Genomic DNA, 140,666 nt, shown 5'->3' on the forward strand with positions numbered 1-140,666 from the left:
TGGAGATCAGTTGTAATTCCGGGAGATCTCCAGCTACCACCCGGAGGCTGGCAACCCTAGGATGAAGTAGCCGGAGGTGCTATTAGATGTCTTTAAAAGAAGACTAGGCAAAGTCCTTCAAAGCAGGCTTATAACTGGCTTTGAGCTATGATAGCCAAATACAGCCTCCAGGTTCAGAAACAATCTACCTTTGAATGCAAGCTGCTTTGGCTAGACAGCAATGTGGAAGACAGGTACTTATCCTAGGTGCTTCCCAGGTGCATCTGTTTGGCTACTGCTGGAAACAGGCCTTTAGGTTGATTTTGCCTCTTCTGCAACCCTGGGGGGGGGGCGGGAATCTGCACCAGCCTTCAAAGCCCCCTCCCACCTAACTAATCTTTGGTACTTCTCCCTTCTGGGCCCCTTTCCCTTCTCGAAGGAACTAGGTTTATTTCACCCCTGCACCATCCCTGTGGAGGACATGGCGCAGTGCACAGTAAGCCCATTGACAAGGTTATCCTTAGAGCAAACTGTCAGAAAGGAGAAGGGTTGCCAACTTCCAAGTGAGGCCTGGTGATTTTCTGGAATTACAACTGATGTCCAGCCAATAGAGATCAGTTTCCCTGGACAGCATGGCTCTATGGAGGGGTAGACTTTATGGCATTATACCTGGATGAGGTCCCTGCCCTCCCCAGGATCCACCCCCTAAATCTCCAGGAATTTCACTGTCCAGAGTTGGCAACCCTATGACCAAGTTTTCTGCAACGGTAGATTTATTGGCTTCATTATTTAATACTAAAAAGTCAGTAGCACCTTTAAGACTAACCAACTTGATAGAGGCCAACTTTCGAGAACCATAGCTCTCTTTATCATCTGAGACGAAGAGAGCCGTGGTTCTCGAAAGTTTATGCCTCTATCAAGTTGGTTAATCTTAACGTTGGTTAGTCTTAAAGGTGCTACTGGACATACTGTTTTGCAACTAACAGGCTAACTCCTCTGGATCTATTGTTTAATACGTGTTTTTTTAAAAGTGGTTATATTTTTGGTTTTACTGAAAGCCGCTTAGTAGCTGACAGCGCGGGCACGCATGAAGAGTCTATATCAACCAGAGCCTTCCCTTCCCTCCCCACTCCCAGCCACCGTAGCCTTGTCCAGAGAACTACATTTCCCAGAAACGTTTGTGTGTGGGGGGGATCGTAGAATGGGCTTTTGGAGAGGGAGAGGAAAAGGTGCATGCGCTCTGTGGAGGCCGGAGGGAGGGCGGCGGTGGGCGGGTTCTGCGTGCCGGATACTGCTCAGCTTGGGCTGGTTGCGGGAGCCGGGAGCGCGCGCGGGGCCGAAGGTAAGTCTGGGTGGGGTAGGTCACAGAGCCCTCCGGTAGTGGCCTCAGAACGGGGGGTGGGGTTGGCGATGGATCAGAGCCTGCCTCGCCTGAAGCTCGCGGGCGGGCAGGCCGGGGGGGGGGAGGGGTTCCTTAATCGCTTTAAAATGTGGCTTCATATAGGCGTGTCCCGAACTACCGACACAAATCCTGGTTCACACGTGCAGGATCTGGGCGTGGAGGGGATGGAATGCCGGTGGGAATAGAACGGACTGCTAGGGCAGGCAGGGTCACCTTTTGGAACAAATTTCTCTGTAGCCAACTGTAGTAGCATAGCGTGCAAAAAAAGGAATAAAGCTTTTCTTTTTGTGGCGCTCGCTTGTTATTTGTATGGAACTTTATGCGGAAAGGAGCGTTCGAAGTGGGAATCCCCCACCTGCTGTCTAAAGTGTTCCGGCTGCCCAACTGACTCAGCGTCCTCACACTTTGTGTTTCGACCTACGTGAACTCCACCTAAGACGCGTTCTGTTTTTTCTTGAGTTCGGGGTGGCGGGTCTCCTGTCTGCTAGATTTGCCAACTGACTAGTAAGATCCGGGTCCAATAGTCCGGTCTTTAAGATGCTATTGGACCCGGATCTTACTATTTGACTGCAGACCACCTGAAACCAATAGACTAGTGCGGCCTGCTCCTGTGCCTTGCAGTGCAGTTGGATGTGCAAAACGATTGGGGCTGGCTGCTTAGCGAGGGCTGCTGTTGCAGTGGCAAGGGCAGGAGGAAAGAGCTACCCCCACCCCCGCTCCACTCTGTGCCTCTGGTGGTGCAGGGCTTGCTTGGCTGTGAGGTCCTCTTTCCATAGTTCTTCCCCCTAAGTAGGGGGAATGAGACCTATAATTTCCTCCTCTTCCTTATGGATTAGTGGATGAATCCAAGGGCATTGTCCCTGGCTTGAGTTGGCTGCATTTGATGCACTGTGATTTGTTCCAGCAAGACGATTTTTGCTTTCTTTAGTTTTGTTACTTAGAGTAGGTCAAACTGCACTGGTGACTGTTTTCAGGCTTCTCTCCAGAGTCTGGGCCTCCTTGTGTCCTCTTATTTATTTACTTACTTACTTCATTTATAGTCTGCCTTTCTCACTGAGACTCAAGCAAATTACGCAATCATTCTTATGTGACTTATTCCCTTCTCTGCTTTCTGGCAGATAAAACTGGCTTGAGGTTTGCGAGAATCCTATACTGGTAACTCTTGCAAAATGCTGATACCATTAAATATTCTTGGAATTTAATTTTGAGTTGACAAAAATGGTAGCCTCGACAGAGTTATTGAGTGTCCTGGAATGGACAGCTCTTCTGCTTTGGCACCTCCGGTAGCATCTGGCAGAGAACTTCTCTGGCCCTGGTGGTTTACATGCGAAGCTTTGGTAGACTGCTCCATGTTCTTCCAAGGCAATATGAAGGCTTGGCTGGTTCCATGGGTGGATTCTTGTAAAACAAGCTGTTTGTCTGCAGGAACCATGGTCAATAAAAGGATGTTGCTGAAGGGTTTCTGTGAATCTGCAAAAGGTTGCAGCTGCCTGTGTGTTCTGGGAAAGACAATGATAATGGTGAAGAGATGATTTTGCATTAAAGCCTGCCTTATAGGGTTTGTCACTCTTTTGCTGTGGGTGTGGCAACATCTGCTACAATAGAATTGCATGCCTGGAGGCCAGGGTGTTTGGGACGCAGGGTTTCCAAGCCTTGTAACTTCAGCTGTTGACTTTAGTGTGCATGCTGACATTAGCCAGGAAGACTTTTGTTTTACTCCAAACCCTGCTTTCTTACCAGAGTTTTGCTCCTGAGTAGAGACTGTGGCACCTTAACCCCTCCCCCCCTTGCTCTCCTTCCTCTGGCAGGAAACAGAAAGCGAAGATCTTGTGATGCTTTTCAAAAATTTACTTTCAAAAGTCATCTTCAAAGTAACTGCTGCTGTACATGCAACCTGGTGTTTTTGAAGGGTTTGCTTTGCATACTGTATGGGGTGGGGGTTATTATATTTGGATGATGGAGGCTACCCCGAGCCTTGTGAGTTGAAAACCACTTGCTGCCCAAAGTAAATAATGGGGTTCAAGCTAAGTAGCAAGCCTGAAATTCCATTTTAAAATGTCTCTGTCTGCCTCCCTGCCTGCCTGCTTTTCATGTTTGTTAACACAAATATATGCTAGTTTAGGAACCAACCCCTGAAGGAAGGGTGGATTTACCAAACTTTCCATATCATGTCTGAAATCCCATCAGCCTCTTTGTGGTGGGCTGGTGCTGTTGCAAAATTCAGCATATATAAAATAAATAAGCAGATAGATCTGAGTGAGACCATTGTTCCACATTGCCCTGTTTATGGCTGGCAGGAGCTTTCCAAGGACTCAGGCAGAGAAAGAGCTTTCCCAGCCCAGCTACCTGAGACCTCTTATCTGTAAATAGATGGGTTTTAACTAGGGATCAGGCACAACTGGACAGTGAAGTATCACCCCCAAATTCTTCTTGTTGCTTGTTGGATCACACTGATAGTCTCTTCTCCTCATTGACAAACACATATCCTATAAGGGTGTAGTGGCATTACTCCATTACTTTTACTGAAATTTAATACACAGGTTAGTCATCTGCAGCTAGTACAAAATGCTCTGGCAAGATCCTGGGGAATTGTAGGACATAGTGGAATTGTAGTGGTGGAAAGGGTCTGCATTAAAACAGCTGCTGCTGTGTGAATAGGAAGCTCAAAGAGCAAGATAATACGGAGTTGTCTAAGAAAATTGTAGATTGAGTTGACAGCAAGAAGTGCTCAGTGAAGGAAAGGATCTTGAAGCAAAAAGCAATTAGTTTGGTAGGTTGCCTTTTGGAGACTTATCCTGCTAATACATGTTTTAGGAGGTGCAGTTGTTAATTTCCTGGAGTGGGAAATGTACTCTTCTTGGCTGCTTTCTTGCTCAGCAAGAAACTGTATCTTGGGAGCAAACCGTCACCTCTCAAGAAAGACGCTGACAAGTTGTTTCTTGTTTGGGCTAGTTTGGAAGTTCCAGTCTGAGAGCGTGTAACACTTGGCTTGGTATCTATGGGTGAAATCCAGGCCTATAAAGTCCATTTTGAAGGTGCTTGGGGATACACGACAGAAGAGTGGAGTAAAGGTGATGCAAGCGAGTCTGGTTATGTTGGTGAATCTGAGGTTCCTCTTTGTGCCAAGAGCCATTCTAAAACTTCTCCTAGTAACTCTTGAGTTTTGCTTCCTTTCTGGACTTTAGGCCTTAAATATTAATATGAACTCTTTCTGTTGCAGCTGGAACCTATTAATTCCTGCCTGTCCCGTTGTTGTTAAGAATAATCTGTTCTTGGCCTCTTTCTAATAGTTCTTTGTATGTATTCACAGAAGGCTGCAATGTCCCTGGTGGTAGCTCTGAGAGAAAGTGTACTGAGTGTTCATTACAGGTGCCACATTTTAAGTTGTTGTTGGTCTTAGAATATTGGAATAGTCCTGAGATGGGAGTTATTAATTGTGGTGGAACTGTAGCCAGTTGAGACCAAAGAGAATAGAAAGTTTCCTCTTGCTTTGAACTTGTAGCATCTCTTCTAGAGACTTGAGATAGGGCTGGCCCAAGAATGCTGCAGAAGCCTTTGTTGTGTAGTGTAAAGGCTGCTTGGTTCAGGAATTTGAATTTAATTTATCAGCAGTATTTTTTCTAGCAGCTAAGTTAAATGCTGAAAGGGAAGTTTTTTAAATGCATTAAACAAACCCAGTTCAGAAACAGGCTAAATATTATGGTAAATTCCAGCCCTACAAATTATTATTTTAAGTATGATTACCAATTAACAGTGTCCCCCCGCCCCACCAAAAAAAAGGTCACAGCTTTGGTTATTAGTCATTCTTGGTTGGCCTTTCAGGCTTCCTTTTATAACTTCTGAAATAGGGGCTTATTTACCTTATGCATGTTTCTGTAAGATCCAGGTAATACTTACAGCAATATTGATAACATTGCTTTTCCTTTTTTATTAGTTGGATTTTTTCTGTTCTCTTCCCTTGTGTAGGACTATTCCTTTCAGTGAAAAAGAATGCAGACAATAAAGTGCGTGGTTGTTGGAGACGGTGCTGTGGGAAAGACCTGCCTGCTTATCAGCTATACCACCAATGCTTTCCCTGAGGAATACATCCCCACGGTGTTTGACAACTACAGTGCTCAGATGACAGTGGACGGCAGGATGGTTAGCCTGAATCTCTGGGACACTGCTGGACAAGAGGAGTATGACCGGCTGCGCACCCTTTCCTACCCTCAGACCAACGTGTTTGTGATCTGCTTTTCCATTGGGAGCCCTTCTTCGTTTGCCAACGTGCGACACAAATGGCACCCTGAAGTCTCTCACCACTGCCCTAATGTACCAATCCTTCTTGTCGGCACCAAGCGGGACTTGAGAAGCAACGTGGAGACAGTGAAAAAGCTGAAGGAGCAGAGCCTGGCTCCCACTACCCCACAGCAGGGGACTTCACTGGCTAAACAGATCGGAGCAGTCAAATACTTGGAGTGCTCTGCACTGAATCAGGAGGGGGTGCGAGAAGTGTTTGCTGAAGCGGTGCGGGCAGTGTTGTATCCTGTGACAAAGAAGAACTCAAAGAAGTGCCTTTTGTTGTAGTCACCAAGGACTGCAGCTCAGAGACTAAGGGCTTGGGATGTTTGCGAGGCTCCCTTATGAATCTAATTGCATCTTGCACTAATGGCTCTAAAGAGAATTTCTCGCAGCAAGTACTCCTGCAGTTCAGGTACCAGGTCCAGCAAACTGAAATGAGCAGTTTGATTCCAAGGTTAAGGATCAGCCTCCCCATCAAATGTCCAGTGCCTCTGCCTATGTAGTTCTCATTTCTACAGCTGGGAAACATCTGCATAGCCAAACAGCTTTTCCACGCCAGAAACTGAAGATGTAGTCCTTCTTGACAGAGACAGTCATCAGTTTTGCTTTTTTGTGTTGCTGCTTTTTCTGGGCTATTAATTGCCAGCCAGCTGTTTTGCGTAGACAGGGCTGTGCCTGAGTTAGTTTTTGTCACACTGTACTCAGAAACAACTTTGGATTTTGAAGTATCTCTGCTGTGGCATATGAGTCCTGGTATGCTGAAGTCTGATGATGATATAGAAAACTTTAATGTTAAAACCTTGTGTGATAACAGCCATCAGACACTGAAGGATGAGCACCTCATAGAGAGGGTTGTTAATGTTGGAGCCAAGCATTGTATCTCTTTGTGGCATTTGTTACATCTTAGTGGGATAGTTCTGAGATCGGGAGTTCTTGTGTGTGAATTTCCTTTTGGAGGCTGTCCCCAAGCCATGTCAATGAGTCAAGGCATTCTGTGAAAAATATTCCTTACAGCCTTTTAGATTAAGGTTTTTGTGGAGCAGAATGACGTCTCCGTTCTTAGTTATTGCAAGATCGTACCTCTGCCCCAATTCCTCTAGGAAGCAGCCCCCATTGCATCCCTGTTTGGTCACGAGTCTTCTCAGTGAAAGAAAAGACCATGCTTGTCCCATTGGAGACCTTGAGTGATCATACATTTAATAGTGCTGGATGTTTACTGTACCCAGCTTCACAACAGGTGCTATTAAAGTTTTATGTCCTTTAGGTATCTGTCTGCATCAGCAGTTCTTGTGTGTGACTTCAGTGGCAGCGACCAGCCTGCTGTGTAGGAGAAAGCAACACACACAAAAAGCAGCCCTGAATTGTTCATTCTCTCTCCCTCCCCTTCACCCGACAACCAGTTCTACAAAAAGTAGAATTCTGTGCCTTCTCATTGATTGCTATTTCTTTCTGCTGGTAGGGGTCCGTAACTTCTAGCCGAATAGGATTTATCTTTTAAACATTCAGGTGTAAATGGTATTAAAATGCTGCACTGGTTTGTTACTACGGTTTTAAATTCCCTTTGGAGTTGGATAACCTATACAGATGCATATATATAAGCAGGGTTTAACGTTGACTGAAATATTAACTTCCCTTCTTGAAAAATAATTATGCGAATGTGTGTTTCATAAATCTCTATTTAGCTTCATTGATGATTTCATGTAGTGGCATTAAGGAACTCGAAGACCAAGATTGAAACCTTCAGTTGAGTTAAAATTATGTTGACAGTCTGATATGTCATGCTTTCCTTTTTTTGTCCAAGGGCAGTTTGCTTAACTGAATAAAACATGTAAAAGGCTGCTCTTGAGGAAGTATTATGAGCATCATTTTTGTGGTGCAACTCATGGAGAAAAAAGTACTGTTAAGAAATAGAGTGCCACTTCTTTGTTAGGAGCAGATTCTGCAGTGAATCACCCTATGAAAAGGTGATTCTGCTACTTTTGAGCTCTTCTTCCTGTGTAGGTGTCAATCAGGTGGGTAATAAAGTGGGACTGAAATTGTGCAAACCCAGCATCCCTCTTACTGTTGGTGAACAAAACAGGCAGTTCTGTGATCGTTGCTAACTCAGCCTGAAATTCTGTAACTGAAATGTTCACTCCCCTCCCTCACTTCTGCTTGGGTTATTTGCCCTTGATCTAACTATTCTCAGGGTAAACAGTGGAGGAAAATAAATACTTTCTTGATGACTAGAGAATGCAGCTACTGACAGTTAGCTTTCACCAGTTTTACTGAATGCCTTTTGAATATTTCTGGTGGTTAAATCACTCCTGTTTTTGTTAGGCTGTGGTGCTCTCAGCCCCAGCAGTGCTGCAGACTAGACTTCGTAGGCCAATATCTGTTGACATTCATCTTAGTGTAGAATTCATGGGCCTTAAAACCTTGTAAAGCCTTGCTTTGCCTTGTTGAAATGAATATTGGTGCTGCAGGGGCTGGTGGGAGGGGGAGGAGATTTCACCTGGCTGAGTTTTTATGTAGGGGATGGGGGGGCCACATGTGCCTTAATGTGTGAAGGGAACCTGAGACTGTGTGGTACAGAAACATACACTGGCAACTGATTTTATAGGTAAAAACAAATTTGTATGGCAACTAACAAAGTTATTTTTAAATTATGCAGAATTAAATTGTAATAAAACAAACCAAGACAATGCTTTAATTTCTTACTCTTTTATATTGTGGTGGCCTTTCAAGAGTGTGCTCTTTTTTGACTAAGATTGGGTTGGGTCTCTTTACAGCATAGCTGTCCATGCAACTTCTTTAAATCCCTCTCCTCATTCTCACAAGCTGGTCTTACAGAGTTAATATACATTTGCATGTAGGGAGGGAATTACCAGTGACACCTGGCATGGGAGAGTAGGTATGTGCGCTGTGTGTTGGGGGGGGTAGGGGTGGCGGCTATTGCAGGCCTCCTCTTCAAACCTGTGCCTGCTCCTAAGGGCACCTTGAGATATACCAAACTGAGTAAGATTTTTTTATTGGACACAAGGGGAACGACTTGAAGGTTCACAATATAATGGCAGATGTGTCAGTACTTGCCTTTCTAGTCTCCGTTACTTCTAGATTTCCAGGGTACGAGCTTTACAGAGTTAAAGAGGTGCTCTTGAAAGCTCATACCCTGAAAATCTACTTGGTCTTTAAAGTGGACCCTCATCTTCCCTTCTACTACAGACCAACAGGGTTACCCAACTCGAACTAGCCACTGTTTCTATTGCTTCATCCTTGCCTCTGTTTGCAACTGGCCTGTATCTAAAGGCGTGTTTCCCCCAAGGAAGTCATATCATGTTACCAAAAGTTGCCTCTGTGGAAAGCCCTCCCAAGGATGGGATGGGCCTGGTGGGGAGGCCTGTATTTTAATGCCCTTTTAACGGTGGCTGAGTGTTCTTTTTGGGCCAACAAAACTGGGTTGGGCTCTCCTTTCCTCTGTGGAAATCCACTTTGGGAGCATGAAAGCGGCGTTACGGTACAAGCCAAGCGAGGCCGCTCCTGGCCCTGCAGAAGAAAGGCAACTCAGTTATCAAACGGGGTAGCTGGGCGGAGGAACGAGACTCCTAAGCCGGCGTTCACCCGCAGACAAGCGGCGCCTGCGACGCTACTTCCGGTCCCCGCTTCGCTCTCCTGACTGCTCTCTCTGGTGGCGGCCAAAGGGCGCTGCTTCCGCTTCCGGTGTAAACACCAGAGCAGGAACAGGCCCGGTCCGGCGCTAGAATGTCTGATTCGGACAGCGAGGAGGAAGCGGGCGATGGCTGCGACGAACGGCGGGCGACGCCGTTCTCCTTGGCTGGCTTCCTCTTTGGCAACATTAACGAGCAGGGGCAGCTGGAAGGCGAGGGCCTGCTCGACCAGGTAGGCGGTGGAAGGCTGAGGCCGGCTGGGGCGTCCTGAGGTCCCGCTGCCGGGGCTTAAAGGGAAAAGAAGAGCGCGACTGAGTACTTCCCCCGATCTGAATAAAGCGACCTGATGCGGTCTCACGTTTCTGGTCCTGCTTCTTTATTATTCCGGTGAGGCCTGGAGTTCTGCAATTACAACTGAGCCTCAGACTGCAGAGATCGCTTCCTCCAGAGGCAGCTTCGGAGGACGATGAGCTTGGATTCTCCCCAAATCCAGCCCCGCATAGGCGCCACCCCCCCAATCCCCAGGAATTTTCCTATCCAGAGGTGACAACCCTAGGGCAGTCTTCCCTAAGCCTTGACATCTCTTGCTTTGAAACTCCCAGAGACTTCATCTACAATTTACTTGCTCCTTAATATTGCCGAATAGCTTAGGCACCAGAGGATTATTCTAGCTCCTTTCCTTTTAACTTAGCTTCAGGTTGGTAGTTGTGCTGGTCTGCAGTAGAACAACAGGATTTGAGACCAGTGGCACCTTAGAGACTAACAAGCTTTTCAGGGTCTAAGCTTTTGAGAGTGAGAGCTCCATTCTTCAGATACAGGGAAGAAATAATATAATAATGCCCTTCTGCCTCCTGCTGCCAGAGCTTTAGCCAAGTCTCAGAAACGGTGGCAGGATTTAGCCTAGATTTGAGCTCAGTGGCACTTTAGAGACCAAGATTTTCAGGGTATGAGCTTCTGAGAGTCAAAGCTTTCTTCTTCAGATTACAGGAAGAGATTTCAGTTTTTGTCCCATCTGGCATAGCGTTCCAGTCGATTTCTGCTGGTAAAACTAGTATATGTCCTCCAGATGTGCCTTCCCAACCACTAACCAAAGTATTGAATAAAGTAAGTCCCAAAACTCCGCTCTCCTTGCTCGAGATATACCAGAACTTGTTCCCCTTTGATTTTCCATAGGAATCGAAAAAGCATTTGGCTGGGCTTGGTGCCCTTGGTCTGGGGAGTCTCATCACTGAGATCACAGCCAGTGAAGATGACTCATCGGAGGCAGATGGAACCCAGCTGGATGAGGAAGGTGAAGAACTCTTGTATATATGCTATTTGTGGGGCCAGCTTGCTCTGCCTTTGGTCTCTGGAGGCAGTGTTCTGGTCACTTGCTGTACCACTTTCAAAACCTGATCTGTAGAAAACTAGGAATTTCAGCTTTTGAAAATGACATGGGGGGAAGGAGGCCTTCAGCCCCACACTGTGGTCCCCAGTGTGATCCCCAGAATGATCAGGCTGCTGTGGTCTTTTAAAAAGTTAAAAACCAAGCTCTAAAATGGCACTGCATCTGTACGTTGGACTCAGGGTTGCAGTACTGTCTAGTTTGTTCCAGGGCAAATATGCGCCATAGAACTGGATTAGGACAGTTCATCCTTTGCTACAAATGTTTACTTTTCAACTTCCTGGACCTAAGTGTTGGCAAACAGAGAGAGAGCCTCAGCACAAATTAACCTCAGCCTAAGCACCTGGGACCCCATATTAGAAGCTATCTCCTTCCTCTTTGGGAAGATACTGGCAGAGCAAAAGACAGAGCCTGATCTTGGTATCTTATACAGAACTGTGCGCCTGTCTCTCTTTGTGTTTGTACCTGACTTTCTCCACTGTCAGTTGTTGGAATGTATAAAGTTGAGATCTTGCTTGTGAAATCTTCACTCTGTGTTTGTCACAAGCAGAGCAGATCAAACATGGGCACAGAGAGAAGGGTGTTCTGTGTTAGGTCTGTACGTGTTTGACTGAGTATTTTCTTTTTCTCAGGCTGGGTTAAGAGCACGGAGGATGCTGTTGATTACTCTGACATTAATGAGGTGGCTGAAGATGAGAGTCGCAGGTACCGACAGGCAATGGGCAGCCTTCAGCCAGTTCAGAGGGCAGGTAATTGGTGGCTGAGGTGGTCTGATCTGTGTCCAGTCCATCTGGTTCTTTTTATTCTGGTCTTCCCTGGGCTGTCTTTGGTCTGTCTCTGTTACTTTTCTTGAATAGTCTTTCCCTTTAACAGTGAGTATCTTGAAACAATTTTTTTCTGAGAAACACTGAATCAAAGATCCTTCTTCCAAGGTTTGTGCAGATTACCAGTGTTTTAGTGTTGTTTGTATTTGTAGCTGCTTGATTCGCCCCAGCCTCTGAATCTAGTTCAAGAACTCCCAGCAGCTGCTGTGTTAATCTGTGGTCTAGGCCCAAACCACTTTCTTCCTTGGGCTGAGTTCTCAGCTCTGTAAACTCAGGATAAGCAGGATAAATTTTTTAAAAGGAAAAATGTCCTTGTTTCCCTGTTGCCTCTTCCTACTTCAAACCTTTATTTTGCTGACAGTTGCATGTAAGGGTTGTGGGTAGAATGGGGACTGTTTTGGATGATTGAAGGTGCATTAGTCTTTTTGAAATATTCATGCTGGCGGATTATGAAAAGGATGATGATCCCAAGTTGAGCTATGAGGTTAAGGCTGCCCAGTGAGTTCCCTCTTGTCTTTTTCAGATGATGATGATGATTATGATGCTGACTCTGAAGACATTGATGCCAAGCTGATGCCTCCCCCACCTCCACCTCCAGTCCCAATGAAAAAAGAAGATGAAAAGGACCCACCTACCCCTGGTATGTCTCTACCCCTGGGAAGGGCCCATGAGCTCCAGAATTAATTGATGATCTTGTAGAGAAGCTGTGTGTGTCAGGGCAGTGGTGGTGGAGCTATTTGGTATTTTGAGCCACACTGCTGAAAGGAAAAAGAAATGCTTATGGGCAGCACTTGAAGTTAGTATCTTAAGCTTGGCTACTAGTTACATCTCTAAGTCACTAGCTGCATTGTTGACAGGGAGAAAGAGTAAAGAGTTGGAAAATTGTGGGGCTGCTGCTATAGAAGTAAGTTTGTGTGTGTGTGTGTGTGTGTGTCTTTATTCATATGTGTATCTGTTTACTTTAAGAATATAAAAAATATCTTGGTGAATCTATCCAAGATTGCTCTCCCCCGGCATTCTGACTGTAGCCTCTGGGATACTCTGTCATGATGGAAATGACTATTCCTTGTTACTTGTCCCCAGAATTTGGTATCCTGGTTATGAAGGTTCTATTTAGTTACTCCCCATTGACAAAACCATTTTCCAGGAATTGGTTTAATCCCTCTTTGTTTACTCCTGAAATTTCTCGCACTCCTCAGTCCAAGGGCTTATGCCTGATAGCAGGCAAAACCCAAATATGTGAGAAATAACCACTAACATTGGTAGAAGGTATAAGTAGTTTTGTGTGTGTTCTATACATCTTTGGGGCAGCTATGAAATCTACCCAGAGTGTAGTTCCTTCAGGACATCAAACTTTTGGAATGCATTTTGCACGCAGTCTTGGATGTTTCTGAGGCTTTTGATTTCTTTTGTAGTTTTTAAGTTACTTGTTGGTCTGTTTTATCTGGTCCTTCCAAGGATCTTGTGGTGCAGCTTTATGAGGTATGTTAGATAGGACTGTAACTCACATTTAATAAAGTAATTGTTCAAACGTTAACAGGCTCATATTATCAAGTCTGCCAAATGATTTTAGTTAAAAGCTAACACGTTAACATGTGCCAAACCAGTGTCAGTTTTGTACGTGTACAATTGCTAGTAAGGCCAGCATTGAAAAACACATTTCTTGAAGCACAAATAACCCTGTAATGAGAGGTAGGCAGAATTGGGGACTTAAAATCTCAGGCTTTCTTTGCTCTAAGCACAGCTGTCATAGTGCAATGGTTAGTGTCAGACTAGGATCTGGGAGAACCAGGTTTGAATCCATGCTGTGCCATGGAAGTTTGCTGGGCAACCTTGTGTCCGTCCGTCTCTCAACGTGCCTCACAATGGGTGGTGGTTCTGAGGATAAAGTGAAAGAGGGCAGAAGTATTTGATAAGTTGCTTTGGGTCCCAGTTAGGAAGAAAAGCAGGATATAAATGGGAAAAAACTAGTTTTCTGATGGAGAGACCAAAATACTGCCATCAGAATAAAGTATATCAAGAACATTAGCATATAGATTACTAGTTTTTCAAAAAAGTGTGCGTTAGAAAAGAAGAGTAGAGAGAGCTTTCCACACTATTCTAAGCACCACAAGGGCTCGAAACCTATTTGCCTTCCTTTTAAAATGTAAGTACTCAAGCTACTGCATGTGCCTCGGACTTTTTGTTGCTTTCCATTTTCACTGCTCTGGCTTTGTCTCAGTGATGTTGAGGCTAAAGTGCGGATATTCTTTCAGTACTGAGACACTTGCTCTCTTCCAGGGTCTGAAGATGGGGATGGGATCATTCTGCCCTCCATCATTGCTCCTTCCTCCACTGCCTCAGAAAAGATGGATTTCAGCAGCTCCTCTGATTCTGAGTCGGAGTCTGGATCCCAGGAAGCTAGACAGGCAGAGTCCAAGGAAGGCAAACTCACCCTGCCGCTTGCGGGAATCATGCAGCGAGATGCCACCAAACAGCTGCCTAGTGTAACTGAGCTGTTCCCCGAGTTCCGGCCTGGCAAGGTAGAGCTTCAGGAGGAAACAGTGTTGGAAGGAGGGGAAGTTGTACATGGTTCCTGCAGATGACTGTAGGGAAGTCTTCTCCTCTCCTCCTTTTGTCTTCATGCCTGGTCATGCTCTTGGGATTTGCTCTAAGCATTTGGCTACACAATCAGTCTCTAGGTGATGGAAGGGAGGGATTTACTTCTGTCTCCCATATTATATAAGCTGGAAGTTTCTAATGAAAGATGAGAAAAGATCCTTAGTTCTACTCACAAACCCAGGTTATGCATAATTACTGGGTGGTGTGGGGCACTCAGCCTGATGGGACTGGTCCCAGTCAGGCCTTAGACTGAAGTCGGGTGCCTTCCCTGCTGGAACTTCTAAAGTCATAAGAGTAAGAGAATAGGTGGTCTCGCTCAAAAGTCTACTCAGCGGAAGGCTTACCTAACCCTTGTTCCCTCCTCTCAGGTGCTGCGCTTTCTGCGTCTTTTTGGCCCTGGGAAGAATGTCCCATCTGTCTGGCGTAGCGCCCGAAGGAAGCGTAAAAAGAAGCATCGGGAGTTAAGTCAAGAAATGCAGATCCAGGAGGGAGAAGTCACAGTGGAGGCAGGCATGGAAGGCAAATCTCCCTGGGAGTATGAGTTTGCTCCTCCTCCACCCCCAGAACAGTGTCTTTCAGATGATGAGGTAGGTCTCTGAAAATGGAGAGGGTTCCCTGTGTGGGAGGGTTCATGCTACGTGACCTCTTGCCATGCCAGGAAATCACTGAAAAGGCTTTATAGATGAAAGAATGACAGAGAACAGGATTTCCTGTCTGCCTTGCAGTAAGATGGTCTCCTCTGTAGGCTCAGGTGGATATCTTCTTACCAGAAGGTCTGATTTGTGGTGATCTTTAAGCCTCCAGTTGCCAGTCAGGCAGATGCTAAATGTGGCTTGGTGTGGTGGTCCTCCAAGAACACTTCCAGCTCCCTTTCCTGAACTGACTGCCTCTTGTCCTCCAGATCACTATGATGGCACCTGTGGAGTCCAAGTTCTCGCAGTCTACTGGAGATGCAGATAAAGTTGCAGATACCAGACCTAAGGTGGCTGAATGGCGCTATGGGCCTGCCCAGCTCTGGTATGACATGTTGGGAATCCCTGAAGATGGCAGTGGCTTTGACTATGGCTTCAAGCTGAAAGAGCACCAAGAGGAAGAGGAGGAGCAGGTGGGGAGTTGGGAAGAAAAACCCAAGGGGGAGCTTTCTCTCTCTCTCTGTAGGTAGGCAGATGAGTTTTTAAAGCCTTCAAGATGGTGGCATTCTGCCTTTTTAGGGCACTGAGGCTGAGAAGGATGAATTGCTGGCAGATGAACACTTCCTCATGGTGACCCAGCTGCAGTGGGAAGATGATGTAATCTGGAACGGAGAAGACATCAAGCACAAGGGGACCAAAACGCAGCGAGCAAGTCTGGCTGGTTGGCTGCCCTCCAGCATGACCAGGAATGCAACTGCTTACAACGCCCAGCAAGGTACCCTACTCATTTTGCCTGGCTGCCTGCTGAGGTGGTTTGGGCAAGGTGCTTCTGACCTGAGCCTTGTCTATGGATGAGTGCGGACCTTAATCTTTATTAAGTGGAGGTGCAATCTGTCTTTGCCTGCAGTCAATTAAGAACCCTTTTGGGAATGGGTTTGGCAATTCCCAAGTCTATTGAAGGCTCTCTTGCTTCCACTGTCAGGGCTGAACCGCAGCGGCTCCCTGCTCAACTTGCCTGTTCCTCTGGTCCAGAAGCCCAGCGTGGCAGCAGTCTTGGGCATTGCTAAAGGCAAAGAGAAGCAGCTCCCTGAACAACAAGGTAGGGAGGAAGAACTTTCCCTATCATCCTTGAGGCAAGAGCTTGGACAGCAAGTTGGCAATGAACTTTTTCCTGTTTCTCATAATGGCACTGTCTTTTGCTAACTGTAGAACTTGCAGATGGCTCCATGGCAGTGTGTCTTTTGGAGAGAGCATCAGGTGTCATCTTGGAGCAGGAATATTGTCAAGATCTCCAGTGTACTGAGATACAGTCAGTGTGCATTTATGTTGTTACAGTGTCACTGGACGAAGATAAGCCATGGTTCTCCATTTTCCCAATTGATAATGAAGAATTGGTTTATGGCCGCTGGGAGGACAACATTATCTGGGATGATGAGGCAATGGAGACTGTCTTGATACCACCAGTTCTGACCCTCGACCCTAATGATGAAAATATTATCCTAGGTATGTCTGCACATAGCACTGGCGTGTTTCTCTTTGGCCTACTTTTACTGATGAGAAGAGAAAGGGGAGGCGTGGAATGTCTGCTGAAGCAGGCAGTATGAGTGAAAGGTATAATCTCCTTAGGAGAAGTTAAGTTCAAAGAACAAGCTAGCTCAGTCTGATAGTATCTGATAGCTGCCTTATATCAGTCTGATAGCTGCCTTATAGTATCATATCCTGAATTTATTTTCAGTAGAGAAGTCATGAAGCCAAAAAAGAGGAAAGCATTTCCAAAGTATCCTCCTGTTGAAGACTTGAATGATGTGCCTGCTTCTTGCCTTCCAGAAAATTACTCATCTTTCAAGGAATTATGCACAGTGTAGTTGTCTGAGGTGGATAAGGATCTCTGTTAGAATTCTCAGCTGTTTCAGAAAACTACAGTTTCCTTTGAAGCAGTCATGACAGTTAAAACTGTTTTTTTAAACCCTGGTTAAGTTTCTGGTGTGGATATTTCCATATACTACCAAGCAGTGAGTGCTGATTCACAAAGGGCAAAGCTCTTGCATGGAATGGACCTTGAACCTCTTACAATTGTCAGTTAAGATGTCAGTTGTATCAATTAGCCCATTTTTGACAGTTTGGGTTGTGGAGTTGGTTTGAAGAGGGAGATATCCAAGGCCTGCATTCAGTGTGCTTGTTGTTTGCCATGTATTCCTTTCTAGAAATTCCTGATGAGAAGGAAGAGATGACCTTGAACTCTCCATCCAAGGAGAATAAGAAAGAATCTTCTCTGAAGAAAAGCCGGATCCTCTTGGGCAAAACAGGAGTAATTAAGGAAGAGCCTCAACAGGTCTGGGGGCGGGTTTCATTTTCTTTTGGTAGGAACAGGTGAAGGGAGAACATGTTCTGACTGCCTCTTCTCTATGTTGTGAATTTAGAATATGTCTCAGCCAGAGGTGAAGGACCCCTGGAATCTTTCCAATGACGAATTTTACTATCCCAAGCAGCAGGGGCTTCGTGGAACGTTTGGAGGCAACATCATCCAGGTTAGGACTAGGACTAGCGTTTAGGAAATGTAGAGCTTGGTGCAGAATTTGAAAATTGTGAGCATGGTGCCCCATGGAAATAGCCTTGAGTGGTGTTACCTGTCCTGTCTCTTCAGAATGGGTTAAGATTCCATGTGCAGATCCTGGTGAATCTCCTTGCCATAGGTTCCTCATAAGTGTTAGAATTTGGCTGTATGTGCTGTGGAATGTGGTAGCCTGGGCAGAGGGTGGGTGCATCTGTCTTGCTTGGGTTAGGTCAGTTCCTTATCAGCCTGCTCATTAGTATGCCACAACACTGTTTCTAGTGGCTGCTTTTAGTGCTGAATGAGCATGTGTTTTTTGCCTTGGTGTAGCACTCCATCCCTGCAGTGGAGCTGCGCCAGCCCTTCTTCCCCACCCACATGGGCCCAATGAAGTTGCGCCAGTTCCATCGTCCTCCCTTAAAGAAATATTCCTTTGGAGCCTTGTCCCAGCCTGGTGCTCACTCGGTACAGCCGCTTCTGAAGCACATCAAGAAGAAAGCCAAGGTAAAGCCTGAGCTGTCTGGTTCTTATGTGGTCCCTCATTCGACTCTTTCTGCCCAGGGAGCTTCTTTCTCTGGGGTTAAGAGAGAGGAATTCCTACTGTTGTGCATGTTCCTGGTCTTATCTCTGGTTCCTTGACACTTTTTTTTTTTGCACTTCGCCCAGATGAGAGAACAGGAGCGGCAGGCCTCTGGAGGTGGGGAGATGTTCTTCATGCGCACCCCACAGGACCTCACTGGTAAGGATGGGGACCTCATCCTGGCAGAGTACAGTGAGGAGAACGCCCCCTTGATGATGCAGGTGGGGATGGCAACCAAGATTAAGAACTACTACAAACGGGTGAGTTGAGAGCTTCACTTTGGCTTCTGGGCTTGTGCTTCTACAGCATGAGGCTGGCTTCTAACCCAAGTTGTCTTGCTCCTGACAGAAGCCAGGCAAGGATCCAGGGGCCCCAGACTGTAAATATGGGGAGACTGTGTACTGCCATACCTCCCCCTTCTTAGGCTCTCTCCACCCAGGCCAGCTGCTTCAGGTGAGATACCTGCTATTTCTTTGAGGACTTGTTGTGTTTGGGTGTGCTTTTGTTCATTGTAATGAGGGCAGGGGGGATTCTGTCTACTTGCAAAGGACAGATAGCATCAGCTCTGTTGATTGCCATCAAGTCTGTGTGATGAGTGGTTCTCCATGATGAGCTGTGCTTGTTTCCTTTCCCCAAAGCACACTGGGGGTGGCAAAAGATGTTCAAGAGGGGTGTGTGTACGTGCGTGTACGATAACGGCTATTGTACTTATTCTGCTCAAATTCAGTTGCCCAAAGAGCTGCTTCATGCTGCACTTCCATGTAGGAAATAATGTGAAGCATCCCTACACTTGTACCTCTGTCTGTAATGAGTGAAAATGGTTTGAACTCTGCTTTTCTGGCCGTTTCTTCCTCCCTACCTCTGGAGAATTGAAGTGAGATAGAGAGACACCTCTGTGCTTTCTCTTGCAGAAGTCACAGAGGGACAGGAGCACTGAGATGAGAGCAGTTGTATGGAACTGGTAGACAATTGGGGCAGTGTAGAAATGAAGTAGAAAGTATTGGAATGAATTGGAAGTAGCTGCGGGCATCCAACTGTTTGTCAACAGTAGTGGAAGGAAAGTGTCCTGAAGAATGGACTAATCTTCCCATTTGGTCTGGGTTGCCAGGACTACTCAGATTATCTTGCGGGATATGCCCTCCCACTTCCATTTGTGACTTCTCCAGCAGCACACCAGAGCTCTTATTCACAAGTTCATTGCTAGTCTTGGGTGGATGGAAGGTGAATTGTTCTTAGAAGCCAGAGTTTGAAGGGCTTCTGCTTACTCTTCTTGCTGGCTGCCTTGTCTCCACAGCTGTGTGGATTTAATGTTTGGTTTCTGTTGTCAAAAAGGGAAGGGAATTCCAAGGCAGTGTATCAACTAGAATGAACCTTTCTGGTGCTGACTGTCTTGGCCTTTTGTACGTTATTGTTGCCTTTGATTAACACAGCCATTTCTCTCGTCTTAGGCATTTGAAAACAATCTCTTCCGGGCACCTATCTATCTGCACAAGATGCCTGAAACAGACTTTCTAATTATCCGAACACGACAAGGGTACTACGTCCGGGAGCTGGTGGATATCTTTGTGGTTGGCCAGGAGTGTTGTCTCTTTGAAGTTCCTGGTCCTAATTCCAAACGAGCCAATACACATATTCGAGATTTCCTGCAGGTTTGTTTTGGGGGAAGCACACAAGCTGCAATTCCCTTGCGATCTGGTTACTGCTCCTAGTTGTTGTATAGGCAAGGCTGTTCAAACTAGGCAGAGCATTGTTCCTCCTGGTGGGAGGGTTGCCCTTTGAGGTTCGGATCCTTTTTCAAGCTTCTGCTGATTGTTCAGCCAGAGGCGTTCTTTACTTCTCTCTGTGCCCCGTAGCCAGGGTGGGAAAAAGAGCCTCGCTTGCTGGATTGTTTTCATCACACAGTATACATAACTTGTTTTCAGCCACACAGGTCTGAGAACAGGCTGATAAAAATACTTTGTGCTAATCTGCAGGACAAATGATTGCGTTGTATTAGAGATTCAAAGGGATTTCATCTCACCCTCCAAGCTGGCTTGCATGTTCAGAATATTTGTCCTGCCCTGCATTTATGTAGCGTGGCTCACTTGCTTCAGGCTACTAGATTGATGTTTACTGAACTGTTCTTTGCTTTGGGAAAGCACAGGGCACATTGCTCAGGTGAAAAAGGCATGGGGGAATTCCGCCTTACAACTAAGCTAGCCCTTGTATCCATCCCATCCAGCTTCACAGTTGTTCCTTTTGGCTTCCCTGCTAGGTCTTCATATATCGTTTGTTCTGGAAGAGCAGGGACCGACCCCGGAGGATTCGCATGGAGGACATAAAGAAAGCCTTTCCTTCCCACTCAGAGAGCAGTATTCGCAAGCGGCTGAAGCTCTGTGCAGACTTTAAGCGCACTGGTAGGCAGGAGTCCAGTATGGTGGACCTTTTAGAAGGGGCCACTGAGTATACCATCATTTTCCTTGCCTCCAGGAAATTGCTTGAACTTGCTTTTCAGTTTTTACCTGTACAGTGCACAAGCAGTGACCTCCTTTCCTGCTTGTATGTGATTCAAAGGAAAAAAGCCACAGTCAATACATGTGTATATCCTGCCGCAATATGCGCTCTGTTTAAATCCCGTAAGAAATGGCTGCTCGGTGTGAGAGAGGAGGGTTCCAAAACAGCTGATCGCTGTTGTTGAAAGCCAATGTCAGGAAATGGCTTTAAAAGGGAGATAGTCAAAGAATTCACACACATTACAGTGCATCATCTCCAGTTTCTGATAGTCTAAGAATTTTTTTTTGCAGCCCTGTCAATGCAGAAGGGTAGATTTTAAAAAATGTTTTTAAGAGAACTAATTTGTATTAAGTGATCATTTGAGCGTACCCTTGGATTCCGTCATTGGCCTTAACTATGTGCAGTACCAGAGGAGTGCTTATCGCTTGCTCCTCCTGTGACAAAGAGGGATGGAGGGAAAGGAATGTTTCTTGGTATTGCTAGAGTGACTCAGTGGAAGTTCCTGCTTGTTTCAGGAATGGACTCCAACTGGTGGGTTCTGAAGCCAGATTTCCGATTGCCAACTGAAGAGGAGATCCGAGCGATGGTGTCACCGGAGCAGTGTTGTGCCTATTACAGCATGATCTCAGCAGAGCAGCGCTTGAAGGTGAGCTCATGGTGGTCATGAACTTTCCTAGCCTTGCTAGCTGCCTCAGTGCTGCGCAAGATGCTTAAAAACCATGAGGATGGCACAATCTTGCAATCTCATCAGCAGGGAGGATTTGAGGTGGTGATAGAATACCAGTCAGGATCACCTCTTCAGTATCCAATGGATTAGACCCCCAGGGAGCAGGTAAGCCTGGCCTTTATGTAGTTACCGGTGCCTTATCAGCACAGGCCATAGCCAGTCTTTCACCATGCAGCCACCTGTAAAGGTCCTGCTCTCCATCTTGGCCACAGAATAAAAATGTTTGTTTTCCAATCTTTGCAGTGTATCAGTAGTGCCAAAGCCTTAACTCTAGGTACAGGCTGTTTTCACTAGAACACTGGATGTTAAAATGCTAGAAAGGAGCACAGAAGTTGGATGGCACTCCTCTTCATGCTGAGATGTTTTGAGTTAAAGTGGAATGAAGGGGGCAGGAAGTCTTTAGTTCATCCAAATGGAGTGGGTGCACTTCAAGGTTCAGTGATCAGAAAGGTTGGGTGGAAAGGAGTGGCTAGTCTCCTTACTCTTTTTGCAATGCTCAAGGCTGGTTTTTCTCAGCCAAGTGGGCACACATTTGGCACCTGATGCTCTTCTTTCATAGCCACAGAACAATCTCTGTCTTAGATAAGGAGAACAGCTTCTTAAAGCTCTCATGTATATTTCTGGGTGGTGTAATAAAGGAGCTGAGTGGGCTCTGTGGAAGGAAGACTGGCCTCCAACAACAGGGAGATGCTGACCAGGGGAAGCAGAATGTTTCAGCATCTGAATGCAGTTGGATTGTCAGAGAGAAGTCTCTTCCTGCATTCAAGGCCTAATGGGCACTCTTTTATGTAGAAATCCTGTTCCAGGTCCTCTTTCTGATTGAGCCAGTAGTGACTGACTAACAAAACACTTGCCTGTCTGTCATTCTTCAGGATGCAGGCTATGGAGAGAAATCCTTTTTTGCTCCAGAAGAAGAAAACGAGGAGGATTTCCAAATGAAGATAGATGATGAGGTAGTGACCACACCATGCAGGGCCAGGGTTTGATGTAGGATTTGGCAGTGAATGGCCAAGACCAGAGCATCAGATGGGAGGGAGCCTCCCCCTGAAACATGGTGGCTTTCTCTCCCTCTCCTCCTTAGGTGCGCACAGCCCCTTGGAACACCACTCGGGCCTTCATAGCAGCAATGAAGGGCAAATGTCTGCTGGAAGTGACTGGAGTGGCAGATCCCACTGGGTGTGGAGAAGGATTCTCATATGTAAAGATCCCTAACAAGCCAACACAACAGAAGGTAGGCGAGTGGTCCAGGTCATGAAGAATATGTGGAATAGGGCCTGCTGCTACCATTTATTGATTAGCAAGGAGGAGAGGGGCTGTGGCTCAGTGACAGAGCATCTTCTTGGCATGTGAAAGGTCCCAGGTTCAATCCATGGCATCTCCAGTAGAAAGGATCAGCTGATGTGAAAGACCTCCACCTGAGACTTTGGAGAGCCACTGCCAGTCTGAGTAGACAGTACTGACCTTGGTGGACCAATTGTGTGATTCAGTGTAAGGCAGTTTAATGTATGTTAAAGAAAAGAAGAGTCAAGTACTGCTTCTAGATGGAGGGGGAGTGTCTACTTGTATGGCCAAAGGGCCAGAGTTTCTCATTGAGGATCTTCACTTGGGCCTATAGATGGAACAGTGTTGCTCTTCTTCAAGCAGGATGATAAGGAGCCACAACCCGTTAAGAAGACGGTGACTGGAACAGATGCTGATCTCCGGCGCCTGTCTCTCAAAAATGCAAAACAGCTTCTGCGCAAGTTTGGAGTTCCTGAAGAGGAGGTGAGTGTAGATAGACTCACTTTTAGACACACACCCTTTTAGACTTTTAGACACACACCCTTCTGCTGAAGCAAAGTCAGCAACTTTTTGCATAGAGCTAATTTCTCGTTCTTTAGATTAAGAAACTTTCCCGCTGGGAGGTGATTGATGTCGTCCGCACCATGTCCACAGAGCAAGCTCGCTCAGGGGAGGGCCCTATGAGCAAATTTGCCCGTGGGTCCCGTTTCTCGGTGGCAGAGCACCAGGAGAGATACAAAGAGGAGTGCCAGCGCATATTTGACTTGCAAAACAAGTGAGTTCTGATCTTCAGCTCCTGATCCTTCCAGACACAGTGTTTGGGTGATTTAATCTGAATGGCTGAGGCTCCACTTCCTCTCCTGTGTCCAGTCTTGATCACTCACCAGTCTTGACTGCTTTCTGGTCCATGCCACTCTGTTCATGTTGGACTGTACAATTCTCTCTCACTGCAAACCTTTGGAAGGCCAAAAGTGGCTACATTTTCTAGAAGCAATTTAGGGTGTTTTAGACTATAGAAACAAGTGGATTCTGGGGTTTGGTAGGAGATGGGATTATTTTTCATCATGCATATTTGTTCTTGTTTTGATTTTAAATAGCTTTCCATTTCCCTGAACCCAGGAAATCTTAGGAAAAGCTGCATTAACAATCCACCAATAAATGGATTAATCAGGAAGGGTTGCTTATTTAAAATATGCATTCCCTGCTTTTTCTTTTCCAAATGAGACTGCTGGCTCTGGGCTCAAAAGGAGGGAGGGTTACCAAGCTAGCAAGGGAGTTCTGCTTCCCAGAGAGATGGAGGCTTGAGGTGTTTGTATGAGCTGGTTGCAGGAAACCCCTAAGGCTCCTTGAACACTGGCTCGGCTGCTTGCCTCTTCATTCTTTCATTCTCTTGTTTATGACCCAGTGCCTCTGTGCCGTGAACTAACCAACCGATCTGCAACCATCTTTGTTTCAGAGTTCTGGAATCCACTGAGATCTTGTCAACTGACACGGACAGCAGCTCTGCTGAGGACAGTGACTTTGAGGAGATGGGGAAGAACATAGAAAACATGCTTCAGAACAAGAAAACCAGTTCCCAGCTGTCCAGGGAGAGGGAGGAGCAAGAGAGGAAGGAGCTGCAGAGGATGCTGCTTGGAGAAGAGAGTGGCAATGACAAGGAACGGAATAAGAAAGACAGGCGGGACAAGAAAGGATTGTGTAAGTGCTCAGCTGCCAGGTCAGGGCAGCCAGTGCCACTGAAGGAATTGCAAAGGCCCCAACTTAAGCTTCTTTCATGGGAGTGGGGGGATCGCTAGCATCCAGTCCAGTTCTGTTCTAATGCCAGTCAGTAGTGGCATAATTAGCAGGCTATAAAGGAAGGGGCACTCCATAAACTGGGGTTTGACAATTGCAGAAAGGGAAAACTCAGAGGGTGGGAACAGAGACGCAACCACAAATACAAGAAGTAAATGGACAGTGGCTGAACATTTAGAAAAGCGGCTCAGGGGTTGTAAATTAGTGTGGTTCCTGTACTCTTGCAACTGAGGCTCCTGAAAGTCCAGACAGAGCTGAGGGCCCACCGTTGCGCCATGCTATAGGATCCTGGACACTCGGCCATCTCTGAGTGTTAGTTTTCCACACAGCCTCTGCTACCAACAACCTGGGAGGCTCTCACAAAGATGATGACACTGCCTCAGTGACCAGCCTCAACTCCTCTGCCACTGGCCGCCGTCTAAAAATCTACCGCACGTTTCGCGATGAGGATGGGAAGGAATATGTAAGATGCGAGACAGTCCGCAAGCCCTCAGTGATTGACGCCTACAGCAGAATACGGACCACCAAGGATGAAGAGTTCATGTAAGGGCTTTGTGACGTGCTGGTTTTCCTTTGCATGTTAGGAGATAGTGAGTTATTGGAGTGGGAATCTCCCTGGGAGGGGTGAGATGCAGGAAGAGGAAAATGTAAAGAGATTCCTGCTTAGGACTGTGTGTCTATCTCTGACTGGAGCTCACATGCTTGGCTGAAGGGGCAGGGAGTTGTGATGTGTAAGCATTTGCTAATTGCCCTTACACAGTAACATCAGAATCGTCTTGAAGCTTTTATTCTTTCTTGTGATTTATCCCTGGGAATTAAATCTCGTCTAGTGAGAACACTGGCATACAGGGACAACTAATGTTAAATGGGTGACTTTGCTGAAGGTAAGCCCTAGCTGTCCAAATAAGGAACTCGCTACTTTTAGGTGCTGGTCTTGAACCAGTTTTCTTAAAGAACACTTGTTTGGTTCTGAGAATGTGAGGCCATACAAAGCTGAGCTGGAACTGGACAGTTAACCAAGTGTGGAGATCTTTGTGTTCCAGCCGGAAGTTTGCCCTCTTTGATGAACAGCATCGAGAAGAGATGCGGAAGGAGAGGCGTCGGATCCAGGAGCAGCTGAGACGGCTCAAACGGAACCAAGAGAAGGAAAAGTTGAAGGGTCCTCCTGAAAAGAAGCCCAAGAAGATGAAGGAACGACCGGATTTGAAGGTATATGGGCAATGAAGCTGCTTCATACCAAGTCAGACCATTGGTTCATCTAGCCTTGGTAGAGTCCACTGACTAGAAGCAAAAGTCTGAGGTCTCAGGCAGAGATCTGAGATGCGTAATTAGAGAAGATGCTGCCAGGAACTGAACCTGGGACCATTCTGCATGCAAGGCGGATACTCTACCGCTCAGCCACAGCCCTTCCCCAGAGCAGAGATGATTGAGAACCCAGCCAGCCTGCATCTGCATATTGATAGTTTTGACTTCTGTAGTTTCTAAAGTTTTTCTTGCTCTCAAAGTCTCAGAAACCTGAGAGGATCAAGTCTGTTTTCAGCTGGACAGAGCTTCAGCACTTGACATCTTTCTTTCCCCACTCCCCAAGCAGAAGCGGTATAAATTAAGCCTACTGGCATCATTTATAAGTCAGCCACCACTTTCATGATTATGAAAGGGTAGCTATGTTAGACTGTCATTGCAAAATAAAACACAAATCTAGCGACACCTCAAAGACTAACATTTATTTCAGTATGACCTTTTGTGAGTCACAGCTCGCTTCCTCAGATATCTACCACTGTCATGGCCAGTGGCACTGCAGATCAAAGGAGTTGTATGCTGACAGGCACATCCGAATGTCTGTCCATGCAAGTTTTCATATACAGAATATAGCTTTATTTTTTTTTCAACATTGAAAAATCACTTTATGCTTGAAGTACCCATAGCAGTGAGTGAATGGCTTGTAAACAAGGCTGGCGTTTTGTACCAAAATATCCCAGTTGTTTCTGATTCTGAAGCTACCTATTTGTGCTGCTGTCCCATTGTTTTGTATCTGTACTCTTGCTTTTCTAGTGCAGGCATTGATCCATTGCTCATTTTGTCTTTTGCTGCAGTTAAAGTGTGGTGCTTGTGGTGCCATTGGGCACATGAGAACCAACAAATTCTGCCCTCTTTACTACCAAACCAATGCTCCGCCATCCAATCCTGTGGCTATGACAGAGGAGCAGGAAGAGGAGCTGGAGAAGACTGTCATTCCCAATGATAACGAAGAGCTGATCAAAGTGGAAGGGACTAAGATTGTCTTGGGGAAGCAGCTCATTGAGAGGTGAGGAGGATTGCCATGGAATTGATTTGTGTGGCAGTTCCCTAGTGATGCTCACTGGGCTCCAACTTATGTTGAAAGCCCATCTCAGCCATGAAATTTTGCTGGATAGATTTTGGGTAGAATCAGCCTTGGTTTGGTTCTCCACCTGTAAAATGGGAAGAGTACAGGCTTATCTCACAATGCTGTTGGGATAGTTAGCCTGGTAAAATCAAAAAAGAGTCCAGTAGCACCTTTAAGACTAACCAACTTTATTGTAGCATTGGTTAGTCTTAAACGTGGTTAGTCTTAAAGGTGTTACTGGACTCTTTTTGATTTTGCTACTACAGACTAACACGGCTAACTCCTCTGCATCTATTAGCCTGGTAATGATCTCTTTAACGATACCACAGACCACTTTGTAGTGGGGTTACAGGGATCATGAAGGCATGCATTCTAGAACAATCCCATGAAAGAATGCGGAGTTGCTCCAAAGTTTGTTTCTACCAGTCCCATCCAGGGCAGAGTAGAAACTGCAGTCTCTCTCTCTCTCCCCCTTTCTGTTCATTTAAAGTGCGGATGAAGTTCGCAGAAAATCTTTGGTTCTGAAATTTCCAAAACAGCAGCTTCCACCAAAGAAGAAACGGCGAGTAGGAACCACTGTTCACTGTGACTACTTAAATGTAAGTCCTTTAATTATTTATGGTACTTTTCCTTACTCTCCCTCTTGCCGACAACTTTAGAGACTTCATTTTAAACTCCCATCAGAATTGGGGTGTGTGGGACTCAAGAAACAACGTTCAAAAGGCAACCTGATCCCTTTGGAGCAAATGCTACAAAGAAAGATTGGAAGCTCAGACATGCTTTTTCACAAGTATTGATGAGCTTAATGTTCATCATGCATTAACCTTGGAAACATTTTAGTGTGCTGTGTGTCTTTTTCAGCGACCTCATAAATCCATCCACCGGCGACGCACAGACCCAATGGTGACACTGTCCTCTGTCCTGGAAGGCATTATCAATGAGATGCGAGATCTCCCCAATGTAAGAGCCTGGCCCTGTCAGGTTTGGCCTTGATGAATGTGGGTATATGCAATACACTGTCTTGATCTCTGGAGGACCTTTAGGAATCCTTTAGGAACCTCAACTAAAGCCAGCTCCCAAAGCTAGCAGTTGGAAATTTGAGGACAAGATTTCTGCTACTTTTTTTTTTTTGAAGTGGAATGTTGTTTGTCTGACCCCTTGCCTGAATGAAATCCCTGATCTTCTTTTCCAATCATCTTCAAATAAGATGTCCGTGCCTTCTGGAGGCTGAACCCAAGTTTCCAGTGGCTAGGTCCCAACACTATATTCATAGAGCTAAGTAGAGGTTCTCATACCACACAGAACCGCACTTTAACCCACGCACGTGCTCAAACATTTTGCCCAAAATGACAAAGAACTTGCCCTCTCCTAAGGGGGTTCACCATCTAAATTATGAATAAAGCGTGCTAACCAAAGTAATATTGATGATGATAAAAATATTACGAGATCTACATATAACATTAGCCACATGGAAACTCTTTGCTTGAAATAGTCTCTGGGTGATGCTTTGAAGCCATCAGAGGGAGGGCAGGAAGCAGGCAGACATGCCTCTCAACCTGCCTGGATTCATCTCTAGCTGAGAATCCTCCTGCTTTCTAGCTTCCAGCTGCCTTCAGTGGGGCTAACAGAGGGAGGGAATCAACATTTGACTGAAAAACAGGATAAAAATATAGGAATGTCATAGAAGTTAACCCTCTCATCCTCAGACTTACCCTTTCCACCAACCTGTTAATGGAAAGGTTGTCAAAGATTATTACAAGATCATTACAAAACCGATGGACTTGCAGACACTGCGTGAGAATGTCCGCAAACGTCTCTACCCGTCCCGTGAGGAGTTTCGAGAACACCTGGAGCTGATTGTGAAGAACAGTGCGACATACAATGGTGTGTGCTTTTGTGTTAAAATGTTTCTCTCCTGTGTTGGAGATGGCTCACAACAAAACTTAAAATCTAATACTCTCGCTCGACATATCCCAGCTGGACAGCTGGAACCAGGGCCTTTTACTTTCTCTGGGTGCACAGAAAAAGAGAAGGAGCAAGCCAATTGAGGAGAAGAATGGGGGTGACTGGGCCTGTGGGTGTAAGTGTTCATTTGTAAGGCTGCCCAGTATTAAGGACATTCTTGATCATTGTGCTTCAACCCTTCTAGCTCTTGTCCTGTTCTGTTAGGTGGGGTGTCCAGCTGCTTTCTTGATGGCCTTTAAAAATTTCTCATCTGCCAACATCTTCTGCTCTCTTTATTTTCTTTCTTTTTATCTGCCTCTGTGCCTTGCTTTCTACTGCCTAGTATGCTTCATTCCCTTAGCCTTTCCTTGTACGTTTTGTTTCTGGACCTGCAGAGAAGCTTTACATCTCCCATCTGAAGCAGCCATCTTTCTCCTTTTTAAATGTGTAGCACCGTGAGTAATCCTTGCCCAGAGAGTCTTTCATTGTTTTCACCCGGTTCTCAATTACTCTTGGGGTCATTTGATTCTTGCCCTGTTTTTGCTGAGGCTAGCTTCAAGCAGCTGATGGATAGCGTTGCCATAAAAACTCCACTTTTGAGTGCCTGAACTGCAGGGAGTGTTTGGTTTAAGTTGTGGGAATGTGGAAATTGAACTCGTCAGTCTAGAGCTACCTTTTTGTGGCTGGGAGGAAGGTTGATAATATCTTCTGCCTTTCAGCTCAGTAGTGCCTTCAAGGCAGCTCACAACATTAAACCAATATTACAGTAAACAACATATGCATTTACTGCCAACAACAAAAATGCAGTCTGCACCTGGGACCCAAAATATAACAGTCATGTCAACTATAGATCCTTTTGTTGGAATGCCTGTATCCCACCATGGATGTTTCTTGCAGGGCCAAAGCACTCTCTGACCCAGATCTCTCAGTCGATGCTGGACCTCTGTGATCAAAAGTTGAAAGAGGCAAGTCTTGGGGTGATGGGTCAGCCCAGCAGTAGGAAGAAGATGTGTGTAGCTTTGGGGCTATGTAGTTCACTTTAAAGTTCAAGATAATTTTATGGCTGAGCTGAAGTTCTGTTTGCATTTGCCATTTGCATCTTATTTTTCGCAGTCATCTAGGCTCAGGAAGTCCTCTTCAAGGGGCCAAAGTCAGCTGTGTTCATGAGAGATCTGCTGAGGCCAATAATAGACTCAGTGGGTAGAGTAATGAAGTGATTAGCAAATGAGCACAGAATAGCAGCAGACTTCAAATGCTGGCTTTACTGTCAAATACAGTTTTTGAATTTGAATGTTGCAGTCAATTTTTGACTCCAACTTGGGAATCCCCTTCTCCCCAATAGATTTCCAAACAGATTGTGAATGCTGTATTAGTTTAGTCCTCCATTGTTCGTTGCATGTGGAAGGATACTGGTGCTTGGGGCATTACCTGATTGTCTGAGTAATGATGCAAATGTGCGTCCTGAAGGTCTAGAGGAATAGGATCTTGGAAGAGCAGCAGCAGGTGTCCACAGTTGGTCACACACTGCATTCTCAAAATGTAGAATCTAACAGTATGGAATCACAAAGTTGGGTTTTAGAATTTTTAAATTGTTTCCATAAATTATGAAACTCAACCTTGTTAAATGGTGGAACATCATTTTTCTTCCAATTTATTCAGCTACAATGGAAATTAAAATCAGTATGTACTGTGCTGCTTTAAAATAGTAATATTATAAGGTTTTTTTAAAAAAAGAAACTTTGTGCAGCAGGGTATGTGTGAAATATAAGGCTCCTTTTCTGATCACATGAGATTCTGTGTAGCTGCCAAAGGTTATCAAGGCACAGTGCTGAGTTAGCATATTATATTCCCTATTTGTATATATTTACTGTACTTTTTATTGTGCATACATTTTTTGAACTGTTCAGTCAATGTATGCTTAATGTTGCTCGTCTTTGACCATAATGAATGAATGAGCAATATGTAAGGTTTGTAGAGAACCAACTAAAACAGCTGAAAAGTTGCGCAGTAGGACAACGTGGTCTGTGGAAATGCACAGTGGTTGGGAAATCAAGTTGAGAACTGAAGGTGTTAAAATGTCAGCTAATGGTAGTATCAAAAATCCCATGACAGCAAGCTGCCAAATGGGAAGCAGTTTAAGGGAATTATTCTAAATTGGCTTCATTTCAGAAGGAAGATAAACTGGCTCGTTTGGAGAAGGCAATTAACCCCCTTCTGGATGATGATGACCAAGTGGCCTTCTCCTTTATTCTGGACAACATTGTCACCCAGAAGATGATGGCTGTTCCTGATGTAAGTGTGCCCATGGTAGGGTAGGGGTGGAAGGAGTCCATAAGGGGGAGCTCCGGGAATGGAGTGCGTTGCTGTAGCCTCATTCTTTGAAGCACTGAATTGTATAGTGATGGCACTTTCCTTGAGTGTCTGGCTCTTGCTGTGATTTTGTCTTTTGACTCATTGAGCCTCTTCATTTCTGATGAATTTTGCCCAGAGATCTAGCTGTACTCTTATCTAAGAACTTCTCACAGTGAGCCGTGTTTGAGCAGCTCTGCTTAACAGATGTTGACAAACAGCCTCCACGCTGTCTGCTACTTCTGATCTTTATTAATCTGGTTACTTGAGCTGTTTTTTTCTGTTGAAGTTTGGATTGTAATGGATGTTGTGTCAAATTCTAGCATTTGGTTTTGTTGGCCATCTTTCAGATGGTAGCATTTGGAAGGCCGAGAGATAATATTTTAATAAAATATCATCCCAGCACTGGAGCTGTTCTTAGCTCCTTTTAGTTTTTGCTAAGAACACAAAACAGGTGCTTGCAGTAGTCATTGGGGTTTGTTTGCAGGTATTGGTAAGGAATGTTTGTTCTAGCTTCAGTTGAATGTAAAAAAGCATACTTACATCCCCTGATAGCTTGATCTGGTATACGTTCACTCTGCAAGAGCTGGTTCTTCATTATCTCCTCCTTTGCTCTTATTTCAGTCTTGGCCCTTTCATCATCCGGTTAATAAAAAATTTGTGCCAGATTACCACAAAGTCATCGTCAGCCCAATGGACCTGGAGACAATCCGCAAGGTGTGTAATACAAAAGATGCAGACATTTTGCTTCATATGGCAACTCAAAATGCTTTGCGGTTAAAGAAAGGCCTGTGTCATCATTGAACCAAAAAGGTAAAAATGCCAAGAATAGAACTACCATGTAGAAATTTAGCCTAGTGTGGGATAGCTCTACATTTCTAACCTCAGCTCCTGAATTTCACTTGGTTGGGCTCCATTATGGGCCAAACAGGTTTTAAAAAATCTACGGAATGAGCAATGCAATCGTGAGGCCCACCAGGAAACCTGCGCCCTCGCACCTGCGTAACTGCAGCACCACTCATCTGCTTCGAGCTCGTTAAGGTGCGGCCAGGAGAGAATGCTTCCTAGTTGTCCTGGCAGTGCCAGCAGAATCCACCAATTGCAGGGTGCTGCAGTTGACAGCGTCATGAGTGGCAGCAAAAGATGTAGCCACTCCATGAGCTAGGCCATATTTGCCATTGTCAGCTGCCAATACTACTCCCCTGTCCTGCAGAGAGTGGGTGCACAGGGCAGAAAGACCCCCATGATTGGGCTTGCCACACCCCAACAGAGATCCCTGCCTTGAGAGGAGCCCTGGTCCATGGAGCAGGGGGGTGGGGGGAGTTACACTGAAGGTGCAGACGTAACACCTGCCCACCCCTAGCTCAAACTCCCATTTCTGACAAGCACTGCTCACTTGTGAACTCCCTCCACTTCAGCTGCTGCTCTGAGAAATATGCACACACTCCTTAAAATGTAAGACCAGAAAGGCAGCAGAACTTGGCAAGGATCGCACCTGCGGACCCAGGCACCCAGGATCAGGCCCCCAACTCTCGGAGAGGCAGCTCCTTGGAGGCAAGCAGGGGCAGGTTCTGAAATGAATGGCAAAGATGCCCATTAGAAATAATGGGAGAAGCTGGAGGACCATTGGATATGATGGGAGCCAAAAATGCCCATCGACATGCAGCAGCTCCATTGAAATACATCATTGCATTGAAAAGATGCAAGGAGAAAGCAGGGTGGCCCTCGAGAGCCATGCTCTGGAGCCAGGATGACAGCCCCCAGAGTGGAATAATGGCCTCTGGGACCAGAGAAACTGCTCTGGGGGCCATCATCACATCCTCAGCGCAAGGTTCCTGAAGTCCATCCCTGCCTCTGCAAACAGTAAAAGAGAGAGTCATCTGGTTTTTCATAGGACAAGTCCAAGAGATCCCAGGACATCGCTCCACACATCCCCCTACATCCTGGCATCACCCTCACCCCTCGCATGCAGCAGTCTTCTGCCAGGCTTATCAGACACCAGTAGCGCTGTTGGAGAATGAGTCTTCTGTCCCATTCCCCCCTGTCCCAACACACACACAGGCAACACTCCACCCCACTGCCTGTAGTGAATTAAGGAGGGACGGAAGCTGGGCAGGTCTGGAGCCCGCAAGGTGCCACTGGACCCCTGCTCCTTTTGGCAGTAGAGCCACACAGAGGCACTTGGAGCCTCTTTGAGGCCACCCCATCTGTACCAGCTCAGACACAGAGCCCATTCGCTGGGATGTACGAAAGGGCAGCCCTATGGGGAAGTACAGGCAGGGGGCTACTGTCATGCACAGGCATGCAAACAGACAGGGAGGGAGGTTGTTGTTCGATACAGACTTTATTGAACTTCCAGAAGTGAAGAGGATGTCTGGATGTATGTTGGCAACTTCCCTCACCTGGATTGGGAGGTGCAGACCTATTAGCATGGCAATTGGGGCCAGGAGAGCCACTCTTCGTGTTACTTTCTTAGGAGTGGGGTTGACTTGTTGCCTGGGGAACCGCTCCTGGGGCTGGCTCGAATAGCAGTTGTGGAGGACTATTGGAGGCTGGAACAGCCATGCTCCTTGGCCTCCCTGATGGATCGTGACCTGCCTGAAAAGGAAACAGAGACATGTGGCAACGGGCCTGGCCTCATGCAGGCCATAGCCAGGTCTGCCACATTCTGGGAAAGTATTCATGGTGGGGGTGCTGGTGGCGGCTCCATCACCATAGGTGCTGCCAGCAACAAGATGATGGATGTCTCTCCAGCTAGAAAGTGCTCTGTGTCTGCATCTGGATGTTCTGCTGTTGCATGGCTGCTTGTAGCTCTGATCCTGTCATGAGGTTGTGCACCTGCCATCGCAGGGGAGTTATGAGAGCAAGTACCCAGTCTCCCCGACCTGCAACTATTTTCTCTCTTCTGCCTGAGAGGGGAATCCTGACATGGGCTGCTGGAAGCCCCTCCCTTGAAGCAGCTGTGTTGGGCATGGCTCCCTGGGCTACTGTCTCCGTGGCAAGCAAGGGCCATGCACGCTTGCGGACAGGGGCCACACCCCCTCCCCAGCAAGCCTCAACTGCAGAGGCATGCATTTGGCGGGGTGGGGGTGACGGGAGCAAGGAGGCCAGTGTGAAGGAGCAAGCCAGGGCAGCTGTCTCCCCAGATCCTCCTTACCTGTTGGTGCACCCTTGCGTCTCCCTGAGCCTGGACTCAGGAGATGGGTAACTGCAATGGAATTCAGGTGGTTAGTCAGACATTCTGGACGTGGCTCTTCTCCCATATGTGAATGTGAGGTGTGCCCCAAATTTTGCAAAGTCCCTCCTGTGTACTTTTGATCTGCCACCATGAGCTCCCTCTGCCACCTCGCACTCCCATGGCAGGAGGCACTCCGGCAGAGCCTGCAGCCATCTCTCTACTTACCTGGGGTCATGTGCGCCCCAGGTGGAGGTTATGTAGAGTGCCCAGGGAGCTGATTGGGTGTGGGGGAGGGGGGTCAGCTGCTGTGGGGGCATGGCAGGATAGGTCCTCATGGTAGTTGCCATTCTGTGCTCCTCTGGGCCACTTGGACAAGGAGTGGTCAATTTTTCATGTACAATCGGTGCTTATGGGCTATGCCGGCATTTTTTGTGACGTAACTTTCTGTTGCTGATGGGGGCATGCCCATGCCCAAAATGGCTTAGGAAGCTGACCAAGTCACGCCCTGCTCCCTAGCCTGCCCCCCAGCCCACCTGCTGGCTCAGGGACTTATGCTGTGGTTATGGCCACACCCGGGTATGGCAGCCAGGTGCTGGTGGAGTGGCACCGGGCTGCTTCACCAGTGTAAGTTTGGGATGCACCGGTGTAACTCCTGGTTGTTCCCAGAGCACTTTTGGCCCTTCCCCTCAGGATTGTGCTGTAAATGAATGAACACACAAATAGATGTATTGCTTCTGAAAACTGTCGTTCATGTTCTATTGAACATTCCATTGGGAGTGGGGAGGAGCGGAAGGGTACAGAGAAGAAAGTTGACCCCATGAGATGTCTCAGAGTCTTTTTTTCCTATTGAGGGCTTTTAGCAGATCAACACTAGCACTTCACGTTTCCTCCTTCAGATTTCTCCAGTATTTCACTCTTTTCTTATTTATTCACTCCAGAATATCTCTAAACACAAATATCAGAACCGAGAGATCTTTCTGGATGATGTGAACCTGATCCTTACCAACAGTATCAAATACAATGGTGAGAAATGTTGTTAGATCTGTGCTGTGCAGGTTGCCATTTGACTTGAAGAGATCTTAGCCTGGCTCAGGTCAGTTAATCCAGTGGACCTGTTAGTCCTGGTCTTGGATAAATTCTCTTGTCTTAAAATGGGGTCACTGAGTGAAGCTTTCTCTTCCCCACTGGGCAATCTTGGGCATACTGCTCTATCTTGGTGGCTCAATCCTTAAACAGAGATAAGGATTGACTTTGGTTAAATTACAAGGATTGTTATTGCTTACTGGGGTGGTGGGTCAGGGGCAGGTGTTGAGGGGGGCTCAGTTTAAGGTTCTTGCTTAGTGCTTCCAGACTGTGAAAAAAGGACATCTCAGGAAATGGAATGAGGCTTTTCTTAGGGTATGTTTGGAGGGCACATGGTACAGCATTTAACTTTTAAACAGATTTTTAAAAATTAAAATATAATATCGGCCTGGTAAGGGTTCTGCTTAAATCGGAAGCTTGCACGTTGTTATGTGTCATTTGGTTAGTCCAAATAACATATATCGTGGAGATTGTATTCTGATACATGGCTCAGTAGCCTTGCTTGAAACAAAACATGTCTGGGTTTGTTCATGGCCTGGGTGCGAGACTGCTTGAGAACCCCTTATGTGAGCCATCTTTTGTTCCGTGTGAAAGAAAGATGGACTGTAAACGCAACTAAATTTTTAAGTAGTGTGAAAATCCCATCATTGGCCATTGATGAGGGTTTGAGGGGGATGGAGTTGCTTTATTCAGGGCTTTACCTGCTACTAAAGAGAGCTTATCATTTCAGGGCCTGACAGTCAGTACACTAAAACAGCTCAAGAAATAGTGAATATCTGTTATCAGACGCTGGCAGAGGTAAGTGGCCCAGTGTGCTCTGAACCTGCCCAGGGCTTTTTTGATGGTCAGCAATCCCACCAAATGCATCTTTCTTGGTTTATTAGTACGATGAGCACTTGACACAACTTGAGAGGGATATCTCTACTGCAAAGGAAGCAGCTCTGGAGGAGGCAGACCTGGAGAGCCTTGACCCCATGACACCTGGACCATACACTCCTCAGGTGAGCCTGTCCAGTACCAGCTGATTGTCTCCTGCTCTCAAGGGATGGGAACTATAGGAACTATGGAGGTGCTTTGGAGTGTGGAAACACTTTTTTCACCAAATAAACTAACTCCCTCCTTAAATCCCATATATATCTTCCACTAGTAGACAATTTGTGTTTTTGAGAATGAGGCCTTTTCAGAAGCTGTGTTGCATGCTTCCTTATGCACTTATAACTGCTCCTGTTGGTCTCTACAATTTCAGCTCCAGACACCATTTGTGACTTCCCCACCCATTTGAGCATATGATTATATGATGTCTTCTCCTTTTTGCCAGAATTCTGCTGTGTGGTTGTCTTCAATCTCTTTTTTAGGAAACACTTTGTTGCTGTCTTTTTGTTCTAATTTAGGCTTTCTTGTACCCAATGTGATCTCTGTGGAGATTTCAGAACCCTTCTAAAGAGTACAAACTCCTCTTGTTTGTTGTTTGTCCAAAGGGCAAACTGAGTTTTAATAATAATAATATTCAATTTATTAAGTTGACCTTTCAGGACAACTTAATGCACACTCAGAGCTGTTTACAAAGTATGTTATTATTATCCCCACAACAAAACACCCTGTGAGGTGGATGGGGCTGAGAGAATTCTGAGAGCTTTGACTGACTCAAGGTCACCCAGCTGGCTTTAAGCGGAGGAGTGGGGAATCACACTCGGTTCTCCAGATTAGTGTCCTACCTCTCTTAACTGCTACACCAAACTGGTTGTCAAGTTTAAGTTTAAGGGCTTCTCACGGAACCAAAGGCCTGCAGCTGAAGCTGACTGACCTTTGTTGTACAGCTTTCATTATTGTTCACAGAAATCATTTACATAATTTTACCAGGCTCAGCAGAGGCACCACTCCAATCTTCACTTTCCTGGCAATCTCCCCACATTACAAGATATGGGTGGTGGTTGGCAGATACAGCATTGCTGAGCAGGACATTGCCATGTTCTCCTTCAGTTTTCCCATCTTTCTCGCCTCAAGGGTTGTATATGTTACCTTGTACTCAAGTCTACTTGAGGGTTTTTTTGGTGTTGCCTCTACAACCCTGATCTTCCAAAGAAAAGGACACCTCTGTTCTCAGATTACTTTCCTCCTGTTTGTTGGTAACAGGAGTCTGTTTCTTGGCCCCTTTCTGCAACTTTTTTATATTGGGGGGGGGAGAAGAAGGAATGAGAACAGATGTACTCGTAGGTGGTAGAGTCTTATACTGTAGCCAGATATTTGTGTCTGTTTTGTGAGCAGAGATCTCTGCCTGAACACAGAGGGCATTGAACACATGAAGCTGCCTTACACTGAATCAGACCTTTGGTCCATCAAACTCAGTATTGTCTACTCAGGCTGGCAGCCCAAGGTCTCAGGTGGAAGTCTTTCACATCACCTACTACCTGATCCTTTTAACTAGATTCTGGGGACTGAAGCTGCATACCCAGCAGATGCACTGTGATCCATCCCCTATATTATAAAAAGGGCCCCCATATCCCTTCACCTTGATGATACATCTTGTGTGTCTTCTATAATCCAGTGAGAAAATGAGCATGGCAATGTATTTGTGTGTCTGTAGCCTTACTGGATTAGAGGATCCCTTCGTGAGGAAACTGCATGTAGGCCAGCTAGGGAAGAACAGGTTTCTACTAGTGTTTCTTGTATAATATAGTAGTCACCGTACCGTCCTTTGTATCCATTAACTTTGCATGATTTGAAATGCCTGTATAGGTAATCTGAGCTCAGTGTGCTGCAACAAATGTGCAAATCTAGGTGTGGGAGATGGGTTCAAATTCCCACCCACTATCATACCAGCTAAGAGTGAGAAGGAGAGTGATAATTAACTCCAGTGGAAAGAGTTGTTTGCTAATACACTTAAGGGTAGGATTTACTGAGAATGGATCACAGAGATATCAGCAAATTGGACCAAGAGAGGGGAGTTTTCCTGAGTCTTCCTTTTCCTCATTAGTGAAGTAGTTGGAGTCCTTCATGAAAGTGCCCATTACTTCCAAAATATCAGGTGGGGCAACATGAACAAGAAGGATGAAGACACAACTTTACCATCCAACTATCTGCACTTTATGACCTGTGGTGGAGGATTTTCATAATCCTCTGAACCATCTGCTGTTGAGAGCAACCCTGACAGTGAAGTTAGAAAGAGAGGTTTTGTAACCTGTTCCTTAATATGGGCAGGACCAGATTAAGGTGGACATGTCTTACGTGTTATGGTTTGTTTTCTGTTACTGAAGCAATTTTCCACATGTCAAAGAGAACTACTCCATTATATCACTGGTCTCAAGCAGTGAGGCAACAGCTTCTGTTGTGCTCTTCCAGCTCTCTGAGAAGTTGGACTTCTGCTTCATAAGATAGCTCTTAGTGGCTGAGGCCTGATCAAAGTACACAGTCAATTGAGTATTATCAGTCAGCCATCTCAGCTGAGTGTCTTGGGCAAGACACTGTCTCTTTTGACTATGTTACAAGGTTGTTGTGAATGTAATAGTGTTAAATCACATGTTCACAGTATAATGCTGTAGAAATGAGTAATATTAAGGCAGATGAAACAAGCAAGTCTTGTTATTTCTGAAACAGCCACAATTTTGAACCAATTTTGAGACTCCATGCTACATTATCAATTCCTGAGAAATTGATTGATTTTTTAAAAAAATAATGTACTTTAGCCCCCAGATCTGTATGACACCAATACCTCTCTCAGCATGTCCCGTGATGCCTCGGTCTATCAAGATGAGAGCAATTTGTCTGCTATGGACACTCCCACTACCACCCCTGAGAAACGAGGAATGCAGGTCAGAAAGCAAGAAGTACTAAAAATAATTGGAAAGGATTGGGGTGGAGGAAAAGGAGGTTAGTTTCCCCTGTCAGTGGTAGAACCTGTGCAGAAATCTTGGAACAGGAAATGTAGCATTAAGAGTGAAGTCCTTTGCACCGGATAAATCCAGAAGGAGTTATAGTGCTGGACTAGAATTGCTCTCACGTAAAAGAGTTTGACATTAAACTATTTTATAAAGTGCTTGAAACTGGGGTATCTATGGAGGCAACTACAGCAATGATTTTGCTACAAGAAAGGCTCTGTTTTCCTTTCTTTTATGAATAATGGAAGGAAGACAAGATTTTTAAAAAGAAAAATGCTATATTTTCGTAGGTTGTTACACACAACCTAACTTTGTATCTTATAGTAGGTGGCTGTGTAGTCCACTTGGGTGGCTAAGCAGCCTTTTAAATGAAAATCTGTGTCAGGTCTGTACTTAAGAATTTGCCAAGCATCCTTGTACCCTGGTGAAACCAGATGTTTGGTTCCTCTCTGGTTTCCAGTGGAGCATAAAAATCTATATGTGCCACAAGTATGGAGGGTGATTAGTAATTGTGGCAGTAGCCATAATGTGGTTCCTTTGTTGTAGACATGGGGGGAAGGAATCTTATGGAATTAAAGGGTCACAAGTAAGTGAACATGTCCTGAGTAATTATGGATAAAATATTACTGTGTTTTTCTAACGCTGGGAGTAAATGTGGTGTGACTTGGAGTGGCTGGAGAAAGTGCAGGGTTGTGTTAGTCTGTCAATTACTGGATCAGCTAGTGTTCTTTTGTGGATTTAATGGGATATCAGTATGAACCCTGAAAAGTTGGCTTTTGCCATTCCAGGGAGCTGACTATGCCCCTAGAAAGATGGCAGTGAGGCTGGGGGAAAGAAAGTTTGTTCACAATATCATAGGAGACTCTCTGTTTTAGGCCATATGATTTGCTTTTCTGCTAGTCTTAAAGGAGTGAAATCCTGGAATTCTTTTGATGGATTGTAGAAAGTTATTTGAGTGGCAGATGAAGAAGCAGTGTTGTACAGCCCAGGAAATTGCAGGAAATGCCACAAATCCATTATGGATTTCTTCATTGTGGCCTGCCTACCTAGGAGTGCTTCATAAGTGCTTGTACCTTCCTCAATGGTGTTGTCTCTGTGTTCCTCACTCAGATGCGGCAGGGCCGAGGTAGGCTGGGCGAGGAAGACTCTGACGTAGATATTGAAGGGTTTGATGAGGATGAGGATGGGAAACCTAAGACTCCAGCCCCAGTGAGTATATTTGATCCCATCTGTAGCCTGTTGGTTCACTTCTACACTTATGGTAGAAGCTGTGGCAGTGCAGGGCACTTTTGAGTGATGTTGTCAGCAGTTTGAATGTGCACCCCAGTCCCTCAGTTTTTAGAAAGAGCTTGACATTGCTGGTGAATGATGTCAGTGGTAGAGCCCCATATGGTCCATATGTTGGCAGCTGCCTGCATCCTTTTACCACTGTTCATTTTGTTATGACAGGAAGTAGAAGATGGAGACCTTGCAGATGAAGAAGAAGGCTCAGCACAGCAGCCACAAGCCAGTGTGCTTTATGAAGATTTGCTCATGTCCGATGGAGAGGATGATGATGGCAGTGATGAAGAAGGTGATAACCCTTTCTCATGTAAGTTGTAACACTTTGACTTTTAAAACTGAGAAGGAGGTTGGAAGTCATTAACCTAATCAGACTTATTTAGTTAATGGATTTTGTGAAACAGCTTACCAGAGAAAGTTTGAAGGGCACCTTTGCTTTCCATTTTTAGGAGGGCTTGGAAATTGAAGGGGCCTTTATCTGAGCTTGGTGACAATTGTGGATCAGTATAACTCTGCAGAGCCCTGACATGGATAGTCCAGGGAAGCCTGATTTCATCGTCTTGGAAGCTAAGCAGGGTCAGCCTTGGTTAAGAATTAGATGGGAGACCCACAAAGAAGACCAGGGTTGCAGAGGCAGGCAATAACAAACCTTCTCTGCTACTTTCTTGCCTTGAAAACCCCAGCAGGGGTCACCATAAGTCAGCCATGACTTGACGGCACTCTCTACCACCACAAAACTCTGCAGAAGCAAAAGGGCGTCTTACTGTATTTTCAGGGTGGCTTACATCCTTATTGTATCCTGTGTATGTTTAATTACTTCATTTCTTGTTTGCCTTTCTTGTCAAGACTAAAGGTCAATTAGTGTTATAAAAGATAATACAAAAAAGTATATACAATGGACAATGATATAACACTGGATTATACAAATTTAAAGAACCCATGTTTACAAACTGGGTTTTGCAGAGAATGCTGAAGTACCAGTAAATGATGCAGCATTAAAGGGAGAGGGAAGGGGGGGAAACTGTGTGTCTGAATGGATTATTATGCGGAAGGCAGATTGGATTACATCTAATCTATTTAGAGAAGACCATGTCTGCTGCCCTGAATTTTTGGGAGAGAGGCATATTGATGCCCTGACCTGGATGGCCCATTCTCATCAAATCTGAGAAACTAAGCCTGGTTAGTACTTGGATGGAAGACCACCAAGGAAGTCCATGGTTACTATGCAGAGGCAGGCAATGGCAAACTACCTCTGTTCATCTCTTGCCTTGAAAACCCCTACAGGGTTGCCACCAGTCAACTGTGACTTGGCAGCACTTTCTTCCACGGGAATACTGATATTTCTTCTTCCTTTCATGACTGCTCAATGACAATCTCTATTAGTTGGTGTCTTTATTGAAATAATTTAGTCTATCTTTGTGGATCTTTGTGGCATTTTGCAAGTTTTTGAAGAATGATAAACTGCTGAGGTGCTAAAGTAGAGATGAATGTCCTGGTATCTATACAGATAGATACCAGGACATTCATCTCTACTTTAGCACCTTTGCAAGGGGAAAGAAGATGCAAGGAAGATAGGGAAAGGGCTGTTGTGTCACAATTAACCTTCAGACGTTTTCTGTCATGTTAGCTATTCAGCTAAGTGAAAGTGGGAGTGATTCAGATGTGGAATCCAGTGCAATGAGACCTAAGCAGCCTCATGTCCTTCAAGAGAATACACGGATGGGCATGGATAATGAAGAGAGTATGATGTCCTACGAGGGAGCTGGAGGAGAGGCTTCTCATGCAATGGATGATAGCAATGCCAGGTAACTATAGTAAAGTATACTGTTGGAACCACAAAGGGGAGCATGGTGAGAGTGCCACACTTGAAAACATGTTACTGTGGATCTTGAGGAATACCATTGATTCTGTCATGTAAATACTGCATTGATCATGGCAGTACTGATCATGCATGGATCTTCTCTCCCTTGCCAGAGTACTGCCTGTAGACATGTAATCACAAAGTTGAAACATTAAAAAAAAAAAAACTAAATGCTTCCCAGGGCCAGATCTGTATACAAGTGATAATGGTAATTGTGAGGATCTTTCTTTCTCTTGGGATTTTTGTTTAATTATACTTGCAATATGAAAAACGGGTAGTGGATATACATCTCAAGAGTGGAGAACTGGTATTCCTACATGGGATTAGACAGAAGAATTGTTCATATTTGCACTGAACATTACAAATAAAAGTTACTCGCTTTAAAGCATAAGGTAGTGCAGGGGAGTTCTGTCACCCTTTACTTAAAAGTAATAAAAATACAAATGCCTGAGGGCCTACTGGTTAACCACATCCCACACAGCAGTTGTATTAGTAAGATATATGCTATCTGGGTAAATCTTCCTTTTCTCTGATACAAAATGCTATAGGTTGTGTGTGTTGGGGTGGTGGTGGGTGCTGTAACAAACACAGGTTTGAGAGAAGATGGATGGAGCACAAGAAAATGGAGACAGGTGTACTTTTGTGCTAAAAACTCATAGTGCTTGTTAAATGGGCATTTAGTTGTGTTTGCAGTGTCACACCTTGTCTATCTCTGGCATGACCCTTGCTGTAAAGTGCTAGGTCCACTTTATAAATAAAGTTTCAGGAGATCTGTTGTGTTTTCTAGTTATGGCAGTTATGAGGAACCAGATCCAAAGTCCAACACCAGAGACACCAGTTTCAGCAGCATTGGAGGTTACGAGATTTCTGAAGAGGAGGAGGAGGAGGAGGAGGAACAGCGGTGTGGTCCAAGTGTGTTGAGTCAAGTCCATCTTTCGGAAGATGAAGAAGATAGCGAGGACTTCCATTCCATTGCAGGAGACAGTGATTTGGATTCAGATGAATAAGCCCATCAGTGGGTGGAAACTCAGTCTACAATCCATTCTAAAGGTTAATGTTTCCCATTCAGAATGGTGCTGCTAATCAGAGACTTCTTGTTCATGCTTCAATTTTTATTGTATGTATTACAAGTGAACAACATGACTTTACAGGGCATCCTACTGGAAAGTATCATTTCACCTGTAAATGCAGTACCTGTGTACGTGTGATGTAGCTTGTGTTGTCATTCCTGGCATAGATGGAAATAGTGTAAACACAAGCTTTGAATGGCTGATTTGCATGCTGATCCTACTTTCCTATGATGCCCTTTCACTTCCAGTTGTGAGTGCTTCTGCTTACAAGCTTTTGCTTACATCTGTTGAAACACTTGACCCAAATGTGAATAAACCTGTTTTTATAAAGCTAGAGTGGTTGTTTTTGCTTGCTGCCCACTGCCCTTCCTTCTATGTAATCAGGAGCAAAAAGTGCCAGGGATTCTTTTAGCTTGATCTTCTGTTTTTGGATCCAGCCTGTTATCAATCCATAAGGAACAGTGATTTGGCTGGTCTGTGAACCAGGGCCCTCTGCCTTGCTGCACGGGCAGGGGAGCTCTTCAGTTTCATCAGATACTACTATCCAGACTGCGGGCTATATAGTACAATTGCCTGAACATAACCCAGTAGGAAGTTCTGGTGTTTCTAATGGGGATTACTCATAGTAAATATGTTTACCTTTGTTGCCTGAAATCGTTTTCATATAGGACTGGGCCAAGGGTAGGCTGCGTGTGCACTAACTCTTTTAGTAGATTGATAGGACAGAATTCGTGTTCAGTAGCACCTTAAAGAACAACAAAACTTTCCAGGATGTAAGCTTTAGTTTGTCACAGATAAGGATCTGAAGAAGTGATCTTTGACTCATGAAATCTTACATCGTGGAAAAATTTGTGGGTCGAAGGTGCTACTGCACTCGATTTTTTCCCTACTACAGGTTAAGATGGCTACCCATCTGAAACCAAATTTATGGTGATGAGAGGGGAAAATGCCTCTAAGCCTAAGGCGAAATCTGAGCAGAAAGCCGTTTTAATATCTTGTTTTCTCTCAGCTGTTAGTCACAGTAGTGGCGGCGAATGTTTGGCCAAGCCTCAGAAAAAAATTCGCCATTTCCTCAGCCGCCGTGTGGAAAATTTCACCGGGAGGGGGGGGAGGAGGCTTCCCTTGGGCACTGCCGCAGTCGAATTCCCGCCCTTTCCTTTCCCATCGGCCTCTTCGCACCTGCCCCCCGCGGTGACGCCCCGGATGTAGCCTTGGTGGGGGGCAGGAGATGAACAAGGCGCATGTGCGTCTCGCTAATCTGTCGCAGTGGAGATTTGGCGGAAGAACACTAAAATAAATCAAGTTTGTTGCGGCCGCCTCGTTTGGAAACGTTAAAACCAATGCAATAACACGACAGCATTGGATAGAGCGAAGAAAACGCGCGGAACACTGCGGAGGGACCTCATTCTCTTTCCTCACAGGGACTACTTCGCGTGCGGGAAGTAGATCCAGCGGCACCCCGCCCAGCCTTAGCGTTCTCATCGCAGCCGCCATTTCAGGAGGTGCCGCCTGCGAGAGTCGGTGGGGCGCCCGCGAGCAGGAACGATGGCGGCCTCGGTGGGGAATGTAGCCGACAGCACAGGTACAGGCTAGCCCGCTTCTGTTCCCCCTGCCGGGAGGTTTCCACCTTAACCGCCCTCGGACTAGGCTGGCTATTCTGTTCTGTCAGGGTGTGGAAAATGCCGGAGTGGAGAAGGGGGATGTTATGGGGAAAGGGCAGAAGAGATATAGGCGCGTTACTCTTCCTGTGCCCTTCAAGCAGGAGGAAAGGAAAGGCGACTAGGCGAAAGGGTTCAGTTGCTATTCCATCGTGGCAGGAAAGGCCTCTCCAGTGCCCGGAGAGAGTGATAATGCTGTTCAGCTCCATTTTATGTGTGTCTTAATTGTTTAAAGCATTTCATTTACACACACGCGCCAGTTGTGACTTACGACAACCCTGACCCGCTAAACTGGGACCATTATTCCTGAGTGGCGAGAGAAGCGTCAGAGCTTTTTATTCTGGGTCTTCGCTTTCTTCACCCACCACCCCAAAATTAGGAGAGATTTGCGTGCAGCCTTGTGCGGGGGGGGGCACACCTGTTCACAGGAAGGCCTGGGCCCGTTGAGGCCTCGCTGGGTGTCAGTTCCCTTTCCTTACGCGCAGAGGTGGGGGTGATGGCAAAAAAAGCGACTTGGGAAGACCTGGCAGCACCACGCCAACCTCGCGAAGGGTCTTTGAGAAGGCAAGTTAGAAATAACTTGGAGAAGTGCATTATAGTTACATCTAAGCGGGGTGGGCTAGCAGACAGTGGGAGCTTCGCTAGGAATCGCAGGTTGCCAATTGTAGGCCGCAAGGTGGAGATGAAGGTGCCCGAGGGTAGGCAGTGAATCTAGTACAGGTGGGGTAGGGTGGGGGATAACGGAGGATCTGGTAAATTCAGAGGATGGCCTTTCACATGTAAGTTATGTAGCCACCTGGGTACTTTTTCTGTATCGTAGCTAATTCTCGGAACGTTCTCAAAGGGACAAGTTCTGTAGCATTTCTGAGGCGTGGGAGCAGAGAGGATACTTCAGACTTCCCGTTAGTTCCATCCAGACTGTCGTTGTCATAATGTTACTTTCTGTAATTGTTCTAAGATGCACAGAAGTATCTGATAATATTTGCAGCAAACTGTTCCAGAGTTGAACACCTCTCTCAAGAATCCTGTCCTGTCTTCATGATGCGTTGTATCTTAGAAAAGAATGGAATAAATTTGTAGTTGAAGTGCTTAACACACACTCTTGTCTCCAAATAGACTCACACAATAGCTGCCTGGGATGGAGGGGTGGAGTCTAGTCCAATTGAGGCGGGGCTTGATCCGCTTCAGTACAGTCTGTGGTCAACAGATAAATGCAAATGTTCTTAGAGATTGACTTGGTGTTCAGTGATACTCAGACATTAGACATTTTCAAAATGTGGATCTCTTAGATTGCAACAGTTTTCTTAACATGGCTCAATCTGAATCCACCAAATACAGTTTACTTTTGCTGAGTCAAAGGTGTATCTGTTTGGCTGAGGGTTATTGGTTCATTGCAACACAAATTACTCTGGGGTCTGTGCCCCAGAATGGAGCTGTTATGTAGTATCATGGTTAGTTTTTTTTATGCCCATAGGGATCAGTTTCCCTTCCCTACATGAGATTCTGCTAGATCCAGCCACTAAATATGTTAGTCTCATCAAATGCCCCATGCCACAAACAAAAACTGAAGACTAAAAAAAAGCACTCTAGAGAAGATTACTTTGTTTATATAAATGTATTAACAATAATAGGTTACACATCTCACGTATACTTGCAAGGAGACTTTCGTGTGCCTGTTGGTCATCAAACAACTCCATAATATTTTCCTGTATGCGGTGTGCCACTTTTTTGAGTGGTCAAGGGAGAAATCATTATTTCTCATTATAAAACAAGCCTCTTCTTCTGGCTGTCAGAAGCCACTGCAAGTTGAGAAAAAGGGGCTGCCTAAAATACCTCGATGCTTCCCAGACTGACATACCAGCCTCTTCCGGGGCAGGGATAGCACTGTTAAGAATCACTGCACTAGATGATCTTACACAAAGACAAATTAGTAAAAATGTTTGAAAAATATAATTCATTGTGCTTAGTTCTAAAAGCTAACTAGATTTTGCACAGTATAGTATCTATAAGTGGAATAAAGAGTTGAGAGAGGAACCATGGTAGGTGTTTCCTGGGGGCAGGGGGGAAATGTAATATGAGAACTGTTTGTGTTTTGGGAAGGAATTACATCTGTGCTGTAAAGTCTGAAACTTGTATTATTGAAGGGATAATGTGTCCCTTTCTCAGAAACGTGATGTACAAATTTTGGAATGGCTTCCAGAAACTTTCCCTATGGTATGTTCACTAAAATATGTAGTGATTGCTGCACCCCATAGATCTTCATTTTTTAAAAGCTGTTGTGGTGTGGAGGATGCAAAGTTGAGAGCCTGGATTTATGGTAGAATTTGGTTCGTGTCTACCTTGCTGTGGGCAATAATGTAAGTTGGCCTCACTTCCCCATCTATAAAATAGGGAAAGTTAATGCTGTTAATAGTAATAAATCACTAAATTTGCCACTAGAGCAGTGTGAGGAAACTTGAAAATGTACAAAATAGTCAAACCCCAAAGCTGGAAATGCTGAACCTTTTTACCTATGACTGTGCTGTCACTCAGGAATAGAATCCCTTTAGAATGGTGATAGGGATTTTCCAGAAGGATTGTGCTAGGCTTCTTTAGAAACAGAGCGTAAGAACTTCAGGCAGCAGCTTGAGTCACTGAGCTTGTTTGTTAACTTTTCAATGTCAGGTTGAAAGGAAAATTCCATAAAAGTAGTGTGTACAGTTGCTGCAAGTCTGAACTGTTGATTCTTTGTTCAATAAACAAGTGTTCCCTTTCTCCTTTTTATGAAGTGCCCTGCATATGTTCTTATCAAACTTTGATTCCAGCTGTTACTAATTGGGTTCCTTTGCAGAAATGATAAATCTGATATTTTTGAAATGAATTGTCTTAAATTTTCACATGAGTTGGATCTTTAACTCGCATTGAGCTCTACAAATCTTCTTGCCAACAGGGCAGCATCCTGCCTGTGATTCTCCTTTAATAGTAGAGAATGTCAGTGGGGGAGAGATATCTCTTACATTGATGGGGGCAGGATGAGTCTTTATTCTTTTTTGAGGAATGATCATTCATCTCATCTGGGACGTGAATGATCATGTTTAAAACCCTCTACCAGTCTGCTTGTTTCACTGGGACAATAGTGAGCGCCTCTGAGCTGAGTTCCTAATTCCTCCCATCCGTTCTTGTGCTACAAGTTTTGGCCTTGCTGCCCTTTTCTTTGGCATTCATTCCTCCCAAGATTTGCAGCTCGGGAAAAAGAATGGTTATCTGCAATCAACATCATATTTGGGGTGTAGTTCTCTCTATCTTGTTGTTCCAGGCAAGGTACTTCTCCTTACTGCTGTTGCAGCTTCCTTTAGACATGGGACTAGCTCTCATTTGCAATTCCTTTTGCATCTGTTTCCTGGAGTAATTCCTCCTGCCTCTGATGTGGTTGCATGGGTGGGAGTGCTCTGTTTGTGGGATGGACGGGCGCCCTTGCCCCCAGCCCCAAATCCAGAGGAAATGGTGTAAGATGTATGCTGGACTTCTGGAGGGGAGTTCATAAGGAGAAAGGATGAAAGAATTGACAATAAAAGTGGGAGGGAGGTATTTGTCTTCTTTGCCTTGCATGATGTGTTTGTGCCGCCTCAAAAACATTCTATGAAATGAAACTGCGCTAAGCTTCTCCCAGTCATTTGGCATGTACAGAGGACTTTCCAAGGAAGGGCCAGTGATTATCACAAATAATTTCTGGCTACCCAGCAATTGAGAGACACAAAAAGTTTATTAGCTCTGAATAGTTTTTTAAAAAATGCTTATATATAGGGACACATTCCAGAGAGCCAGTTTGATGTAATGGTTAAGAGCAACAGTACTCTAATCTGGAGAACTGGGTTTGATTCTTCCCCACTCCTCCACTTGAAGCCAGCTGGATGACCTTGGGTCAGTCACAGCTTCTTAGAGCTCTCTCAGCCCCACCCACCTCGGAGGATGATTGTGAAGATAATAACAAGAAGCTTTGTAAACCTCTCTGAGTGGGCATTAAATTGTTGTAAGTTTAGAAGGGGGTATCATTTCTGAAGAGTCCACTGATGCCTGAAAGAATTCAGTTAGAGTAGCTCCTCCCTCTCCTTCCCTGTGTGACCGGAGATGGAGGCAGAAGAGAAGAAGCCCATGCTGGGGAGCTCATGTCTTCAGCTCCTGAAGAGGCAACCAGTGGCCAGAAAGAATGTCTACTGTTGTGTTGTTGTTTTGTCTTTTTGATACCTTGAATTAACCACCTGCAATGCAGATTATGTTTATTCATCATTACACACGGTTTATGTTAGCAGTTGTTTCCAAATAATTGCTTTTATTATGTGTTTAACATACTGGTTCCTTGGCCAGAAGGTTCTGGGTTTTACCATCTCCCTTCCCAAGAGAAGTTCTTGTCAATTGTATTAGGTTTCAACTAATCAGTTTGTATAGTTGAGTAGCAGATATTGAACATGCAGGAAAAAGTTATTTATAGCTTTCTTTGAACGGTTTGAATAAGGTGTTAATGCCCACTTAGTATAGCAGGTCTTCATTTTGTTGCATGAAACATGTTTTCAATTTAATTGTTACATTACCTCCTAATTTCAGAGAAATTGAATGCCATGCGGAAGGATTTTCTTTTCATTTGTAAAACAGGCCAGGACTTGCTTTGGGTTAAGATTGGTGAAGAGTAGGCACTTGTTAATGTGATGCAGCATAGCAGTTTCTCAGTAGATTTTCAGGTGGTGGTGTTCAGGTCTGTCATACCCTCATTGAATTTGAATGTGTTGTATCCTTAGAAGAAGGGGGAAAGAAGTATAGAAGGGAACATGTAAGTAGAAAAGGCTTTGCAGGCTGTCAAGGTTAGAGTTTTATTTTAAAGCTAGTAAGTTAGAAATGTCTATACCTTCTTGGAGTAGAATTCTGTTTTATTTTAACCCCCTCCCTGGCCAGGTTTTATCAAGCATTTCATCTTTTAATTTGTACACCATAATTTGTCAGTTTTTGTTCCCATTTTCTAACTTTTTGTTTTCCCCCCTAAATGTTTTGGTGACTCTTCAGAACCAACGAAACGTATGCTTTCCTTCCAAGGGCTAGCGGAGTTGGCTCACCGGGAGTATCAAGCAGGAGACTTTGAAGCTGCTGAGAGACACTGCATGCAGCTTTGGCGACAAGAGCCCGACAACACTGGCGTGCTTTTGTTGCTCTCATCTATTCACTTCCAGTGTCGCAGGCTGGACAGGTAGGAGGCTGGGGTCTCTTTGTCCTCTACATAGGCTCCTGTGTTGGAAAAATTATTGACAAAATGTCTTGAATATATGCAGCATTGCTAGATCTATGACTCAAGCTGGTGTGCTTGCAACTCTAACACAGTGAGGCTTATCGGATACTGGTTATAGGCAGAAGATCATTTTACTGGAATGAAAATCTTAACTTCAGCTTTTTTCCCATTGCTGTTATAGTCCTAGCATAATTCCTTCAGGCAAGGAAGCTCACTGTTTCAGTGGAATGTGACTGGCAAATATAAAATACTTGAAACTGTGTGCTTCCTAACAGGGTGTGTTTTGTGGAGTTTAGTTGTTTAATGGGAGACAGGATTTTTTGATAAGTCAAAAACATCTTTCATTTGGGCGTTATGGCCAGCATTTTAAAATATAAACATTGAAAGAACTGAAATGAATAAAAAGCTGTGTGCTTTTTCATATATTCTAGTAGCACTTTAATTGATGTATATATTACAGTATAACTTGCTCAAAATGCTTTATGCAGCAAGAAATTGTGAATACTCTTTTTACTTTTACTTTTATATTTACTATATCTGATGTCGAAGTAGTTAAAAGGTATGGTTTGTGTTATAATTGCAGTATCTGGCATTAAAAAAAGGTAAAGACACGCACCGAGTCATTACTGATGCATGGAGGGGGATGTCGCATCACGACGTTTTCTTGGCAGACTTTGTTATGGGATGGTTTGCTGGCATTACAGAATGTCTTTTTACCTAGATGGGAGGACAGAGTAATGTCAAATTTACCTGGAATGGAAGTTTAAATTTAAGAGGTTACAAAGGGGTCTAAAATGTATTTGATCAAACTGTATGCAATTATAAGTCAGGTTGCACAAATTTAAGTCACTACTACCCCTCCCCACCTAGATTGATTTTGCTTGCATCAAACTAGGAATAGTGGTCTGCATTGAAAAAGCCCTGTGTTTGTATGTATCTCATTCTTGCTACAACCAGGGCACTCTAATGTTTGCATTATCTAGTTGTAAATGATATGTATGAACTCTGTATCTGATGTTAGCAATGTGCTTTTGACCGGTATCTATTCTTAGAAATTCTGTTCGTTGATGAGAATTTTATTAGGCACTGAAAACCATTATGATGGTGGTCCGGTAGCAGATGGTTCTGCATTTTTTCTAGGTCTGCTCACTTTAGCACTTTGGCAATCAAGCAGAATCCACTTCTGGCAGAAGCCTACTCCAATCTGGGAAATGTGTACAAGGAGCGTGGGCAACTGCAGGAGGCAATTGAACACTATCGACATGCCCTGCGCCTCAAGCCAGACTTTATTGATGGATACATTAATCTGGCTGCTGCTTTGGTAGCTGCAGGTGATATGGAAGGGGCAGTCCAGGCTTACGTTTCTGCCCTGCAGTACAATCCTGTAAGTTGTTACATAGTAATACCACAATTTTACTAAACATTGAGATTGAAACTAATTATGTTGAAATGGCTTGTAAAAATCTTTTTCACTACATGTTTGGCAGCAGTGGGCAGTTAAGAGTGTCTTAGGTTTTTCCATTAACACATGTTTCAGACTACCTATGGATTTCTGCTATTTATTTGATTAGGGTTTGCATATGCATAAAAGGGTTGGATCAGTTGACCATTTAAAATGATATCATAAATTGGTGTTTCAGGAATGCTTGGCCACCTCCTGCTCTTTTCATCCCTTGCTGCTGTCACTTCAAGTGTCTCCTTTTCTTCTGGTTTCTGTCAGCTGCTAGGGTAGGAGCAGCACTGGTCGTGCAGCCATATTAACAAATAAGGCAAAGCTGTGGAGGCTTTGTGGGGAGCTTATGTTTTCCTTGGACTATTTGCCAGGTTGCTGTATGTTGACTTAGTTGTGGTGCAACCATCTATTAAAATGTTTGCTAATTTCTAGTGACTTTCCCTAGTCCTGTCATTTGTTTAAGGTACTAATTTTTAAAGTAGAGGGAAATGTTCTGGATACTTATATGTCAGAGCTGCACCATCACTATAATATCTTGGAAGAGTTCCTTGGTTCTGTTGTGATTGACACTGCGAATTTGTATTTCAGGACTTGTACTGTGTTCGTAGTGACCTGGGGAACCTGCTCAAAGCCCTGGGTCGCTTGGAAGAAGCCAAGGTAGGTGTTCTGTAGAATGAATTTTAAACAACAGTCTTTTGAAAACCTGAACGTTTGCACCAAGTCATCAGTTTGCAATTGATCTGCAAGAGTCCCAAGAAATGGCTGAAAGCTGAAGGCCCTGAATTGCCCCAGAGTAGTTGCAGGGCAAGTTATGGCATGCCCATGTTAACTCTTGATTTAAACAAGAAATTGAATGTCAAGTGTTGCTGCAGAATGTAGACTATCCACTATTGTGAAGTGACTGGCAGGGGACCCAGCGTTCTCTGATCTGGATATAACATTTCTTCCAAACTGAGGCTTGCCTGCTGATGCCAAGCCTGTGACTTAGTTCGTGATTCCTGTGAGAAGCAGGTGCTAGTGAAAACTGCTCTTCTAAAGTCCTTTGTGGCTTGTAAGTGGAGAAGAACCTTATCAAATGTTATCCTGTGATATGGCATTAAAAATCTTATTCTTTAACCTTTCCCCCTATCTTTATAGTGGAAGAAAGGCTAGTAAACATTCATATTTGAGTTCCTTAAACAACTTGCCTCTATTTTGCCAAAACAAAATGACACAGCTGGTTTGTTTGGAAAATGAACTGATCAAAGAAAAACTTGCTAAAGTGAGTGGAAAGGTGGCTTCTAGCAGTCTGTATTCCAACCAAGAATTTGAACACCAGGAGGGGTTTTAAAACTCTTGGCACACTTAAAACTTGCATTGCAAAAAAGAGAACCTAAATTTGTCTTGTTACAAGCCACCTTACGCATCCGCGCAGCAGGGGTGAGGAGTGTGGAGGGAAGAAGGACCTCCCGAGTCCTTCACTTCAAGCCCCACGCGCATGCTACCACGTGGAGTGTATAAACAGTGTAGCTGTCTGGCTGGCTGCTGCGCCCGTGTGGGAGGAACACAGCGTTTCAGGTCAATCTGTTACAGGGTACTGGTCATGGACCTTCACAGCACAAATTCATCAGATACTTTGGGTTGATAACTGCCCCAGGGCAACATGATTCCTAATTGGCAAAATTGCAGCTGGAAAGATTCTCAAACAATGCTGTAAAATGATGTTGGTGGTATTAAAAAGTCTTTTTGAACAGACACATGATACTCAGCCTACCAGGTGGACAGCTAACATTAATTGCACTTCACTGCAGCTTTTAGTGTGACTGGTATAGGCCAAGACACTGCGCCTGCCATAGGTTGCTGACTTCTTTATTTCAGAGCTCTGGAGACACCTAGTTTGAAAGTGTTACTATGTTTGCGAGAAATCCACTAAACATGAAGGAAAAATATACCTTGAATAAACTGCAATGTATTTCTTTGGCTATCAGTGCATTTGCAAGACCAAACCAGCAAAATCTTTGAAGTTTAAAGTGAAATTTAATTTTTTGTGGAAGTTTCAGAGCCTTTCTTCCAACAAGTCCTGTGTTTGCAATTGTCCTGATTAACCCTTTCCCTTCTGCATGTCTCCCATGTTACAGACAAACTGCCCTCAACCCCATGTGTTAGACGTATCCAAAGATTTTCAATTGCTTTGTTGAACTTTTTACTAATGATCTTGTTTTATTTTCTCTCTTGTTTTTGGTTTTTCACCATTGATATTGTATTTAGAAGGTTTCAGGTGGGTGAAACCTCCTATTCCATGCGTAAGGTGCCTCGCTGAAGGGAGCTCGAGGCCTGGATCTAGGGCAGACACACTCCTCCTCCTCCTCTTCCAGCAAGGAACGCACCGCAAAGTCACATGAGAAATATGGTAACGGGTTTGTAACTGCCACAGCAAAACCATTTGCCTCCATGCCTGAATCTTCTGTCTTGTGGCTTCAGAAACAGCTTTAAGTATTTTATGTACAAGCAAGTAATGTTAGAAAATATTTTATAATCCTAGCCACAATTCTTTCAAAGAAATAAAGTTAAAATTAATTAAGATGTAAAAAAATAATTCAAGATACTTTATAGTTAAAGCTTCTAACTCTTCCTGGTTGTTCATTTTTTTCCTTTTTCTTCTTTGTTTGGATTGCAGCGTTCTGCTCTTCTGATGATGCGCTGTGATCCTGCAGTAGCGCAAAGGCTGCGCGGCGGAATTGCGCATTGCGTGCGATTGAGCCCTTTGTGAATGGCTGACTAGATGATTCATCTCTAACTAGATGGCTCCTGTGCTCTATGCTGTAGGCTTTTGGATTGAATTGGGCTTTAAAGTGTTCAGACTTCATACACAAATTTAACATTCAAGTTTCTGCATGGGCCTGTGTGGTAGATTAATCAATCTGGTTGGCTGTTCATGGTCTCCAAGGGCATTCAACAAAGCGCAGCAGTTTGCAGCGAGGGCGCAGCGGCGTGCTGTTAGGGTGCGCTAGCGACTTCTTGCGCTTGCATTACAGGGACCTGAACCTTTGTGCAAACCTGTCATTTGAGGTTTTGAAGGCTGAAAGTAAGATATGTATCAGGATTTTAGAAAGGGATGAGTTCAGGCTAGGAAGTCAACAATTTAAAAACCCTAAACCACTAGTATGTGAGATCATGGGTCTTCTTTTTAATGTGTAGTTTGTATAGAACTTCCAGCTTTCTCTAGTATGCTTGAAAGAGATGAACTGAGAGTTATTTTAAGAGCAGCCTGCTAGCTAAATTGCTGCCTAAGCATGTGAGATCTTAGCTTTGTTTGTTACTGAATTATGTTGTGGATTCAATAGGAAAGCAGTTGCATTGAACTTTTGCTGGGAGAAGGAAGTGAGGGCATGGAGAATGTTTCTGTGTAATGGTCAGCATAACTGATAATGGTGGATTTGCACTTGGGTTTTGGTTTGCGCTGGCGCAGGACCAACCAGCTGTTTACAGCGCATTAGTTTTGGCGCATGCTAGCCTATACTGCAGGATCACTTTTGGCTGGTTAGAGAAGGAATATTAACTGCAATTTTCCTCTCACTTTTCTTTTGTGCAAATATTCCCTTTCCCTGTATCTACCTATCTTTAACCCTTCCAAGGCCTGTTATTTGAAGGCAATTGAGACTCAACCAAATTTTGCAGTAGCATGGAGCAATCTTGGCTGTGTGTTCAACGCCCAAGGAGAAATCTGGCTTGCCATTCATCACTTTGAAAAGGTAATTAGTTGTAAGTTTTTATATCCTCTGGTACATCTGCCAAAAATGTTCAGTATCTGACCAGTGCTTCCTAAGTAGTAACGAATGCATGTTGGCATATCTACATATTCAGCAGGTTAGTGAGGGTGTGAATGCACAAGGGCTTGTGCGCCTAAGTCAAGCAGCCTGTAACAAAGAAACAAATTGATATACAGCTGGAGAAGAAATTATGGCTTGGTTCACATAGTATCATGGAGTGACACCCCCCCCCCCCCAAATCCCATTCTGTAGATAGGGGATTCCCAGAAACAGCATGAGGGGAGAATTGGAGGTCTGCAGTGAGAGGGAGAAGAGATGTTTGAAGAATGCTTTCTTTAGGGGGAAATCTTTCATCTCTGGTTTGTCCCTCAACATAAGCTTGCTCTTAGATCTGATGGGATAAATATCTTAAATAATAAAATCCTTTAAGTGCTATCTTGTTGCTGCTAGTGTCTTTCTATATGGTTAGAACACAGGTAACATTTCCTGCATTGCAAGTAGGAGACAGATTGTGTTCAAGGTTGCCATATTCAGCTAAATATTAGGTTTGTTATATATGATAGTAATCAAAGTAAGGTTCATTTTCTTCAATATCCTAAGGCGGTGACTCTTGATCCAAACTTCTTGGATGCTTATATTAATCTGGGGAATGTTCTGAAAGAAGCACGTATATTTGACAGGTAAGCGGATAAAATGCTTTGCTTTTCATTGCAATAATTGACTCACTTTCTGTATTGACTAGGCGTGTTGATACTTGATTGCCTCATAAATGTTGGATGTGATTTTGAACAAATATGTTCTGCTTCAAGAATGAGAAACTTTTTTAAAAAGTCATTTTTGTTAAATATCGTTCTTGTGTAGCCATGTTTTCTTGTTACATTAAATTGGAAACCTTAAAACAGTTGTTGCTTTTCAGTAGACTTCATTATAGCTATGTAACTTTACTCCCCAGCTGTTCTGCAGTTGTGTTCTCTTGACACATGTGGAGCATTAACAATCCATCTCTTTGCAGAGCTGTAGCTGCTTATCTACGAGCCCTGAGTCTGAGTCCAAACCATGCAGTTGTGCATGGCAACCTGGCCTGCGTCTATTATGAGCAGGGCTTGATTGACTTGGCAATTGATACCTACAAACGTGCTATTGAACTGCAGCCACATTTTCCTGATGCTTACTGCAACTTGGCCAATGCACTCAAGGAGAAAGGCAGTGTAAGGAACCACCTCTTCTTGCTTTATGTACTCCTTCAGCTTGGGTATGATGGGTGGTGACCTTCATAATGGAAGAAATCAAATTTATTTTTTCGGTAGTTGGAAATGTAATAACTTAAAACAACAAATCATTTAAACCCCATAGTGAAGCCTGCCACCTTAATCATGGCTGTCTCATTGTAGAGTTCACCACTGGTGATGGAGCATGTACTGACGGTGGGTTTACTCCTACTTGGTCCCATAGAATGGTTAAAGTAGATTGTTATCCTATTTAGTGGGGAAAGGCCCCTCTGCCTAGCATGAACAACTTGGAGTTCTAATTTCTCTTCTTACTGTCTCTTTTCATAAGAAGTTACCAAGCATGGGGAGGGGGCTCTGTATTCCCCAGACAGGAGTTTGTGTATGGGTTTGGCTTTGTCATTTGTCTAATATAAGCTTAACCTGTGCTTTGTGTTAAAGGTTGCTGAGGCAGAGGAATGTTACAACACAGCTCTTCGTCTTTGCCCCACTCATGCGGATTCTCTTAATAATCTGGCAAACATTAAACGGGAGCAAGGAAACATTGAGGAAGCTGTTCGACTGTATCGTAAAGCACTTGAGGTATGTTTATACTTGGCTGTCTGTGAAAGTTAGATACATGCACCTATGGTCGGTTGTACTATTGGGAGAAGTAGAATTGCAATAGGCAGCTTGCCATGGAAAGCTAAGAGTAACTTGTTTCGTGCAGGTGTTCCCTGAGTTTGCAGCTGCTCATTCCAATCTTGCAAGTGTTTTGCAGCAACAGGGGAAGCTGCAGGAAGCACTCATGCATTACAAGGAGGCTATTAGGTAAGATTTTGAAAAGGGGCACGTGTTGGTATATAAAATCCATGTTCTTGTTGGATGCACTAGTCTTTTTGATCCTATGGGAATATTCTTTAATTGTTAATGTGTGATTGTGTATGGGGTTTCTTTTTACACTTCTACTCCCCCCTTTTGATCTCCACAATTCAGAATCAGCCCCACGTTTGCTGATGCCTATTCCAACATGGGGAACACTCTAAAAGAGATGCAGGATGTTCAAGGAGCGTTACAGTGTTACACACGAGCCATTCAGATAAACCCTGCCTTTGCTGATGCCCACAGCAATCTGGCTTCCATCCATAAGGTACATCCATGCCTGCTGTTCGGATTAGATTTGGTGGTTCAGGTAACAAGCATGCTGTCATTGATTAATTGTTTCTTCCTTTCTAGGATTCAGGGAACATACCAGAGGCCATTGCTTCATACCGCACTGCTCTGAAATTGAAACCTGATTTCCCTGATGCCTATTGCAATTTGGCACATTGCTTGCAGGTGAGATTTCAAGACTTTGACCACATGGCAAACTAAAGGCATCGTCTCTGGGGGAGAGGCTGCAAGAAGCAGTGCTAATATTCTCATAAATCTGTTTTCAGTGCTCCTGCTTAAGATATGCTGATCCTGTGTGTGGCTTTTGTCTTTTCAGATAGTTTGTGATTGGACCGATTATGATGAAAGGATGAAGAAGCTGGTCAGCATAGTTGCTGATCAGTTGGAGAAGAACAGGCTTCCTTCTGTCCACCCTCATCACAGTATGCTGTATCCATTGTCCCACAGTTTCCGGAAGGCAATTGCTGAGAGACATGGAAATCTGTGCTTGGACAAGGTATGAATATTATGAAGAGAGTCCACAGTTAGGTTCAATAAAAAGCTTTTGTTTTAGAGAAAAACAGTGCCTTGATGATCCAGTAAGCTGTTATTATATTGGCAGATCAATGTCCTTCACAAGCCACCATACGAGCATCCCAAGGACTTGAAGACTAGTGAAGGCCGACTGCGTGTTGGCTACGTAAGCTCTGACTTTGGGAATCATCCTACTTCCCACCTCATGCAGTCAATCCCAGGAATGCACAATCCTGACAAATTTGAGGTAAGAGCTTCCATGCTGCAAGCTAACATAGCAGCTAACAGATAGTGCTTGAGGAATCTGGCTGTAACTATGTGGTTCTGTGGTGCAAAAAGTTGTAATGATTCAAGTTATTCCCAAATACTGGTCTGTTATATGCACAAGGAGTACTGTTTCCTCCTTGAAATTGTTCTGATGACCTGATCACTGTTCCTTCCTAGGTATTCTGCTATGCCCTCAGCCCTGATGATGGCACGAACTTCCGGGTGAAAGTGATGGCTGAAGCAAATCATTTTATTGATCTATCCCAGGTAAGAGCTCTGATTCTATAAATCCTGTGTGATTTTCTAGGATGGTGGTGATATGTGTGGGTCAGTGTTGCTTAAATTGTTCAGCATCTTGAAACAGAGGACATGTTTCTTCCTCTTACCAAATTGGCACTTTGTAGAAGGTCTCAAGTTCAATCCTCAGCTAAAGGATTTTGGGTAGCAGGGCTGTGAAAGAGCGTAACCTGAGACCCTGGAGAGCTGTTGCCACTCAGATAACACTGATCTAGATGCATCAATGATTTGAGTCTGTAAGGCTGCTTCATTATGAACCTGAGCTATGTACAGGACATTTTTTCAAAGTTCACAAGTATTCGTGGCTCCAAAAATATAGCTCAGCTGCTTCTGAATTACAAATTAATTTTGGATGCTATCTATTAAAAGATTTGGGAAGCCTGTCCCTACCTTAGCTAAGAAAACTCTTATGGTCTCGGCTTTGGAAACCTTAGAGAAATTATGTGCGTAACTGCAGTTATCAGTGACAATTCTGATGGCAGCATAAAGATTTAATAGCTTTTGGGGGACAAAAGCTTTCATGAACTAGAGCCAAATTGACACATCTGGACTCTAGTCCATGAAGCTCCTGGACTAGAACAGAATAGAAATCTGCTAGTCTTGAAGGTGCTATCCTACCCCACTTTAAAAGGCAAACGTAGCTCAGATGCTTCTGTGCCTGGTCCCAAGGATGGCCTGAGTAGAGAACACCTCTGGAATTTTGATTGTGGCAGCTTTTAATGGAGTGGCAGAACAAAACTGAAGGATGCCCTTGCAGAAGCTTCCAATTCTTGTGCCTTAGGTTCCATGCAACGGAAAGGCAGCTGACCGCATCCACCAGGATGGCATACACATTCTCATCAACATGAACGGCTACACCAAAGGAGCCCGGAATGAACTTTTTGCCCTCAGACCAGCTCCAATACAGGCAAGGAAGAGAAAATGATTCAGATACATGTATGGGGTGCTTCTTTGAAGCAGTCTCTATATTTGGAAAGTGAACATGCCCAGTGGGTCCTACTATGGTTTCATCAGTGGGTCTGAAAATCCCAAGATTTCCTTTCGGATGGAAACCCTTGGCTCACGGCATCACCAAAAGTTTTGTTCCCTTTATAAAATCAGTTTGTACTACCCTGAAACTGTCTCATTTACTGAGAATTGCCTAGCTTGCCTTAAGCAAGGCATTCTCTCTGCAGTATGGGGGTGGGGGTGCTGACCAGCCCAGTGGTTGTAAGGATTATTAAGGAGATGTATGTGAAGTATTATGAGTCTTAATAACCTTATTAAGACAAGCTTCTGAAAAGTTTAACATGCTTAGTGTTCTATCTTTTAGTTTGTGTGGAAGATGAATATCTTAGATATTAAACCCAGACATCTTTGCTTCATTTCCAGGCTATGTGGCTGGGCTATCCTGGGACCAGTGGGGCACTATTCATGGATTATATAATCACAGACAAAGAAACCTCCCCTGTTGAAGTGGCTGAGCAGTATTCTGAAAAACTGGCTTACATGCCAAATACATTCTTCATTGGAGATCATGCCAACATGTTCCCACATCTGAAGGTACTTTGTGAGGGGTGGCCACACTGGGCAGTGAATGACCTCCTTTGTATTGCTTTTTAAAGTTCTAGTATTCTCAAACACATTTTTCTCCTTCAGAAAAAAGCAGTTATTGACTTCAAATCCAATGGGCATATTTATGACAACAGAATTGTTTTAAATGGCATTGATCTGAAGGCATTCCTTGACAGTCTTCCTGATGTGAAAATAGTGAAGGTGAGAACCTTTCAGGTAGATGGTACAGAGCATGTGAAGTGCAGTTCAGATTTGTATGCATGTAGTTGCCTTGTCCTCTGGGAGACTGCAAATGAGAGAGGGACTTTGTAGAGGGTGGAAAGTGCCAATAACAGGAGGCAGCAGGTAGGTTGGGGGATTTATAGGGGTATGAGATTATAAATGAGTGTCCATACACTAACTTGGTTCTTTTAACACTATAAAGTCATTAATGAAGGAAATTAGATCTTGTGTGGAGGATGTTCTGGGGTATATATTTGTTCTGTTCTTTATTTTAATATCTTTCTTAGTGTGCTGGCTTGTAGCCACACTGAGTTAGTGTTGTCAGTGAGTGAAGTGGTGTAGAAATGTTTTAATAAAAACAAATAACTACTGAACCTTTCTTCGAAGTGAGGCCTATATCTGTATGCTTGTAAATCACTTTATTTGGAGGGATACACTTTCACATCTTGTGTGGCTTGTAGATGAAATGTCCCGATGGTGGGGACAACGCCGACAGCAGCGCTGGACTCAGCATGCCTGTCATTCCTATGAATACAATTGCAGAGGCAGTGATTGACATGATAAATCGGGGACAAATACAGATAACCATCAATGGATTCAACATTAGCAATGGGCTTGCAACTACCCAGGTGAGCATGGGCATAGAAGTGAAGAAGTGTTAAATCAAAACATGTGCATGGGCTTTGTTTTTGAGAGACATTGGGGGCTAGCAGTTTTATAATCCTGGGATTTCAGCTTCTGTTTAAAAAAATCCTCAAATAGGGACAGAAAAATGCAGCGGCAGAGTGCTCTTAAAGACTGTAAAACCAGGAAGTCAGTAAAGCATGCCTTTGTACATTGGAGGCCACCTTCTGGATTCTGATGCACTTTACATCTCAGGCTCTTCCTTCCTTCAGATAAACAACAAAGCTGCAACTGGTGAGGAGGTTCCACGCACTATCATTGTCACCACCCGCTCCCAGTACGGATTGCCTGAGGATTCTGTTGTGTATTGCAACTTTAATCAGCTTTATAAAATTGACCCTTCCACTCTCCAGATGTGGGCCAATGTAAGTAGCTTTCATCCTGTCTCTGGTTAGTAGTACTCCTTTTGCCTAGTCAGCTTGGCTTGGGAAATGCAGTGCTATCCCAGATTAGTTTATACCCTTGAGAGATGTTCTGTGAGTTGACTTTTTTGCTCTTAATTACAGATTTTGAAGCGAGTCCCAAACAGTGTATTGTGGCTGCTGCGTTTCCCAGCTGTAGGAGAACCAAATATTCAGCAGTATGCACAGAACATGGGCCTTCCACAAAATCGTATCATCTTCTCTCCAGTTGCCCCCAAAGAGGAACATGTGAGGAGGGGCCAACTTGCTGATGTCTGTCTAGATACACCACTTTGTAATGGCCACACCACAGGAATGGATGTACTGTGGGCTGGGACCCCAATGGTTACCATGCCAGGTAAGGTCTGGCTAATACGCCACTGTTGCAAAAAGTTGTGGACTTGGCTACAGCGAACATCACTGTGGTTTTGTTTTGAGACATGTTAGTGATTTGAAAACAGGAGGCTGTGGATATGTTGTCAGATGGCTGGCAATGGACCATGACTTGGAAGAGAAGCTGATGGTGGAACTGGTAGTGGGAAGGAGGTGAATGCAAATATCATTTTGGGTGGTGGGCCTTGCTAGTATGGACCTTCACTCATTCCTGTCTTTTGTTGGAGAAGTGAGGAGATAATATGATTGAGATTTAGAGCTTCAAGAATACTACTTCTGCTTCTAGGAGAGACTCTTGCGTCACGTGTTGCAGCCTCCCAGCTTACTTGCCTTGGCTGTCCTGAACTAATTGCGAAGAGTAGACAGGAATACGAAGATGTTGCTGTTAAGCTGGGAACAGATCTAGAATAGTAAGTAAATGTGTATCAGAGGGATGATGGAGAGAGGAGAGCATTTGTTACTGTGACACAATGAATGAATGAGGTTAGTGACAGGAGCCTACCAAGTTGCATCAATCAACCCTCTTCAGGACACAGATTGGGCTATAAAGGAATATTTGCAAGTGCAGAATATAATTATTGTGATGATGTGCAACAGTGTCACTTGCTGGAAACAATGACTGTGAGGCATGTGTAGTGGAAATTGTGTGAGGCCTTCAGAGGGTTTAGATTGTAGAGGAGAGAAATGTCAGATTATCCATATGCAGCTGAAAAGTTGATTTTTTTTGGGTTAGTGAATTTATTAATAGTGTGATCTGTAAGCCTGTTTTCTTGCAGCTTGAAGAAAATACGTGGCAAGGTCTGGAAGCAGCGAATATCCAGTCCCCTGTTCAACACAAAGCAGTATACAATGGAATTGGAGCGGCTTTATCTTCAGATGTGGGATCACTTTGCAGCTGGCAACAAACCAGACCACATCATCAAGCCCATAGAGAGTGGTGAATCAGCTTAAAGAACTTTGGGCCCTGAGAAGAACTCCTTCAGGAAATGAGCAGAGGCAGTGGGGAACCAAGGACTCCATATCTGTTTACTCTGCCTGGTACTTTAAACAGATGAGATCTATGATAGCAATCGAAAGAGCACAGCTGGACGTCTCCTGCATGATGGGGAGATGACAAATTTTGTATCCCATGGGAAGTTTGCAGTTGAGCTGTGGCTCTTCTGTGTGCCTGCAGGGAAAGGTGTGAAATGCCCAGGCAATTGTGATTTCATGGGTTGAGTCTGTTTTCCTGTGAATTAGATTTTTCTCTTCCTGCGTGGATTTGGAATTGGAGCTTTTTAATATTTGGTTTTCAGGTATTCCTGTTGGTACATATGTGGGGTGCCTCTGCAAGATTTCCAGCTAGTGAGTGTTGTTCCTCCCAGAGTTATTTTTCTGAGCTCTACTGAATGAGAAGGGGGGGAGTGTCTGCTGGTGAAGCTTTTTATAGGTTTTATAAACCACTTAAGTCTATCAGCTTTATTACTGTTTGACTTCTCTTTTGAGGACTTTTCTGTGCCATCTTGGCTTAGATGAGGATTTTAAAAACTTCATCTGTGTAAATTAATTTCAAGATGGCATCTTTTTCTGCACAAAAAGTAAATTCAGTTTAAAGCTTGTTCTCTCCCCCCCCCCCCTCCAAACACACAGAACACAACCTGGTGCCAAATGCCTATTCTTCAGGAGCGATAGCAGCTACAGAGGAGCAGGCCTAGCTGCTGTAGCAAATTCTTTCTAAAAATAAAATTGTCTGTTCAGTTTGGCCTATTAGACATGTTTCACTTTTCCTCCTTGTAAAAACAATGATGTATTTGTCCACTGGCCTCTTTATGTGCTTTTCTAGGCTTTTTTAAAATGCAGCTGTTCTGTTCACTCCAGCACAAATGCAATCCCAGGTAAGTATGGATTTTCTTTTCAGTGTCTGCCTCCAGTTTGAACAGCTTTTACTATGATGTGTCTGTTGGCAGAACTCCAAGAACTTTATGGAGGTGATTTGAGAGAGTGCGATATTTAATTTACATATTAAATCAGCAAGAAGGAATACTTCTAAATCTCTTAACCTGCTTTGTCTACAGGTTCTAAACAAAGCAGTGTAAATGTGGTTGGTTGTGCTGCACAAGGGTACCCTGTAGTAGATACTAGAAAACAGTTCCCTACACATGCTGGTCCAACACACTCTTCATTAGTTTCAGTTGATGCACAGGTATTTAACTCTGAAGTATGCTTGACTGTAGTGCCAGTGGTCTTTGTTTTAGCAGTGGCTCAATTGAGCGAGATGCCTAAGTCCCTGGGTTCAAATCGCTCCTCTACAGCAGCAGCGCGTTGCCTGTTATAGCAGGTGAGGATTTAACTCTTGCTTCTTACTGAGACACCTCCTTTGGAGCTGATGCTGCAGCTTGGGTACATGTACACCTGGATTAAATTTGGTGTAGAGATTATTAATTTAGAAACTGTGTGTCCTCAACAGATTAACCACTGTGTGTAATTCTAAAGATGGGAATGAAGATGGGAATTTTTCCCCTTGGGAGTGCAGCTATTTTTACTTCTGCTTGCTCACTGTACCAGCTCTTGTTTCCAGATAACTGTCTGATAAATACAAATGAAAATCACTGGTTTCTGCTGTGTTGTCATCATTGGGGTGGCTGGGCTCTGAAATCTACTTTTCTTGGTTAAGATTCTAAATGAGAAGTGAAAGCTAGAGTCAGCCCCGGCTCTGCTGTTGCAAGAACTGTGCTGCACCAACTGTCCCTCACCCTCAATCTGTGCAGTACAGTCGAAAGACACCTTTGTCTTTTAGCTGTACCTTTGGGGTACTTGAGACAGAAAATAAGAGCTTCTCAATCTTGCTGTGCCTGTACACACCTCAATTTTCAGTGTGTGCCACGATTACCATAAAACGTTTGATGGAGATGGGACAAGTCCTTAAATGGCTGTTATTGGCATAACCCTATCTCCAAACTAATGTGATGCTTGACTGTATGGAATTTGCATGTTTGCCTAGCTCACAAATAGGTTTTAAAGTGATCAGTAGATAGTAGTGTAATGGGAGGAAGCTGCTATTTATCGACTTGAAATGAGGGGGAATGGAAGTCTGAAAGTTTGTGGGTTCCAAATGCCCAATGAGATCCTCTTTTCCCTTGTTGAGATGGGAAGACTTTCTTCATACTCTCTACCTTTGGCTCTTTAGGTTTTTACTTTTGGTGGGGTTTGGTCCCTTGCTGTCTTTCCTGTTGGCTATAGACTAGTGATGAACGTTCTAAGCAAATGCCCACCCCCTAGTAGCATGGTCTCTAGGGATCGATTTAAAGCAAGATACTGGCATGGGATGGGTCGGGCATACACCACAACCGCTTTGCCTCGCATCTTAGAAAGGGGTCACTGCATGCATTTGCTGAAGGCGTCTATTAGGCCATTGCATTCCGTGGGGCATCTCGTCTTCCCTGGGATACGGCAACCTTTTAAAAAACCCTTTCTAGCTTAGGCGCACTTTAAATAAGGTCCCGAATGGTGCTAGTAGCTGGGCTGCGCGCTTTCCTCGTAGCTTTTGCGCATGCTGACTAATTCCCCCCTCCCCCATCGCTGCAAGTGCGTCCGCACGAGCCGTTTGCTCCTTCATGAGCGCGGCTCCGTAAGTGTTTCTTCCTACCGCCTCCCCAGTTGTCATAGTAACGGCAGACCCAATGACCGGCCAAAGAACTTGTGGGTTCCGCCCCCTTCTCGAGTTGGCGAGGCGTGCGTGCTGATTAAGACTACCGGCCAGGCAGGGCGACGAATGGTGAGGCGAACAGCGAGGGTGGCGCAGCTGCGTTTATGTCCTTGAAGCCTCTTCGGCGGCCCCGGATAGGAGTCGGAGCGGTTTTGTGGGCGTGGCTGGCCAGCGGACTCCAGCGGTCAGGCGAATGCGCGCTGGTTGGGGTGTGCGGCCCAGGGGCGGGGCTCGAAGGTGTGGGCGGGGCTAATGTGAGTGCCTGGGTGCTACTGTCGGCCCTCTGTTTTAGCAGCTTTCCTGGCCTTCGACTGCTTGGAACTTCCGAGCAGCTGTGAAATGTATAGGAGCCCTGCCTTTTGCAAAATTCCTGGAGATTTGAGAGTGGTATTTTGGGGGAAGGAAGGGCGCTCATCGAGGGATGTGACGCCACAGAGTCCAGCAACCGAAGCTGCCATTTTTCCCAGTAGAACTAATTTCTGTAGTCTGCAGATGAAGAGACCTCCATCCCCACCTGGAGGTTGGCAGCCACAGGCCCCCGCCAAGACATGGATAGGTCTGCAGAGTACATCTTGACTAAGGTGAAGCTTAATGCAGGAATCTATAGGCACCCCTTAGTGGCATTGCTTCTACTTAACAGGAGCATTTACCTGTATTTTAAAGTATTTTAAAAAGTGTGTGTGTTGATGGGGGGTGCATGGTAACATTCACCTCTTTGTGTTTCCCTCTACACACACATTTCAAGGGCTTAGGTGTATTGGGCACTGAAATAAATTCAGTATTTTGTGGTGTGTTCAATAGCACTGATTGGAGTTTACAAGATGTTTAGTTTAAAAAGTCGTTCTTGACTGTTTTGGCAAGGGAAACCCCCATGCAGTATACAACCCTGCTGTAAAGGTCATTAATAGAAACAAATTTTAATGGAATGCAAATCAGTTTTCTAAAAAACCATGAGACAGCATATAACAGACATGATAAAATGCACCCAGAGGTCCCACTTCATTGGGTGTAAAAATGTCTATTTGGTGACCCTCATTTGGGACAGGACCACAGCTGGAAAGATTGTGCTGTTTACAGCACTGGATCCTGTCAAATGAATAGCTGAGAACTGGAGCACAGCCTGTATTTAATGGTTTCGTTAGTTGCTTTGCAACTGGAAATGCTCTTGCAGTGACTTAGAAAATGGACAGATACATTTAAGGTGAGTTTACTTGACCACACCCACTAAGCTGTCAGGGAGTATCGTCCCTCTGGACTTCTCTGCTAGACAGAAAAATCCTGAGACTCTCCTACAGTCCTTTCAGGAGGCACTGGTCTGGCCTGTTGGGGGCAGGCATGACCTCTTAGCTCCACTGGGCCTGAGGCGTGGCATGGGCAGCAGTGTTGTTCAGAACAGGTTGCCTCTTACAGTTGAAGGAAGGAGTCTCAGTGGTGTCTTTCGCTTTGGTGTTGACCCTCTGCAGGCTTCTAAGGCCAAGAAATCCTTAGTAGGGGGAATGTCCCAGAAACGAAGGACTGGCCCCAAGCTTGAACTCACTGCAGACCAAAAGCAGCAAATGCGAGAGGCTTTTGACCTGCTGGATGCTGATGGCACAGGAACCATTGAAGTGAAAGACCTGAAGGCGAGTTCCTTGCTTTTATTCGCTTCCCATATACCCAAAGCTCAAAGTGGAACCGATGGTCTTTTTCAGTAGTTAACAGAGGGACAGCCAGATGCTACCTTAGTCTGGTGCAGCAAAACTGCATCATGTTGCCAAGCGTGGGCTTTTGCGAACTAGAGCCCATTTTGAGAGATGCAAGTAGAAGTTCTTACAAAGCAGATGTTTATATATGAAGTCATGAAGAAGAAAAATATAAATGGCCATGTCAAAGGCCAGGAGGTACAAGGGTGAGATGTAGTTAGGTTAACATTCGAGAGGGATTGAGAGAAATGCTTCTCATCCGGCATTTACAGCCAAGCCTTGTTGAAGGATGCTGCCCCGAAGGCTGTGCTGCTGTGGTTATGATGGCACACCTAAACAAGGCAAACTTTAAAAGTATTAAAGGGGAAAAGTTAGAAATGCCGACTGTTGTATCTGTATGTGGTGGGATGGCCTGAAAACAAGCATTTCTGAGGAAAGTTCTGCCTGACTCTATCCCCTTCAGTCCTGTCTGTTTTCTCTTAGGACACTTTTAAGTGTCATTGAGCATAAAGTCAATTTTGAATTAATTTAGAATCTTCTAACAGCTGCGAAAGTATTGTCAGCTGGTGAATGGTGTCCTTCCACAGGACCTTCTGGTGGTTAAAACAGTATGTGGAGTGGCAATACTTTACTGTTCAAGAAAAAGAGGTGAATCAAGTACAGAACTATATTAAGTACTGGGTTACACAAAACATTTGGTGTTCCTTGAACAGATGTTTGGGTTTTTTGTTCAGGTGCATGGGTGGAGATTTTATTTGGATCAATCTGGGCGTGGGTCGTGTAAGCCTTGTCCCCTCACACCATTTTTCTTACCAGAAACACCCCTCTGCCCCCATCAGTACCTTGTCTTCCCTTTGTCTATTTTGTCTATTGATGCTTGCCTTGCCTTGTAATGTCTGAAGGTGTCCATACGAGCTCTGGGATTTGAACCCACAAAGGATGAGCTCAAGAGAATTGTGCTGGAAGTGGATAAAGAAGGAACGGGGAAAATTGGCTTCGATGCCTTTTATTCTGTGATGACTCAAAAAATGGTATGTCTCTAATTCAAGTTTGTTTATAACTGGGAATTTTTTAAAACTTGGTAAAAGGTCTTGTGGCACCAAACTGATGGTCAGACTTACTATGGCAGATGTCTTTATGGCTTAGCAATGCCTGCTTTTTCAGATGGATGCGGAAACAAGGGGCAAAATCAGAGCTGGAGGGTGGACAAGGGGGCAGCACAGAGCCTCTGACGTTTCTGTGTGATCTGTGCTGCAGTTTCTAATTTCAATGTTTGCCAGTAAATCCAAGGATTTTGAACTATATTTACAAACTCTGACTGCTGCCGTTCTCACCAGTGAAGGCCACCAAGGCGGCTAACATTTAAAATAAAATATTATAAAAACCTATAATTAAAAATGATTCATAAAAACAAAATCAGAACTAAAATACATATTAAAAGCAAATAAAACAGTAATTAAAACAGAGCAGGAAGGAGGCAGTGCCAGGTGAAGCAAAAATGTCTTCACCTACTGGCAGAAGACATTGACAGAAGAGATCAGACAGATATCCCTGGGGAAGAGAGTTCATAGTTTTGATGCCAGGGCCGAAAAGGTTATCTATCCTAGTATCAGAAGGCAGGGCAACAGAAGCAGGGCCTTGGAGGATGACCTTGTATGGTATGTCTTTCAAGTATGCATGTCCCAAGCCAGTATTCTGCAGCAATTGAAGTTTCCAAGAGCTTTTCAAGGGCAGTGCATTGGAGTAATCTAACCTACATGTTACCAGGGCATTGGCAACATGTACAGCACATTGGAGCAATCTAATCTATTTTTTTAAAAATTTTTTATTGGATTAGAAATCTCTATAATATCTATTACAATCAATTTCCTTTAAATATTCCAGTTCTAACCCCCTCCCTTTCCCCCCCCTTTTGTTGACTTCCAACAGTTTTCCAACCCCTTATCCGTTTTTTCCCCCTACTCATTTCAAACTTATTTTATTCTATTAAACATATACTTTCACTCTCTTCTAAGCTTCTATTATAACACAGTGCTATCTCTATTCCCTTTCCCACTTAACTTATCAACTAAATATTACATTCCTGGCATATATTCTTTAATAATAACAGTCATTTGTCTACTTTTGTACTCCATATTCTATCTTATTTCTTGTCTCGTCAATATGGGGCAAACAATTTGTCCCTTATTCTGCATAACTTTAAGTACTTCTATAAGCATTATATACCTTCACTGTAAGTCAATCTAATCTAGATGTTACCAAGGCATGTGCACAATGGCCAGATCTTTTCTGCCTAGGAAAGGCCACAGCTGGCTAACACTGGAAGCTGGTAAAAGGCACTCCAGGCCACATCTGCCACCTGCCTATCCAGCAGTAGGCCTGGGTCCAGGAGCCACCCCCAAACTACAGAACTGTTCTTTCAAGGGGATCCAGAGCAGGGGATTCCTTAAATCCTTGGTCAGGTCTTTCATTTACCAATAGTGCTTCTGGCTTGTCAGGATTAAACTTCAATTTATTGCCTGCATCTACTTCAACGCTGCCCCCATGCAGGGTTTCTACAGCCTCCCTGGGATCTGCCAGGAGCACAAGATAGAGGTGTCATCCACATCCTAGCCCAAATCTTCAGATGAGCTCACCCTGCAGTTTCATGTAGATGTTGAAAAAACACCGAGGACAAGATGTGTTGAGGGATCTGTGCAATATGTGCGCTGCAATGTTTTATTGAATTATACCGTTGTAGGTTTTATTGTTATGCTATACCTGTTTTTATCTTTTATACTGTGTTTTATTGATGTGATCCCTTCTGAGCCTGCTTGAGAGGAGAGCATATTATAAATATAAATAAATAAAAGATAGAAATGTGAAGCAGCCCCCAAAGACCAAAAGGGTCAACAGCTCCCCTTCTGCAGCCAAATTTTAGCTGGCAGACCAAGCCAGGCAAATGTGCCAAAGGTGTTCTCCTCCCATCCCTGTGTATGAGCAGCCAGAGGACAAGTAATGCTGTGTTTGTATTTAGCCTTTGAACTTGACAAGAGCAGGAATGGCCATAGAATCCAGAGGTCTGGGTGTGAGCCTTTGTCCTGCATTTATGTGTTAAGTCACAAACAGATCCCAAAGAAGAAATCCTGAAATCCTTCAAGCTATTTGAGGACAGCGAGAGTGGCAAAATTTCTTTCAAGAACCTCAAGCAGATTGCCAGTGAGATAGGGGAGAAACTAACAGATGAAGAGCTGCAGGTGAGTGCTGAGCGTTGTCTTGCTTTGGGGGCTGGGATCTGGCTTTTATCCTCCAGTTGTGAGAACCACAGTTCTCCTTCTAATGAAATGGGGGGCAGGATTTGGGGGAGGGGGGAGGATTCCCAAGGACCAGGGTCCTTCATGTGTCATCATCTTACTCCCCCCGATTATCTTGTGGAGTCCAGAGGGCAGGAACAAATCCTTTGCATTTTCAACTGTGTGTGTGCACGCACAGAACCCCTCTTCTAGCAAACAGGCCTAGTCACATGTCTCCCCCCCCCACCAGGGGCTGAATTAGCTGGTTGCTGGATTTGGCAAAGTGGAAAGAGGAAGATGAGGCAGGCCCCCTTCTCTGGTCCTGGGACGAGGGTGCCTGTTGCAGGAGCTCTAAAATCCCTCTTGCAGTGGGAAGGTTCAGGTTCCTTGCCGAGCTGTGAACCTAGTCCAGGGTTGCTGGACTAGGAGAGCCTTTCTGTAAGGAGAGCTACTTCAGAGTAATGACAGTTATCCCAAGCTAGTGCCCCCTCTGCCCAGAATGTTACCAAGTTTTGTTCTGTCCTAGAAACAACATGGACTAGAGAGAACTCCAGAAATGAAGCTATCAGCTTATAAGATGTGAATGCTTCTATAAAAAAGTTAAGCCTAGAGCAGATCTTTTAAAGATATTTTCCTAGGCCGCCTAGGAGGTACATAAGCTATTCTGCAGCAGCTGGTGAAACTACCTGCAGCTCACAAGCTACCTGTTGGAGAGCCCTGACCCCAGGCCTTCGTTCTGCATTTGTGTGAAAGTGGGGTTATTGTTTCAGTAAAAGACCAGCTTGTGGGATTAATTTCTGAATGATCTGAAGAACTGAGGGTGGCTTTGAACTCTGCCCTAAATGCACATACACCTGGCAGGCATCCTATGGAAAGGGGAGGAACGAACCCCTCTTCCTCCTCTCTTGTTGATCTCCTGCCAGAAGCATTGCTGCTCTTTTTGGCCTGTCCTGGAGGAGATGGGGTGGGGGGGATATTGAGAGCATTGCTCTGTAAGGGGCATTTTCTCACTTCCTCCTGTTCCAGTCAGCTTCTCTGCAAACATTGAGGCTGCAGCCCGATTCTTTTTCTGCCCTGCAGGAAATGATTGATGAAGCTGATCTGGATGGAGACGGGGAGGTAAATGAACAGGAATTCCTGAAGATATTGAAGAAAGTTGGCAATTGACGTTGAATTTCTCTCAAACGTGGCTGTAATTAGAGTTGGGAAGCTCTGCCCGGGAGGAAGAATAATCTGTAGCTTTTAGCTTTTCAGCTCCTAGTATGCATGCAATTCCCATTAAATGCTTTATGCAATTTCCAGGTGGTTTCATTGTGGGTTGGTTGTGTTTGTGTGTGTGTGTGTGTGTGTGTATTTTCACACATTTGGTTGTACTCAACCAGCTTTTCAATTAGTGAAAAAGACAAGCTGGTCTCCACTCTGGCCATGGAAAAGTCTATGTTGGGGATCAGGGGACCTGCATGGACAAAAGTCATGTGAAACAGTGGCTATAGGGAGGAAGAGGAATTGAATGGGACTGAGCTAAAAAGCTGGGTGATCCAGCCCATCATCTCCATTTCACCTGCTGTTGGCAGAACAGAGGAACAGAGCTGCCTGCAAGAGTTTCCATCTTTTCTGGAAGCAAATGGAGCCTGTGGTTTTCCTTCATCCTATCTTTCATCTGCATGCAAACCCCAGGCAGCTGGCCATTATTTTAAACCAGAGAGCAGAACAGAGAGGCATTTGGTGCTCCCAGCCAAGGCATCCTCCAACCCCACAACTGACTGTTCACCTTATCCTTCCCTGCACACCATGACTGATTGTGTGTGGGGAGATCTCAGCTTTCTTTAAAATAGCCCTGTTCTGGAGAGAGAGAGAGAGAGACATGCACGCACGCACACACACACACACACACAGAGCAAACATATGATTGCCAGTCCTGCACGACTTCGTTTTTATTTTTGGATGTATGTGGGGAGAAGTGGGAAACACACCAAACATGACTTCCACATGGTGACAGCCAATTATCATCCAGCTGGCCACTCTTTATAAAAGGCCATCACAATATCTGTCTTCTCTATCCCAGTGGATTCTTCACTGAGGAACACTAAGCAGGCAAAATGTTTGATGCTGCTTGGAGGAGAGGGGAGAAGTAGTGCTTCAAAGACAAACGGCCTCTTCCCCACCCCCTCCCCAACTGGGGCCTAATTTTGGGGCAGGGCTGCTGGGATTCTGCAGCTTGCAAGCCTGGAGTCGGCTTGGGAAGGGAGGAGTGAAGGAGGGGGAGTGAAGGTGGATGGTGGAAGGGCCCAAGGACAGGGTGTGTGTGGAAGGGCTGGAGTCATACCTTTAACCAAATTACTCCACCCTCCCACCCACCCATGGAATTGTCAGAGCTTTTTCCTAGCATGGCCTCAGCGACTGGCAGGTGCAGTCCTCTGGAAAGGCCTCCTCGACAGGGGAGGGCCACATGAGTGAAGCAGGACAGACCCAGGACAGCTGTCCTCCATTGCAGCAGGTCTTGGCCTAGGAGACTTTTTAGGGTTGTGCTGCATCTGAGGACAGCATTCCACCCCACTTTGTCTTTGGCTTTCAAGCCAGCTTTAGCACTTCTTTGACCATCTTTCCAATGCCATCATAGATGGCATGGATGGGTGCATTGCACATAAAAGCACTTGTAGTCACCAGTTTGTGCTTCACATCCACATGGACCTCATTGACATTTTTGTTTACGTGTTTACAGCCCAGCTCCTTCAGGGCTTCAGCAGTCTTGGCATAGGGCCACCTGTGGGGATAGAAGTGAGAAGGTAGGGAGAGTTTTCAGGTGGACCTATTTTTGTAGTCAGGCTGAGTAATTTCTTCCATTATGGAAAATCTGCACAGAGCTGAGGGAAGGTGGTGATATTTCCCTCAGGGGGTTATAAGGATACTGCACGGGCTAAATTCTTGTCTTAAAAAATTATGCTTCTGAGGTAGATGGAGATGGAACCAGTTCTGGCAAAGAATAGACAGCACTTCCTTTTGGCTGTTTGTAGTTAACTTGAAGAGTTTTAGAAAACTCATTTGGAGAGGACTGTTTTGCCAGTTCTGCATGCATTGTGCATCTCTTTTTATTTCTGCATCCTTCTGCATCTACCAGCCTAGAGTTCTACTGGCTGCTGCAACACCTACCCACAGGCTGACGCTCCCCCCCCCCCCGCGCCCCTCAGTTCCTCCCTTGGCTTAATAAGAGTTGACCAGGAAGCACCTGTGCTGTCTTTGCGAGTCTGAGAATGCCAGTCTCAGTAGGATGTTGAAGCAGAGCCTGCCCACAACCCCCCCTTCCAACCAGTGGTGCCACTTACTTCTCACATTCTGTGTCCTGCCCAATGGTGAGCTCACAGCCTGGGAGAATTTTGGCTGCCAGCACAGGGGAGATGCAGCATAGACCGATGGGCTTCTTGGCTGCATGGAAAGCCTTGATGGTGTCTTCCACAGGTTTGGAGACTGTGCAGTCCTTACCATCCACAGCCCAAGAGCAGAGGTTTTTAGCCACTCCAAAGCCACCTGGGAAATAAAATGCAGGGTTCAAGCAGTAATAATGATATGTCACATTAGGAAAAGAATGTGGAAGCTTAGGAGGACCTACCTGATGGTGTGTGCTCAACTCTCAAGCTCTTGGGCATGAGCTATTGCCCTAGAAAGGGAAAAAATTAAGCTGGGGTGGAGGCTCCTACCTGGGATAATGAGGGCATCTAGTTCTTTCACGTTAATCGTGGCCAGATCTTTGACATTGCCTCTGGCGATCCTGGCACTCTCCACCAAGACGTTGCGTTTCTCCTTGGTTGGTTCCCCCTTGATGTGGTTCACCACGTGCAGTTGGTCAATGTCTGGAGCATAGATCTCGACCTGGAAAAAGGTCACTATATTGAACTTGACATTCTGCCAATAGGCAGGGTTGGTGGACAGGGATTTGACTGTTCATACCACCTTATTTCTGCGTAAAGGTTCTGCAAACTGTAATAACCACATAGCAGGCTGGAAGCCAATGGGTGAAGCTTTTTTCAGCTTGGAACTGCAATGGTGGGAAAAGCGGTCTTAGTTCCTGCCTGCTAAAGGTGCAGAACTTTTTTCCATGAACCATGCTTGCAAGGAAGGTGGCTATTCCTTTCAACGTTTTGAGGAGGCAGTGGGTGTGGTGGGAGATGGAACTGCAATGGAACTGGCAGCTTTCCTGGACCAGGAGGCAGGTGTTTCCTTTATGAAGGTACCAAGGGTGCTTGGTTCAAAACACCAGTTTTCCCTTTCAAATGCAATCGAGTGGAGCCACATTTGAGCATGAAACTGAGTTGTGGTTGAAGGGTTAAACCTCCTTTCCCTGCATGGCCAAAAGGCAAATTAAGGAGGTATGAGCCTGCACTTTGTATTATAGCGAAGGGGCAAGAAGAATGCTGTGGTTTGTTTCACCCCTTAGTAACTGATCTTAGAAAAGAGCAATAAAGCTTTCCTCCACAAGAGGGACCCCAAGAATTAAACAAAAGCAGCTTGGAAAACCCTAACACACTGAAACTTTGCAGAAAATGGAGGGGAGAGGGGTTCCAAGGAGTAAGAAATGAGAAGAGTATGCAGCAAGCTTGAAACTTTTTACTCATCACGGATGAAAAATGCTGACATGCAGCAGTCCTATGTAAATCTACTCAGAGGGTAAGCTCTGCTACTTTGGGGGGCTTGGGCTTTCTTATTAGAAGTGTTGACTTCTAGCAAAATCTGGGACTCCCCACCCATTACAAATGTTAAATAGTTTGGCATAACTAGGGAATGGAGTCTTTATTTTCTGTACTTCCTTTGTTTCATGGCCCGTTGAACCTGCTCTTCTCTCCTCAATGAGGATCCACTCACTGTATCTGAAGAGGAGATCCCTCTAGCCCATGAACACTTACGCTCCACAAGGGACTGTCCTCCACATCCTGTATGTGGACTCACTGGAGCATGTAACTGTTCCTGGAGAAGGACTGGGCCTGGGTCTAACCTAACAAAGTGCCTTTTGCATCCTTGTGAGAGGCCAGGCTTTGTCAGAAGTGAAGCTTAAACTGGCTTTTGTTACATGAATGAGAACCCTATGCTGCCCCAAATATACATGACATCTTCAATTGTTTTCTTTTTGACTCCGCACACTGCTCTGGCAATGTTCATTAAAGTTCCTAAACCCAGTCAGTCTTAGCATTGCTTGGGATCACACCCTCCCAGCAGAACCCAAAACAGCTAGGCAGCTTAACCCAGCCACTGACCGCAAAGAAACAGTTGTCTCCTACCAACCCACCACAAGAGGGGTTCAGATTGCTAAAACAGAAACAGTGGAGACAAGTCTCCTGTTTATAAAGAATCAACCATACAACTATGCAAGTGTCATTTAAAAAAAAATTAGAATTTGTCCCCCTTCAGAAAAAATGCAGGAAGCCTGCTTGGGAGGCACTGGAGTTGAGTGAGCAGAGCTTGCCCCAACTCTCCTGCAGTGCCATCAATCAGCCTGGGTGCAGGAAACGTTGCCCACAAAGGCCCATGTCCAAAAGAAGCTGTCCCCGTTTTAATGCTCCTGCCCCCTCCCAAGAAGGAGCAGAGAAGACCATTTGTCTGGGTTCTCTCCATTTTGCTTTACATGTCCAGGCGGGACAGGAGTAAAATCAGATTAAAGGCTTGCTCAGCTTAAAAAAAACTGCATATGAACAGTCTGGCTGGACAAAATGCATTGCATTGCAGGATTTCTTCTATTAGGAAAAAAGGCTGGGCTGCAGAGGACCCTGAAGGGGAAACAGATCACAGAAACATTTCCAGCAAAAAGATAAAGAGAAACCACAAAGCAATTGGCACTGATCTATCAGTGGAGGAATGAATGACATTTGTGTCAGAATGAGCAGAGTACTTAGCCCTGCAACCAACTTCGCATTCTCAAATAAGTTGGAAACAAAAGAGCTTGGGCTGGTCCCCACAATGCTGGGGTGTCTTACCTGTGCCCCCTCCCTGCTGAGATGCACCATGACAGCTGAAGATTCATGGACTTCACTACCATCATACACCCCACAGCCTGAGAGGACAACAGCAACTTTCTTGCTCATGGTTAGCAGCAGGAGCTCTTGGCAGTCAGAAGTGCCGGGCTAGTCTCTAGCAGGTTTCCTGCTTCCTTGAGGCCTTTATAGACAAAACCTCCACCCACATCTGGGGAGGCTGGGCACGGACTTTACCGGCAGGAAGTTTTCCATTCCCTGCAGGCGGGCCGGGCTGTGCATGTTGTTTGACTGGTTTCTGCTGCTAGTTCCTCTTTTTCAAGCCTCAGAGCATGGAAACTCCCTGCCAACCAGAGCTGGTTTGGCACCAGTGGGCTTTGGTCTGGGCTTCTTCCTGAGCCACACCAAAATATCTTGCCAGGTGGCTACACCTTACAGCCTGTCAGTTGCAGCCCAGGATGCCCTGCCATTCTATAGAGGATGGGTATTTGTGTTCTGGCATCCTTTGCTATTTTTTATTTATTTTATTTCAAATTTCTATTCCGCCCTCCGTGCGAGCGGGCTCAGGGCGGATAACAACATATTAAAATACAAAATACAATAAAAACAACATATTAAAATACAATAAAAATCCATACACATTTAAAACAGGATGGTGGACAGCCTTCACAGGGAGAGTTGAGATTTTATACACCCCCCCTTCCCCCCCCCCCCAGGCCAGCAGAGGCCCAGCCTCAGCCTGGTGGAACAACTCTGTCTTGCAGGCCTGGCGGAAGGATAGTAGGTCCTGCCAGGCCCTGATTTCAGCAGAGTTGCAAGCAACCCTGGGCTACGTCTCTTGCACTGTCATGCTGCTTCCTTGGCATCGTTGGAAACAACAATGCCCCCTTGCATGATTGGCTGGGCAGTCAGACTTGGTATCTTCCTTCCAGGGAAGAATGAATGTGTAGTATGCCTATAGCGCGAGATAACGCTCAGGGGCTTTGAATTCATGTAGACCAGTGGTAACGCTGCAGTTGACTCTGCCTTTGTATAGCCTGCACAAAACATCGCCCTGTGCAATGCAGGCTGCATGTAACTTGGCATATTGAAAGCCTTCATTGTGGGAGGGCTTTGGCACATGTGAAGTGACATTTGGCAAAATGAAAGAACTTATTTTTGTAGGTCTTGCTGGGTCAAACTGAGGGCCCATCTGTTTCTGTCAAGGGAGGAGTGGTCTCTTACGCCTTTTCATGGTGCTACAGGTCTTTTCACCCTTTGAGCTCTGAATGGCTGTCTGATATTAAGCCATCTATCAGAGGAAGGTGTCTGTTGGGAAGTTCTCTTCCTCCCCAAAGGGCCTGTGGTCTATTCTAGTCTCTGCCAGGACTGGACTCTCCCATTAACATTTCACACATTCTGCAGCATTCTGTGCTGGCCAGGCTTATGAGGGGAGTGACTCCTCTTGGGATTTTATTAACATCTAAAGATAGGAAATTTATTTCTAAGCAGAGAGGTATAGGAATGAATGGAAATGCTGGGAAACAGTAAAGATTCCAAGAGAAAATAAAGCATGGAATTTCTAATCTCGAACAACACAAAGATCATTTCTAGGTAAAAACCCTCCCCATGTCCAAAGTAGGTACTATCTTCTGTGGTTCTTTTAATAGGTGAGAGCTGACAAAATCCCTTCTTGCTAGTCCTCGTTTTACAGATTCAGTGGAAAGTAGAGGGTGATCGGGATTAATCAGGAAGGGGCGCTATATGCAAACTTTCCTTATTTACCCCCCTTTCAATCCAATGAAATTAGAAACCCAGGATTTGGATGTATTTTGCACACAGTACTTTGGGGGCCGCATGCAAAGCTTCTCATAGGGTGCACGTGCTTTTTGAGCAACACTCACCAGAAGGGGAGAAATTTCACCAAGATAAGCCAGTGGGTCTCCCCATTGTTTTCTTCCCTGGATGGCAATTATGATTAACAGAGTGCTTGGCATCCGTCCGTGGTGTCCCATCTTTGGCACTTATGTGGCCTGCCCCAGCTAGTGAAATGGCATTTTAGTTTGCTGAGATGGCCTCCCCTACAGCTAAACCTGAGATGGGTTTGTGTGGGTGTTTGATCTACTACCACTTCAGTATCCTGTTTCCCTCAGTGTCGAGCCAGATGCTTCTGGGAAGCCCACAAGGCAAGGCATGATGCCCAAAAGCAAAGGATGCCACTCACAGGGGGAGGCCTTATCTGGGTTTGTCTTCTAGCAACTGCAGTTCAGAGGTACACTTCCTGTAACCTCCTCCAATGTTTGACAGCAGACAATATGCTCACTTACAAGAAAATCGAAAATCATCCTGGTATCAGGAAATGCACGGATCCCTTCACATGTGGTGTAAGCGTCTATTACTTGCCTGGCTGGGCATCAAACTGCTTAGCCATGCTCACATGTTCTAATTTCTTTTCAAAACTGGACTTTGGTTGTCTAAATAAATCAAAGAAACCACAGATTACATCAACCCAAACGAAACAATAACATACAAATAATACTGCTTGTAGCCCAGAATGCCGTCCTACCTCCTGGGATGATTTGCAAGTTTTGGAGAGCATGGTGGCTTAATACTTAGAGGGAACAAAAGGTCTTCCAAGGACAGCCTCTGCCACCTTTGAATCTACACCAGGGGGAGCTAAGAGGGTCTCCTCTTCCCAGTTGACATCTTAGGGCCCAGCAGGGTTATTCATTATTTATATCCTGACTGGATTTCCAGGGCCGTATAGTAATTTTAACATGATATAGAGCAGGTAAAAAACCAACAAGAAGATCCCGGTGAAAAATTGTACCATTTTTTTTTGTATCTTAGTTCTCCAGTAGGAGAAAGTGTAGAACCTGGGAGACACTTGTGCCCTGGTTGCTAGGCTGTTTGTGGACAAAACTGCTTGCATCCCTGCTGGTCTGGAGACCATGATTAGGTGAACTTTGAAGCATCTAGGCAGTCCTTCTCTTTGGATGAGTTTCAACTGCTGATGAATGAGGATGTGGAAAGGATACTTCGTTCTCTTTGGGCCATGACTTGTTCTCCTGAGCCATGTCTATCTTGGTTGGAGAGAGCAAGCTGGAAAAAATTTGCAGTTTTTATTTTTAACATAGTTATCACTTCTTTGAAAGAAGGCATAATGCCACCCATTTTAAAGGAAGCTGTAGTGAGGCGTCTTTCAAAAAAGTGTTATTGGGAACACACTACCTACCAAGATTTGGGGAAATGTAGACCTGGGTCAAATCTGTCATTCTTAGTGGTCAAGTAACTTTCAGATATCCCCAACCTTGTTAAGTCTGTGGACATTTTTGGAGTTTTAAGGAGGCTAATGAGGATCCACAAAATGGCTGCCATGAGGAGCACTCGTTTGGAAAAGGTTGTCCCAATCATAGGAAGATCTCTGGCTGGGACAACCTTTTCCAAATGAGCACTCCTTGCAGACCCCGAAGTGATGCCTCCAGGGTCTTGTGACGCATCTCCTACTCCAATGAAGTGGAGGAAAACCAGGAGTGGCTCTTTGCTTTGGAAGAAAGGTTTGAGGGAAGAATCAAACGGGCATCAGGAAACATATCGTAGGCATCATGGAGCCGATGAGCACTAAACTGGAAATCGCTGTTCTAGATGGATTATCTGGATCCATTCTGATCTTGCTTCAGTCTCAGCCTTGATACTCTTTGGTTAATAATTGGGAAGTGTGACCCTTTTGTTCCCTGTGGGGCTCTCAGTGGTTTTAATACCTTCAAACATGATGTTCTTCTGATCAACTGAGGGATCTGAGCCCATTATGTCTCCAGCAGGAAGATGAAAGTGGTGGTCATCTGTGGCTGCTGTTCTTCTGCGTGGGAGTTCACTTGCGGATCTCCCTGGTATCTGTACTGTTTTCTAACATCTATGTGAAGCTGCTCAGGGGAGGTTGGCTGCAGTTGTGGGTTGTTACCCATATGCAGCTCTGGCTGTTTCTCCTTCATATCTAAACAAAGCAAGATTTTTGCATCCATGAATGGCTGCCTGAAGACAGTAATGAACTGGATGAGGGTGAATAAACTGAAGTTTAGTTCATAGAGATGCAGTTACTCATAGAGGATAGTTCTGGGTCTGGTGAAGTGGAGGGGGGAATCCTCAGATGGAGCCATGCAGTCTCAAAAAGATCAGTTTAGTGCTGGAGAGCTCTTGGCGCCAAGCGTCCTTCTCGACAGCCAGTGGAAGCTGTGGCCAATAACACATTTGATCAGTTTGACTTATTCACCAATGATACTTTATATTAATTCATGAAGCTACCTTTTACTCTCAGACCATTCATCTATTAGGGTCAGTATTGCCTACTCTGACTGGCAGTGGCTGTCCAGGGTCTCAGGTCTTTCACATCATCTACTAACAGCCCCGTGGTACAGAGTGGTAAGCTGCAATACTGCAGCCCAAGCTCTGCTCACAACCTGAGTTCGATCCTGGCAGAAGCTGGGCCGATTCCAGATGACTAACCTTAAGGCGTTTCATGCCACCCTCTTCCGGATCGCGATGGGGAAAATGCGAAATATCGCGTTTCCTCGCGCGAGTTTTGCGCGATGACGCGCAAAACTCGCGTGAGGAAACGTGATATTTCGCATTTTCCCCGTCGCGATCCGGAAGAGGGCGGCATGAAACGCCTTAAGGTTAGTCATCTGGAATCGGCCCTGGGTTCAGGTAGCCAGCTCAAGGCTGACTCAGCCTTCCATCCTTCCAAGGTTGGTAAAATGAGTACCCTGTTTCCTGGGGGTAAAGTGTAGATGACTGGGGAAGGCAATGGCAAACCACCCCATAACAAAAAGTCTGCAAAGAAAACATCATGATGCAACGTTCCCCCCCCCCATGGGTCAGTAATAACTCGGTCATGCATTTACCTTACCTTTACTACTTGATCCTTTTAACTAGAGTGGTCTTGGATTAAACCTAGAACCTTTGGCATGCCTGGGCCCAGAAACCTCACACTTGGACTACTGTAGCATACTTTGCATGGGGCTGCCCCTAAAGATGGTTTGGAAGCAGCAGCCACATGGATTGCTGGTGTTTGCCGAGTGTGTGATGATCTTAAGTGTCACTAGCTATCATCCAGTGATACTGTGTTCATGATTGCAGGTATTTTAAAGAAATAGCTATATAATTATCTTGGAGAACACTTTTTATTGAAAAGTTTCTCATTGTCCAAATGTGTTTAGAAGCCACTCTTCTCAGCTCCAGCTCCCCAGCTGTATCGTGGGGATAATATTAACGCTGACTTTGTTCACTGTTCTGAATTAGGAACTAATCTGTCTAGAAGGGAGGTATATAAGCACACATTATTAATACTATTGTAGATATTAGTGCTGGAGGATCAGGCCTCTCTGTCACATCAACACATCGTGGGTTTTCAAGTGCCCCTGCCTGTGGCAGGCCTCCTGTTTGGTTGCCCTCCCCCGGGGGGGGGGGTGTCAAGAGGTCCAGCAACTGCTAGTCTTTTTTAAAAAAAACCCGCATTGCTCAAGCGTTTCTGCACAAGCATGAAAATAAACGGGCTTTTCCTCTTTCTTAAAGGAAGGCGGGAGCGGGAAAAGGCGGGGACAAGGCAGCCCCAGCACCGTTCTCGACCCTCGTCTTGCTAGGCTGGGGAGGAGCGAGGCTGAAAGGCTATAAAGCGCTTGCCAGGGAGCGCAGAGGGCGGGAGATGGAGTCGCTGCACCGGGCCGTCGGGTTCCTGGCCATTGCAGCCGGTAAGAAGCCCGCCCGGCCCTCGCCAGCTTGTCTTCGCTTCATCCGCCGAGCGGGCCAGAAGATGCCCGACAGATCCTCTTTGCGCGTCCCAGCCGGTGGAGCAGGGACCTGGCTGGAGAGGCCCAGAGGCCCGTGCGATGGCCCCGACAGGAGACAGAAGTCCCTTGGCTCCTTAGCCGGCGAGGGAAACTGGCGTGTCGTTCCGGGCGCGGCGGAGCGGCCCGGCCGGCTGTGCGCCTCGCTGGGGCGCTCCTTCTGCGCTCTCCAAGCATTTTGCGCCGCCGCGCTGGCTTCGCGTCCGAGCCCCAAGCTGCAGTCCCGCGGCACGTCGGCGCAGATTTTCAGTACAACCCTTACCATTGCCCCGGTTTTCTCTCCTCTTCGAGCAGCGGAGTCCGGACCCCGCCGTTCCTTTTCGGCCTTTTCTCCTGCGCTCCCTTTCAGCATTGTGCGCCTGGCTTCGCGACCCTCCACCCCGTCCCTGCAGCACGCCGCTGCTTGTTTCTTACACGTTTTAATTTCCCTTTGGGTTGTGGCATCCATATAAAGGCATTGCAGCTCGTCCCGTTAACAACTTATGTTTTTGTCTCTTCCCCACCCCCCTTTTCAGGATCTCTTTTGCTGGCCGTCCATTTCTACAGCTCCGCGAGACCAACCGCACTGATCCCCACCACCGCTCTTGGGGTCCTTCTGCTGATTTTATCGCTTCTTTTGGCATATGCAGGTGAGGAAACTGTAGTTGTCCTAAGAGGCTCTGGAAAGCAGTCTGCGTTTGTTAGTGTATATTTTGATGCCATTGTACCTTTACCAGATTAGGTGCCCAAAACATGAGGAGGGGGCCGTGGCTCAGTGGAAGAGCATCTGCTCAGCATGTTGAAGGTCCCAGGTTCAGTCCCCAGCCTCTCTAGTTAAAAAGATCAGATAGCAGGTGATGCTAAAGACCTCTGCCAGAAACCCTGGAGAGCTGCTGCCAGCCTAAGTAGACAATACTGACCTTGATGGACCGATGGTCTGGTTCAGTTTAAAGTGTGTTCATGTGGCTTCCACCAAACTTGTTCACAATCCCAATGATCGCGTGTGTCAAGTTACTTATGGCTGCAGAGCCACGTTTATTTTATTTATTTATACACCTCCTTTTCCCTGGTGGGGACACAAAGCACGTAACATCATTTTCTGCTCTTCCATTTTATCCTCACTGCAACCCTGTGAGTCCAGCTGTGTGATTGGCCCAAGGTCACCCTGCAGCAAGCACCCGTGGCGGAAAGGGAATTCAACCCAGGCTCTTCCAATTCCTAGTCCAGCATTCTAACCATCACACCATAACAGCTTCATGCTTGGCTTCCAAGTATAGCTTCGAAGTATGAAGTTGAGTCTCTTTAAGTGCTTGGGGCTGTTGTTAGCCAGGCTGAAGGGCAGTAAATTTGTGGCCAAACATTCAGCTTAGTTATTGTGCCAATTGAAACTTTGCAGCCTGACAAGTTTGGTAATAAATCTGTTGCTCTCCCCCCCACCCTTTCATTCCTTCATCAACAGGGGCACGGAAGAGCTTCCAAAATGCCTCCTTGTTTGTGTCGCTCTGCCTGACAGTTTCAGTGCTCTGGTGCGGCTATGGAGTGATCCAGATCCTGGCTGGGCAAGGAGTCCTCCTTCCTGGCACTGCAGACCTGCGGAATGCGGTAGTGCCTGGACTGGCAGCCTTCAGCCTGGGGCTGCTCCTCATCGGCCTTGTGGGCTTCCTCCAGAAAGAAGTGCCCCTCGCCACGATAGCATCTGCCATTTCTTTGGCCTGTGCCCATGAGATTGCAGCCTTTTATGATGCTGACTTTGGATCTTCTGCCACGGCCTGCAATTATATGCTTGTCTGCTTTGTTGGGGGCTATGTTGGGTTGGGGCGGTGCCTCTTTTTTCTAAGCCATGAGAAAATTGTCCTGCCTGGCACAGACCTGGCAAAGAAAGAGGCCAGCAGCAGGCAGGGCCCAGCCAGCGGTAAAGGCTCAAATGAGTTGACTGCATTTGGTTTGATCCTGAACATGCTGTCAGCGAGTGTCTTGGGCTGCAGGCTCCTGGGGGTGACTGATGATCTCTTTGTGGGGCAGGTCCCCTGGCTCTGGGCAGGAGGGATCTACCAGCTTGGGGCCTGTGTCTTCTCCTATCGTGCCCTTGATGCACTGGCTGCCACTTTTTTGGGCTTCACTTCCCTCCTGAAGTTTGGGGAGGGCTATTCCCTCTTGATCTTGCTCTGGGTGCCTGAGGAGCCTAGCTTCCCCCTTCCATTCTCAGTGGCTTTTGCTGTCCTCTTGGTCATTTTGGCCCTTTTCATTTCCATTGACAGTCTGGCTGACGGCTTCTACCTGCTGTTTTATGTGGCTTTGTGCATCTCGCTTGCCTGTAGCCCACGAGGCTTTTTGGAAGGGGGCCCTCAGGGTGTGGCAGTGGCCATTTTCGTGGCCTCTGCTCTCCTGGCTCTTCCTCACCTTTACAATGGGAAAGCTAGAGTTAAAATCCCAAGGGGGGAGGGAGTGCTCAAGGCTTTCCTCTCACGCCTCCATGTTTGCAAGCTCCAAGAAGGGAATGACCTCCACATCCCCTATCTGGGATACTCCAAGTATGCTGATAGTGAAGTGCTGGGCTATGCATGTAGTGTGCTTGCTTCTTTTGCCATCACTGTGGCAGTAAAGCCAAACTCCCCACTTGCTACAACAGTCCTTCCTTGGGTGGTGGCTGCTGGGGGACTCTTGAAGCTTCTGTGTGGCTCTGTGGCTTTCTCCCGTGGCAAGACTTTGGAGAGCTGCGCTTTCATTCTCTATGGGTTCATGTGGATTATCTGGGGCATTGCCAGGTATGGGGGACTGTATGGTGCTACACGAGGGTTCCAGCTAGCTGTGGGCATTGTCTCGCTCATGCTTTTCAACGCCTTCCTCGTCCTTTGCACCCTCTTCCTGAGCCTCTCCTGGTTCATCTACTCCCTCACCTTTGAGCTCATACTCATCAGCTTCTTGTTGGATGTGATTGGTGCCACCTCCACTGGCTATGACGTTGCCGTCACCATCATTTTTGGCTTGGTCAGTTTCTACTGCTTCCTGGCTGCCCTAGTCAACTGCACCTTCAACAGTCCTCAGCTGCCCATAGGACGTCCCATTGTGAGACTCAGTGGCTTTAGTGGAGGAAGCACCAAGTGCCTTCATCTGCCAGCCAGGAAAGCCTCTTCAGTCAAGCAAGTTGCAGGTGAGGAAACAGCGCAGCCAGTAGAGCTATTTTCTGTGCCTTAGGCAGAAACTTTGGTCATCTGACTTTATTAGAGTTCCTTCAAAAAGTAATTTGTACACATGAAGATGCCTTATACTTAGACCCTTGGTCTGATCGTGGTCAGTATTGTCAACTCTAACTGGTACTAGCAGTCAAGGTTCTCAGGTGGTGGTCTGTGCATATTATTTACCACCTGATTATTTTAACTGATGATTCTGGGGATCAAATCTGGGACTCTTTAGATGCAAAGATGATGCTCTTCCTTTCTCATTTGGTGCTGTGCATAAGTGCCCATTCGCCAGATTGCATAGAGAGATCCTGTCCTGTCTGCAGACATTGCTTTTGGTTCTGATTTTGGACACTTGGCGCTATTTTACCACATCAGGCAAAATAGCCCTAGGGCAGTATATACATTTAATATATAATTGCATAACTGAGAACCCACTTTGCTAAACAGGAGCAGAGTGGTCTCTTGCAAGTCCCTGCACCAACAAGTTAATGTACTAATGGATAGAGTCAAGGGACAACATACTGTACTCCTTCTGTGAGTTTGCAGCCTGACATTGTGCTGAGCTTATCTTTTGGTTACAGAGATAATGAAGAAAGGGGGCGTGTGTGGGATCCCCACGGACACCGTGTATGTACTTGCAGCAGCCTGCAATCATCCTGATGCTGTGGAGAAGGCTTTCAAGTAAGGGGCAAGCTCTCTATCCAGGGTTTTCCTGGAGACCTAATGTCTGCGTGGGTGGGAGCAACCATGTTTCTTAGATCGAACACAGTCACGTGCAGAAACCTTTGCAACTCCTCTCTGCAACAGTCACACATTACTACACAAGAGTGTCCTTCTGTTATCCTCCTTCCTGCATGCATATCTCATCCTTTGCACATGCTTAGTTAGGAGATATTCTTGGGTCCAGGAGAAGAGAGGATGGATGGTGCAGCCATGGTTACCATATTCAAGGATTGTAATGGCTGAGGTCCTCAATCCAAACTTGGATATTTGCTACATTTATTGAATCTCTGCGTTCTCTGTCTCACCCTAGCACAAAGCACCAGGCTCAGGACCGTCCCATGTCCCTTTGGATTTCAAGTTTGAAACAGCTGGAACTGGCCAAGCATCTGTTCAGCCCTGTCCTCTGGGATTTCATGGCTGCTGCCTGGCCATCACCTATCAGCTTGGTGATTCCAAGGGGTGAGAAACTCTCTTCTCTGCTACCCTTCCTTGGTTTTTGCATCCCACTTCTGTGTGGGGTGCTCCTATTAAGGGCCATTGCTATCAACTGTCTCTTCTGGATGGGAGAACTTTGATGCTGAGCAGCTCTTTTTTTTCGATATAGGTGAATGGGTGGACTACCTGGGCATGAAAGACTCTGCTAAATATGTGGGAACCCCTCAGAGTGTTGCTATTCGCATCCCAGATTGCTCTGTTACCACCCATCTGATCGACTTGGTGAGCAAAATCTAGAACCTCCTAAGTGTTGTTTACCTTTATGTTTGTGAAACAGCATGGAGGGAGCTCTAGGTGAGCAATCCAGGGAAGTATTCTCTACCACTCACCTCTTAAAAGAAGAAGAAGAGTTGGTTTCATACCCCGCCCTTCACTACCTGAAGGAGTCTCGGACAGGCTTACAGTCACCTTCCCTTCATTTCCCCACAACAGATACCCTGTGAGGTAGGTGGGGCTGAGAGCTGTCACTGGCCCAAGGTCACCCAGCCGGCTTCATGTGGAGAAGAATCAAACCTAGTGCTCCAGATTAGAGTCTTAACCGCTATATACCAAATTGTAAGCTTAAAATAAAATGTAGGTGAAATATGCTGCGTTGGCAGATCCAAACCCTGGTTCAGTGGCTTCCTCTTCATCAGATTTTCCACTTCTAGAGACATTTGAGACCTTGGTTGGCCAAGAGGGAGGATGGAAGTTGTGCTTAAGTACTGTATCAATATTCAAGGGGCAGTATGGGTGTATGCTGCGTCAATGAGAATTATTGGAGGCAGTCAGAAAAGTCAGGCTGTCAGAGACAAGACATTGCTTGTTTGTTTTCAAAAATGTCTTCTCAGAAGGACAGGAAGCTTTAAAAAATGTATGCAGTCTTTATTTAATCTGCATTCCATGACAGGTGCCATGTAGATTTCTGTCCATGGGAATGGTCTCATTCTCGGATTTGCTGTTACGGAAGGAAAACTCATGCTCTGTATATCCAATCCTGTGCATGCCATTCTCCTTGATCTTACAAACAGCCTCATGCTTTTTCGTTTTCTTTCTTGGTCTTCAGGTTGGCCCAATTACTGTTACATCTGCCAATCCTACAGGAGAGGCAGACACCACTCACCACAACCAGGTGTATGCCAAGCTAGGAGACAAGGTAAACTATGTAATTGCATGCCCTTGCAGCAATCCCAGCAATCTTGGTTTTTAAAAGAGGCTTCTTGGACACCTTTAGATTACCAGAGTTTGAGTCTGGTTCAGCTGAACTGAGTGGAACTTTGAGGGTTCAGTCTTCTAGAACAGGGTGCCATGGCATGTTCCAACACCTTTCCTGGTTCCTGCCAAGTGTTTTCAGAAAGAGGGCTTGGGCACTGGATATCTGATTGGTTGTGCAGATTTTTAAAAGATATTGCTTTGACAGCAGCTGACATCACAGCACAAGGATTTTAAAAATCATGTTCATTTAAAAAGGCATCCTGTTAAACAACTTCTGCCTGAAATGATGAAGAATTACTATTGGAGTTATGCATAACCTCTCTCTGTGACATTTTGTGGCTAGCTCTGTCTCCTGTGGTAGCCATTTTGTGGTTGTACCCACCACCCTGGCTCAGAATTCCAAAGATGCCTGCAGGCTAAAAAAGGTTGGGGACCTTTGTTCTAGAAAAAACCAAAATTTAAATGCATCTGAATTGTTCTAAATAGGGGCTGTTATTTCAGTCAGATGCATTAACTACAGTTGCGAAGAGGACAGGGGTGCAAACATCTGAGCCTCTCCAATGACTTATCCTCTGTACCCAAGAAAAGAAAGAGTTCCATGTTTAATTGATCCAGAGGTGTTAGCTGTGTTAGTCTGTAGTAGCAAAAATAGAAAAGAGTCCAGTAGCACCTTTAAGACTAACCAACAGTAAAGTTGGTTAGTCTTAAAGGTGCTACTGGACTCTTTTCTATGTTTAATTGAGGAAGAGAGAGACCCATGGGCATTCCTCTGCCCTCCACTTTCTGTTTGCCAAATGAAAAAAGGCAAGAAGCAGCTGTTTGCTTTCCATCTAGCTCAGAAGTGTGTCTGCTCACCAGAAGTGATGCATCGGGGTCTCAGGCAAAGAAAAGTCTTTCCTGACATCTGCTCCCTGAGATATGTTAACTGGAGATACCAAGAGTTGAACTGAGGACTTTCTTCATGCCATGATGCCAAGCAGGTGCTCTTGGCACTGAGCCATGAACCTTCCTCCAAGTTTAGTCTAGTTTGAACTCAGAATACCAAAGAACCACCATGAAAACAGAAAACTTGCGGGCGGACTGTATAAACTGCCAGAACAAGATTGGGGAGACTCCCCACTCTTCACTCAAATAATGTCTGAGACATGGTGATGATTCATCTCTAGGTGGATGCAGTTCTTTGTGATGGACCTTCTCCAGAGAACATAGCCTCCACAGTGGTGGATTGCACCAAGATTGAGAGCGGGCACATTGGGTTCTTCAGAGTTGGCCTCGTCCCCAAATCCCAGGTTAGCATTATCTCATTGTTCCTTCTCTTGTATTACCGTTTTTGATACGTTAGTTCAGGCACTTTGTTTGTTACAAACAATAGATCATTACAAAGCAAGCACAGCACAAAATGCACCAAAAAGTCTGCAGCCCCCAATAGACCTGATAGAATATGATCTCTACGAGTACTGTACAACAGGTAGTACTGTGTGGAGGCCTTTGGGCACATATACAAAAATGGACATATATTGGCTGTCCAGTATATCCGCCATCCAGGGCCACAGAGGGTGTTGTCTTTCTTTTAATACATTTTTATCCTACCTTCTTCAAAGCAACTTAAAGCAGCACAACTCATTTTTTCCTATTTTTCCTCACAAAGCCCTGTGAGATAGATTAGGATAACCGAGAAAGCAACTGGCCCAAGGTCATCCAGATAGCTTCAGTGAAGTTATGAACCCAAGTCTCAGTTGGACATACTAAACACTACACCACACTGGCTGGCTGGAAGGGAAATTTCATAAATGCTTTCCTTGAAGCCACACACACAATCTCTTGAAATTAATTTTGCTGTGAAGAGTTCCTCTTGCTAATGCAGCTCCCCTGCAGCATCAAGTATTCTGATAGACCTCAATTTCTGACAGGGTTATTACCCAAAATCTTATTGGCACACTTTAAAATCTATAGTGCACAGTCCCGCAGTATTGCTTTGTCCAGCTCCTAGAAACCAAAACTTTTCATAGAGCATTGATTGTGCTTGTGACTTGCAGTTGGCCTGGCCTTTAACTGCAAGAAGTCCAGCATGTGTGTGCCTCACTAGCAGCAGGCATGCCTTAAGACCAGGAGGTCTTGAAAACTACTTCTGGACTTAATTCAGAGAAGACTAAACTAGGCAGGGAAGGTCCCCGATGTACAGAATGCCCAGCCAATCATGCATTTTTTGTCTCCATTCCCAGGTATTGCAGATTCTAGAGCAGGTCCAAAGAAGATACCTGCCAGGCTGCACCAACAATCCCCTGGGCCTGGAAGGCAAGGAAGAGCAGCAGACCCTGTCCAGAGCCTCCCTCAGTGATGATGTTCATGTTCAAGAGAACTCACCAACATCATATACCAACAAAGCATTCCATATTGATGAGCAAAACTAGTCCAGGTGTAAAGATGAGTTTGTCCTCAAACAGGGCCCCAGAGACCCTTGTTCATTGAAGAAAGGGCTTTGTTCCAATTGCACTCTGAATATAGCTCTCTAAAGTAAGCCAGCTGTCAGCCCAAATGACTGCAGCTCTCTGCTCTCAGCTGTCTGCCCCAGGACAGTGTCGTAGCCTGGAAATGGAAGTTGGACCAGGAGCAGCTGAGTTCTCGTCACAGCCTGCTCTGGGGCTTTATTTTCAGCCTCAGTTTTCCACCTGTAAAATAGTGACTCACCTGATAGGGCTCTTGTGGCATTATGTGAAACCTTGGCCGATTCCAGACGGCCCTCTGCAATCCAAAACGTTGCACGTTGTCGCGCGTTGTCGCACGTCATCGCGCGGAAAACGCGAAATATCGCGTTTTCTCGCATGAGTTTTGCGCGAGGTCGCGCAAAACTCGCGCAAGAAAACGCGATATTTCGCGTTTTCCGCACGATGACGCGCGACAACGCGCAACGTTTCGGATTGCAGAGGGGCGTCTGGAATCGGCCCTTTTCGACATTCATATGGCTATTTAAATAACAATGCGCTACATAATTATCTTTGGTTTTATTCCAGATTGTTACTTTTTTACAATCTTCTTAGCACTAATTAAAATATTTCTTATATACGAAAATCTCATACCTAAATTGTTTTGTTTTGTGTGTGCACACACTTTAAAAAAATAAGTCAAATACTGTGAACATTGATTTTTGGATTATTTGGTACAAGGAGCCAGAGTTCTTTTGTAGCATCAAACTTTTCTTACTGTGTTATTCGGTAAGCCTTTTTAACACAGAGGAGGCTGCTTACCCAACAGGTCATAAGAGGAGCCCATATCTTTGAAGAACGAACAAAGTCTTGCAAACCAGTAACAATGGAGTCTTTGTGTACAGCCGTTCAGAAGCTGGGCTCCCCAAAGCAGAACTGAACTAACACACAAAATGCTAAATAACCCTCCAGAGGCCATTTTGTGTAACACCCCAGTTGCCTGTGATCCTAAAGTCCCTTCTGCACCAGGGACATAACTCCACTTTCTCTGAAGTCAAACCAAAAGGCATGGAATCACCTTGTATGTGGCTGGTTCACACCTCTCTAAAATTCGTTATTAAAATCTTTATTTTTGATACCCAGATATTTAGTCCCCTATACAATGTTCTCACCCGTGCCAAAGCAAAAAAGAATAAAAAGATAACTTCCCCCTGTGCTTTCAAACCAGCGATTCGTTGATCCTGCACTGGACTAAAAAAATAAAAGAGGAAAGAGGAGAGCGGGGCAGAATGGGAAGGAGCTGTGTGAAGGGGCTGTGAAATGCCAGAAGGGAAACTTCAGCCCATTATAACCTATCCAGGTCCAAGCCCGGCTCTGGAAGGTAGCTCCAGCCCATTTTCCTTCCTTGCTGCCCTCTGGTTGTGATCCTACACAACTTTAGACTGGAGAGGTGAAATTGACAGAGCCTTCTGGGAGGCTAAAATGAAATTAACAAACCCTCTGAGCAGTGGCTGGGTCTTTTTAAACTACATTTCCTGGCTAACATTGAGTCTCCCTACACTTGAAAACGCTGAGGCGGCTCATGTTGAGAGACTCTTGGGGATGCCTCCTTTTGTATGTTCCCCACATTCTTCATCTGAGGAGGCTTTGCTTACAGTACCCTTGGTCACTGCATATAGTTGAGGAGTTTGCTATATCTTAGGCCTTCTTTGGGGTGGCAGCCTATGTTTTAGGTCCAATAGCACCTTAAAGAACCTCATCTCATTGCTACTGTTCCTGCCTCTCTCCCCCCACCCCAGCTCAGGGGGCACAAAGCTCCTCTCAAACCACTGCAGCAAGTTGGCATTTAGGGCTTTGCAGACTCTCGTAAGACTCCTGATGATGATGTTCAAACTCTAATGAATGGAAAGCCTCGACTCCATGGGAAGGCATGCAGTTTGTGGCAAAGGTTTGGGGAGGGAAGATAAGAAACATGCTCCTCTTGGTTCTGGGCAGGAACAGAAGCAAAGGTGGGGATGGCGGTTGCCCCCCCCCGTCCACTGCCTCAGGTGGATCTACTCCAGGGTTGCTAACCTCCAGGTGGGGCCTGGAGATCTCCCAGAATTCCAACTGATCTCTAGATGACAGAGATCAATTCCCCTGGAGAAAATGGTTGTTTTGGAAGGTGGATTCTTTGGCATTATATTCTGCTGAGCTTCCTTCCCAGGCTCCACCCACAAAGGTTCCAGGATTTCTCAACCCAGAGCTGGCAAGCAAAATCACCAAGTCCCACCTGAAACTTGGCAACCTTACTGGGGCAGTTTGCAGGTGTGAAGACAATATGGGAGGAGGGGACTAATACCACTTCTCCCTATGTGCTAAGGTCGTAAACAGAAAAGAGCTGGTGTGTGGCTGGGAGGCACAAAACTCCCATTAATGTGTAGATGGAGCCTGATCATGGTGTGGAACCCAGACACAGCCTGTATTCTTCATGATGTGTGAATTGGCAGGGAACAGGTTTCAATGCATAACTGGACTTCTCCAACAAGCGAAACATTCAAGGAGCACCTTATTGTGTAGAACATAGTTTAACAAATGCTGTTTCAGGAAGTATCTACTCTCTCTTGGCAACAGCTCTATTATACAACATTGCAACAACGCTGGACTGTTCAGTTAGGTGCTCCCAAGTGAAATAAAGTTCATTGCCAACATTAGAAATTCACAGACATTTAAATAAACAAACACCTCTGTGAAACAGCTCCAGCCAGGCAACACTGAGGGTGCCTGAGGGCAGCAACTGGGCTGAGTGGGTCTATTTTGTTTTTCAAACAAGTGCACAAATGCAGTACCTGCCTTCTCTAGCTGAGCTACCTTCTGAGCATCTGCATCAAGCCCGGCAAGAAGAAAGCACAAAGAGCTGCCACTCTCCAAGCCAGCCCACCCCACCCAGTCAGAGCCTGACCCACACTTGTTCTAAAGGCTGGAGAGGAAAGGAGGGTTGCTCTCCTTGCTTGGCCCCTGCTCCTACCTTGATGTAGGGTGGCCAACTCCCAGCTGGGAAATACCAGGAGATTTGGGGGTGGCGCCTGGTGAGGGTGGGGTTTGGGGAAAGGAGGGACCTCAGCAGGATATTATGCCATACAATCCCCCTCCAAAGCAGCCATTTCCTTCTGGCAAACTGATCACTGTAGCCTGGAGGTTAGTTTTCAGTTGCCCTGGGAGCCACACTCAACACAGCTGTTTGGGGCTGTTCCAATGGCCCATGTCAAGGCTCTGCTGGCTACACAGCAGGCCTCAGGATTGCGCTGCCCAGGGCTTTTTTTCAGGGGGAACGTGGGGGAACGGAGTTCCGGAACCTCTTGCAAATGGTCACATGGCTGGTGGCCCCGCCCCCTGATCTCCAGACAGAGGGGAGTTTAGATTGCCCTCTGCGCCGCTGAGTTCCACCACCTCTTTTCCCAGAAAAAAAGCCCTGGTGCTGCCCAAGTGTTTAATATTGGCTAGGCTGTGATTTTCATTTTAAAAATGTTTTGTAAATGACAAAGCAACTGATGATCACAGCAGCTGAAAAAGAAACAATCTGGGAAGTTCACCTTTTTGAGCCAAACCAGAATAGGTAGAATCACTATTCTGAAAGCAGAATATTTCATTAGTCTATTGAGGACGTTATTTGATTCCACATAAAAATACTGGTCTACTGATTCTGATTTGGCTCCGTGCCTAATATCTCATGTGTAGATCTGAGACTTCAAAAAGCCACCGCTAGCGGGAGCGAGAGGTGGGTGGATGGAGGAGGAGAAGCAGTGCAGGGCCCTGCGCCGGCATAGAAGGGGGCAGGGTGGAGGGCAGGACCGGAGTTAGGTCGCTTCCTAAGCCCTTCCAGCCAAGGGAACGCCCACAGCGGCGCAAAAAAGCTACGCCACAGAAAAAGGTGGCGTAGCCCATAGAGGCCCATTGCCGGGGGAAACTCGGCCCCCTCTCCAAGCGCCCTGCCCTGCCCCCACTGCCTGAAGGAGCATAGGATGGGGACTACCATGGGGGCCAATCTGCGTGCGCATCCAGGGCGGATGAGTCCCCCGCCCTGCACCCAATCACCTGCTCACGCACCCTACAAAATGTCCAGCTGTGGTGCGCATGACCTCAGGTAAGTAAGCACGCGGCCAAAGGCTCTGCCTCTCGGACTTTTGCCGTGGGTACTTTGAGCATGAGGTGGGAGAGAGGGGACCCACGGTGGCGGGCACTGAGTGCACTTTGGGGACTTTGCAAGAAAAGTGGGAGAACTTTGTACTCGCTCAAGGGAAGAGGAGCAAAGTACAGAATGTCTGGCTAACAATAACCACTCAAGTTTCCTTGCAGGTTATCTGACTTTGAAGTTCCATCTCAGTAAGGAGCGAGGTAGGACTTACAGGTAAGAAGGAGATGGGGCGGTGCGGCTCACTGATTTGTGCTGGCTGCCCCATCACCTGAACTTGCCTGACCGCTAGCCTTTTCAGGTGAGGCTTGGTGGGGGGGAGGACAGTGGCGGCAGCCCCTGCCTGCCCCAGAGGCAGTTGCCCAGAAAACTACTCTTGACCAGGTGTTCATAACTACCTGCTAACTTCCTCCCTTAAAGGTAAAATTACCCCAAGGCAGAGCGCTTCCTCGCCAGAGGGTCTTGCATCAGCTGGTCACTAGCTGCACCTGTGGGGCTGCCGCTGCTGCTCTCTACTATGTGCATCTGCTCAGATGTTGGAGTGTGGGCTTTGCCTCAGCCATGGACCGAGGGAAAGCCCACATGTGTGTCTTTCTCTTGCAGGCATGTCGTGACTTGTCTGGGAGACGACTGAGCATGTCTGCTTCCTCCCCCTGCCCCATAATCCTCTGCGAGTGTCATTTGGATCCAGCCCAGGAAGCAGTATCTCAAGGCAGTCGGCGTCTCCGCTCCACCCCTGGGAGCGCAGAATGAGGAGCGCTCGAAATGTGTTGGCTACCGAGGAACAGTGGCACTGTCCCCAGTTTAATAAAACATGTTGAAAAACAACAAACTTCTGTGTTTGCATGCCTGCCTGACATTGTCATTAGCCCCTCTCTCAGCACCCTGTCACACATCCCCACAAATGTATCAAGCAGCACCCTGTCCAGCCTCCCTGCCCCTCCCCCTCCTCAATGTAATTTCAGGCAGAGGGGTGGGAATTGAACTGTGGCCCATGAATGTCTGTGGCGGGGAGGGAAGCGCTGAGGACTTTCATTCTCTGACAGACTGAGCTGTGGGCATCTGATAAGCCAGGAAGATGGTCACTGCAGGTGGAAAGCTGCTGCCAGGGGATGGGGGATGTGTTTGCGGAAGCAGGGATGGACTTGGCATGGGGAGGGTCTGTCAGTTCACTCGGGGGGGCATATCCCCAGTACTGGGACATGGCTGGCAAGGTCCGGCCCCCATTCTCGCTTTGTAGAGATGCAGTGATGTGTTCAAGTTGCGCAGCAGCAAGTCTGAGCACGCTTTTCATTCCCCTCGTTTCCAAATGGCCTCCCGGCCTCCCACATGGTTCCCAATGGGCGTTCCTGTCACTCATTGATGGCCCCGCCTCCCCCCCCCCACCTGCTTCTCCGGAACCTGGGGACTACTTAGGGTTGCCAGTCTTCAAGTGGTAGCTGGAGATCTCCCAGAATTACAACTGATCTCCAGGCAACAGAGATCAGCTCCCTACTATCTGGCCCTACATTTCAGGGAGGGGGAACCTTTTTGTTTTGGTGGTGGCAGCGGGTGGCAGGTATTTGCAGGCGCACCAAGCTGCAGCCACCAGCCTGGCCCTCCCCATTGGCTGCGCCACTGCTTGCCCCTCGCCTGAATGTCGGGAGGGATGTGGCCATTGGCTGGTGTAAGCGGGGTTGTCAGGGGAACGGTGGGCGGGGCGGGGGCAGGCCCTCCCCCTCCCAGAGACCGCTGCATCTTGCCTTGCCACGCTCAGGCGCCAGTGGGACTATCCTGCAATAGTCCATAGGGAGCCATGCAGTGCCGCCCCATTTACACAAGTGCACAAGCGCAAATGCTGCCTTGGAGGGTTAGGATTGGGCCGTAAATGAAAGATTTGGCTGTGCCAACATGCAAACTCCAAGCTGCTCAACTGGATCACTTGTCCTGAGGTCACCTGTCCATGTGCTACTGTATCGTGTATATAGTTTGAAGGCAGTGAAGCTACTGGAATGAGGAAAAAGAAGAAAATGAAAACTAGACATACCTGTGCATTTCTTCCAAATGTATCACAGTTCCCTATTATCTTTATATACTGCAAATAAAACATTTGACTTACGGTCATATTATGGCTAAAATTAATATTTATTGATTACCTTTGTTCTTTGGCTTCCTTGTTTGTTTTACAGAGAACTGAGATGTCGTCAGATTTTTCAGTAGGCATCCTTCATTGCTGAGTCAAGCGCTTGTTCTGAGGAAATGGATTGGGAATTTTTTATTAGACCCGCTTTGACATTTTTTGCTGTGTTTGGGAGATACATCCCAATGAGCACTCTGCCCTGTAGAAAAAAGGCAATTGAGAGAGGATATGCCAAGATGGAGTACCTAAATTACAAAGAATTATACAAAACAGTGAAAAGTTTCAAAGGTATGATTAGGGAAATATTCTATTTAGCCTGAAATGGACAATACTTATCATCTGACAGCTGCGTTGCTCAAAGCTCTGATACCAACAAACACACACTTGGGGATAAACAACTTACCAATCTATGAATAATGTGAATAATTATTTTTATATTTAAGTGCTCAGTGCAATTATATAAATGTACAATTGATAAGTACAAAAATATTTATCCAACAATACAAAAGTTCACTCTTCCATCAATACAGATAATTACAAGATGTAAGTTCGTGGAACAGACCGGAAACCTCCAGTAAGGTCCCCCAGCGTTGGAACAAGTCTCCAAATAAATGTTCTCCAAATAAATTATTCCCAACTATCACAATCAGGGCTTTTTTCCAGCTGGAACGCAGGGGAATGGAGTTCCAGAACCTCTTGAAAATGGTCACATGGCTGGTGGCCCCGCCCCCTGATCTCCAGACAGAGGGGAGTTGAGATTGCCCTCCGTGCTGCCGAGCAGCAAGGAGGGCAATCTCAACTCCCCTCTGTCTGGAGATCAGGGGGCGGGGCCACCAGCCATGTGACCATTTTCTCCGAGGGCAACCCACTGAGTTCCACCACCTCTTTTCCCAGAAAAAAAGCCCTGATCACAATAATCCAAATGCCAGAGGGTCCCGCGTAGCCGTAAATTCAAATGATATGCGGGCATCTAGAGCCTAGTGCAAATCTCAGTAGACCTCAGTAGACCGTAGAACACACAATAATTAACATCAATCTCTTTGTTTTCTTCTGCAGGTGGAGAAAAGAAGATGGAACATAGGACCCTGAAGGATCCTCGACCTGGCTCTACAAGCAGCCCACAAGAACTTCCGCAGGAGCCCACAGAAAATCCACCCATAACAGACTTTTACCAATTCCAACAGAAAATTTCATGCGCAGTTCATTCAAAGCACCCAGAGCTCAGTTGGTATTGGAGGTTTCCTGTCTGTTCCATGAAGTTACATCTTGTAATTATCTGTATTGATAGAAGAGTGAACTTTTGTATTGTTGGATGAATATTTTTGTACTTATCTATTGTACATTTATATAATTGTAATGAGCACTTTAAATATAAAAATAATTATTCATATTATTCATAGATTGGTAAGTTGTTTATCCCCAAGTGTGTGTTTGTTGGTTTCTGTGGTTGTTCCTTGGGGACGCCTCTTAGTATTTTTTGAGTTCATTTTTGCTCAGAGCTCTGGCACTTGGATGTCCTTGACTGCCCCAAGTGTGGGAGTCGCTCCACGGCTTGCAGAGCTGACTGGTGATGACCAGCTGCTTCTGGAGCCTAGGGGTGGTGGGACTCAGAACCATGGACAAAGCGCAACAAACGACAGCCACAAGGCTTGCAATTGGGCTGGGAAGGAGTGTGAGCAACTTCATCTCTGCTTACCTTGCTGCTATACCCCCCCCCCCAAAATATAGCAGACATCTAGAACCTTAACAAGGACTCTTCTATCTCCCTCCCCCAACCCACACTCAGTGCACCAAACTCTTCCCATGTTTTCTTCCAGTACTCTCTGCCTATGCAGGGCAAGAAGCTCTTCCACCGCCCCCCCCCCCCCGCCCTGGTGCAGGTTGTTCACTGGATGCTGCCATGTCCCCCTGCTCCCTCTTCTCAGCCTCCCTGGCCCCTCCAGGGAGGTGAGTACCCAGCAACAAAAAGCTATGTGTAAATTTCTAATGAGCCACATTTGGCTCCCAAGCCCTGAGTTGCCAACTCCTGGACTAGAATGTTTATCTGCCCCAAAGTCTCAGGCATCCACATGGGATGACGTAAACCCAAACAAAGCAAAAGTTCATAAAATACTTTATGTAAAACCATACAGAATATATAATAAGCCATCAAACCTAGGGGAAAGGAACATGGGAATCTGTTTTAATAACACTTATAATGTTCATAAATAAAGTACTGCAGGTTGCAATCCTAAGAACATTTTCCTGAGAGTAAAAGCCATTGATTTACTATGGGACTAACTACTGAGTAGTCCTGTTTTGACTAGATCCCCAAATCATAAGCTATCTCTACAACCTTGACCTGTTAGGTTAGGATGAAAGATTTATAATCCAAGAGCCTGCTAACTGCTCCCCTCTTGCTCCCCCTCAGTCCAATTGTTGTTGGAACTCAAATTCTGAATGGATCAAAAGATTCACACAATAAGGCCGTGTCCAGGTAGGGATGGTTTTTTTAACAAGCCTGGGGGTATACAGAATAATCCGCAAAATTTTTAAAAATTGGGAGATCGAAACCTCCACCCAAAATCAAAGAAATATCTGCACAAGCACAAAAATTGCTACTCACAGTTCTGAGTAGGGTTGCTGGGTGCCCTCCTGCTGGCAACCCCAAATGCTGGCACTACATGCTGTGTGATATCACTTCTGGGGAAAACTGGAAAACATGTTACTGTAGGAATTCTGAAAACCCTTTGGTTTTACCATAGAGTTCCTAGCAATTCCTAGAGTGATATGATGTCACATCGAGTTTTCCCCTTAATGACATAATCGCACACCTACTACCTGTTCCCCCTCATGTCCCTGCCCCCAAACTCCCAACAGTTGCCAGGATCAGCCTGGCAACACTAATTCTGAAGAATTTGGGGAGTGTCACAACATCTCAAGGAAACAGAAGGTAAAAGGAAGAGGCTTGGAGCAGAAAGTTCTTTCCCCTCCAACCCCGCCCCCCATCAGCTGGGGAGTAGCAGTAAGATTTCTCTCCCCCTCCTGCATTGTAATTAATGATAATTCCCTTACAGGGGCTTTCTATACCACCTGGCAGTCAGCAGCATAGCTGAACAACTCATCTCTCCCCTCCTGAGGAGTGCAAGCCCTCCTGAATGCATCTCTTCTGTGGGGCTTGGTGGTCCTCCTCCAACCCCTTAGCAATGATTCTTTGGCAGGGAGCTTTCCAGATTTATCAGCCAAGTCAGTCTCTGAATTCTTCTGCTTTTAAGGCCTCCTCCAGGACCACCAATAAGGAAGGGACTGGGCTGCTGACTCTAAGTTATGTATTCAGGGCTTTTTTTCAGGGGGAACATGGGGGAACGGAGTTCCGGAACCTCTTGAAAATGGTCACATGGCTGGTGGCCCCGCCCCCTGACCTCCAGACAGAGGGGAGTTGAGATTGCCCTCCACGCCGCCAAGTGGCACGTAGGGCAATCTCAACTCCCCTCTGTCTGGAGATCAGGGGGCGGGGCCACCAGCCATGTGACCATTTTCTCCGAAGGCAACCCACTGAGTTCCACCACCTCTTTTCCCAGAAAAAATCCCTGTATGTATTTATTTATAGAAATGCTTTATGGACCTTTTAGGTGTTCCTGTACTAACCTCTGTGTTCATCACACGAACACAATCAGATCCTATCCCCACCACCTTGCCTCCTAGTGTCCCAACTCCCTTCCTACACCAGTGATGGGCTGCCCACTTCTGCCAGCTCTGGGAGTTGAGTAATGTGGGGGAAACTGCATTTTATTAAAGGCTGTTTATGCCAACAATTATGATTTTGCTTCCAGTGGATTGTGGAAGAAAAAGGGCACTAACTGTTAAAAGGACCTAGAGCACAAAGGTCACAGTGCTAATTTACAACCATGCCAGCGGGAAAAGGTGGCATTGACCATTCTTGCAGTCAGTAATGCAGAGCCGTGCATTTCTTTTCTCTAAAACCTCGAGGTCAAACACACAGCTGTATTATACGGAGTCTGACCAGTGGTTCATCTTGCTTGGGGTGGCTCTTCAGGGTCTCAGAGAGACACTGGCTTTCCCCAGTACTGGCTGCTTGAGATCCCCCGTCTGGAGATGCCAGGGACTGAACTTGGTGCCATTTTATACGCAAAGCAGGTGCTCTGTCTCTGAGCCACAGGTCCTCTCAAAGTGAACTTTGTTTCAGTTTGTAAGGTAGCCCCACCAAATGCACCACCTTCCATACAAGGGAACAGAGATAAGGCAGCAAGGAACTATGGACTCCTTGTGCTGCTCTAGCTTGGGGCAGCCTACTGAGGTCCTCCCCATTGGCGATGCAATATTTCATGTGCAACAGTCATGTCAATGAGGTGTGCTTGAACTCATTACTTCAGGGGGCTGTGTGCCATTTGTTCTTTGTTGGCCCCAGGCTGGAAGCCTGTCTCTCATTTACTGGAGAGAAGGCCTCACAGATTTTGACAAAGCCCAGAGGGAAAAATGCAGTCGACTGACTCGGCCCCTGTAGGAACTGCCTCCAGGGTGGCAGCAAGGACAAGAGGAGAAATTGCCTACTGGAGGCAATAGACAATAGACACCTGGAGGCAACAGACAACTGTCTGGTCGTCTTTTCTGTAGCGTGAGAACCATAATATCTTCGAAGGGGGTCAGTTCCCTTCCCAGCTCTCCCTTCTGAATTCTCATGACAAGCAAACTCTTAATTTGTAAATATTGAAACACTGGTATAATGCCATTACTCTGTATAAACACAGAGCTATATTCTACTTTTAAGAAAATCTAAAGAGCAGTAGCAATCACCTCCAGCGTTTTCCCACCTGGAGCAATCTCTGTTGCCCCATTGTGCCCTGTGTGCTAGTTCTCTTACTAAGGACATCAATAATGAAAAACAGGAAGATAATTCACTATTAAAATTAGTCCAAGTTTCAATTATACAATTAATACAATTGTCCTATTCATAATAAATCTTCCACTCAGGTTTTTTAAAAGTAAACCAGCCCCTCAGGGGTACTGCAACAAACGGTTGCTTAAGTACCACCAACACTGGTTCTGTACTATTAAAACATAAGGTCAGCCAGTTCAGCCTTGCTGCATGGTAATAGAGAAAAATGTTGGTTATGGCTAAACCACCTTGATTTCTCTTCCTTTTAGCGGCTTGCCATGCTGCTCTTTGTTTCTTGTTTAGCTGAATAAATTGTTACACGTTTTCTGCCAGTCGGGTAACTTTTCCTCAACTACAGTTACTGGCAGGGGTCATTTCGTAGAAAAAGTGCTGGAGGAACTCATTAGCATAACATATAGTATAGCATATGCCACGGCCCTTGACATCACTGGAAATGTGTCATTAGTGTAACTGATTTGCATATGCCACACCCCCTGACATCACCTATCCTGACTGTTTTGGACCCAATCCTGGCCATTCAGGGCCGAAATTGGGCCCAAAATAGCAAAAAGGGGCTGAAAATGGCCAAAAAGGGGCCCAAAATAGTCAGGATCGGGCTACTGCTAAACAGGAGAGTGATCCACCACCTGTCAGAGGCCCAATCCAGGATGAAACGGGCCCAAAATGGCCAAGAGTCAGGTGGGCGGGACCACCTGACGTGACCTCTTTGGGGAACTGCCGGAACTGCGTTCCCGCACGTTCCCCATTGAAATGAGCCCTGGTTACAGGAGTGTTTTGAATGAGAAAGATTAGTTTTAGCCACAGTATCATTTAAAACTCATTAATTCTATCTAAAAGTGACAGATGTAGTATCCCAAATAAATATTGTGCCTTTGATTTTCCTCAGTAGTGAATCAAAGTTCACATTAAAAGTTTTATCTTTGTTCTGTGTTACGGGCAGTGCAATCCTAACCCCTGCTGGGGTGGTGGCATGCAGGTGAGCATCTAACTTCAGCACTGCCAGTGCGATCCTTAAGGACTTTCAGGTGGGAGATACATTGACAGGTGAGCATGGACAGGCACAGCTGGCAGAGCACACTCTCCTATTCCCATAGAAACTCCAGCAGCACCCACCAGTCGCATGAGCTGCTGTTGACAGCGCCGAGAGTTGCAGGCAAAGGCGGAACCAAATCCCCGGCAGCGATTGCAGCAACCACCTGCCAATGCCACTCCCTTCTCCCACAGAGAGCAGGCACACAGGGCACAAAGACCCAGCGACTGTGGTGCCCCAACAGAGGCTCCTGGCTCGAGAGGTGTCCTCCCCAGCTTGGAGGGGATGCACACCCAAGTGGCTGACAAGGCAAGGGCCAGGCTGGTTGCCAAAGCATCATTCGCTTGCAAGTTGCAACCTCCCTCATCTGAGACACACACACAGACACACACACGTCCTCTGGAAAAGTAAAAACAGAAAGGCGCCAGGACCAAGAAGCCCCACAGTCCATGGCACTCAGGACTAGCTCCCCCAAGTCTTGGAGCCAGGCAGTTCCCAAGAGACATACTGTGCTCTTCGTGACCAAATTTTAAGCTTCTCTTTAACTCGAGACTGGTGTTTTAAGCTGTCAATGGATTTAATGGATCATTTTAATGTTTTGTTTTATTGGAGGTTTGTGAGGTGCCTTGGGTCTCATGCTGGGATTGATAAAGACAGCACAGAAAAAGTTTTAAATAAATAAAGTGCAGGCTGAGAGTGTTAGATGGGCCCAAATTTTTTGTTTGATTTGAACAAGGTATCCAACAGCCTGATCAGTTGCCTCATGTTTATTTATTTATATTATTTATTTTGACATTTTTATCACACACTGTTAACCCTTATGGATACACAAAGCTGTTGAGAAGAATTTTTAAAAGCCCATTAAAATACAATACAATGACGATAAAAACTCATAAACCAGAACTAATGAAATAACAGTAACATGCAGTTAAAAAGTTTAATTCTAGGGTTGCCGATTGTTGCTCTAGCTGTCCCTTTGATATCAGTTAGAGGTGCAGCAAATAAAGGTGGTTATGCGCTTCCATGCCATGAAAAAATTCAACTGTCCCTTTCTATACACTAACTGGTCTCCATTAAGGAGACAGAACATTTTCCTCCGGGCAAATTGGCAACCTTAGTTCACGTATACAATAACCACCCTCAGTTTAAAGCCAGAGAAACAAGGAACATGTTAGCCTGGCACTGAAAACTAACAAGGCTATGTGCCAAGAGAAACCCCACTGGGACTGGGAGGGAGCTCCATATTGGAGACTGATTGAAATGCTGTGACGGGAATGAAAAGGCATGAAGTGACTTGTCAAATGATTCAGTAGGAAAGTTCCATCAAAGGGCCATAAAGGAGACCCCTGTTAGCCTTTCAAAGGGAGGGCCAAAATGGGGATTTCCATGTACCCTCTGAGGGTAATTTCCTTGTATGAGGAAATGGGTGCTTCTATATTTGCTTTTAAGAGTCTTTTAATACTTCTTTCCAGGAAGGGATGTATGAGTTTAGGGGATATTTAGAGTTTTTGAAAATACGCAAACCTGCTTTTAGGCGCTACCAAGAGCAAAAGTTAATAGAGATGCCTGAGGTGAACTGGTGTCTTTCTGTCTGGAATGTAGCTCTGAGGGCACCTCAGAGGACTTTCTGTACTCCTCCTGCCCACTCCATGTCAGGGAAAGAAAAATAGCTTAGGAGGGACTGGTGAGGGGCTGTCCACCAGCTTAAGGAAATTCTAATGTGGCTGCAGGCCTAAAGAAATATCTGTCCTGAATAAAAGTTTATCTGAGAGGCGGAACAATGTGTGGTGGGATAAATATGGTATTTTCTATTTTGATAACAGAACATACTGTTTAAGTGGGAATTGTTTTGCCTGAAAAGGTTTTTGGGGGTGGGGTAGGAAAAAGATTTATCGGGTTGGGGAACCAAATGCAATAATCTGAAGCACTTGACTGGAGGAGGAGAAATGCCTTTGGAATACCGAACTGTGAATCACCTTCCATGTTTTTACTTTTCTGTCTATCCATTTATCTTCTTTTCCAAGAACTCTAAGCATGACTGAAAACTTGTCCGGAGAAACAGACCATTTTAGGGTGGGGTGTGTGTGATACAAGTTTGTCCATATTGATTATTGTGAATGAACTGCCAGGGACCTTCACCATGACTAGAGGATATTCTTTGTAATGGCCTGGAATACAGACTACAAAGCTAGAGGGAGGGGCAGAGAAATAAGCTGGAGCCATATTTGCAGTTTGAATTTAGAAACGATAGTACAGAGTCAGACAGTCTGGAAATGTGTGTGTTGGCCAAAGGTGAGTTGGCCAAACTTTGGGATACAATGGCTCTCTTTGGAAACCTAATAGAAGGCTGTAAAAATCTGATGCCTAAGGGCCAAGCTACAAGTGACGAATGACACTTGCCTGGCAAGTGAACAGACTCACGTGTACTCCTCCGTGTTCACTTGCCATTCACTTGCGCTCCACTTGATCGAGAGCAAGTGAATGGCAAGTGAACAGGGAGGAATACACGTGAGTCTGTTCACTTGCCAGGCAAGTGTCATTCGTCACTTGTAGCTTGGCCCTAATTCAGGAGTGCCGGTTTGCTTCCACTGTTTTCTACTTGTAAATATGTAAATAATAAAACAAAACTCAGAAAAGTACCCCAAATCTTAAGGACTCTCTCTCGTCCAAAGGAAACAGAACCCTACAGCATTGCTCCTGGAATTTCTCATTGCTCAGGAAAATGCGTGGAGTCTTTGTGCATATTTTTTTTAGAATTATGCTAAACTTGCTCCCCATACCTGTAAATCTCTCTCGCCTCCAACTTGTAAAGCTCAGGGGCAAAGCTCAGGGACACGCCTCTTGGGTGGCGTGTCCCATGTCAATGGCCATATAGCTTCTGAAGTACATGAGTCTGGCATTGCATTCCAGACATCTCAGATGGTGACAACAGAAACAACCACAAAAAAATGGAAATCTTATTTATCATTTCCCCTTGAATTACTGTAAATAGACTGACCCACTTCCCTCTTCTTGCATGTAGAAGATCAGCAACAGATAAGTAAAAAATTCTCTCACCTGGTCATTGCTAAGAAGACTGGTTCATTCTGGCCCCTGGTTATCTTTTGTCACTGGCTAGAAAGTTAGTAACAATCAATCATGGGTGGAACAAGTGGTGAAACCTGGGGAATGTGCCCTTGAGAATGTCTAGGGCTGAAGATAGAACACAGCACAGACATTTTGTATGTTAAAAGATAATGTGGCCAAATCAGTACACAATTCTGAAATAACGTTGATGTAAGTTTGGTCATCTTGAGTCTATCAGGAGGTTTGTGCCTACAGTGTCACTAAATGGGGAACAAGGGATTTAAAAACACACACACACACAATACTACTGTATTGTACTAATTTGGACTCTTGCTCCTGCCATGTAGCATAACTCCAAAACAGAGCTTGGGGAGGTGACAACCATGAGCTAATGTGAGGAGGCATAGAAAGAGTTCGGAGCCAGATTTAGTCTAAAATCTGATATAATTTGGGGTGAGTGGGTGGGTGAGGCAGAGACTTTCTAGAAGTGTCATTTCTCTCTTCGGAGATCTGAGGCAAGAGTGCTACCCTGAGCATTTTCAATGGAACATGTGACCTTAAATATATATATATATATATATATATATATATATATATATATATATATATATATAAAAAAATATATATAAGTAAATGCAGGATCAAAGGCATGCACTAAAAAGGAGAGGCTGGGTGGTAAGCAAGACAATAAACGCCTTGAGCAGTGCAGCCCTTAGCCAATGCAAGGACCCATGAACACCATTTTCATTGGAAACTGCCCTTCCAGTGTCTGTTAGTCCTTGCTATATCTTTATAGGCTGATAAAATGTCTGCTGGTTGACTGCACAGGCTTGTTGGTGGGAGCAGAACAGGACCCACTGATCTCACAACGCTTCCAGGGAGTGAAGAGGAGAGACATGAAGAGAAGTCATTTGCAGGGAAAAGACCCAGCCCATAACATGTGCCGTTTCACAGTTAGCGGGATACTGATTCCTCGATCTCATTAAGGTCTCCTGGGGCAATTGGTGACAGCCTGAAAACAACCAACCTTTCATGCAACCTTGGTGATATATGTTTACTCTTGCCCAGCATCCCTGCCCTGATGTGCAGAATTCTCTTTCTATTGTGCCCTGATCCCAGGTTGTTGTCAGAAGTGAGTCCATGTTTGGGTGAGGAGGATGACCAATTGGCCCATGGCTGTTTGTTCTGGAAGATAACGTCAAGGTAGGTGGCGGGGGAGAGTTCAACATAATTGAGAAAAGTGGCCATAAACCACCACCACCTTGATCCTTGATCCAAGGATGTGTCCACCAGACTGCCTTCCTTGACCTTTGATTGTGCTGGGTCATTTCATACAGTTCTTGCATGTGGACTTGTGGGGAAAGGAATGAATGAGGAATGGAGAAACCTTACATGCAAGACAACATGGTGGCCACAAGCATCAAGGGGATTAGAACTCAGAAATTTGAGCAGCGAGGGAAAATTCAAGTGCTGCATAGGAAAATAAAAATTTGTAATTACAGGAAGGAATTTAATAGAGAAATCAGCATGCAATAATGTTCTTGCTTTACTACATGTATAAGAAACCAATAAAAATTTAATTTGAAAACAAAATGATGTTGCTTCAGCAAGTAGGAAAGGTGGGCAACATTGATATTTTCCCTTAAAATGCCTTACTGTGCTGTAATTTCTGTGAGCTGATTCCTGTCTTTTCTGGGGAGTTGCATTTGGGAAATGTTGCATCATGGATCCAATACCTGACAGTCTGCATTTCTCAAGAACCACACAAGAACAGTTCACATGTGTGTGTGTGTGTGAAGTGGGAGGGAGACGATTCATGTTACAAAGTCCACATATCCCCCATGTAGACTTTTGTAGACTGTTCTAGGAGTTAACTTAATTCCCAAGCACACGAAGGCTCAAATCCGATCGGGACAATGTTGCATGGAGAGAAGAGGCTTAATCCTGCTCTTTGCTTTCCCAGCCTGAAATGGCCAAAGGAGCCTCTATTTGCCCTGTAGGGACACTGATATGTAGTGATGGCTCCACAATAAGCCAAAGGGGCCAGTAGTGAGTGACTACCTGTTTCAGACCAGGAAAATGGCTTTGGGGAAAGCGTAAGCTCCTTCTTTTGCATCATTGTCCCAATTGGAACTGGGCCCATGCATGCTTGAACGTTAAGTTCCCAGTGGAGAACTCCAAGTGTATGTATGATTGTAAGTCTTCATGGCAGCCATATCATGGACACAAGGACTTTGTACTGTGTGCAGCATCCAAATTCAGGGGATTTGCCTCATTGACCTTAAATTTCCCCAGGAGATTCTGAGAGGGCAATACGGAATAGGGAAAGGCAAGTTGAAAGGGAAAGATCTAGCGCTTGCAGACCTAAACAGACATTGAAATGGTATCAACCTTTCCCCCCTTTTACCAGGAAGTTCATAAAGATATAATAGAAGAGTCTTGTGGCACTTAAATGACTAACAAATTTATAGGAAGGAGGAATTTTTATAGATCAGCTGAGCTCTTTCGATTCTTTGGATTAAGCAATTAAATATTTGCAAACTACTCAAATCAATGGTACAAATGTTTGCATATAGCATGGTCGTTGCTATCTGATCATTAAGAACCTCAATGACAATTAACAGGAACTTAACGCTTCAGCTGTCATATATAAAGACTGCTCATGATGAATACTCGTTCGCTCAACATTATGGTAAAACTTGGGTACGCTCAATCCAACTCCAAAGTTCTAAGCAATGTGAACCAGGAACCAGGAAGTGAAATGCCAAATTAAGGAGTGCTCCAGTTTCTTCCAACTTTTCCCCAAATGCTGAACAGGTGGAATCTTGGGAATAGCAATGCATCTGTTGGAAAAAAATGAAAGTATGAAGAAGAAATGGCCTCACTCAGCAAGATTGCCCAAATACGATCTGCTGTAAAGTGTTTTGCAAGGGGAGAATTCCACCACCTCTAATATGTATTTTTTTGAGATTCCTATTCCTGTCCTTGGTTTACTATGCTTCCTTTGTAGGGTTTGTCCATTTTGTGCTCAAGGAATTCTTTCAGATGTGCCAGATAAAAGCCTTGAAGGAGTTAATCATAAGCAGGCTCAAAAGAGGAAAAGCACTTCACAACTTTGAATTTCTTGGCAGGTGTTACCAAAAGATCATCATAAAGCAGTGCAAACACTGATCATGAGACCCTGTCATAGAAGGGACTTGTAACAAGTTCCCGCCAAAGGAAACTGGTTAAAGCCAGGATGTCAGATGGGAGGGGGCAAAACAGTTCTTCCTGGAACTCCCTTCTTCCCAAATAACACTGAAATGAGTGGGCAGTATGGAAACAGACACTTCTCCTCCCACAAACCAAACAAATCCAACATGGATCAATGAAGGTCTTCTGGCCAGGTGCACTCATTGTACCCAGATTTTGGCTAGAGGCAGAGAAAGGCAGCCTCTGGGCCAAGCTAGAAGTGAGTTTTCCTTTCAGGGTGGGAGGTACCCTGACCAGGCTGATGTGGGTGCATCAACAGCCCTCAGTACACAAGAAGAGCCTTGCTAGGTCAGGTCAGATCAATGTTTCACCCAGTCCAGCGTCTTGTTTTACACTGTGGTCAAATAGCTGCCCAGAGGGCCAACAAGCAGAGCATAGGGATATTGTCTCCTGGACAGGCACCTGCAGGGACTCACACAGTAGAAGGTAAACCATTGCTAACTGGAGATGACTGCAGACCTCAGTAGAGGGCTCTCTTGTCTGGGATAAGATTTTGCAGACAGTACTATCGAGTATCCCAATATTCCAGGGAGCCTGGGGTGGATCTACATTTTTGGGGCCCTGAAGCTTGAACTGTTATGGGGCCCCCTTTGCAATCAGCAACAATTGGGCAACATCCAAAAAGGTCCAAAGGGCCTTGCTGCCTTTGCAAGGACCTCAAGGCCCAAATGGCAGAGAACGGGTTGGTGGGGTGGAGCCCTTGAAAATGGGCCATACAGTAAGCCCCCTCCCACCAGCAATGAGGTCTGGGTAATCACTGTTATCTTCTTCAGTGGGGTTGTTCTGTGGCAGATCACCACAAATTTCTAAAAAGTTTAACCACTACATCTCAGATTTTGATTAAAATTGCTGTATTGGGTTATCTCACACATCAAATATGGATAAAAATTTCCTAGGCTATGCCTTATAGTGTCCAAGTTATGGGGGATGGAAATTAGGGAAACGTTGTATACATGCATGAGGCACCACAGAATCCTTAAACATAAAAGTCAAGCCATATTCCCAATGACTCGCTTTTTATCCTGGCACAGGTGCACTGAGGGCCCTGCAGTATACCTGCACCAGGATAAAAAGTGAGTCAACAGTGGCAGGCATCTGAGGGGCTGCAGAGATGGCAGGGAAGTGAAATGTGGGGAGTCCTCCTTCACGGCCTCCCTGCCGGCTCTGAAGCCCCTCGTAGGCCTGCCTGCGGAAGCGGCAGGAAGGCACAATGCAGGGGAGGCCCCCCAGGTGGCCTTCCTGCTGCCTCTGCAGGAGCTGTGGGGCTGTGTTGTGCTTCCCCGCCACCTCTGCAGCCCCTCAGAGGCCTACCGTGGCATGGAGAACCCCCCCCCCCCCAATGCAGCCTTCCCACCGCCTCCATGGCGGCAGCGGGGCCTTGGGCCCACTACTAGAACTCTGTTGCTAGTGGTTGTTGTGGATTTTCCAGGCTGTATAGCCTGGCTGTATAGCCTGGTCTTGGCATTGTAGTTCCTGACGTTTCGCCAGCAGCTGTGATTGGCATCTTCAGAGGTGTAGCACCAAAAGTCAGAGATCTCTCAGTGTCACAGTGTCACAGTGTGGAAAAGAAGTTGGCAGGTAATTACCAACTTCTTTTCCACACTGTGACACTGAGAGATCTCTGTCTTTTGGTGCTACACCTCTGAAGATGCCAGTCACAGCTGCTGGCGAAACGTCAGGAACAAACACCAGATGGGGAAAACTTCCTGAAAGAACACCAAGAAAAGGGAGAGCAAACAGGCTCAAGGAAGTTGACAAAAAACTTTGTTCAGAATATACAATATAGAAAAGTCCCAATAGGCATACAATGTAGTCCCAGTCTATTTTGAACCCAAATGGGTGATATCCAACCAGTCCTGGAATAAGGACTGAAGAGCAGCCAAATACCCAGTAGAACGTCAGGAACTACAATGCCAAGGCCATGGCTATATAGCCCGGAAAATCCACAACAACCATTGTTCTCCGGCCGTGAAAGCCTTCGACAATACATCTGTTGCTAGTCTCTAATAATTGCATAGGTTACCAACATTTACCTGCAATAACCCAAAGCAGGCCTTGAAACAACAAGATCTGGGCAGGCCTTTCCCCACCCTTATGGTGCTGTAGCCAGGCCAAACTCCTCAGGAGCATTAACAAACAGAATACTAAGAAAGATGTATTGCAACAGTTCTAAAAGGATGAATAACTATAAAATTACATATTTTTCACAATCATATGAATTTCCCATTAAAAGTCTTAATAATTCCAAACCAATATTTAATAACTTCCCAGGAAGTAATTTCACCTTTGTTTTAAAAGATCTCTTATAATTGCACAGGTTACCTACATTTACCTGCAATAATCCAAAATAGGCCTTGAAACAGCAAGATCTGGGCAGGCCTTTCCCCACCCTTATGGGTGCTGTTGCTTCTTCCTGGGCCAGGCTGAACTGCTAGGCTGCTGGGTACAACCAGCCCACTTTAGGGAAAGCTACAACACTGAGCATGCTCCATTCTAAAGGCAATATTAAGTACTTCGACTCATTGGCTTATGATTCTGTCGCTAAAATAGCCTTATTTTAATAACAAACACTTAAAAAAACTCCATTAATTTTTGTTTAAAAATTCATTCTTAACAAAAAGTTGCTTCAGGAGCCCTCAGGGATTAGGGGCCCTGAAGCTTAAGCTTCATTCGTTTCACAGTAGATCTGCCTCTGCAGGGAGCAGTGCTTGCCTGGATGGTTATTTGTAGCATTTGTGTTATTTACAAATACACAAGTAGAGCACAGGTTGAACCAAGAGATGCTCCTATGGGCCAGTCGATCCATTACCCCACAGGGTATTCCCCAGAGACAGACAGCTGCACCCTCAAGGTGCTTTAGTCAACTCACAGCAGCTGCTGTCTTCTCTCCCAGAATTCAAACTGCTCCTTATTCACATACAGATACACATCTACCCTCTCCCTTAGGTAGGGTGGTTGTGTAACTTCCTCCAAGCCCTGATTGGAGATTGGACACAGCCATTTCCTAAACCCCGAAGACCCACTGACATCTGCCCATAGTTAAGAACTGCTACTATTCTTTTGTCCTGTGTTCTGGCTCCCCATAGGGATGCTACTCTAGATCAAGACCATAGGACAGACCAATTCAGGGGAACCAGACCCCAGACTCCCAACATCAAGACGGTTATGAGCACTGTAGTCTACCTCAACCCTTCTAGTTGCTGCAACAACTAATCTTGAGAAACACAGAGTTCCAGCATTCATGCACCCCTCACAAATGTCTTTGTAATTTCATCCCCATTTTCTGGGGTTTTTTTCAGTTGCAAAAGTTTCAGTGAAGCTTGGTGATAATGGCACTGAGTTGGGGAAGGTGGGGAATTGTCACTGTTCGTACTCAGGTTCGTTATGCTGCACAGGAGCAGACCCAGACCGAGGACTGCATGCAACTCTGCCCTTTTCCTGAGTGTAGAACATTAGCAGGAGAACATGGCTTGGCTTGGTGCTCATGCTTTGGAACCACACTGTGAATTATATGGGAACTCCATGCGCCATGTCTTTTGTTTGTGTAGCAGATTGATCTGACAATCAGTCACGGATGTGAGTGTTCCTCTCCCTTTCCCTATGCCAATCATTTGTGGAACAAGGGAGTGGTTTTCAGGGGAGACTGTTTAGTATCCCATCAAGCAAAGTACTGAGCAGCGCCTAGGAAAGTGTGCACCTGTCAACAAACCATGGGAATGATTGTAGAGAGCTGGGTTGATGCTACTACAATAAGAACTTCATTGCTGGGCACATGCATGACCACATGAATATATGAACTGTCAATTAAAACACCAAGCGCATTAACAAAGCATGAGAATGAAAAGCAACATTTGTTAAAACCAACACTTCATGGCAACACTCAAAACTAACAGCATGCCGAAACAAACAGACATGCCACATTAGTCTTGTTCATGCTGCTTCCGAAAGGCAAGGCCTAAGTTGCACCAGAAATAGCTGGGTTATATGTTTGTGACATCTGTCCTTTGCTCATTGAAAAGGGTTTGAAGTTAAATTCTGGTTAAATTGGTCTTGGAAACAGCAACTGATCAATCCTTTCTCATGGGTCAAGTGAGTTTAAACTCCACACCATTCCAAGACTTCAGGTACAAATAGATTTGTCCCCAGAGCAACCCCATTCCCCATCCTAGGGAAAAGCAAACTGTTGTCCATTTGCTTAATTTGGGCTTTTGGATAAAGGAGGCAATGCCAAAACAAGAGTTATTTTCTTGGTAATTGTAGGCCAACAACTGCAATACCAAGAGTTATTTTCCTGTTTATTGTAGGCCCCCATGTTTTGCTTAAGTCTGCTAAATGGGTTGATTTTTCAAAGATGGGTTTTCATAGACTATGTATCTGAAAAAATGGACACTCTTATATATTTAGCACAAAGCTATTTTGGAAGCAAAAGTCAGTACCATGAGAAAATAATCATGGACAGTGGGAGGCAGGTTTTCCCATTAAGAGGAGGTTATACAGGTAGCATCAGTTTGTGTCGTCAAAGGTGGGCTGCCTATTGGCTTGCAGGCAAAACTACTATAAACAGTTCTTGCTGTTTATTTCCTGACACTCATCTTCAGCAGTGTAAACATAAAGGTTTCTGTCCAATCTCCCAGTGATCAGATTTATTGAGAATGGGAACAGGTAGGGATACACCATGGGGCACAGGGTCCTATACGTGTCACGGCACCAAGGCTTTTTCTGATGCAAATCAATGAAGACTCCATCATGCTCTGTTAAATATTTCCTGGAGTTAGCAGTGTGGAAAGATGCCCATGCAAACAGACATGCCAATTTGAGTCCTGCTCATACTTTCTCAAAAAGGTATGGTAACACTGTGCCAAAATTGCACCAGAAATACCCAGGCTAGTTTTGGTTTCATGTTTTAATTTTGTCTTCATATGGTACATTGTGCCAAGACATCTGTAACTCTTCACCTTGGAGACTAAAATAGACCAGCCCAAACAGAAGGTGACTTATTAAGGAAGTCCAAACCCTCCCATTTACTTGCCTGACAAGTGGTTTCTATAATTAAAAGCTAAAGCAAACAGATGATGTTAATACCAAATGGCAACATTTGAAAATGTCAGATGTTGTTAAGTGGTTGGAGGCCAAGATGAATCAAAGGAGAATGCTCTTGTTGCAGAGCACACCAATGTTGCCTAGACAACTTAATCTAGGTTCAAGGGCTGAGACAGAGACATTTGGTAGGGTACAGCCATGGACAATGGGATTACTGATGGCATCCGACTGTATTTCAGCATCAGAATTATTGTAAAAACAACGGGAGGTCCTTTTGTGTCTTGAGCATTTCTAAGGTCAGAGCCCATCATGGCCAATGCATAGAGTACATCTTAACTCTTTTCTATCTGGCTGTGGTCAAAAGGTTATGGTAGATGATTTAGAATCCATACTACTACCACTAAGATGAATCAATCATTGTTGTAGTCTCGAAATCTATGTACTGATTCCAGATTGCAAACCAACATGGCTGTCCTTATAAAACGATCCTGATTTTAGTAGTAGTCATAGTCGTAGTCGTAGTAATACTTATTGTATAGAGCCAAAGTCTATTACAAGAAGGACATAAAAGAAACTTAAGCAAACAACAACAAAATAAAATTAGATTTGGTAGAATCAGTTCATACATTTCCAGACTGCAGATCAACATGGCTGTCCACCAAAAATACCTGGATTGATTTTAGTAGTAGTAGTAGTAGTAGTAGTAGTAGTAGTAGTAGTAGTAGTAGAAGTAGTAGTAGTAGTAGTAGTTATTTTATAGGGCCAAAGGTCAGTACAGATAGGATATAAAAAGAATTTAAGAAAATACCAAAAAATTAAATTAGATTTACATGAATCAGTTCATAGATTTCCAGACTACAATGACTGATCAATTGAAGTAGTGGTGGTGGTGGTGGTGGTGGTGGTGGTGGTAGTAGTAGTAGTTATTTTATAGGGCCAAAGAGAAGTACAAGTAGGACATGAAAGGAATTTAAGCAAACAACAACAAAATAACATTAGATTTGCTAGAATCTAATTCTTGGTACTCTTTGTTTTCTTCCATATAATATTTATATAAGTCCTTTAAATAAGGTCATTTGTAGTTTTGGAGTCTGTTAAGATGCTAATGACACCTACCTATAGATTTCATTATCTAACCCTCTACCCTCTGTCCTAGGCCAGTGCCCATCTGCCGAGGTTAAATGACTAAAGGAGAACAAATTGAAGCTTAATCCAGAAAAGATGAATATATTTTTTGTAAAAGTTGGGCCTTAGAGGGAGTTTTGTGGTCCATCTGAGTAAGTTTGTCTGTGCTGGACTCAGTTAAGAGGTTGAGAGTAGTTTTGGACCTGGCTCTTTTACTAGAAAAACAGGTTGAAGGGGGTGCAAAATTTCCTTTTATCAGTTATTTAGGTTGGAGGCTGGTCTCCTTCCTGACTCAACAAATCTGGCCATGCTCATTCATGCAAGAGTAGGCGCAAGGCTAGATTATTGTGATATTGTAATGTATTAAAAGAGAAAAGGGGATACAGGAAAAAAAGAGAAAAGGGGACAAGAAATACAAAAAATACCAAGTAAATACAAAGCTGCCACAAGGATTATCAAAGTACAGAGTACACAAATCATAACCTTTAAAGTATTAGAATAATATTTGAGACTATTTAAGGTATATATTTTCAAGTAAATAGCACATGCAGAATTCAAACCTATTTCTACTTCTTATCTTTTTTAAAAAAAACCCTCATTATTACCATTATTTCTCCAGATGACTGATCAGTCATTTCAGGTTTTTAATTTTTTTTTTACTGGAATGCCTGCATTCCACAAATATGTTTTAAATTTATACACAGACACTGGGTGGTCCTCTAGAAATGGGACAGTGGTTTTCTTTTTGATTATTCCTGGACTACTGTCCCTACAAGTTGAAAAGTTCGTCTCCTGGTGAGTCCCCAAGTGAAGAAAGATTCCAGTGATGATGCTCTCATGTGATAATTGCAGCCAACATGATTATTTACACTCAGACGGATACTGATTATTTACACTGATCAGATTATTTACACTATCCAGCCGGATATTCTAACCATCTTAGAGACTATAGCCCAGTGCTCTTTTTCGATTCTCAGAGGCAAGTTTAGCAGCTCTGGCTGGCCTTGTAAGCACAATTTTCTGACTATTCCCCAAACAACTCACACCTGGGATGTTAGGAAATGGGCTAATATGAAATGATAGATCCATGGATGACCATCAATATCCCTGTAGTTCACCTTAATGTGTCCCTAGTCTTTATATAACTCATGGAAAAGTACTCCAAGCATAGGGCTATCCAGATGGCTTGTGAAGGTACTAGGCTCACATTGTGCGTAAGTTTGAGAATTCCTTTGATGAAGTGTATTTATTTGATCACCAGAACAAGCCTAGCCATGGAAACCTGCAGATGCCTTGAAAAGCATGATTACGGGAGACAGTGGACTAAAGCAACGGGACACCTTCAAAATGGATACCAAAGAGGGCATTCTAGCAACATGTATTAAAATGTCTGTGTCACAAGCATAAGCTAAGGAGAAGTGCATGTTCTGGCTAAGAAGAACAAGAATGAATCTTGATCGTGACTTTGAGAAAAACAAGAACTGTTTATGCAACCCTGAGGAACATTCCCCATTTGACAAACCTAGACAGGAGTGGACTGGACACTTCAGCTGAAGGCAATGGCTATAGCACTAAAATGAGTTTTCCCATTTTTTGAACATACTGTTCCCCGAGAAACCCTGGAGAGATTCAGCAAAGTAGGAATAAAATTCTGGCTGCAGGTCAGTAGACAAACAGCCAATTTCTTTTTTCTGTTTACTGTCTGGAACCTTTGCCATTCAGGGAGAGCCACAAAGGGCCGAAAGGTTATTGAGGTTAGAATAAAAGGATTTATTTTAGTATGAGATTCATCGGGATTTTTTTTAACCATTCCAGGAGGCTTGTTACACTGTTGAATTGCACCTAGATTATATTAGCACACAAACAAAGACACATTTTCAAGTGTCATGGCTTCCAGCTGATGAACTCTGGGAACTATAGTTCTTTGAAAGGGCTATGGAGTGTTATTCTTATCATCTTCAAAAAACTATGTTTCTTAGGATTCTTTAGTGGCAGATAGTTCCTGCTTATTTATTTCTTTGTTTGTTTGTTTGTTTGTTTGTTTGTTTATTGCCTGCCTTTCTCACTGATACTCAAGACAAATTACACAGTGCGGGTCAGAACAGTTAGTTTCAAATAGAGGACATGCAATAGGATATATACATGCAAATTTGCAAAGATGTAAAAGAAGCAGAAATCCAATACAGAGTTGAAGAAATGCTGAAACGGAGTATAAATAATTTTAAGACTGGCATATTTAAAAAAAACAGAAGCACTACCCATTAGGATCATACTTAGAACAGTAGTAGTAAAGTCTATACTCAATCATACTAATTTGTAGAAGTTACTCTGTGCCATTTAAAATTATGGCTTCTAGTTGTATCCTCCGATTATCCCTTCTTCCTCCAGACATAATTTTCAATATTTAAATGCTCTCAACACGCCTCCCTGTAACACTTTTCCATCTCTAAGCCAAATATTTTGATTTCCTTTGGATTTTGGTGGCGGGGGGGGGGGGGGGCGGGGTTTCCAGACCTGTAGCTCTTTTTCTTTTGGGGTCTGATTCTGACATGTGACAAACAGCATATCTACAGAAACCTATGTCTGCATATAAATTTGATTCTCATGTCAGGAGACTTCACTGTGTTGTAAAATATTGAAAAAACACGACAAAGATACAAACGAATGACTTTCAGTTTCAGCAGGCTTTATTATTAGCATTTTGATAAATACAGATTCAAAACCTCAATGCAGTCATTATGTACAGAAACAAACATCAAATACACACAGCTAGGTACAAGATGGAAAGTCCACAAGTTAATGCAATCCTTAATAAGTAGCATTCCAGCCTGATCCTGCAGGCACAGCATATCTCCATGTCCTACTGTTTGCAGACAATCCATGATTGCAAAGAAATAGCAAGAAGGGATGGAGGGAGAAGAGTTTCCAAAGGGCATCAAAGAAGGCACTGAGGGAGCGGATTCAAAAAGTCAAACGGATAAGCTATTAGGCTCAGGGAGAAAGCACAATTACAATCTGTTTACTGAGAAGTAAGTCCCACAGCGTTTAATTGGGTGTCCTCCCTATTAGAGCTGCACGTAGGCTTGCAAACGTGAATGCTTCATAAATAAACCATTGACCAGCCTCCCAGCAGCATCTGCCTGCTTTGTTGTGCCTTTTTTGCACAGGTGATTTTTGCCACTTTGGGCCCTCTTTGGGTTTTCTTCCAAATTCTGGATGCTTAACTTCCCCTTCAGATTTCATTGTGGCATTTCAAGGGTTCTCTTCTGTGCAAGCAGAAAATTTGGAAGAGAACCCTTGAAACACCGTATTGAAATCTGAAGGAGGAGTTAAGCTTTTGGAATTTGGAAGACGACCTGACGAGGTGTGGGGCCAAAAGCAGCAAAAATCACCCATGCAAAAAAGACCACAGAGAGGAAAGGAGGGTTGAGGAAAATTTGAAACCAGGGCCGTTTCCTCACGGCTTACCTTGTTCCAGAAAACAGTGAAATGTCGCCAGAAGACGCTGTTATCGCGTGAGAAGATGCGATAACAGTGTCTTCTCGTGAGATTTCGCTGTTTTCTGGAACAAGGTAAGCCATGAGGAAACGGCCCAGGAAACTAAGGGTGCCATCTTAAGAATACTTGCCTGGGAGTAGGCTTGCTTATGATTGCTATCTATGGCCCAAGTAGTAACTATTTTGGCTTCAGGAAGTTTATTGTGAAGCTAGGAATAAGCTGCACTGAGTTTGCCAGTTTCTGCTCTTGGAGAAAGGGTCACAGTAGACCCCAGTGGTAGCTGTCTCTTCATTCACAAGTATCCCTTACCTGTGGAGGAAGTGATTTAGCTTATTCTGTCAATTCACTCAGAAACTCATTTTATGCTATTGCATATTCAACTGTTGCTGATGTCTTGCAGAGAAAAGACACTTGGGGTGACCCAAGGTCACCTATGAGGAAGTAGAAAACATGCACCTCTCCAGCAATATACAGTACATCTTAAGAGAGCAGAGGCTTGATAGGAAGCCATCTTTAGCCTAAGCCATGACCCTGAGTGGATGAGGAACAGAGAATTCTTCTTGAACTGAACTCTTTCTTCTTGGTTTCATACTCCTTGGTTCTTCACCTTCTCAAATATCTGCATGACCTTGGCTGCGGGGACACATCCTTCTCTCAGTATCGTGATGCCACCTAGGAGAGAAGAAAAGGGAGATGAATGCTAGCTCCTCAAAGAAAAGCAAAGGAAGATAAGAAACCATAATCCTGGCAAGGAACTTGGAAATGCTAGCAAAGTCCTCCTCTGTTTCAACCGGCCAGAATAATGGAGAGACATCAGCTTTCCTGCCTTCCTCTCCTCTCTGTACAAAAGGGCACTGTCAAATTAGCTTCATGTCCAGTAAGATAATGCAGTCCTTCCTTTAGCAGGGACTCAGACTTGCCAATTTTCCAAACTGATTTTGCATCTTTACCAAGTAGCCTGATTTCTGCCCAGTACAGTGTTCAGGATGGAGAGGCCCATACCCAGTCAGTCTCCACTGAAAAACTCAGATAAGGCAAGATTTGGGAGTATAGACACAGAAATGAGGTTAAAAGATATAGCACTGAATTAACCAGGCATATTGCAAGACAACTATTAGAAATACTGTTTAGCTAAAACAGTGCCCTGAGCATTAAGACATAAATCTGGCACTCACCTTCATCTATCTTGGTGCAGTTGACCACTGTGGATGCCACCACTTCATTAGATTTCCCATCACAGAGAACTCCCTCCAGCCAGTGTCCAAGGCGTCTGAAGGTGAAAAGAAGAGTTAATGCCAACTGGGCCACTCAAAGCCATGTGCTGTACTTTACTAGACTGGTTTGGCACACCTCCAAGATCCCTTTGCTTGGCATAAAGGCTATTTTAGAACATTGACTGGGAGGGGGCACTCACGAGATGACCATGTCATGGTGGGTGCTGTCGGTTTCTCCGCTGGGATTTGCTGAGGTGATTGCCAGAGGACCCGTCATGTCTATTAGGTGGACAGTGACGGTATGGTCAGGGACTCTGATCATGATGCTATCTTTTGTCCCCACTCGGTCATATCCATCTCCAACCCCTGGAAGAAAAAAATGGGTCAACAATGCTTCAAAAGAATCTTCATACCCAGACTGGTGTCAGAGTTTGGTTATTTGATCTGCTACTGATACTTGTACCCCTGAACTCTCAGCACACAGAGGGCATTGCATTTGCTGTTCCTTCTTCAAAGTGCCCCATTAGACTGATGCCCAAGGGACTTCCATGGCATTCCTCCATTCAGACACTGTCTCAGATTAGCCCTGCTTAGCATCAGAAATGGAATGGATCAGAACTGCTTCCTGGGATCTTGCCTCCCTCTCCAGAGACAGGAGACCATGTAACTTCAAGAGGCTGACTGATGACTTTGGCAGAGCTTTGTATTTCTTGATAATATGCTCTTCAAATATTTGGAGGGGTTAGGAAAGGGGCAGCAAAAACATCTGCAAGAGTGAAATGAGAATAGATTTTGCTGAAAGCAACAGAATGTTGTGTCTTTGTTGTTTTGAACAACTTCCGACACTGGATATTCAAAGTAAGAGGATTTTCATGTGGACTCTTATCTCTTGATGGAAGCAAGAGCTGGTGTCTCACCTCCTCCTCATTTTTCAGAATGAGGGAGAAAATGATGTGGAATTTCCAAAAAAAACTACCCAGTGAAGACCAGCTAGGATGACATTTCCTGAAGTGCTGAACCAGAGTTTTGAGGACATTCATTCAAATTTTGAAGTTAATGGACAGAACCTGCTCTGGATGGACATAACCACCCACAGATTCCCCAACTTTCTGACAGTTTATTGTTCATGTTTACATTTTCCCCAACCTTCCTCCAGAGTTCATTATGGTCTTGATAGTCTCCCTATTTTATTCTCATGACAACACTTTGATGTAGGCTAAACTGAGAGCCAAGCTACAAGAGATTCCTCCCTGTTCACTTGCCATTCACTTGTGCTCCACTAGATCTAGTGGAGCACGAGTGAATGGCAAGTGAACAGGGAGGAATACATGCGAGTCTGTTCACTTGCCAGGCAAGTGTCATTCGTCACATGTAACTTGGCTCTGAGAGATGATGACTGGCCCCAGGTTAGCCAGTGCACATGTCCCAGGGCAACTCCGGCACTGCAAAAGAAGAGATGGAATCAGTGGTGAGATGCCCCGCCAGCTCACCTAATGTCTTCAGCCACTCTCCTTTCTTGACAATGCATCCGATGCCTCCAGGGTAAACATTCTCCATAAATTCCCAGAGCAAAGAGCTGAAGGGTGGAGCAGCAGCTTGGAGCTGTTCGACATTTGAGATGAAGATGCAGATGGGCTTCTCTTGAGGCCTGTCCTGTGAGGACCAAGAGGCAACAGGTAATTCCAGGAGGGGATAGGCAAGATGAATGAAATCCGCACCACAGCTGCACTGGTCCACCCAAATGCCATGGCTACTCCTGTGTCATTTAAGGTCTTGTTTAGGAGATGCCTCTTGCCAGCACTGAATGCTGACGGAACCCACCAGGAATGTATTTATTTCATTTACCCTCTTCCATTGATGGTGAACTCTGGACTTGGCACTTGAGGAAGAAATTAAAGAGAGGTCTTTGTTAGCCACCTGTGTTTAGGATTCCTGAATAGGAAACCTCCACCTTATTTTCCCCATAGCCAGGAAAGTGTTTAACAGAGGATAGTCAAGGACAAATAAACATGAGGCTGAACTGCAGAGGCCGGATCTGGGTGTTTTTCAGTTTCTCCGAAGTCTAGAGAAGATTTCATCTCCTGGCTCAGCAATTTATAGGGGAGGGGCTCAGATTTTCACAAGATGCTTTTGGATCCTATTCTGTTTTTGAGATTATTTCCATTTATCACAAATGACTCCTTAATTGCTGTGGTCCTACTCTGAAGGATGTTTGGTGTATGCAGAAGAGACCACAGACCTGAAAGCCAATGGGTGGTGTTGCATTTGGCAGAGTTTCAGGAACAGAGGAAGGGAGAACAGGCTTTTGGTTTCCCAGCTGCAACTCTATAGCAACTGATACAATACAGAACGGTGGCAGCCCTATGCACTTAAAAAGTAAAGTTTCTAGTCCTCATTACCATTTCCTACTATGTGTAATACTAGCACATGCATACAGATTCTTAGCTGGGCACACCGTGTCCTGAGGTTGGCTGTTGCTGTATTCATCATCCATACCTTGATTTTGTAGATCTTCTCAATGGCTTCTGGGTGTTTGCAGGAGGCCGCTAAAGCATAAACAGTGTCAGTGGGAACACCACACACTCCTCCTGCATTCAACTTGTCAGCAATGGTCCTCAGGCCACTGGTCTGATGGGAGCTGGGGCTGATGCATGGAGGAGATGTCTGTGCTTCCTTTGCAGATGTTTTTGCCTGAAAATAATGGAGCAAATAGTATTTGTAGAACTAAAGGAAGCAAGAATCATGCCCACTGGACAGGAAACCAGCAGCACGCAGGGAATACCCTCTGGACAGAGTCAATTTAGATATTATAGACTTTTCTTGCAAGTTTCAAAACAGAAATAACCCCAGCTGATATAACTGGAATGCAGAGTTCATAGGGACATCTCTTACCCTGAGAAGTGGTGGTCCCATCAGGAGGAGCTCTTGACCAAATATGCAGTTTGCAAGAGAGGCTGTTGCTCCATAGATGCAAAGCACACTGAAGATGGTCAACATCACAACTGTAGAAAGAAGGACACATGTCAGTCTCTCGTCTCATGTGCCTCTTGGCATCCCTGATCACCAGCAGATACCAGGACTTACTTTCGAGAGGCACTGGGAGTCTTTCCAGTGTGAAGAGAAGGAAGCAAATGATCAACACCTCCATCACAGCTGTGAAGCAGAGGAGTACTAGATTTGAGTGGGAGGCTGTGTGGGCAAAAGAGAAAGAGATGTACTTGGTGTTGCAGTGGGAAGGTCACAGAGCAGACACAGGCAGGTATGAAATGAATGGATGTGTGAATGAGATTTCTCCTTGTTTCCCAGAATCCTTAGTGTGTTGCTGGCTTTTGCTTTTCACAAGAACTGAGCAGCACACGAGTGAGGGTAATTAACAAGGGAGCTGGGCAAAACTACTCTCTGTGCCTGTCATTTGTGCATGAGTGGGACCAGCTTGCTGGCTAGAGAGTCAGGTCTTGGACCTTTCCCCTTGAGCATCTGCAAGAGGGACAGAGTTGTTGCCACCCCAGGAGCTACAACTTTGCTAGCAGAAGATCAACAATTCCATATTGAACTTTGGCTTACCTAAAATCATCAGAAATACGTTGACAACCAAAAAGGCTACAGCTCCTGCTGTGAACCCTCCATCGTTCTTAGGGTCAATGCTCAGTAAGTGACCTGCAACAAAGAGCAGAACAGCTTGTTGGAGCAAAGAGACCGATGAGGACAACGTCAGAGGAAGTGGACAATGTATTGTGTTGTATTGCCTTTTAGTGGGAGAATTCAAAGCAGTTTCTGCAGAACGGATTTCCTTTGAAGGAGAAAGCTGGGTGCAGATGGTGATTTTAAAATACTTCATTCCCAACTTGGATGCACATTATGGAAGTACAGAAGCAAGCAGACTGGTGGACTGTGCTAGCCCCAAAACATCAACAGATCTGCAAAAGCGCTTCTCAGAGCAGAAGCTTCCTACCAGTTCTGCAGGCCACACCCAGACTGTGAAGGAGACTTTCAGATCTCATCACAGCAAATTCCAGTTGGCTTTTCAGGCCTCTTCCTAGGCAGACATGTGTGACTCGTATTCCACAAGCTTGGAAAAGCTAAAGGAGTCCAGTCACAAGCCACCTATAGCAATAGGACAGAAAGCCAGTACTAAACCACCACCTGGGAATGTGCCTTATTAGGGTCTAATGCAAGGACTCTATTGATTTTACCTATAGGGCCTCCTGCACTGAACTTCCCTTGGTCATCTGTTGCACCCATTCCGAGGGAGAGATGGGGAGACACCTGCATGTGTTGTGCTTTTGGCAATGTCTCAGGCAGGTGGTTGACAAAGGATCATTCCACACAGCGTTTTTTCACTGTGGCCAGCACAGTCAAGAGGAATACAAATTCAATAGAAAAGAATGTTATTACCTGCAAATCGGAGCCAGGTCCAGGTTGCCCAAATAGCTGCATAGCAGAATGGCAGCACTGACCCAAATCTTTTCCCCTTCTGTACTTGCATCCTGCACACACAGAGCTGAAATATGGCTCCCGGGATCAACACTGGGGGAATGCACAGGTGCTGCCTGACAGGGTCGTTCAGAGTCCCTTGGAGGGCAGAGAAGGCAGCCAGGCCATTGCAAACGTAAAATAAGGCACTGGAAACGTCTGAGGCAGTCAGGTCAGAGGATTTTTCTGACTTTGATAGGCAGCTTTTGATGCTCATCAGTGCTTTCTGGAGCTTTGAACTGGACATCACTTGAACCCCAACTGGAATCAAAGCCTTCTCAGCAACTGAGTTTACCAGTTGGGCAAAAGTGGCGTAGAGAGAGGTGGCTGTGTAAATACTGCAGGCAATGCCCCAAAATATGTAGGCCCCTTGGATTGGAATCTGCTGGATGGTGGAAGCTGTCAGAAGGACAAAGAGAGAATTGTGCACCACCTCCAGAACATCCCTGTTGAAGGACATCAAGAGAAGGACACAGGCAGTGGCTAAGAAGAACCAGTCACCGACCATCCCTGCCCGGCTCAGCTGCACATTCTTAGACTGGATGAATACCGTCAGTGTGAACTCTTCCCAGGACATCACCAGCCAAAAAAGACTGTGGACACCTGACTTGGTGGTGTAATAGGCATCCCTTCGCAAGTAGCCATAATAGCTGGACAAAATCTGGCAGACAGAGCTGATGCTCACCCACACAGCTCCTACATAGAAGTTACACATGTAACCAAAACAGTAAAAAGAAAAGATGAAGGAACTAACGGAATCACACAGATTGCCAAGGGCCATGGGCTCAGCATACTTGGTATTCTTCTTCTCTTCCCTGACATCCTTGGAAGAACTGCGGCTGGCTGACCCAAGAAGAAGGACATTGAAGAGAGGGTTCCCAAAGCCTGGCAAAACATATCGCTGGGTGATGCCCTTGAAAAGGAGTGCTAATGCACCGTAAAATCCACAGATGGCAATAGCCAGTTCCAAGACTCCTGAGACAACCAGAGCCCACTGGGCAAAGAGTCCTACAGCTTCAAACACCAAAGTCAGTGTGATGGCTCCAAAGACAAAGGGCATTATGTAGTTCACAGTGGCTGAACAGAAGGTCAGGATGAAGGAAATGAAAATATAGGCCACCAAGCCTGCTACAGCACCCTCACTGGTGGAGAAACATGTAGGGTCAAGGGATGGGAGGGCAGAGACATTGCTGGGACCGAGGGTTACATTCCTTGGCAAGGCATATGCCTCAGAAATAATGCGTGTGGCCCCATAACTGCTCCACAGGCCAGCAAAAGTCAGAAAAGCTGTGCCGCCCAAGTGGTCATACTTCCGGAAGGTCAGCAAGCCAGCTAAGAGTTGGGACAGTCCTCCAATCAGGATGAGATGGACTCCTAGAAGACCAAACAGAGTTAACCAGCAGTGAGAATGTTTGCTAAAAGACCCGGGCATCTCAAGGTTCACGAAGCATCTCAAGGTTCACACAGATACATTTTTGTGCAAATCCTGTGCTATAGTGAGGTGCTCCCTCTGGACTTGTAATCAAGTAGCTAACATAGATATTGTGAGAGCTGAAAACAGAGGCTATTTCCACACATCTTACCTGCCTGCAGAACATTGCGTGAAAGACCCGGAAGAGACTGTCTTCCCCCGCAAAATTGCGCCAGGAAGATTTCGCGCAAAACTCCCAGATAACAGCGTCTTCCAGGCACAATTTCGCGTGAGAAGACGGTGTCTTCCGGGTCTTTCGCGTGATGTTCCTCAGGCAGGTAAGATGTGTGGAAATGGCCATATTCTAGAACACAAGCAGAAGGCTGTTGTCTCTAGACCTTCTAAACAATCCCCCCCCCCCCCCCGTGATCAAAGCTAGTGAGACCATCCCTATATTTCCTGGTCCACCCTTATTTATGCTAATGACAAGGGAGCCATTTTGCAGTAGAGATGTTGGGGTAGCACCAGGTGAAGGGCCTTCCCATCTGAATACAGCCTTTTCCCACAGCAGAATAATGCCGGCATGTTCACTGCTCTGCAGACACACCCTTTAATCAGTGTAGGGGAAGGGCGAGGCTGGTTCTCAACTCACCAGCTAAGATATTTTCCACCCCCTCGGGCTGAACATTGCTTTGAACAGAGGAGAAATTCTGCAGGCACACAAGGAAGGCACTGATGACGTTGGCCAGAAGGCCCAGGACAGAGGGCTCGCTGTAGAAGACGGCTGCAAAGCCTTCAGTGCTTGCCATGGTCTCAGATCCTTCCAGATGCGAAAACAAAACAAAACAACAACAGTGAGAGCAGAAGTCAGGAAGGGAAGCTGCTTTTGGCACTAAATGACGATTTTGAGACTGGACCACATGGCTATAAAGTGATAATTAATGAAGCCAGCAAAGGCACCTTTCATGGGGCAGTAGGGTTGTTGTCCCCAGGGGACATTTAACAGAATTGAAAGTGAAATTTGATCATCTATAATTAGAAGCATCCATGGTCTAAAGATTAACTTGATCCATTGCATGAGAAATGTGAGTGAGCTCCACTCTAGCCCCTATGTAGCATTTTGAAACCTTTTCGCCTATGCTCTCCCAATGCATACGAAAGTGATGTTTAAAATGCACTGAATTCCACATTTAGAATAAGAGGCAGGCAGGGCTTCTTTTTCTAAACTCTGCTGGTTTGTGAATGAAAATCTTGTGGGCAAACCTCTTCTCACTTTTGCAATCACCTCAGCTTTGTTTCTCAATCTAAGGCTAAAGAAAGTGGGCACAATCCACTAGAAAATGTGTAGGAATTGTGCAAGACCACAAATTGTGCCTTTCCCTTTCAGTTCAGCGGTGCTTGCTTGTGAGATCTTGCTTGTAAATTGTGCTTCTTGTCATCCCAGCATGGACAGATGAATCCAGATCTGTGAAAGCAAAATCTATGGGAGTTTGCAAAAGTACCATCTTAAAAGGACACAAGACAAACTCTTTTGGATCAGACTAAGGCTCCTTCTAGTCCTTTGTAGAGATAGTAGATGGCTAGAGTGTTGGTGGCTAGAGAGTCCGGCAGAGTGAGAAGACCTGGGTTCAAATCCTCACTCAAGTCATGTATGGGCTCATTTCCCCTGAGCCCATCTGTGGGGAGGGCGGGGTATACATTGAATAAAACAAACAAACAAACAAACAAAAAATAAATAAATGTAGTGCTGTGGCCAGTTACTCTTTCAAATTAACCTGCCTCATAGGGTTTTTGTAAGGCTCAGACTGAGAAAGGAAAACCATGTAAGCTGCTTTGAGCTCCTTGGAGAAAGGATAGAATAGGAAATGTAATAATCCAACAGTGGCCAGACAGTTAAAAAAATTCCTTCCTTCCTAGGCTTAAAAATATGGGCACGAAATTTTATTTGGGCTAATTTCTTATGAGCCTTGGCTAACATCTCTAAAATAGTCTGAATTACATCAAAATGGGGAGCAATCATAGATATTAAAGAGTTAAGGGCACCAGGGAATGGATTGGGATGGTTAGCAAGTTACCCCCTGATTCTGCAACATCTGATTCAGACCCCATTGGCCTTTCCAAAAAGATCCCACCCTTCCTTTTTTTTTGTCCCACTGGGATTTTCCAGCTCTAGAACTTTGTTTTGAAATTCTGGATAGTACAGACAGCACTTCAAAACCCCAAAGTTCCATTTGTGTCCCAGCATCACAATGCTGTGCACACAGGTTTTTTCCCTCCAGACTTTTCCTCAAGCCACAAAATGCTAAAATTAACACCAGACAGTTGCTGATTGTTCTTTAGAAACTGACTGCTGGATGTTAGGGTAGCAACGGAGCCACAGCCAAAGATGCCTCTTGTGGGGAAGTGCAGCCTGGCTATGGTGGATGGGGAAGAGATGACACAAAAGCCATTAAAAGCTTCTCTGGGCATGAAAACAGATGTTGGCTAGGGAAACTTGGTATTTTTAGGCTATACTTGGGCCCCAATTATTAAACAATCCAGGTCAGTGACTCACTTGATCTCCCAGAATTTAGAGTCTCTCTACATAAGACTTCTGACACGTTTTTCATATGTCGGGAGATGCAATGTTAGCTGGGAAGCTTAGTTTTAAATGACGGAACCAGCAGAGATCGCTCCAGAGGGGGTAAGATTCTCTCACAGCCCTCTGCTGCCTCTGAGCCTTTGCCCTGCTGCAGCTCAGTTAATTCAAAGTTTTAAGCAGTGAGAGTGGCAGGGCAAAGGCTCTGGAAGGGGAGACAATCTGGCATGGCAGGGGCAGCAGAGAGCTGTGAGAGAATCTTACCCCCTCTGGAGAGATCTCTGGCAGCTCTGTCTTTCAAAACTACGGTTCTTGGCTAACACTGCATCTCCCAGCACTTGACAAACATGCACCCAGGCGTCTTGTGTAGAGAGACTCCCAGAGATAAGTGTGTAATGTGAATGGAATTTTCAGGGGAACTGAAGACCTCTTGCTTTTACAAATCTAAAGAAGCCATTCTAAGCTGGTCTTTTCAGAAGTTAGTCCCATTTCATTTGGTGGGCCTTACTTCCAGGAGAGTGTTCGTAGGATTGCAGCTTAACCAACTCGTCAGTATTTGGCATATGTTGGTAGACCTGAAGTCCTTTGAAGGCACCATCATTAGAACCAGGGGCTTTATCATATTACACTGCCTTGAAAATGGCAGGCTGCCCATACATATTTTCCATTAATTCATTTGTAGAGGTTATTTATCTGATGCCTTTCCAGTTTGGAGAACTGCTCACATTCTCCTGGATTAATAAGTACCTGGAGGTCACTCAGTCTGGCCTCTGAGCTGCATCAGAAACCTTCACGCCCAACCCCTTCTGTACACACCAATGCAAGTAATGTGCTACTAACACTCTGCAAATGTCACCTCTGTTCCACAGGGTGCTGGAAAAAAGATTAAAGGTCTAATTTAGATGGCTCAAACAGCACTCTATGAGGGACAGTTAGCAAAAGAAATATCCTGCTTTGTATCCAGGGGGTATTTGGAAGTATTTTTCTGCTTGTTTAAATGGTGTCACTAAGGATTTATGTTAAAGTCAAGTTTGCAAATTCCTCATGGCTACTAAAACACTTACGACTACAAAACAGAGGACTACCATTAGCTCTTCTTTCTGTGAATAGTTTTCTTTAAGTCTGCCAGTGTGGCAACATCTCCAAAGACAGACGGGTCCAAATAATACCCACTTGGCTCCATTGATCTTAATGTATTTTTCACTTGGTGCAATTTCTGTATTACTAGAGTTCCATTTTTTTTAAAGGAGCCATTTATTCCCTGGTTTAGACTTGGATCCAACTAAGCAGCTATTCCTCGGCACAGTGTGGCCTGTCTAGTTTGGCTTCCTCTCTCTTCTCTTCTTTCTAGCATTATTTTGAAGAGCCTAGATTATCAGACAGCAGACAGCTGTACAGAAACACAGAGATATTGAACAGTTTCTGGGCGCGTGATAAACCCAAGGCTAAGCAGTCTCCCTTATTATTATTTTTTTTTGTAATTATATTTTATTTAATTTTCTTAGTTTTACAGAAAGTACCAATATAAAAACAATAACAAGAAATATTTAACTTTTAGTAAACAGTATTAACTACAACTTCAGTTAACCATCACAAATAACCAACATTTTCAAGTAACACAACCCAAAATACAGAAAAGGGAAATTGTTTGCTATTATCACATCCCTTATTTTCAGTAACTAGATTCCATTACACCTATAATAAAGAAATTCAATCCGTATAAATACAAAGTGGATTATACTATGGTTAAAGGTAGGCCATAGAATAGTAGAGGTCCTGTTTCGCCACATTATTTGTCCATTTTTCCTCTTTAGTCAAACAATCCAAAATTGGGAGCCATTGCTCGAGAAAGTAAGATTAATGTGATGTAACTTGACCAGGGTCATATACCGATGAGAAATTAATTTTAAAGTTTGCATCTTTATGTTTACTATATTTGTTCGAAAATTACATGATTTCCAAATCGTATTCCAACTGTCATTTGACAGGTCAAAGTTGCATTCCTTAAACCAGAATTTTTGATATGACAGTGGTTTGTGTTTGTTTTTCTTCTAAAAGAATTGAATAAATTTTAGACAATATACCCCTCTGTCTCTCAGAGCTTTCTTTCAGGATCGTTTCAAAGTTTGTTAACGGCTTAAACAATGATTCATTAATTTTTGGTGATTCAAGGAGATGTTTGACCTGTAAGTATTCAAACCACGGGATGTGTGATGTGATGTTACGTTCTACATTTGTCTTGTCTTGAAATTTTCCCTTGTCAAAGGTATCTATTATTTGAGTTTTGTTGTTAAGCCTCCACCATTTGTATGAATGAATACTAAGAGCTGATAAAAACCAGTATTGCCCCACTAGAGAGTGTGTTCGCGTAAACTTGCTTCTGAGTCTGTCCCAGGTTTTTATATCGCTCAATAAGAAAGGGTTGTTTATTAAGTTATATGGACGCTCACAGTTCTTATTCCATACATTCGCTTATGGATCTTCCTTGCAGGTAGTTTTGTTCTATGTTTTTCCAATTAGGTCTTAACAAATCATCTGCTATCACTACAAGATTTTTAAAGTGAGAAGCCTCATAATAAGTTTTTAAATCTGGTAAATTTAAACTACCCCTACTGGTTGTTCTTTTTAGGGTTTCCATAGGTATTCTAGGCTTTTTATTATTCCATATGAATTTACTAATTTTGGATTGCCATTGATCAGAGGTTTTATCTGGAATTGTAATGGGGATTGCATGAAACGTAAAATGAAATTTTGGAAAAATAAATGATTTAATGAGATTAATCCTTTCAGTTAGAGAGAGATAAGTTTTCTCCCATTCCTCCAATAGGGAATTGATGGAGTGATTAATTTCAGAATAGTTAGTAGTCAGCAAATCATTCAAGTTAATGGGTATTTTGATTCTTAGGTACTTCCAGCTTTTTTTCACCCATTTATAATTATAGTTGCTTCTAATTAGATTAATTAGGTCTGGTTGCAAATGTATTGGGTAGATTTCACTTTTATTGCTATTTATAGTGAGGCCTGAGGCATTTGAAAATTCTTTCATGATTGTCTCCAATTCAATCATCGAAGATATGGGGTCAGAAAGATATAATGCCATATCTTCGGCAAACAGTGAGAGTTTATATCCTTTGTTGTTAATATTAATGCCTTTTATATCAGGGAATCTTCTAATATGGTTTGCAAATGATTCGATTGCCAGCGCAAAAAGAAGCTGGGAAAGTGGGCATCCCTGTCCAGTGCCTCGAAGTAGATCAATTTTCTCTGGTTTGTATCCATTAATTTTAATTTGGGTAGTGGGGTTAGCATATAACGTTTGAATTGCCCTTAAAAATTGACCCCAAAATTCATATTCCTTAATAGCTCTTTGAGGTAGGGGATTTCTACGCGATCAAAGGCTTTTTCCACATCGAGAGCCAGAATAGTGAATTTAGTTTATTCAGTTTTTCAATATTAATGATATTCAAAGTTTTCCTTATATTATCTGTTAATTGTCAATTTGGAATAAATCCTGATTGGTCTATATTAATATAATTAGAAATAATTTTATTCAATCTGGCTGTCAAAATGATCAGTCTCCCTTATGAAGGCCTTTATTACATCTTTCTCTGCATTAGGACAGCTGCTTCCAAGTTCATTGCTTCCTCCTGAGCACCTGTCATTTCCTGTCTCAACTAGATCTCTTGGTAACATCCCTTCTTATTTTGCACTATGGCTGAGGCTGTTGGCCACATAACCAGTTTCTACATGTTTGCCAGCTCAAGTTAATGAACTTTCCCAAGGATTCACATTTTAACCATTCTTGTAGGTGAGTGAATACCTGTCCAGAGTACAGCTTAACATATCTTGAAAGAGCAGATGAAGCCAAGAGAGGTGTCATGATTTGGACAAGTATTCACAAGACTAGTTCAACAAATTCAATTCTGCCAGAAATTTGGGGCCAAATCTTCTGTGAACCAGGCCCCAATTTGGAAAAGTAATTTTCTTGCATTTCTTTTTAAAAATATTTATTATTTATTTATACAGTTTCTATCCTGCTTTCTACTGAAACAGAATGCAAGACAACTTATGGTTAAAAGATAAAAAACAAAATTAAATAGATACAGTACAAAACATTAAATACCTTTTAAAAAAGGCAATGATATTTTCAGATTTTTGCTTCCTTGCCAAAGATTATACATAACACGAATCTGAAAGAATCAATGTTGGGTTGAATTAACACTTCATATAATACCTATTTCTGTAGATGGAAACCTACACACATAATGTTTGATGTCGTAACTAGGTAAGACACTGTGCAATAAATGTCATCTATCAACCAAAGATTTAGCTTGCCATATACACAACGTTTTATATCATCATGCACATGAACATAAACATAACATAGATTTGATTCCCCTTCATTAGATTTACAAAGATGAACTGCCAGGAGACAAAAATTCAAGGAATAATAGAGATACAGGTCATGTAGGTAACAAAATAGACCAACCTCAAGCAAGGGGCAACAAACATTGAAGAATGCAGGTAGAGGTATGTCTTTTGTGTAAGGGTTATTACCTGATCTAGGAGATATTTCAAATGAGTGGCAGCTCAGTCTTCTCTGCCGGTCATTTCCTGGTCAGCAACAGCTCTTATAATCATCCAGAGAACATGGGAGGAGCCCAAGATATGTTTGGGGTTGTGTCATTTCTGGGCATCTCTAGTGTTTGTCATGCTGTATGTTCCCTGAATTCTGCCCCCTGTATTGTTCTCACCCCTTCAATTAACTTCCTCCAAACAGGAAAAACCACCATCTGGAGCCCCTACCCACAAAGTGGCTGATGTCATCACCTGAAACCCGTTTACAACAGAGATATAAACCCTGACATCCATGAGCACTTCAGAGACATAGCTCTGCCTCTAACCTCTCTTTGGAACAAGGGCACTCAAGAACCACAAAGAGCCATCAGAATGGTCTATCTTACTCTACTGGTAAGATAGACCTCTTGGGGGAAATGCTGCTTGAGGTCTCTCCTGTGAACCCAGTGTCTGTCTTTCTTTTACAAATGTAGTTCTGCTTTCCAATCAAAATAGAATGGTTGATCTCATTGGCAAGTTTGTATTTGTGTCCTTTGTGGAGGAGAAGGTACAGTATGTCTTGCTGATTGCTTTTTGGAGAACTTCAGCATTTGTTTTGTTCTTTAACAGTCTGAGATCTTAAATTTTTGCATTCCGTATTTCTCTAAGATGTTGCTTCCAATTTCAAACTTGGTAACCTTCCTTGACAGCCAGCCAGGTGTCTCGATTTTTTTTCCCCAAGCAGCTTCTCCACCCTCCCTTTCTTACTCATAGAGACTGTTTGCTTCCTCTCTATTTCTTGATCCTGGAGTGTTTTAACAGCTCTGGACTAAGAGAGCAACAGGGGACATGGTCATCTGAACCTATCCGTTCAATTGTAATGATAAATGACATCTCTTTCTGTTCTAGAAATCTCAGAAGGTTTTTGCTGCATCCAGGCATGTGCACAAAACAGCTGCTAAAGGTTTGTCTCTCTTTTGTCAAAACTTTTGTATGTTTGAGAAGATTCCAAAATAAATGCAACATTTGTCATGTTCTCTCTCCTATTAGGCAACCTCTGTTGGTGTAGAAATGTGTGTGTGTGTTTTAGACATGTAGTATCTTCCTTTGAATCTTTCCTCAGCTAAGGAAAGAGTTCTATCAATTTTCTCTATCATGCAGCAATACGAGGAAGTGAAAGCTTGCATGGGCTATGACTCTAATTCTGTACTTATTCACATTAGTTCACACTTTCAGTTTGAAGCCTGCTTTCTAGAGACCAAGTCCCATTGAACTTGGCGAGACTGCCTTCTGAATAAACAGGCTCAAGATTGTCCTGTAAATCTGCAGAGATTCAGATTAGAGCAGTGGGGCAGGATTTGTTTCTGGCTACTAGAAATCAGTGGTCTGAAGTTACAAGTTAAGGCTGGGTTTTTTTACTGGGAGCCAGATACAAGTCTGAGCTCCTAGGAGAAAGAGGGGAATACAATAAAAAGGAAAGACAATATAATAAAACAAAAGTATGTTTGCCATCTTGTCTTTTTTCAGATATGCATTTTATATAGCAGTTCTTTTTTTTAAAAAAAGCAGAGAAAGCAGTATGATATCCAAAGAGTTATGATTTCTGTGCTGCACATTTCTCTGTAGGCAACAAATGGCTGAGTGACCATTTTCTTCTAAAAACAGACTCTGAGAAATGCCCGAGATGTGGCAATTTGCACTGGATATCTTACATATTTTCTTCAACACTTACATTAGTATGATGTGAATAAGAGCCAGTGGTGTGATGGTAACAGTGTCTGACTACGGGAGATCTACCTTCAAATACCCACTTGGCCATGAATCTCCCAGGGTGACCCAACCAGCCTCAGAGGGTTTTTCTAAGGATAATCCTTAAATGAAGGATGGGATAAAATAATAACAAATAGATATGAATGAGTGCCGGTATGGTGTAGTGGTTACAGTGTTGGATTAGGATGTGGGAGACCTGGGTTTGAATTCTGACTTGACCCTGAAAGATTACTGGGGTGACCTTGGGTCAGTCACACACTCCTAGCCTAACCTACCTCACAGGATTGTTGTGAAGATAAAATGGAGTAGAGGAGAGTGATGTAAGCCTCTTTAGGTCTCCATTGACGAGAAAGGCGGGTATAAATGAAGTAAACAAGCAAATAATGTATAAAGCTAATGCATAGTGATTTGGACCATTGGTTGAAGAAGCTCTGTGGTCTGAGGCAGAGAAACATATTTGCTGATTTAAAAATCCTTTTTAAATTGAAGATGCTGGGGATTGAACCAGACACCTTCTCCTTGCACTCAGCCACTGGCCTATGACCCCTTCCCAAATATTTATAAACGTGTGAAGCTGCCTCATGCTGAGTTAGACTACTGGGCCCACTCTTGCAATTCTCCTAGACCTCAGGCAGAGAAGGGTCTTCCTTAGTCCTCTTACCCAAGAGCCATGAACTGGAGGTGCTGAACAGGGAACCTCAGACCTTCTGTGTGCAATGCTGGGGTTCTGTTTCTGAACTAGGAACCCCTCCTGGAAATGGTAATAACAATAAAATTCAATTATATACTGCCCTTAAGGACAACTAAACACCCACTCAGAGCAATTTACAAAGTGTGTTATTATTATCCTCATAACAATCACCCTGTGAGGTGGGGTGGGGCTGAGAGAGCTCTGACTGACTAAAGATCACCCAAGCTGGCTTCAAGCAGAGGAGTGGGGAATCAAACCCGGTTCTTCAGATTAGACTCCTGCTGCTTTTAACCGAGGAAGTCTCCCTTGGTTCCACATAGAGGTTGCAAAGAGCATAAATTGTTTCTTGTTCCAGCCATGCCTCCTTTAGGTGGCTTTCTTATTTTATGACCAAAGGGCTGACTAGCCTATTCCCTTTGACTTTGAATCGCTCCATCTCAGTGGCTCTCACTTCTGTGAATGTGTCCCTGCACTGAAATAAGGTGGGCTTGTGTGGGGCCACTCAGGGTGCCCGGCAAACCTCTAAGCATTAACCCATCCAACCCCTTCCCACGTGTATACCTCTCCTTTATCATCTTGACAGTCCTGGAGAAGAGTACGTTGGAGGAAACAGTCACTGGCAGCTTTGTGTCCTTCATCTGTAATGTCCGCCCTGATCACCTGTCTGATGTGGTTCGTCACCGAAGCAAACGGATGATCCTGGACAGCATTGGGGTGGGGCTAGTGGGCAGCACAACCCACGTATTTGACATTGCCCTGCGGTATTGTCAGGTAAGAATAGTCCCAGCTAGCGTGACTTGCTGGGTGCCATGGTCAGAGACCAATGCTGCTAGTCTGCAGGGACCCAAGTGCTTATGAATGAACAGGCCAAAGGCTGGCCTGAACAAGAAAGGAAGGCTGTCTTCTCTGAGCCCCTAGACTTCTTTTTAAATTCAGCTGACTTCAGGCACTCTGAATGTTTTTAACAACAGCCACAGTTACTGTAATTGCCACACATAGTACCTGGGATACACCCATTTGCACATTACACGCAAGTTCAAACCTAGGGAGGGTCAAGATTGCTTAGGTATCGATGAGAACAACCCCTAGCAAGATCTTTGTGCCGGATGAAACAGAATGTTTGGGAATAAAATGATTTGCCACAGAGATCATATAAGAGGTTTTCAAACCTGCTTGGTCTGGAACTGGCTAAAAAAACATGCCACAAGAAGAGCAGACATATAGGTGACTGCAAAAATTGAAGGCCATCTTGGAATGATGCAGACTCTGAGATCTTTGGGCAGTAACAGGAGGATGACTCTGATACTGAATCTGAATAGCAAAACCAAACAACTTCTGGCAAGTGAAGGAAGATGAACCATGTTTGCCTGAACTTAAGCTGCTTCTATAAACAGGAAGGAATGCCATCAATGAATCCTCAGTGCTGCCTTCCTCTCCACTCTAGCAGTGTTTAGTCCTGCGTGTGTTGGTAGGTGGGGCTGAACTTGCTCAGAGGCTCACACTGGGTTCTCCACTGTTCTTGGCAGGAAATATACTCCTCCTCCAGTTCGGTTAGTTCTGTCTATGGAAGGCAAGGACTGAAGTTATCTCCTCTTCTGGCATCATTTGTCAATGGTGTGGCGGTAAGGATTTTCCTCTGCTTTGCAATCATTGCAGAACTGTGCTTAAGAAAGAGAATTGTTTGGAGGGAAGAAGCGGGTAAGAATCCACCACTGGGAACGGGTGTTTTATTTGCACTGACTAAAGAGGATATAATTTTCTCTTGTTTGGGTCCAAAATGAATTTAGAATTAAAATTCCAGCCTTTGGTCTTAGTTTAATTCTTATTGCCATGAGGTCCAGGAACTTGTTGTTTTCACAAAAGCAGCTTCCTCATCAAGACTGCTGTCATACCATCTTTGTGGTAGTGGTTAGAATGTCAGAATAGGATCTGGGAGACCCAGGTTCAAATCTCCAGTCTGCCATGGAAGCTTGCTGGGTGATCTTAGGCCTATCACTCACTCTCAGGCTAATCTGCCTCACAGGGTAGTTGTGAGGATAAAATGAAGAAAGGGAGAATATTGTATGCCACTTTGGGTCTGCATTTGGGAGATGAGGTATAAATGAATATTCCACAAATCAAAGGAAAGTTTGCTGATAATTTCTAAATCTGCTGACTTGCCTTCCCTGAAGATAGTTTCAAAGAAAAATTGCAACATGAGATTGCTGAAATTGAGGTTATTCACACATTCAGAATCATGGTCCCCCACCCCAACCAGGGCTTAATGGGATCATTAGATTCTTTTCTCACTACAGATGCTGATTTTTGCTTTGTCACACACCAATTCTATCAAGCTAATTACAGCGTTATTATACCTTACTCCCTTACTTTAAATACCTCCCAAACTTTTGGCTGGATAAAACCCTACACCCTTCTCTGCAGGTTCACTCGATGGACTTTGATGATACCTGGCACCCGGCCACTCATCCTTCAGGGGCCATCCTGCCTGCTCTCCTCGCAGCCTCCCAAATGTTACCTGCTGCTTCCAGACCTAATGGCCTGGACTTCCTGTTGGCATTTAATGTGGGCATTGAGGTGCAGGGGAGGCTGATGCACTTCTCCAACGAATCTCGCAACATTCCCAAGAGGTAAATGTTCTTTGGAACCTTCTTAGTGGGCAAAGCTTTTGCCCGATAGAAACCAGACAGCAAGAACATAGCTGGCTTATGCTGGTGGAGGAGCAGAGTCATTTCAGTACTGCATAGAGGACTTTGAAAGCCAGTTTGGTGTAGTGGTTAAGAGCATGGGACTCTAATCTGAAGAGCTGGGTTTGATTCCCCACTCCTCCACTTGAAGCCAGCTGGGTGACCTTGGGCTAGTCACAGTTCTCCGGAGCTCTCTCAGCCCCACCCACCTCACAGGGTGTTTTGTTGTGGGGATAATAATAACATACTTTGTAAACCACTCTGAATGGGCATTAAGTTGCCTGAAGGGCAGTATATAAATTGAATGTTATTATTATGTTATTATTTGTCATTTTAGACAACATCACAGCTGGTTTGGTTGACTGAGTACCTGGTAGGGGGAGCCAATACATATTAAGGAAGAAAAGTCCATAAAAACTCTGGCCCAGAATAGTCAACAAACTAAGAGAATAGCAGTAAACTTCTCTGTGACTCAAAAGCTTGCTTATATCTCAAGCAGCAGCTGGCCCAATAGAAAAATATTGCTTGCACTATTTGCTGGCTCTCCTGAAATGGAATTTCACCATATCTGGAGTGCTCAGGGTGGCTCCCGGCATTAATGGAACAGATAAAACTATCCTGACTACTTCTGGGGTTTCCTTTCTAGGTTCCACCCTCCTTCTGTGGTCGGCACCATGGGCAGTGCTGCTGCAACAGCCAAACTCCTCTCTCTGAATACAGCCCAGTGTGGCCATGCCTTAGCAATTGCAGCCTCATTGGCGGGGGCACCCATGGCAAATGCTGCAACCTTGGCCAAACCCCTGCACATTGGCAATGCCACCCGCCTTGGCCTAGAGGCAGCACTCCTAGCTGCCCGAGGGATGCAGGCCAACCTTCTAATTCTGGATGATATGCCCGGCTGTGCTGGCTTCAGTGCTTTCTATGGTGACTACCAGCCCAGACCACTCATGCTATCAGCAAACAGCCATGATTTCCTCCTGGAGAAGCAGGACATTGCATTCAAGAGCTTCCCAGCCCATCTGGGAATGCACTGGGTGGCAGAGGCTGCCCTCTCAGCCAGGAACCTTCTCATCAACCATTCTGGTTCCCTCTCCCTTTCTGCCATCTACACCATCATTCTAAGGGTCCCGGTGTCCAAATATATCAACAGGCCCTTCCCTGAATCTGAACACGAGGCCAGGCACTCTTTCCAGTTCAATGCCTGCACTGCCCTCCTGGATGGTGAACTGAGCATATGCTCCTTCAGTGACGACAATCTCCACCGCCATGAGCTCGTGCAGTTGCTGTCCAAGGTGGTGGTGGAACACCCCAAGGACAACGTGGCCAACTTTGACAAGATGTATGCAGAGGTAGCACTGATCCTGCAAAATGGAGACGTCCTGACAGGCCGGTGTGACACTTTCTATGGGCACTGGAGGAGACCCCTGAGCAGAGAATCTCTTCTCAGAAAATTTCAAACTAATGCCTCTCGAGTCCTTCCGAAAGACAACATTGATAGCCTTGTGAAAACAGTGGACAACCTAGAGACTCTCTCAGACAGCTCTTTGTTGGCTTGTTGCCTGTAAAGCTGATTTACTCTAAATTACCATGACTATAAAAATGGGAACAAATTTCCAAATTTTGTAGGACATCCTGACAAATTCAAAACCATGTGATCATTCATGATTTATTCCACTGGACTCTTTGTTTTATTCTGATTTTAAATTACAATATTTGGTCTGCTGGTCAGACAGGAAACAGATCACTATGCATCATCAAGAGACTCTAAGAGCTGCAATGAATTTTGAAAAAAAGAGAGATCTTGGTTTCTGAATTTTAATTGATATCTAGTTTCCCATTTTTAGTTAATGTTCCATTTTGGGGGTGGACCTTGTGAGTTTGTACTACAATTTTGGCTACAAGACTTTTTTTTTTTGACAAGGAAACTAATGAGCATGACTTTGCTCTTAAATATTTCAGGATATACATTTATATAATACATGGCACCCTTCTCTCTATTGAAAAAGGGTAGATAAATTAATGGCTTGCAAGTGATTTTCTAGATACCCCAGTATTCTAACAAGAGCAGAAATATATTGAGGGGGAAGAATCTTCACTCAAAATCTGAACTACTAATATTTTAAATGAATGCAAATTATGTTTAGAAAAAGGAAATCTGTACATTAATCATTTAAATCGTGAATTAATCATTGATCAAAAAGGTGTTTATTGCTTTTGCATAAGGATTGGCAATATGGCTCAGCCAGGAGAATCAAAGATACGTAGTCAGTGTCCGTCCTTGTGCAAGCAGATTGCTCAGAAACACGGATAACTGACTGATAAAGAAGAGACTACCCATCATAATAATTTACATCTCGGTATAACCCACCTTGGAAACAGTTGTTACAATGCAATTAAATTTGAAATGTAATAACATCCTCACAACCAGCTTTAAAGCCATGTTGATCTTTTGCCTGTTGGCACAGGTGTTGGCTGCGTCTGATCTGATGCCTGCATTGGGTCTTGGGAAATGTTTCAAAAGTATTAGGGTTGATCCTGATTGTTACAAGATTAATTTATTTGTATGAAAAATATAAATAAAAGATTTTAAACAAATGCCTGTCACTGCAGTCTACTTTCCATGAACCCCCCCCCCCAAGTTCGACCATCAATGTTTTGATGTCAGGCA

At 44.8% G+C, this 140,666-nt stretch overlaps 7 protein-coding genes across 16 annotated transcripts; 6 read left to right on the forward strand and 1 right to left on the reverse strand.

Moving 5' to 3' along the window:
- The first annotated feature begins 1,260 nt into the window (after positions 1–1,260).
- On the forward strand, positions 1,261–8,336 carry LOC129341464 (rho-related GTP-binding protein RhoG-like). The gene is made up of 2 exons (XM_054996671.1): positions 1,261–1,321; positions 5,348–8,336. The coding sequence occupies exon 2, from the start codon at positions 5,372–5,374 to the stop codon at positions 5,945–5,947; it is 576 nt and encodes a 191-aa protein (XP_054852646.1). The 5' UTR covers positions 1,261–1,321; positions 5,348–5,371; the 3' UTR covers positions 5,948–8,336.
- A 1,038-nt stretch (positions 8,337–9,374) lies between these two features.
- Positions 9,375–43,512, forward strand: TAF1 (TATA-box binding protein associated factor 1). 7 transcript variants are annotated; one of them, XM_054996217.1, is made up of 40 exons: positions 9,375–9,541; positions 10,483–10,600; positions 11,326–11,442; positions 12,041–12,157; positions 13,798–14,039; positions 14,487–14,705; positions 15,020–15,223; positions 15,330–15,525; positions 15,733–15,849; positions 16,086–16,253; positions 16,955–17,082; positions 17,171–17,278; positions 17,632–17,805; positions 17,968–18,141; positions 18,230–18,334; positions 19,330–19,530; positions 20,136–20,277; positions 20,890–21,020; positions 21,974–22,054; positions 22,183–22,332; positions 22,743–22,865; positions 22,982–23,157; positions 23,839–24,080; positions 24,506–24,719; positions 25,220–25,385; positions 26,270–26,481; positions 27,032–27,140; positions 27,403–27,501; positions 28,248–28,425; positions 29,383–29,450; positions 30,655–30,777; positions 31,459–31,551; positions 34,951–35,035; positions 35,826–35,893; positions 35,980–36,096; positions 38,779–38,904; positions 40,081–40,179; positions 40,420–40,561; positions 41,879–42,056; positions 42,900–43,512. In XM_054996217.1, exons 1-40 carry the CDS (start codon positions 9,404–9,406, stop codon positions 43,117–43,119), a joined length of 5,868 nt encoding a protein of 1,955 aa, XP_054852192.1. In that variant the 5' UTR covers positions 9,375–9,403; the 3' UTR covers positions 43,120–43,512. The 7 variants fall into 7 exon arrangements, with proteins under 7 accessions (XP_054852192.1, XP_054852193.1, XP_054852194.1 ...); XM_054996218.1 differs by having other exon boundaries at positions 22,746–22,865; XM_054996219.1 differs by lacking the exon at positions 40,081–40,179.
- A 916-nt stretch (positions 43,513–44,428) lies between these two features.
- Positions 44,429–64,593, forward strand: OGT (O-linked N-acetylglucosamine (GlcNAc) transferase). 3 transcript variants are annotated; one of them, XM_054996601.1, is made up of 22 exons: positions 44,431–44,764; positions 49,875–50,055; positions 51,235–51,478; positions 52,136–52,204; positions 55,162–55,278; positions 55,897–55,976; positions 56,309–56,504; positions 56,964–57,104; positions 57,232–57,332; positions 57,498–57,651; positions 57,738–57,839; positions 57,991–58,170; positions 58,276–58,434; positions 58,632–58,721; positions 59,533–59,658; positions 60,123–60,293; positions 60,390–60,506; positions 60,989–61,156; positions 61,424–61,576; positions 61,718–61,970; positions 62,292–62,415; positions 62,782–64,593. In XM_054996601.1, the coding sequence occupies exons 1-22, from the start codon at positions 44,728–44,730 to the stop codon at positions 62,954–62,956; spliced, it is 3,138 nt and encodes a 1,045-aa protein (XP_054852576.1). In that variant the 5' UTR covers positions 44,431–44,727; the 3' UTR covers positions 62,957–64,593. The 3 variants fall into 3 exon arrangements, with proteins under 3 accessions (XP_054852578.1, XP_054852576.1, XP_054852577.1); XM_054996602.1 differs by having other exon boundaries at positions 49,905–50,055; XM_054996603.1 differs by lacking the exon at positions 62,292–62,415 and having other exon boundaries at positions 44,429–44,764; positions 62,782–62,887.
- Positions 64,594–65,698: 1,105 nt separating this feature from the next.
- Positions 65,699–71,943, forward strand: LOC129341439 (centrin-1-like). 2 transcript variants are annotated; one of them, XM_054996630.1, is made up of 5 exons: positions 65,699–65,759; positions 67,154–67,312; positions 68,275–68,403; positions 70,471–70,608; positions 71,725–71,943. In XM_054996630.1, exons 1-5 carry the CDS (start codon positions 65,757–65,759, stop codon positions 71,809–71,811), a joined length of 516 nt encoding a protein of 171 aa, XP_054852605.1. In that variant the 5' UTR covers positions 65,699–65,756; the 3' UTR covers positions 71,812–71,943. The 2 variants fall into 2 exon arrangements, with proteins under 2 accessions (XP_054852605.1, XP_054852606.1); XM_054996631.1 differs by lacking the exon at positions 65,699–65,759 and adding an exon at positions 65,879–65,944.
- A 1,084-nt stretch (positions 71,944–73,027) lies between these two features.
- Positions 73,028–76,746, reverse strand: LOC129341443 (glutamine amidotransferase-like class 1 domain-containing protein 3, mitochondrial). Its single transcript, XM_054996640.1, has 4 exons — positions 76,608–76,746; positions 74,340–74,511; positions 73,968–74,169; positions 73,028–73,408 (listed from the first exon to the last, which is right to left on the reverse strand). The coding sequence occupies exons 1-4, from the start codon at positions 76,713–76,715 to the stop codon at positions 73,216–73,218; spliced, it is 675 nt and encodes a 224-aa protein (XP_054852615.1). The 5' UTR covers positions 76,716–76,746; the 3' UTR covers positions 73,028–73,215.
- Positions 76,747–82,284: 5,538 nt separating this feature from the next.
- On the forward strand, positions 82,285–90,410 carry LOC129340946 (uncharacterized). Its single transcript, XM_054995841.1, has 9 exons — positions 82,285–82,330; positions 82,942–83,055; positions 83,865–85,556; positions 86,169–86,268; positions 86,621–86,769; positions 86,915–87,027; positions 87,851–87,940; positions 89,166–89,288; positions 90,222–90,410. The coding sequence occupies exons 1-9, from the start codon at positions 82,285–82,287 to the stop codon at positions 90,408–90,410; spliced, it is 2,616 nt and encodes an 871-aa protein (XP_054851816.1).
- A 42,960-nt stretch (positions 90,411–133,370) lies between these two features.
- Positions 133,371–139,563, forward strand: LOC129340947 (cis-aconitate decarboxylase-like). Its single transcript, XM_054995842.1, has 6 exons — positions 133,371–133,421; positions 133,763–133,817; positions 135,898–136,085; positions 136,841–136,936; positions 137,736–137,941; positions 138,645–139,563. Exons 1-6 carry the CDS (start codon positions 133,371–133,373, stop codon positions 139,561–139,563), a joined length of 1,515 nt encoding a protein of 504 aa, XP_054851817.1.
- The last annotated feature ends 1,103 nt before the right edge of the window (positions 139,564–140,666 follow it).

Source organism: Eublepharis macularius, chromosome 13, assembly GCF_028583425.1.
Source record: "Eublepharis macularius isolate TG4126 chromosome 13, MPM_Emac_v1.0, whole genome shotgun sequence".
Lineage (NCBI taxonomy): Eukaryota > Metazoa > Chordata > Lepidosauria > Squamata > Eublepharidae > Eublepharis > Eublepharis macularius.

Coding starts and splice junctions, on each gene's coding strand:
- LOC129341439 (XM_054996630.1), top strand. Junction 67,313..68,274: donor TTGAAGTGAAAGACCTGAAG/GCGAGTTCCTTG, acceptor TAATGTCTGAAG/GTGTCCATACGAGCTCTGGG. Junction 70,609..71,724: donor TAACAGATGAAGAGCTGCAG/GTGAGTGCTGAG, acceptor TCTGCCCTGCAG/GAAATGATTGATGAAGCTGA.
- OGT (XM_054996601.1), top strand. CDS start 44,728: ATGGCGGCCTCGGTGGGGAATGTAGCCGACAGCACAG. Junction 56,505..56,963: donor CACTCAAGGAGAAAGGCAGT/GTAAGGAACCAC, acceptor TTTGTGTTAAAG/GTTGCTGAGGCAGAGGAATG. Junction 61,971..62,291: donor CCCAATGGTTACCATGCCAG/GTAAGGTCTGGC, acceptor TTCTGCTTCTAG/GAGAGACTCTTGCGTCACGT.
- LOC129341464 (XM_054996671.1), top strand. CDS start 5,372: ATGCAGACAATAAAGTGCGTGGTTGTTGGAGACGGTGCTGTGGGAAAG.
- LOC129340947 (XM_054995842.1), top strand. CDS start 133,371: ATGGTTGATCTCATTGGCAAGTTTGTATTTGTGTCCTTTGTGGAGGAG. Junction 136,086..136,840: donor TTGCCCTGCGGTATTGTCAG/GTAAGAATAGTC, acceptor TGTTCTTGGCAG/GAAATATACTCCTCCTCCAG. Junction 136,937..137,735: donor CATTTGTCAATGGTGTGGCG/GTAAGGATTTTC, acceptor CCTTCTCTGCAG/GTTCACTCGATGGACTTTGA.
- LOC129341443 (XM_054996640.1), bottom strand. CDS start 76,715: ATGAGCAAGAAAGTTGCTGTTGTCCTCTCAGGCTGTGGGGTGTATGAT. Junction 74,512..76,607: donor TCAGCAGGGAGGGGGCACAG/GTAAGACACCCC, acceptor ACCTTTTTCCAG/GTCGAGATCTATGCTCCAGA. Junction 74,170..74,339: donor AGATGCCCTCATTATCCCAG/GTAGGAGCCTCC, acceptor TTTATTTCCCAG/GTGGCTTTGGAGTGGCTAAA.
- TAF1 (XM_054996217.1), top strand. CDS start 9,404: ATGTCTGATTCGGACAGCGAGGAGGAAGCGGGCGATGGCTGCGACGAA. Junction 15,526..15,732: donor TGCTTACAACGCCCAGCAAG/GTACCCTACTCA, acceptor TTCCACTGTCAG/GGCTGAACCGCAGCGGCTCC. Junction 25,386..26,269: donor AGGAACGACCGGATTTGAAG/GTATATGGGCAA, acceptor CTTTTGCTGCAG/TTAAAGTGTGGTGCTTGTGG.
- LOC129340946 (XM_054995841.1), top strand. CDS start 82,285: ATGGAGTCGCTGCACCGGGCCGTCGGGTTCCTGGCCATTGCAGCCG. Junction 85,557..86,168: donor TTCAGTCAAGCAAGTTGCAG/GTGAGGAAACAG, acceptor TTTTGGTTACAG/AGATAATGAAGAAAGGGGGC. Junction 86,770..86,914: donor CAGCTTGGTGATTCCAAGGG/GTGAGAAACTCT, acceptor TTTTCGATATAG/GTGAATGGGTGGACTACCTG.